At 48.5% G+C, this 103,072-nt stretch overlaps 2 protein-coding genes and 1 long non-coding RNA gene across 3 annotated transcripts; 2 read left to right on the top strand and 1 right to left on the bottom strand.

Moving 5' to 3' along the window:
- The first annotated feature begins 25,905 nt into the window (after nt 1-25,905).
- Nucleotides 25,906-28,189, top strand: LOC132832766 (radiation-inducible immediate-early gene IEX-1-like). Its single transcript, XM_060850897.1, has 2 exons — nt 25,906-26,175; nt 27,238-28,189. Exons 1-2 carry the CDS (start codon nt 25,972-25,974, stop codon nt 27,571-27,573), a joined length of 540 nt encoding a protein of 179 aa, XP_060706880.1. The 5' UTR covers nt 25,906-25,971; the 3' UTR covers nt 27,574-28,189.
- Nucleotides 28,190-42,281: 14,092 nt separating this feature from the next.
- Nucleotides 42,282-44,735, top strand: LOC132832573 (radiation-inducible immediate-early gene IEX-1-like). The gene is made up of 2 exons (XM_060850665.1): nt 42,282-42,434; nt 44,400-44,735. The coding sequence occupies exons 1-2, from the start codon at nt 42,282-42,284 to the stop codon at nt 44,733-44,735; spliced, it is 489 nt and encodes a 162-aa protein (XP_060706648.1).
- A 218-nt stretch (nt 44,736-44,953) lies between these two features.
- On the bottom strand, nt 44,954-91,099 carry LOC132832844 (uncharacterized). The gene is made up of 3 exons (XR_009646994.1): nt 91,010-91,099; nt 74,459-74,589; nt 44,954-45,050 (listed from the first exon to the last, which is right to left on the bottom strand). It is a non-coding gene; the product is annotated as an uncharacterized LOC132832844 (long non-coding RNA).
- Between the last annotated feature and the right edge of the window lie 11,973 nt (nt 91,100-103,072).

The following is a 103,072-nucleotide window of genomic DNA, read 5'->3' on the forward strand; positions in this document are numbered from 1 at the left end:
AGCACTGCTGTTGTGAAGCATGGAGTTCTCTGACAGCCAAGGCCTCAGGGCATCTGTAAAAATGCCAACTGGCATGCACGCAACTCACTGATGCTTCACGCTTCCCAGTTTTGCAGGAGTCTATGCAATTTGCAGGTCGCACTCACACACACACACTTCACAGAAGTCAACACGCCTGGGCATGTCTTGGCCAGTATCAGTCAGGGTGAAATTCAAAGCAACTTCGTGGAATGCAAGTATGTAAATAAATCAATCCCTAATTGAAGTCATATTTCCATGTCGCCACTCAGTCATCCCAGAGAACGGAGGAGAGGTGAGGAGGAAGGGAATTGGATCGACGCTCAATGGCGGGAAAGTGTTTTGGGGAAAAGAGGAAGTGGGATCGATAGGTTAGCTGTTTCGAAAGGCTATAATGTTCTGCAGTCCTCCAAAGCTCTGTGAAATCACTGGGCCACCCCCCTCTCTCTTTCTCCTCATGATCTGGTGGATTGTGAAACTGCGTGTCAAATGAAAACGCTACCTTTTTTTCCTTGAACAGCTCAGGATTCATTCTGCTTTCCCCTCGGAATTTTGTTTCCTTGAAGAGAGGAAGGGCATTGATACAGCTCTATGGAAAACATGACGCAATCAGAGACATGGTTCAACTCGTTTTACAGGGAAATATTAGTGGCTACTTTCCATTCGCCGATTACTCAACAGCAGTAGGCCCCTATTCCCTGCAATTCAGGAGCGTGAGTGCTGTTCCTATCGCAGAGGGTTGGTTGAGGCGGTGGTGAACTTAAGAGCATAAGAACTAGGAGCAGAAGTAGGCCATCCGGCCCATCGAGCCTGCCCCATCATTCGACAAGATCATGGCTGACCTTCTCATGGTCTCAGCTCCACTCACCTGCCCACTCACCATGACCCTTAATCCCATTACTGTTCAAAAATCTATCTTTACCTTTAAAATATCCAACGAGGTATCCTCAACTGCTTCACTGAGCGGGGAATTCCACAGATTCACAACCCTCTGGGTGAAGAGGTTCCTCCTCAACTCAGTCCTAAATCTGCTCCTCCCCTTATTTTGAGACTGCACCCCCTAGTTTTATTTTCACCTGCCAATAGACACAACCTCCCTACCTCTATCTTACCTATTCTCTTCATAAGATCCCCCCTCATTCTACATTTCTAGTTCTATAAGATCCCCCCTCATTCTACATTTCTAGTTCTATAAGATCCCTCCTCATTCTTCTCAATTGCAGTGAGCGTAGTCCCAGGCTACTGAGTCACTCCTCATAAGGCAACCCCCTCAACTCCGGAATCAACCTGGTGAGCCTCCCCTGCACCCCCTCCAGCACCAGTACATCCTTTCTCAAGTAAGGAAATCAAAACTGCCCGCAGTACTCCAGCTGTGGCCTCACCAGCACATCATAACCTGCCTGTTTTTAACTCCATCCCTTCAATAATGGCAGATAAAATTCCATTTGCCTTTTTAATTCCCTGCTGTATCTGCTGGCCAACCTTCTGTGATCCATGCACAGGGACACCCAGGTCCCTCTGCACAGCAGCGTGCTGCAGTTTGTCACCATTTAAATTATAATCCATTTTTGCTGAAAACAGCACCTCTGAGAGGGCTGCACTCCCTCAGTACTGCACTGGAGTGTTAGGCCTTGATGTTTATGATCAAGCCCCCAGTGGGATTTGAACCTGGCTGCTTGACACTCTGAACCATAGGGAAGAAACTTTTTTTTTAGATTAAATTAAATTACTTACAGTGTGGAAACAGGCCCTTCGCCCCAACAAGTCCACATCGACTGGCCAAAGCGCAACCCACCCATACATTTACCCCTTCACCTAACACTACGGGCAAATTAGCATGGACAATTTACCTGACCTGCACATCTTTGGACTGTGGGAGGGAACTGGAGCACCCGGAGGAAACCCATGCAGACACAGGGAGAATGTGCAAACTTCACACAGACAGTCACCTGAGGTGGGAATTGGACCCAGGTCCTAGGCGCTGTGAGGCAGCAGTGCTAACCACTTAGCCACTGTGCCGCCCAGCACCTCAGTCTTAAGAGACCACCTACTTGTCAGGAGATTACAGCCTGTGTCTTGGAGTTTCTAACCAGGGCGATTTGCCCTTAGAGGATCTACAAACCACTTTGGAGGTGTGCAGAGACTCCTGAAAGTCTGCAGAGGGATATAGAAAATGTAGATAGGGTGGTACGTGTATGGAATGAGCTACCAGAGGAAATGGTGGAGGCTGGTACCATTACAGCACTTCAAAGGCATCTGGTTGGGCACATGAATAGGAAGGGTTTAGAGAGATATGGGCCAAATGCTGGCAAATGGGACTAGATTAATTGAGGATCTGTATCTAACTCTGTGCTAGACCTGTCCTGTGACTGTTTGATGTGGACAGTTTTGAGAGAGATTTACTCTGTATCATATAAATGATTTGGATGTGAACATAGGAGGTAAGGTTAGTAGTTTGCAGATGACACTAAAATTGGAGATGTAGTGGACAGTGAAGAAGGTTGCCTCCGAGTACAATGGGATCTTGAACAGATGGACCAATGGGCTGAGGAGTGGCAGATGAAGGTTAATTGAGATAAATGTGAGGTGGACGAGTTGGACCGAAGGGTCTGTTTCCATGCTGTACAGCTCGATGACTTTACAAAACACTGTGCTGTACCAGGGCTACGTGCTGTGGGACGCGCTGAAGCCTGGGGCAGCTGCCGCCAAGGAACGGTGGGGAAAGACCACCGTGTAACATCTGCCTGTCGAAAGAAGAACAGGGGCCCCATACAGTCATTTGGGCTCTGCTGATGCCTCAGCTCAATATATGGGCATATAAGTGAGAAATGCACAGACCTGTACATAATAACGATAATTCTGAGCTGTGTATGTAAATGTTGACATATGTATCCCAGGAGGACCAGTTCCAATACCGTACAGCGCAGATGGCGTCCTTCTTCAAGGACCGCAGACTCCCCCCAGACGTGATGCACTCCACCGCATCTCCTCCACTTCTCGCTCCTCCGCCCTTGAGCCCTGCCCCTCCAACGGCCACCAAGACAGAACCCCACTGGTTCTCACCTACCACCCCACCAACCTCCGTATACAGCGTATCATCCACCATCATTTCCGCCAACTCCAAACGGACCCCACCACCAGGGATATATTTCTCTCCCCTCCCCTATCAGCGTTCCACAAAGACCACTCCCTTTGTGACTCCCTCGTCAGGTCCACACCCCCCACCAACCCAACCTCCACTCCCGGCACCTTCCCCTGCAACCGCAGGAAATGCAAAACTTGCGCCCACACCTCCTCCCTTACCTCTCTCCAAGGCCCCACGGGATCCTTCCATATTCGCCACAAATTCACCTGCACCTCCACACACATCATCTATTGCATCCGCTGCACCCGATGTGGCCTCCTCTATATTGGGGAGACGGGCCACCTACTTGCGGAACGCTTCAGGGAACACCTCTGGGACGCCTGGACTAACCAACCCAACCACCCCGTGGCTCAACACTTCAACTCTCCCTCCCACTCCACCAAGGACATGCAGGTCCTTGGACTCCTCCATCGCCAGAACATAACAACACGACGGTTGGAGGAAGAGCGCCTCATCTTCCGCCTGGGAACCCTCCAACCACAAGGGATAAACTCAGATTTCTCCAGTTTCCTCATTTCCCCTCCCCCCACCTTGTCTCAGTCGGTTCCCTTGAACTCAGCACCGCCCTCCTAACCTGCAATCTTCTTCCTGACCTCTCCGCCCCCACCCCACTCCGGCCTATCACCCTCACCTTGACCTCCTTCCACCAATCACATCTCCATCGCCCCTCCCCCAAGTCCCTCCTCCCTACCTTTTATCTTAGCCTGCCTGGCACCCTCTCCTCATTCCTGATGAAGGGCTCTGGCCCGAAACGTCGAATTTCCTGTTCCTTGGATGCTGCCTGACCTGCTGCGCTTTTCCAGCAACACATTTTCAGCTCTGATCGCCAGCATCTGCAGACCTCACTTTTTACTCATATGTATGCCATTACCTAATGTACAGTCCATCAAATTATTTTATGATTATTTTACGAATAAAGTATATTTTTGAAATAAAAAAAGAGTCCTGGCATTGATTGATGGACAGTAGTGAGAGTTTTACACAGTTTCTAATCCATGCAGTACCAACACTGGGATTATTAGACACTGACTCCCTGTAAATGTAACAGAGTTAATTTGTTTCAATTGGGTCGATCATCCGGCTTTGCCTCAGTCAAGTAAGAAACTGGGTCAAAATGAAACAAAGATCTGCGGATGCTGGAGATCTGAAACATGATTAAAAATTGCTGGAGAAACTCAGCAGGACTGGCAGCATCTGTGGGAAGAGAGCAGATTGAACATTTCGAGTCCAGTGACTCTCCATCGGGACTGTGAACAGCTTGGGAAAACCTGGTATTTAGGCTGAAGACAGGAATGGCAGCCGGGGTAAATGAGCAGATAGGTGGAGATGGGGCCTCAAGACAGAGAGAGAGAGAACAAGATGTGAAAGAGATCATTGACAATGGCCCAGGACAGAGGAGACAGGCAGGAGGCTGGGAGAACACAGCAAGCCAGGGCAGCATCAGGAGGTGGAGAGGTTGAACGTTTCAGGTGTAATCCTTCTTCAAGACTCAAAAAGCCCACCTCCCCACCTCCTGATGCTGCCTGGCTTGCTGTGTCCTTCCAGCCTCATGTTTGTTTACTTTGGTTTCCAGCATCTGCAGTTTCTTTCATCTCGAACCAAGTTCAGAGGGGAAGCTGAATAAGTGACAATGAGATCAAAGAGTAGGAGAGAATGGGTAGGCTGTGTTGAAAGCATCCCATGTCATGTTATAATAGGAAACTGGGACAGTTATTGCAATTTGGCCTGCTACTTACATTAGAAAATAAAGCAATTAATTTCCTTTAGCATTATTTGTTAATAGCAATGAATAGTGAAGGGGCCAGAGAAAAGCTCCTCTCATTATCTGGAGGGAATGGTTCGAGGACACCTTGTGAGAGTGACAGGGAATACTGCACTTGAGTGACATTTGCGTCTCACAAATAGCCCCAATATATTCTATAAGGTCACCCCTCAGCCTCCGATGCTCCAGGGAAAACAGCCGCAGCTTGTTCAGCCTCTCCCTGTAGCTCAAATCCTCCAACCCTGGCAACATCCTCGTAAATCTTTTCTGAACCCTTTCAAGTTTCACAACCTTCTCCCGGTAGCGGGGAGACCAGAACTGAACACAGTGTTCCACTTTTGACCTAACCAATGTCCTGTGCAGCCACAACGTGACCTCCCAACTCCAATACTCAACGCACCGACTGATAAAGGCAAGCATACCAAACATCTTTTTCACTATCCTATCCACCTGCGACTCCACTTTCAAGGAACTAGTAACGATGAACCCTGCACTCCAAAGTCTCTTTGTTCAGCAACACTCCCCAGGACCTTCCTATGAAGTGTATGAGTTCTGCTATGATTTGCCTTTCCAAAATGCAGTACCTCATATGTACCTGAATGAAACTCCATCTGCCACTTCTCCGCCCATTGGCCCATCTGGTCAAGGTCCCGTTGTAATCTGAGGTAACCTTCTTCGCTTTCCACCAATTTTGGTGTCATCTACCAACTTACCAACCATATTGTCCCCTATCAAGTCATCACAGGACAGGTATAACACAGAGTTAGATTCACAGTAAACCTCTCTCAAAACTGTCCCCCATCAAACACTCCCAAGACTAGTGCAGCAATGTGTACATACAAAGTACCATCCAGACGGCTTTGAGGACAAGTGGACGGTGGGCAATGGATACACATTAAATATTCCTCGGCACTGTCTCCATCAAAAGCCCCCAGGACAAGGACAGGGACAGCACAGCATTAAAGACAGCATAAATCTCCCCAGTGTTGTCTCTATTAAGCACTCGCAGGACAGATACAGCATGCTGTTAGATGCAGAGTAAATCTTCCTCTACATTGTCCCCTTTCAAACATCTCCAGGACAAGTATAGCGTGGTGTTAGATGCAGAGTAAAATCTCCCTGTAGCACTGCCTTTATCAAACACTCCCAAGAAAGTGCAGCACAGGGTTAGAGACTCCCTCAGTACTGCCCCCCCATCAAACATTCCCAAGACAGGAACAGCATTGCGTAGATATAGAACAAAGTACCCACTATTCTGTTCCTCAGCGAACACTCCCAGGGCACTTTCAGCACAAGAGTTAAGAAGGGCTTATGCCCAAAATGTCGAATCTCCTGCTCCTTGGATGCTGCCTGACCTGCTGCACTTTTCCAGCAACACATTTTCAGCTCTGATCACTGACATCACCAACATTGTAAAGCCATCTTGTGAAATACCAGTTCAGCCATTGTATTGTTAAAACCTTCCCATCAGAATGTCACAAATCCAAATATTGCTGAGCAAGGTTTAATCATCTGTCCTAGAGTAATCCCGACTTGTCTCGTCCTGTAGGAACAATGTCATTCTGCTGTCATTTTCAGAGAAGCATAACACAGGGGGAATGATTCCATTCACTTAGTAAGCATAACACAGGGGGAATGATTCCATTCACTTAGTAAGCATAACACAGGGGGAATGATTCCATTCACTTAGTAAGCATAACACAGAGGGAATGATTCCATTCACTTAGTAAGCATAACACAGGGGGAATGATTCCATTCACTTAGTAAGCACCCAACCAGCTTTCTTTCACCTACACCCTCTACAAACATGAGTCTGCTTTGAATAATGGATAGAGGTGGAGCAAGGGGGATTTATCCTGAGATTGATCACGTCGTCTGCTACAAAGAAGATAAATCTGCACTTCTTCCTCTTCATCCAGGATGTTACATCATCTGCAATTATTTGTTAACTGAGTTTCATTCATAATTCAGTGCACATGGTCCAAATATTCTGGGTTCGCATTAATTTGTCACACCTTACTGACATTTCTTGCTCACAGATTGACTCAAAGAGAACCAACGAGGTAGCATTCTCACACAGAGGGTGGTGTGTGACTGGAACGAGCTGCCAGAGGAAATGGAGGAGGCTATGAATAAAAAGGGTTTATGAATAGGAAGTGTTTTAGTCAATATGGGCCAAATGCTAGCAAACGGGACTAGATTAATTTAGGATAGCTGGTCGGCATGGACGGGTTGGACCGAAGGGTCTGTTTCTGTGCTGCATGGCTCTGTAACTCTGACTCTAAAATGATCAATGGGCTGAGGAGTGGCAGATGGAGTTTAACTTGGATAAGTGTGAGGTATTGCACGTTGGAAAAACAAACAATAGCAGGGCTTATACAATTAAAACTAGGGGCTTGGGTCGTGTTGTAGGACAGAGAGAGAGCTGGGCGTACAGGTACATAATTCTTTGAAGTTTTACATGTGGGCAGGATGCTTAAGAAGGTGAAAGTGAGGGCTGCAGATGCTGGAGATTAGAGTCAAGATCAGAGTGGTGCTGGGAAAGCACAGCAGGTCAGGCAGCATCCGAGGAGCAGGAAAATCGATGTTTTGGACAGGAGCCCTTTATCAGGAATATTTAAGGAGGCATTTAGCAAGTTTGCCTTCATTGCTCAGCCCTTTGAGTAGTGGTTGGGACATCATGTTGAGGCTGTACAGGAGATTGATGAGGCCTCTTTTGAAATACTGTCTCCAGTTCTGGTCGCCACGTTATCGGAAGGATATTACTAAACTGGAGAGGGTGCAGAAAATATTGACCAGGATGCTGCTGGGAATGGAGAGTTTAAGTTATAAGGAGAGGCTGGATAGGAGGTTGAGGGATGACGTTACAAAGGTCTATAAAATCATTAGGGGCATAGATAAGGTGAACGGCAGGTATGTTTTCTCTATGGCGGGCATTTCAAAATGAGAGGGCATTTTTTAAGGTGAGAGGAGAGAGATTAAAAGATGAGAGGCAACATTTTTTATACAGAGAGTCGTTTCTGAATGGAGTGAACTTCCTGAGGAAGTTGTAGACGTGGATACAGGAACAAATTTTAAAAGATATTTGGATAAATACATGAGTAAGAAACGTTTGGAGGGATATGGGCCAAGTGCAGGCAGGTGGGACTAGGTTAGTTTGGGATTATGGTTGGCATGGGCTGGTTGGGCTGAAGTGCTGGATGACTTTGTGACGATAATTTTTAAACTGCTCACCCGTGTTTTAAAATTCTTCCCATCAATTCCTGACGTATAGTAAAAGATCTAAGCCGTAGACAATTGGATGGAAGGAGAACAGTGTACAGCTCCCACAGGGACAGTAACGTGTTGGAGGAATAGCTCATCGGCTCAATGCAGAGAAATGAGGGGATACAGTTTGACAGGAATGACATGGACAGACAATGTAAAGAAGGGGGATACAATATTTCAGGTGACGGTCCAAAGCAGAGGAACCTGGGTAGGAATCCAGGTGTATGTGTGCACAGATCAGGTGGTGGAATTTGAATTCAATAAAAATAAATTCTCGAATTAAGAGGCTAATGATTACCTTGAAACCATTGCCAATCATTGGCTCAGAGAAGGATAGATGCCATCATTACCCGGTCAGGCCTACACGTGACCCCAGACCCACAGCAAACTGGCTGGCTCTTAACTGCTCCCCTGGGCACCTAGGGATGGGCACTGAATGGCCAGTCACATCCTGTGAGTGAGTAATAATGAAAGTCACTGAAGTTTTCAGGGCAGGTTGAGAAAGTAGTTGGCGAACAGTCAAGTATCCCAGGCTTAATTCGTAGGAGCACACAGAGTGCAAGAATAAGGCGGCGATGCTGAAATTATACAAAGAGATATGTTCGACCTGAGCTGAGGTACTGTGTTCGATTTTCAGCGTGCATTATCAGAAGGATACGGTTGGACTGGAGAGAGTGTGGAAGAGAGTCATGAAAATAGTTCCAGGATGAGACTCCTGACTTAATGAGGATAGCGTGGAGAGACTGGGACTGTTCCCCCTGGAGGGAAGAAGGCTAGGAGTAAATCTGATATGAGTCTCAAAGTCATGAGCAGGCTGGATAGAGTAGACAGGGAGAAATTGTTCCCAGTCATAAGGGAAGTGCAAAAGAATTCTTTCACTCAACGAGTAGTTAATGTATGGAATGCATTGCCTGGGAGAGTGGTGGAAGCAACATCAATTGAGGCGCTCAAGGGGGGTATTATTGGATTAGAAATAATGGCAAAGGTTTGAGCAACATTTTGTTATGTTCCTTCGGAGACCTGGAACCCAATAGCCTGCTTCTTCACCCTAATAGTTGGTGTGATTCTGTAAACTTGCCCAGTGCCCTCTCTCTCTCTCTCTCCAACCCCCATTGTACTCTGTTCCAACCTGTTCTCCTCCAATTCCGTTCCCTCGCAGGTCCCGATTGGAATCACTTCACCATTGGCTGCTGTGGTGTCATGTGCCGAGACTGCAGAATTCCCTCCCTATAATTGCTCATGCAAGCCACTCCCCTCCAACATATGGGAGTATTGCCCATTCCTTCAATGTCGCTCGGTCAAAATCCTGGAACTCCCTCCCCAGCGCCATTCCGACTGCAACAAAGAGACTGCAGCTGTCCAACTTTACCACCACGCTCCCCAGAGTAACCATGGATTTACAAATGAATGAATTTAAAATAATGGATGGCTAGTGCACAGTGATAACAATAAACATAGAACTAAGACTATGTGCGTAAGGTTGTCATATTAACTCTATGTCGACAGTGCTGTAAATAAACATCAAGATATGTGACTCAACAGAACACAACTATGTATGGTACATGTCGTGTGCACCAACATATACAGCAATTCAGAAACCACATCAGATTAAAGGGTCATGTATATGGTTGGAAAGAAGAAGTAACTGGAGTCAGCAAATGAGGGTGGGAGGCCTCTGAGCAATAATTAAATTCTGGAACAAAGCAATAAGCAATTGATTCTTGGCACCGATAACTAAGACAATGTAAAAGGTCAGAAGTTACACGACACCAGTTAATGGTCTGAAAGGTTTATTTAAAATCGCAAGCTTTCAGAGCGCTGCTCCATTGTCAGGCGCTTCCACATAAAGACAACGTAGTCATTGTTGGGCTCATTAATCTTCACAGAGATGGCACTGTCAAGTTGGTAGAGGATGTCTTGAAGAGTCTGGGTTCTAAAAGAGGTAACAGTGGATGCAATGGTTATGATTTCCGGGTCTCCGGAATGAGAAGGTTGTCCTGTGAAGAGGAACCAGATCCACGTTCTCTAGGGTTGAGGAGAATGTGAGGTAATCCCACTGAGACCAGTGAGATACTGAACGGGCTTGACAGGGTCAGCACCGACAGGTTTGATCTCTTCCTGACTGGAGAAAGAAGAACGCAAGATCAGGGGCTCAGGATGAAGGGTTGTGTGTTTAGGACTGAGATGAGGGGAAATTTCTTCACTCCAGCTGCTGTGAATCTTTATAGTTCTCTAACCAAGAGGCTTGTGACTGCTTCATTGTAGAATATATTTAAGGCTGGAATACACAGAGAGATAAATATTTGGTCTCTCACAACCAAGAGATATATGAAGTCAGGAGGACAGTGGAGTTCCATTGAGCTATTCTTGTATTGAATGGTGGAGCAGGTTCAAAGGTCATAGTGACTACTGCTGCCCTGATTTCTTATGCACTTGTGATGGAAAATGATCCGACAATGCCATTTGAAAGAAGGGGCATGGGGATTATCTCTGACCTCCTGATCAATATTTCTCCATAAGGCAATATCACAAAAACAAAAATAGATGATATAGTCTTCACCACTTGGTTGTTTGTCGGAGGTAAGCGTATAAATATAAACATTCACTGCCACATAACATATGCAACAGCAGTGACCCCGGTTCAAATGTACTCAATGACCTTTCAGGCACTTTGAGGCATGTTTGAAAAGTCAACGTCAACGTAAGAATTCTTCTTCCTTTTCTTCCATTGGAGATGATCTGGAGCACGTCCACGTATCCGAACCATATTGCTTCAAAGATAAATAGAAAACAGGCAGAGTGCAAAAGGCCCCTGTTTAGGTCTGGGGGAGGGGAGGGGAGTGATGGTGGTGTGTTGGTTAGCTCAGTTGGCTGGATGGCTGGCTTGCAAGGTAGAGTGAGATCAACGCTGAGGTTTCCTGTACTGACTGAGGCTACCATGAAGGTTCCTCCTTCTCAAGCTCTTCCCTCACCCTGAGGCATGGTGAAATCACCACCAGTTGTCTCTCTCTGTTGGGAGTGTGGGTGCTCTTGGACCGCTGTTACTTTACCCGTGTCGATGTTTTAGCGCGAGTGGTTCTGATTTATTTTTAGTAATCGTTTCGCTTGTTCTCACTAACATCTGGGCTCTTTGCTATACCCACCTTCCAGCGTTCTGGCCATAGAGCGATAGAGCACAGAAACAGACCCTCCGTCCAACTCGTCCATGCCAACCATGTTTCCCCAACTAACTGAGTCCCATTTTCCTGTGCCTGGCCCATATGTCTCTAAAGGTTCCCCACACAGCAAATGTCTTTGAAACATTGTGACTAAAGCTACTTTCTCTGGCAGTTCATTCCACATATGATCCACCCTCTGTGTGAAAACATTGCTCTTCAGAGCGTTAAATTTTTCCCCTCTCACCTTAAGATTACGCCCTCTAGTGTTGAAATCTCCCATGCTAGGGCAAAGACCTTTGCTATTCACCTTATGTCTGCCCCTCATGGTTTTATAAACTTCATTAAGGTCATCCCTCGACCTTCTATGCTCCGGTGACAAAAATGTCCCAGCCTATCCAGTCTCTCCCTTATAACTCAAACCCTCCAATTCTGGTAACATCCTGGTAAATCTTTTCTGAACTCTCTCCAATTTAATAATATGCATCCGATAGCAAGGTGAGCAGAATTGTGCACAGTACTCCAAAAATGGCCTCACCAACTCCTGTATAGCCCCACAACATGACGTCCCAACTCCTTTACTCAATGGTCTGAGCGGGTTAAATGCCTTCTTTACCAACCTATCTACCTGTGAGGCAGCTTTCAAAGAGCTATGTTCCTGAACCCTGAGGTGTCTCTGTTCGACTATACTCCCCAGGGCCCGGACATTAGCTGTGGAGGTCCTGCTATTGCTCGTTTTACCAAAATGCAACACCTCACAATTATCCACCGTGCAATTTAGGGCGGCACGGTGGCTCAGTGGTTAGCACTGCTGCCTCCCGGTGCCAGGGACCCTGGTTCAATTCCAGCCTTGGGTGATTACCTGTGTGGTGTTTGCACGTTCTCCCTGTGTCTGTGTGGGTTTCCTCCCACTGTCACAAAAGATGTGCAGGCCAGGTGAATTGGCCATGCTGAATTGCCCGTAGTGTTACGTGCATTAGTCAGAGGGAAGTGGTCTAGGTGGGTTACTCTTCGGAGGGTCGGTGTGGACTTGTTGGGCTGAAGGGCCTGTTCCCACACTGTAAATAAAAATCCATTTGCCACTGGGTCAGTTGGGGTCAACATCACTTTGCGATGCTGTATTCCCAAGACAATCTGCTCCCTAACCAAACCCCTTTTGCTTTTGAGAAAGCCCCCACCACTGAGTGAACCAAATAACACACGGAAGAAATGACAATTGACAAGCACTAGCCACCAGGAACCGTGCGACAATTTAAGAAAAAGTGGGGCGGGGGAGGGAAAGAGAGAGGGAGCTAAACTAAAATGGAGTTGGAGGGAGAAGTGATGGACCCCGTAATGCCCAACTCGCTCAGTGCAAAAACCAACCCTTAATATTTTCCGAATGTTCGGAGATATTGTGACACGGTCCTGGGGCAGGTCGGATTTGAACCCTGGTCTCCTAGGTAAGGACACTACCGCTGTGTCACAAGGAGCCCCTCAGCTTGAGTTCCATATGTCTGCCATGGTAGTGTTCAATCCCATGTCCCCTGGGCCTGAGATTCCGGATGACTGGGTTAGAGGACATACCTGCCACCTTCCTCAAACTCAGCCCTTCTCTCGTCAACCTGTTCAGGGATGTTCGACTCAGAGGTAGGGACACCAGGGCTGCATTCCTATAGGCCCCCAAACTCAGTCCTTTTGATTCCGTCTCTATTCGGAGATGTTGTTACCTGAAGCAGGTAGAACTTGGTACGGGATCACCTAGACCACAGGTAGGGGTGCTACCACTGTGCCACACAAACCCTCGAACCCAACCCGATTTCTTCTTAGAACCTTACTTTGGAATCCTCCGTTCCCAGCTCAGTGACAGTCCCTTTCTGCTACTGTCTTTCCTCAAGCACAGCCATTTTTCATCTATCCAGGTGCAGTTACACACAATGGAATCTTTCACTCCATTGCCAAATCAGCCGTGATTTGATTTTTCCCATCTACTCGCCACCAGCACCGGTAAGATTAGATTACTTACAGTGTGGAAACAGGCCCTTCGGCCCAACAAGTCCACACCGACCCGCCAAAGCGCAACCCACCCAGACCCCTACATTTACCCCTTACCTCACACTACGGGCAATTTAGCATGGCCAATTCACCTGACCCGCACATCTTTGGACTGTGGGAGGAAACCGGAGCACCCGGAGGAAACCCACGCAGACACGGCGAGAACGTGCAAACTCCACACAGTCAGTCGCCTGAGTCGGGAATTGAACCCAGGTCTCAGGCACTGTGAGGCAGCAGTGCTAACCACTGTGCCACCGTGCCACCCACAATTGATGAATGTCCATGCGTTAAGGGCAACAAACTCAACTCTTACCTTTTGGCTGGAATGATCATGTGGATGGCACAATGGCTGCTGCCTCACTGCGCCAAGGACCCAGGTTCGATCCCACCCTCATTCGACTGTCCATGTGGAGTTTGGGTATGCTCTACGTGTCTGTGTGGATTTCCTCTCACAGTCCAAACATGCACAGGTTAGGTGGTTGTCAGTGCAAAATTACCTATTGTGTCCAGGGGTGTGCAGATTAGGTGATTAGCCATGCTAAATTGCCCGTAGTGTCCAGGGATGAGCAGGTTAGGGTGGATTGGCCATGCTAAATTGCCCGTGGTGTCTAGGGATGCGCAGGTTGGGTGGATTGGCCATGCTAAATTGCCCATGGTGTCTAGGGATGCGCAGGTTGGGTGGACTGGCCGTGTTAAATTGCCCCATAGTGTCCAGGGATGCGCAAGTTGGGTGGATTGGCCATGTTAAATTTCCCAAAGTGTCCAGAGATACACAGGTTAGGTGTACTGGCCATGGGAAATTGCCCTGTAGTGTCTCAGCTTGGTGGGTAAGCCATGGTAGATGTGGAGTTACAGGGATAGGGCAGCTGGCTAGGTATAGGGGGGATGCTTTTTAGAGGGCTGGTGTTGACCTTATAGGCCGAATGGCCTCCTTCCACACCATTCCAACATGGTGACTCGTTCTGTAGATAGATAGAGTCAAACCTGAAGTTCTAAGGTTTTGTTCCAAGGATGATGAGGGGGGGAGAGGGGGCAACAAAATATTTCTGACTCTAAGTAGGGGGTAACTGCACAGGAGCCTGCCTTCTACATGGTCGGTCTTGGGAATTTTGGAAGCACTGTAAAAGATCATCATGACTAAGTGCTTCCTCCTTTCCTTCCTGAATCTCCTGCATCAATCAAAAAAAAAGCAGCCGAGAGAAAAAAAATGATTTGGGAAATTTCTTCCTTGACTCCCCTTGGGGCAACTGAAACCAGTTCCGAAGATTGCGTCGATTACATCAGGTTGGAGCATTCACAAGCAGCTGTAATATTTCAGCTTAACTGTGGAAAAAGACAAGGAGCAGATAACAAATCCAATTGGAGAGGGTCCAACTTCACTCGTGTTTCAAATAAATTAGAATCAATACAGGAAGGCAGGGGGTAAAAAAAACACCGAATTGGTAGCTCCAATAGGTTCATGTACAGTCAAGGTGTTTTCCCAAGTGGATAAAATATCCAGCAAACATGTTCAGAGCTTGGAAGAGGTCCACCGTAAATAGTAAAAGGTGCAGATGTCATGTTGATAATAGAAGTGACATCCAAGCTGAACGTTGAAAGGTCTGAAGAGGAGGAGTGGAAAAGAAAATAAGAGGTGCAAACAGAGTGCATACTGAATTGAATTGAATTGAATTGAATTAACAAAGAAAATTTACAGCCCAGGAACAGGCCCTCCAAGCCTGAGCCAATCCAAATCCACTGTCTAAATCTACCGCCCAATTCCTAAGGATCTGTATCCCTCTGCTCCCCACCTACTCATCCATCTGTCCTGACACACCTTAAATGAATCTACCGTGCCTGCCTCTACTATCTCTGCTGGCAACGCGTTCCGAACGCCCACCACCTTCTGTGTAAAATACTTTCCACGTATACCCCCCTTAAACTTTTCACCTCTCACCTTGAACATGTGACCTCTCGTTATTGAATCCCTCACTGTGGGAAAAAGCTTATCTCTACCCATCCTGTCTGTACCCTTCATGATTTTGGAGATCTCAATCAGGTCCCCCCCTCAATCTCCTTTAGGAATGAAATCATTCCTAACCTACTCAACCTCTCTTCATAGCTAGCACCTTCCATCCCAGGCAACATCCTCGTAAACCTTCTCTGCACCCTCTCTAAAGCGTCCACATCCTTTTGGTAATGTGGTGACCAGAACTGGTCACAGTATTCTTAATGTGGCCGAACCAATGTCTTGTACAATTTTAATATTCCCTGCCAGCTCTTATATTCAATATCGCGTCCGATGAAGACAAGCATACTATATGCAATCTTGACCACAAGTGCAGCTACCTTCAGGGTACAATGGACCCTCACTCCCAGATCACTCTGCTCTTCAACTTTTCCCAAGGCTCTTCCATTTACAGCATAGTTCACTCCAGAATTAGATTTGACAAAATGCATCACCTCACATTTGCCTGGATTGAACTCCATCTGCCACTTTTCCGCCCAACTCTCCAGTCTATCTATATCGTCCTGTATTCTCTGACAGTCCCTTATGCTTTCTGCTACTCCACCAATCTTCATGTCATCTGCAAACTTGCTGATCATACCAACAGTGTCCTCTTCCAGATCATTTATTTATATTACAAACAACAGAGGCCCCAACACTGACCCCTGTGGAACACCACTGGTCACCTTTCTCCATTTTGAGAAACTCCCTTCAACTACTGCTGTCTGTCTCCTGTTGTTCAACCAGTTTTTTACCCACCCAACTAGAACACCCTGCACACCATGTGACTTCACTTTTTCCATTAGTTTACCCAGGGGAACTTTATCAAACGCCTTACTAAAAGCCATGTATATGACATCTACAGCCCTTCCTTCATCTATCAACTTGGTCACTTCCTCAAAGAACTCTATTAAGTTGGTAAGGCACGATCTACCCCGTACAAAACCATATTGCCTATCACTGATAAGCCCATTCTTTTCTAAATATAAATAGATCCTATCCCTCAGTACCTTCTCCAGCAGCTTTCCCACCACTGACGTCAGGCTCACGGATCTGTAGTTACCTGGAATATCCCTACTACCCTTCTCGAACATGGGGACAACATTAGCAATTCTCCAGTCCTCTGGCATTTCACCTGTGTTTAAGAATGCTACAAAGATATCTGTCAGGACCCCAGCTATTTCCTCTCTCGCCTCCCTCAGCAACCTGGGATAGATCCCATCCAGTCCTGGGGATTTGTCCACCTTAGTAAGCTCTAGATCAACACATCTTCCCTACTTATGTCAACGTAATCTAGAGTAAACAAACTTCCATCTCTAATGTTTGCATTCATTACCTCCTGTTCCTCAGTGAACACTGATACAAAGTAATCACTGAGAATCTCACCCATTTTCTCAGGTTTGACACACAACCGTCTTGCCTTATCCTTTAGTGGACCAATCCTTTCTCTGGTTACCCTCTTGCTTCTTAAATAAGAATAAAAGGCTTTGGTATTCTCCTTAATTCTGCTCGCTAAAGCTATTTCATGACCCCTTTTAGCCCACTTGATTCCTCGTTTAAGACTTCTCCTGCGCTTCCAATATTCTTCCAGGGCTAATTCGGTTCTTAGCTGCCTCGACCTTATGTATATATCAGCTCGGGATCCGATCCTGGAACTTATATGACAAAAGGAAGCTCAATCACATTCGGGGTTTGGACGAGATGGTGATGCTTTTGTAGCACTTTAGCCTCTGGGTCACAAGGTTCTGGGTTCATTTTCACTCTCAGCCTGAGCATGAAAATCACTGCTTGTGCTCCTGTGTAGGACACATTGAGGATTGCATTGTTGAGCTGCCGTGTATTATTTGAGACAAAGTCCCGAACTGTCTGTTCAGGAGGATATAAAAGATCATCACGACACTGTTTTGAGGAAGAGTAGGGATGTTATTCCTGGTCTTCAAGCCCACAGTCACCATCCCAGAAATCAGATTGGATGGTCACTTTCACATTGCTGTCTGTTGGAGCTCGCTGTGTGCAAATTGGCTGTTGTATACAATGTGAGAAAATGGGAGGGATTGACAGCAGTTTGAGAAAAACCCCCTGACAGGTACATGCACGTCATAGACCAGACTGGGTGGAGAGAGCAGATTGCCTCTCCTGAAGAACATCCAGCATTTTTGTGATAATCGCTCAGCAGATGAGTTTTTATTTGAGATTTATGAACTAATTTATTTCAAGTTTCCTGAGCTGCCTTGGTGGGATTTGAACTCAAGTCTCTGGAGCATTAGTGTGGAGCTCCAGGATTTAGGAATATGGGAATATTACCACTATATTCCCATGTTCTGAAGGTTGTCAGAGTCAGGACAGGAGAGTGAGGAGCACTTGATCTGATGTCACCTGGTTAACACTAAAATTATCTCCTCGATCAACATGCCTTTGCCCATTTTCTAGTTAATTATGCTCCACAATTTTATTTTATTACGTTAAGGAATGGTATGGGAAAGTACATGATTTATCTTCAGTCTGAAGTCAATGCCCCCAAACTGATAGATGAGAGAACACTGACCTCTCCTGTCGTTTTCCAGATATAATACTCACAGTCTTGACCATGACCTTTGCAGGAGGTTAGCTTACCCGATTGTCTGAATATTTAATACTTGCACTGCTTCAACCTCTTCTCTCAGAAGCAGTAGAGAGGAGAGTTGAGGGAATGGGTGGGGTATCCATTTCACCTTTCATGAAGGAAACGACAGTGGATGATCATTGAGAGGTAAGACCATTGCAGAGCTCGACAATGCAACTGCCTAATGTACAGAATCACAGTCAAATTCCTCAGAGGGCAAACACTGGGGAAGGTGCAGACCAAAGAACAAAGAAAGTTTCCAGCCCAGGAACCGGCCCTTCAGCCCAGCCTGTGCCAATCCAAATCCACTGTCTAAACCTATTACCCCATTCCTAAGGATCTGTATCCCTCTGCTCCCCACCTCCTCATGCATCTGTCCAGACGCACCTTAAATGAATCTACCGTGCCTGCCTCTACTAGCTCTGCTGGCAACGTGTTCCAGGCACCTACCACCCTCTGTGTAAAGTACTTTCCGCATGTATCCCCATTAAACCTTTCTCCTCTCACCTTGAACACATGAACTCTTGTTAAATACTTCGCCCTGGGAAAAAGCTTCTCTCTATTCACCCTGTCTATATCCTTCATGATTTTGTAGATCTCAATCAGGTACCCCCTCAATCTCCTTTTCACTAATGATAACAATCATAACCTACTCAACCTCCCTTCATAGCTAACACCTTCCAGCCCAGGCAACATCTTGGTAAACCTTCCCTGCACCCTCTCCAAAGCATCCACATGTGGTGACCAGAACTGTACACAGTGTTCTAACTGCGGCTGAACTAAAGTCTTGTACAATTTTAGCATGACCTGCTCTAATACTCAATCCTCCGTCCGATGGAGGCAAGCATACCATATGCCTTCTTGACCACTCTATCTAGTTACTGTCTTGCCTCTGATATATGAATATAAGGCCTTGGGATTCTCCATAATTCTGCTTGCTAAAGTTATTTCATGACCCCTTTTAGCCTGCTTGATTCCTCGTTTAAGGTTGGTCCTATTTTCCCAATATCCCTCGAAGGCCTGTTCTGTTCTCAGCTGTCTGGACCTTATGTATGCTTCCCTTTCCCTCTCGTCAATTTCTCCTGTCATCCACGGTTCATGAATCTTGCCTTTCCTATCCCTCATTTTTAAAGGGACATGCCTATCCTGCACTATCTTCAACATATCTTTGAAAGCCTCCCACATATCAAATGTGGACTTCTCTTCAAATAGCTGTCCCCAATCTACATTTCACAGCACCTGCCAAATTTTGATATAATTGGCCTTGACCCAGTTTAGTACTCTTCCCTTAGGACCACTCTCTTCTTTATCTACGAGTATTCTAAGACTTACACAATTGTAGTCACTATTCCCAAAGAAGTCCCCCACTGCAACTTCTACCACCTGGCCTGGCTTATTCCCTAACACCAGGTCCGATATGGCCCCTTCCCTTGCTGGTTTATTGACATACTAATCTAGAAAACGTTCCTGGATGCTCCTTACAAATTCTGTCCCATCCAGACCTCTGACACTAAGAGTATCCCAGTCAATGTTGGGAAAATTAAAATCTCCCATCACTACCACCCTGTTGCCTCTACATCTTTCCATAACCTTTTATCTATTTGTTCTACCTCATGCTCACTGCTGGGAGGCCTGTCAGACAGCCTCAACAATGTAATTGCCCTCTTCTTATTTCTCAGCTTGACCCATAATGCCTCACTACTCAAGCCCTCCATAGCGTCCTCCTTTAGCACAGCCATTATATCATCCCTGACCAGCAGTGCAACTCCTCCCTCCCCCAGCCTTTTACTTCCCTCCCTGTCATGTCTGAGCATCTATATCCTGGAAAGTTTAGTTGCCAATCATGCCCTTCCTTCAACCAAGTCTCTGTGATCTCAATAACGTCATACTCCCAGACACCAATCCAAGTTCTAAGTCCATCTGCCTTACCCACTATACTCCTTGCATTAAAGCATATGCACTTCAGAACACCAGTTTCCTCGTATTCATCTGCCCTCTGCCTACTCTTTCCCTTGGTAATGCTAACTTTGTGATCCTTACAGTGTCCAGTTTCCACCTCACTGTTTAGTAGTCTTAAAACCTCCCCAGCAGCAGTAGCAAAAACTCCCCCAAGGACATTAGTTCCAGTCTGGTTCAGGTGTAGATGGTCCAATTTGTAATAGTCCCACCTTCCCCAGAACAGGTCCCAGTGTCCCACAGATCTGAACCCCTCCCTCCTACACCATCCCTCAAGCCACATGTTCATCCTGCCTATTCTTTCATTTCTGCCCTGGCTAGCACGTGGCACTGGGAGCAATCCTGAGATCACTACATTTGAGGTCCTTCACTTTAACTTCTCTCCGAGCTCCCAGAATTTTGCTTTCAGGACCTCATCTCGCTTTCTACTTGTATCATTGGTGCCAATGTGCACCACGCCAACTGGCTGTTCACCCTCCCCTTTCAGAATGTTCTGCAGCCGATCGGTGACGTTCCTGACCCGAGCACCTGGGAGGCAACATACCATCTGGGAGTGTCGTTTTCGGCCACAGAACCGCCGATCTACTCCCCTCACAATAGCATCCCCTATCTCTACGGCCCTACATTTCTTTTTCCCGCCCTTCTGAACAGCAGAGCCCAGCATGGTGCCATGATCCTGGCAACTGCTGCCCTCCCCTGGTGAGCCATCTCCCCCAACAGTATCCAAAACAGTATCCCTGTTTCGGAGGAAGATGACCGCAGGGGACACCTGCACTGCCTTCCTACTCTTTTTTCTGCCTTTTGGTCACCCGTTCACTGTCCCCCTCAGCAACTCTAACCTGCGGTGTGACCACTTCACTAAACGTGCTATCCACGACCTCCTCAGCATCACGGATACTCCACTGTGAGTCCATCTGCAGCTCCAGAACCATCATGCGGTCAGACAGCTGCAGCTGGACACACTTCTTGTAAGTGTAAGAGTCAGGGACATCAGCCACTTCCCTGAGCTCCCACATCCAGCAAGAGGCACATGTCACAGGTCTGAGGTCCCCTGCCATTGTAAGCCTTAGCTTTATATCAACTAACTAAAATCAAACAATGCATTTAAATATATGAAAGAAAATAAAGAGAAAATAAACTTTACCTTACAGTTTACAAAATATTGTGTAAGAACTGCAACCAACACTACATTGGACAAACAGGCAGAAAACTAGCCACTAGGATACATGAGCATCAACTAGCCACAAAAAGACATGACCCACTCTCACTGCATCCTTACATACAGATGAGGAAGGACATCACTTTGACTGAGACAACGCATCCATCCTAGGACAAGCCAAACAGAGACACACATGAGAATTCCTAGAAGCATGGCATTCCACCCGGAACTCTATCAACAGACACATCGCCACAGGAAATGACGTCACCACAGGAAATGACATCACCAATCCAAGGAAACCCAAACATGTAAATAGAAAGCAGGAGATGCCAGCAGTGCTTCATCTGGAGACTCACTGAGGATGTTACCTAGTATGGTGACGAAACATCTGAAAACAAACCTTCCAGCTCAGCGAGCAAACCTACATCCAGAACCTCAACCTGAGCTACAAATCTTCTCAAAACTTGCTGAGCCAGGTTGAGTTTTAATCAGTGAGGGGATTAAGGGTTATGTGGAAAAGGCGGAAGGTGAAATTGAGAATGATCAGATCAGCTGGGACCTCGCTGAATGATGGAGCATAATTAACAGGCCCAACGCCCTAATTCTGCTTCTGTGGTTTAAGGTTTTAGGGTTGAAATAGGTCATCTGCTTCTGTCCTTTGTTATGGACCAGTTTAGATCCCATCAAACTATATTAAGAAAATAGAGAAAAATGAGTGCTGCAGATGCTGGAGATCAGAGCCAAGAGTGTGGTGCTGAAAAAGCACAGCAGGTCAGGCAGCATCCAAGGAGCAGGAGAATTGATGATTCGAGCAAAAACCCTTCATCAGCCCCTCATTCCTGATGAAGAGCTTTGGCCCGAAACGTGGATTTTTCCTGCTTCTGGAATGCTGCCTGACCTGCTGTGCTTTTCCAGCACTACACTCTTGGCTATGTTAACAAAATAGCCTAGACCCTAACCTTTTTCTTATTGTAAAGGTAAATGTAAGGTGCTGTGTTCCAGATGCAATTCAATTGGTCAAACTACTTGATGTTAAGCAAAACCCAATTCATTCAAGCTCTACAGTTCCAACAAAAGAAAGACGAACATGGAACCGCTCAACTCTATTGGAAAATGTAATAGAATTATAGATTATTTTACTACTATACAGTAACTGTTCCAATATAGCAACATTCCATAAACACACCTTTGGCAAAAGGCAAGTTCAGAAAACAGATTGTCTCACATATAGTTCTCCAATCCAGGAGGAAAGAACATCACCAGACAATTCTGAGAGGGAGAGAACACCAGCTTTCAGTTGTAGCAAAGAGAGATGTGGCAGCTTTTCACAACCCCAGCAGCTTCTGCTCCTGAAGAAAGCTAAAGATCCTGGTTCAGTGGAAGCTTGACCCCGCCCATTCAGGCTACTTCTATTGTTTCACCTTTGAAAAAAACACCCGAGGCCTCAAACATTGTTTATCTCCTCATGGACTGCTCAGCACCTGTCCCCAAACCTCTCTGTAAAGGAAACTAGGACTCTTAAAGCCACAGACCAGGACCTCTTAAAGCCACAGTATTGTCACACTTTACTAAGGGAAAATGTTATAGTTAGAGCAAAGGCAGTCAGGACAGTCAATGGACAACAAATTGCTAAAGGAAAGGCAACAGAAAGGTGGGCTGGATATAAAGTTGTTACGTTTCCAGGATGTTACAATGCATCCTATGTAGTTGAACAGTGTGAGGGTATGAATTAAGAAGGTATTGATTGTAAGCTTTCAATATTCCTTCATCATGATGGTGTCAGAGGATTGATGAATGGTAAATGTTGCACCATCATTCACTAACTAGTGTGAGGATAAGCTCACCTACAACAGACGAGTCAATCTCATCTCAAGAATGATCTGGGACTAAAGTAACAGTTACTTGGATAACAGTCATGATTTGGAGGTGCCGGTGTTGGACTGGGGTGTACAAAGTTACAAATCACACAACACCAGGTTATCGTCCAACAGCTTTAATTGGAAGCACTAGCTTTCAGAGCGCTGCTCCTTCAACTGCAACGCTCTGGAAGCTCGTGCTTCCATTTAAACCTGTTGGACTATAACCTGGTGTTGTGTGATTTGTAACTTTGGATAACAGTGGCTTAAGTAAGGAAATCCAAAGTGACTTCTTTGAAAACAAATCGTATCTAATTAACTTTATGGAGATTTTGGTGAGTTAATAGAGCCAACTGATGAGTTGTGTTTCTTATGTGATGTATAAGGACATTTGGTGAGGTGTTCACACAATAAGATTGCCAGCAAAGTTGAACAAAAAGGAAAGTGACACATGGATATGAACTTGGTTTAGTGAGAGGATACAGAGAAGCATTGCTAAATTGCTACCTTCCTGATCACAAGGGTCAATGAAGTGCAGTTTGTCAGAGGTCAGTACAAGGGCCATTGCTCTAAGTTGGCCTGCAGTACAATTTTCAGCTTTGAAAATAAACGAAGCTGTGAACTGCAAAAGGACATGAGAGGCTGGTGAATGCAGTGGCAAGGGGGATTGTGAGGATTAATTTTAATGTAAGAGAAGATCGAAATAAAACACGTTCTGAGGAGATGTGTTACAAACTAAATTATATGGGAGGGGGGTGTGGGAATGGGAGAAATGTTTATTCAGGGAGCATGGCAGTTTGAGAAAATGATCAAAAAGGGACCATTTGGTATCTCTTGGGTTTTATAAATAGAGGCACAACAGTATAAAGGCAAGGTGGGGTCTGATGAAACTTTGTAAAACACTGGTTTCAGCCGAGACTGGAGTATTCTGTCTACTTCTGGGCTGCACATTTTCAAACGGATGTAAAGTCTTGAACATGAATGCAAGCCATCGGTGAGAATAGCTCCAGGAACAAGAGACTCACAGAGGTAGCTCAGAGAAGCTGGCATCATTCTTAGAGGAGGCAAGGTCGAGGTTTGTTTGAGATGATGAGAGTCTGATGCAGGCAAACAGAAACTGCTTCTGTTGTTGGAAGTGTTGATGAACACAGGCAGGATTTGAAAGCAATCGGGCATTTGGGAGGCTTGCGGGAAACATGATTACACACATCAGCGAGCAGTTATGGTCTGGAATGCAGTGCCTAAGAGTGCGGTGGAGACAGACTCAGTGGTGGCTTTGGGAGGTAAAGCAGCTGAAGAAGAAAAGAGAAGGTTTCCTGAGCTAAGGAATGGAGCTGTTAGAGGAAGCCAACTCAATGGACTACAGGGTCCCGAAACGTTCACTCAGACCCTGCCAGACCTGCTGAGTTTTGTGTTGTAATCTTCCGATGACTGTCTGGTTCATTTTACCTTTGTCGATCATTCCCTTCACTCGGTAAATTTGCTGAATCCATGGTCAGATCCACATCCTCAGCTCCCATTTGGGGGGCAGGTTTTCTCTTCGTTGGTGGTTATCTTCTGTTTATGGCCCGTAGTTTTGGACAACTTTCACAAGTGAAAATGGCCTCTCCACAGCTACCTCACTGAACCTTTACATAATTTAAAGGCCACTATTGGGCCAATGCTCTTTATCTCATGATGAGGGAGTGCCAGTGTTGGACTGGGGTGGACAAAGTTAAAAAATCACCCAACACCAGACTATAGTCCAACAGGTTTATTTGGAAGTACAAGCTTTTGAAATGCTGCTCCTTTGTCAGGTAGCTTTTTTAAAAATCCACAGTGCAAAAAGCATATCAGTTTTTCCCAATAAACCTAACCGCAGGTTCATCATTTTTAATGCATATTCATAGAATCACTCCAGTGTGGAATGAGGCCATTTAGCCCACACCAACCCTCCAAACAGCGTCCCACCCAGACCCCTATCCTATCCCCACCTAGCCTGAACATCCTTGGTTGCAGGGGGCAATTTCCCATGGCCAATCCACCTGACCTGCACATCATCAGACTGCGGGAGGAAACCCACGCAGATACGGGGAGAACGTACAACCGCCACACAGGAAGTGGAATCAAACCCGGGTGCCTGGTGCTGTGAGGTAGCAGTGCTAACCACTGAGCCACCGTGCCAGCTTCATTAGGGTCTCTATGCATTTCCTGTGATATGGGGAGCAGCAGTGTGCACAGTTTTCCAAGTGCACTGACATATGCACAAAAGGAGGCCATTCATCCCCTTGAGATCATGGCTGACCTGTGGCCTAACTCCTTTGGTCCCTTGATAAGTTTGTTGGAGAAGAATGCATCCATCCAAATGAACAACTAAGATTCACAAAGCTCACCCCTCACCCATTCCCAGGAATGAGATACTCGAGGAAATCGGGAGGGTTTGCATTCGAAGAAGGGAAATGAGTACAGGCAACATCTTAACTCTGAATGCTTTCAAGAAGGGAAGAACCGCAGTCCATGCTTCGGTCATGGTTTCAGAAGGAAAAGTTTGCGAAATCCTGGGGGTGGAAATAAAATTCAGGGAAATGGCACCGTGGATGAAACAAATCTGTTGCAACTCGAGCTGGTGTTGGAAAAGATTTTGTTTATTTCTTCGGTTCTCGGGCCGTGTAATTTGAGAGAGAGAGTCGGAGCGCCAAGGAAAAAGATAAACATCTCATTTAAGTTGTTGATGGCTAAAAAAGGAGGAAAGATTTTTTGTCCTGACATGCGGACGCCTGGCAGAGTGCCTGCACATTCTCAGCCTCATTGGTGGGCCTGTCACTTTCTCTGATATTTGGGAAGAGTGATAGATTTCTTTCCCCCCCACCCCCACCCCCAAGGGTTGTAGGCATTCACGGGGTGTGGCAAGGAGTCAGACCAATCACTGCTCTGAGGTGTTGCTCAAGGCGGGCGGCAGGCTCAGTATTAATAAGGTCACACCGACACCTCGCTTTTGCAGAGACTGATTTCAGACTTCCTCTTGTGAGACTCACTTGTTTGGCAAGCACCATGTGTCTGGGCTGCAGCCAACCGGGCCTAACGGCAAACGCCAAGCGGGGCTTCCCAGCCAAGCAGCCCGGGATGATCCGGCAGAGGAGCACCGAGCCGGAGATCTTCACCTTTGACATCCCACCAGAGGTCAGACACACCGCAGACGTCAGCCCCCGGCTCCGGGCCAGGCGCCGACCTGTCAAGATCCTCTACCCAGCCCAGGTACGTCCAGTCGATAATCGCCAGGGGGGGGTCACCTTCTCCTCTTTAGAGGCAGAAACCGTGCTGCAGTTTAGCTCCAGAATCTGTGCTAAAAGGAAAACCACCACAAATGGGCACGGTGCCACAGTGTGGGGTGGGGTTTAGCACCGCTGCCTCACAGCACCAGGATCCTGGGTTCGATTCCAGCCTCGGGCAACTGCCTGTGTGAAGTTTGCACATTCTCCCCGTGCCTGTGTGGGTTTCCTCCCACAGTCCAAAGATGTGCAGGTTAGGCTGGATTGGCCATGGGAAATTACCCCACAGTGTTCAGGGATGTGTAGGTTAGGCGCATTAGTCGGGGGTAATAGGGGAGTGGGTCTGGATGGGTTACTCTTCGGAGGGTCAGTGTTGACTTGTTGGGCCGAAAGGCCTGGTTCCAAACTGCAGGGATTCTATGACAAACGTCTCCGCCAAACGTTTGGGGAAAAGCGGAAATGATCCTGGCTTGTGCCACAGTGGTAGCGTCCCTACCTCTCAACTGGGTTAAAGAACAACTGGCATCTTAGCATCCCTGAACAGGTCGACAGGGAAATTTTCTGAAAGGGGGTACAAATTCAGGGGAAGAAAGGTCTTCAAAATCCGAACTATGTGCGCACTTGGACATTTGAAAATTGGGGGCGGCTGACTGCTTTACGTTTTGCTCTTTTAAGGAAGTGTGATAACACAGAGGGGGAGGGAGAAGGTCACTTAGTTAACTGCTGTCTGCAACAGTGGGAGACTGGCTGACAGTCCCAGTGCAGCACTGAGCAAGCGTTGATCTGAAGCCCTGGTTACCTCAGATTGCCTTGGTGTATCCTCCCACCTAGTCAACCGGTATTTGAAACAGATACTCGGATGGCTATAACATTGCTGCTTGTGGGATCTTGCTGTGCGCATTCGAACAGTGACTGTGCTTCAAGAAGGGTGTCAGAGCTTTCTGAGTTAGTGCAAGCTCAAGGTCTTTCCCTCCCTTGTTTCCGTCACTCACCTTCGCTGTTCCCCTTTTTTCTCTCTGTTCTCCCCTCCCCTCTCCCCCACATCCAGGTCAGGAAGTACCTGCCCCCCGAGAAGAAGGACTGGGCTAAGAGGACGCTCCTGCTCCTGCTGTGTGTGGTCACCGTCCAAGTGTACATGGCCGTGGAGGCCCAAGAGGGAAAGGTCGACGCGATCGCCGTGGCGACAGGAGGCCCAGGCCACTTGCCCCTGTCAGACGCCAGCGGGGAGCAGGCATTGGTGTCCCAGCCCTCATCCGTGGATCTCTTCCCGCCCACCAATGGCAGTGCCCCACAGCTGCCCCCGAAGATGCCCGATGGTGTCGGTCCCGCAGTGACCATCATGTGCCACAGAATGGGCTCCAGCTCCCTTGCCTGTAGAATGTGAACCCCCCTTTTTCCTCAGGGAAGGACACTTTCCACATTACGTTGCCTCACTGTAATGTGAGTGAGGTTTGAACACTCCAATTGGTGCGTGCAGTGATAAGAAGGAGCCAGAGCTGTCAGGGTTGTGGAGCAGTCAAGGGACGCAATTTCTTCTCAAGTGGTCAGGTCGTATGGCCCACAAAGGCCCAGACAATGTCCACTCAGACTTATATACATTGAGCTAAGTGTGTGAGTGTGTGTAAGGTTAGTTATTCACTTGTAAATGTTCCCAAATTGGGGAAGAAAAGAGATTCATTTTTCTCCAATAAGTCTTGGGCTTTTTTAAGATCAGAAGGCAACTTCTGATAAATATAAGGGACAGTGACAATACAGTTAACTATTTATCGCCTTACAGCAGTGACCAATTTACACCTTTATTCCTATACTGTGCCTAATAACTTAAACTTGTTATAATTGTATATTTATATCACGTGAAAGCTTGCTGTGCAAGCGAAATGACTAATGACCTCAGTATGTTCTGTGTGAGAATCAAATGTTTGAAAGAAAGGAGCAGTTAGTGGACCCGTATGTAATTATATTGAATGGCAATGTAATTATGTTGACAACCAACACGTAAACTGTGATTATCGTTAACTGAGTATGTTCTGTGAACAGCCATTAATAAATCATAATTACGATGAACTCATTTGTGTTTCCTTGTTAAGAATCAATTACAACATTGCAAAATTTAAGAAATGCAAGATTTCGTCAGTAATATTTTAATATTTAAGGATGCCACAAACTTCCTCCTTTCCACTTTCTTTCATCCTGCTGTTTTTCTACATCATGTTGACACCAGTAATTATCAGACTGGTTTCTCATGCAACTCAGTCTTCCCAGGGTCCTGAGCCTGTGGAACTCCTCACCAGCAATCTCTCCGTTCGACAACTCCTGCTCAAACAGATTTCAGTTTCAATGAGGCACATTCCCATTTCATTCATAACACATAGAGATGTACAGCATGGAAACAAACTTTTCGGTCAAATTTATCTATGCTGACAGATATTCTACCTAATCTAGTCCCACCTGCCAGCACGCGGCCCATATCCCTCCAAACCCTTCCTATTCATACACCCATCCAGGTGTCTTTTAAATGCTGTAATTGTATCAGCCTCCACCACTTCCTCTGGCAGCTCATTCCATATACGTACCACCCTCTGTGTGAAAAGTCGCTCCTTAAGTCCCTCTATAATCTTTCCCCGATCACCCTATACCTATGCCCTCTAATTCTGGACTCCTCCAGCCCGGGGAAGAGACTTTATCTATTTATCCTATCCATGCCCCTTTGATTTTATAAAACCCTCAGTCTCCGACGCTCCAGGGAAGATAGCCCTAGTCTGTTCAGCTTATCCCTTTGGATCAAACCCTCCAACCCTGGCAAAATCCTTGTAAACCTTTTCTGAACCCTTTCAACTTTCACAACATCCTTCCTATAACTGGGAGACCAGAATTGTATGCAATCGTCCAAAAATGATCTAACCAATGTCCTGCACAGCCACAACATGACCTCCCAACTCCAATATTCAATACTCTGACCAATAAAGGAAAGCATATCAAATCCCTTCTTCACTATCCCATCTACTTGAGATTCCACTTTCAAGGAGCTATGAACCTGCACTCCAAGGTCTGTTTGTTCAACAACACTCACCAGGGCCTTACCATTAAGTGTATAAGTCCTGCTCTAATTTGCCATTCCAAAACGCAACACCTCACATTTATCTAAATTAAAATCTATCTGCCACTCCTCAGCCCACTTGCCCATCTAATCAAGATTGTTACACTTCTTTGCTGTCCACTACACCGGCAATTTTGACGTCCCCTGTAAACTTACTATCTATACCTCCCACGTTCCCATCCAAATTATTTACATAAATGACAAAAAGCAATGAATCCAGCACCGATCCTTGTGGCACTCCACTGGTCACAGACCTCCAGTCTGCAAAACAACCCTCCACCACCACCCTCTGTTTCTTGACTTCGGGCCAGTTATGTATTCAAATAGCTAGTTCTCTCTATATACCATGTGATCAAATCTTGCTAATTTGTCTATCGTATTGAACCTTGTTAAACACCACACTGAAGTCCATATTGATCAGTTTGCCTTTAATCCACTCCTGGAGATATGCATGATAATTTGGTCACTTACAAGCGGGAAATTGACTGAGTCTTCAGATGGTTTTTATACACGGAAGACTTAGAGCCTGGAATCTAATCGAGGGGTTCAGATGGTTTATATACAGAATAATGGATACCTGGGAGTGAGTTACAGACTGGAATCTAATCGAGGGGTTCAGATGGTTTATATATAGAATAATGGATATCTGGGAGTGAGTTACAGACTGGAGTCTAATCGAGGGGGTCAGATGGTTTATATATAGAATAATGGATACCTGGGAGTGAGTTACAGACTGGAATCTAATCGAGGGGTTCAGATGGTTTATATATAGAATAATGGATACCTGGGAGTGAGTTACAGACTGGAATCTAATCAAGTGGTTCAGATGGTTTACGTGTAAAACAAGAATGAGTTCCGCATCGCAACCTAAATATAGAGATTTAATTGTTTACATCTACAATAATGTGCACCGTGGAATGACTTGCAGATAGAAACTGCCTCGAGGTATTTCTATTTAATCTTTCTATGTTGGGTGAAACTCTGACTCTAACCTCCTAAAATCAATCCCATTTGTTTCCCAGCAAATGAGCTCGGTTCTACGTTCCTATCAGTAGGCTCCATATGAATTGTCATCTCAATGATTCTTCTGATTTGTCATGAATTGGGATTCTGCTCAACACAAAATCACCCCCCTCTTGTGCATAAAAGAGCTCCAGTGTGCAAATTCATGGATTGCAAAACAGGTTCTTGGGGACCCTTCTGATAAACAAGGAAAGCCAATGTGATACTGACCATAATGAGAAGGCAGATTTTTCAAAAATTCATTCCCAGGATGAGGGCATTTATTACCCATCCCTAATTGCCCAGATGGCAGTTATGAGTCAACCACGTTGCTGTGGGTCTGGAGTCACATGTAGGCCAGACCTGGTAGGAATGGCAGTCTCCATCCTTGAAGGACATCAGTGAAGCAGATGGGGTTTTCCAACAATCGACAATGGAGTCATGTTCATTACTTATACTGCTAATTCCAGATTTGTTCTTTCATGGAGTTCAAATTCCGCCAGTGGGATTCAAACCTAGATCCCCAGAACATTACCTGGGTCTCTGGATTAACAACTGAGTGCTAATACCACTGGGCACTCACCTCCCCTTTTCAATTCACTTAAGTGTGATGGGCAGAATGCAATGTTTAGAGTGTGTTGGTTACAGTGCTGTTGTTACAGTATTACAATGGCTATATTGCTGTGATTATGGGATGATGGTTGCAGTGTGAAGGTAACAGCATGGTTGCTGCAGTCTGATGATTGCGACATTAACTCGACAGAGGCTGGTCACCAAGTCACCCTTAATTTACACAGAGAGTTCTTCACACTGATCCAGCTCCTTCAGAGCCGGCTCTCAGAGTCAGACAGGGCTCCCTGACTGGCCCAGATTAAGAGCCCCAATCAGGGACCTCATATTTTATGGCGTCCACCCACATGACGTTATTACAATCACCGCAACCTTCTTCCTCCCAGGACATAGGCCGATTCTTTATCTTTTGTAACTCCTCCTGATGTATTTTAGCAGCAGGCCAGGTTCCTCTGACACTGGCTCTGGTACGGGCAGCGTGTTAAAGCACAGTAGCTCACCTCTCGCGCCCGGAACATCTTGGAAAAAATTCATTCTTCACTTCGGGTCGCAAAAGCATCGACATCTGCCGCGTTGCTCTCAGATTCCGAGGTACCTTCAACGCTAGACGGACAGGGAGAACCCGTGGGCTCAGGAACAGTCGGAGAACAGTTGGAGGAGCTGGGCGTGGTTTGCTCCTGCACCATTTGTGAGGTTGCAGTTTTTATACGGTCCACGTGCTTGTTCAGGACCGTCGAACCCACCTGAACCTGTGACCTCGTGTCGACCATGCTTGTTACCCATTGCAGGGCCATCCCTGTGGTTCCTACAACAAACATCATGCCCTGAACTGTCTCTCTTGCTTGGTGGAGTCTTGTGTCCAACATTTGTGTTCCTGATGCTGCTTCATCCTCCCCCTCCCTCCTGGCCCATTATCTGCGACCAACACTTCCAGAACCTGTGTATTGCAAAAGATGAGCCCAGACTTTCTATCATAATCCTTGTGTTTAGTGAATTAACTCGGCCATATCCAACCATTTTCAGTCAGCATCCACAATGACTGAGAACATTGAGCTCTTCAAAGGACCTGCATAGTCGATGTCTAACTGGCTAGGGTTTACCTGGCCATTCCCATGAATGTGGGGGAGTTGCGTGTGGTAATGTTTGCCATTGTTGGCACTTTGAGCACTGCCCCACCAACACAACTACGTTGGCATCCAATCTGGTCATCAAACATAACCTTCCCCTCAAAATCTTCATTTTAGAGACACCTGGATGACCTTGGTGGGGTTCAGCCAGGATCTGGTGATGACCTTTGCTCGGGACAATCACTCTTGCACCTCACCCACCCCATAATAATACGCCATTCCCTTTGGTGATCTGGTCTCTCTGGGCCCTAGAACGTTTCAATTCTGGTTTTGAAGGCCTTTGGTTTCCCCTGTCTGTTTCAGTTTTGCCAGGACCGGATCTTCCTGTGCCCAAAGTCGGATATCGTCAGCTGTGACTGGAAGCTAGTCCTGAAAATTTAAAACCGTCACAAACTCCACCAGTGGCAGTACCACTGATGGTGCATCTGCCAGTGGGAGGCCGCTCCATTTGCCACTTGGCCTCCCGAACGGTGTTCCAACTTGTAATTATATGCACTTGATATGAGAGCCCACCACTGACTTGGGCCTTGCCCTCTTTCAGTAGACCTGGCAAGGGTTTGTCGGTCCATTATTAGTACAAAATCTACCGCTGTAAAGGTATTGGTGGAACTTCCTGGTTCCAAATATGACTGCCAAAACCTTCCTCCTTTATCAGGACGTATTTATGATCTGCATGAGCCAACATCCTGGACACATACACTATTGGGTGTTCCTCTCCATTGGGCCAACTATGAGCTAATACCCCCGATGCCATATAGAACATAGGACATAAAACATTACAGCACACTACAGGCCCTCGATGTTGCGCTGACCTGTGGAGCCAATCTGAAGCCCATCTAACCCACACTATTCCATTTTTGTCCATATGTCTATCCAATGACCATTTCAATGCCCTTAAAAGTTGGTGAGTCTCCTACTGTTTCAAGGCAGAATGTTCCACACCCCTACTACTCTCTGAGTAAAGAAACTACCTTTGACATCTGCCCTATATCTATCACCACTCAATTTAACCTATGCCGCCTCCTGCTGGCCATCACCATGCGAGGTCCACCCTATCTAACCCTCTGAATATCTTATATGTCTCAATTAAGTCACTTCTCAACCTTCTTCTCTCTAATGAAAACAGCCTCAAGTACCTCAGCCTTTCTTCATAAGACCTTCCCTCCATACCAGGCAGCATCCTGGTAAATCTCCTCTAACCCCTTTCCAAAATTTCCACATCCTTCCTATATTGAGAACTGTACACAATACTCCAAGTGCAGCCGCACCAGAGTTTGTACAGCTGCAGCATGACGTCATGGCTCTGAAACTCAATCCCTCTACCCATAAAAGCTAACACACCATGCGCCTTCTTAACAACCCTATCAACCTGGGTGGCAACTTTCAGGGATCTAACTGCATGGACACTGAGATCTCTCTGCTCAGCTACACTACCAAGAATCTTACCATTAGCCCAGTATTCTTTATTCCTGTTGCTCCTTCCAAAGTGAATCACCTCACACTTTTTCGTATTAAACTCCATTTGCCATCTCTCAGCCCAGCTCTGCAGCTTATCAATGTCCCTCTGTAACCCGTGAAATTCTTCAGCACTATCCACAACTCCAGGGATCTTAGTGTCATCTGCAAATTTACTAACCCTTTCCACTACGCCCTCATCCAGGTCATTAATAAAAATGACAAACAGCAGTGGCCCCAAAACAGAGCCTTGCGGTACACCACTGGTAACTGAACTCCAAGATGAGCATTTCCCATCAACCACCACTCTGTCTTCTTTCAGCTAGCCAATTTCTGATCCAAACCACAAAACCACCCTCAATCCCATGCCTCTGTATTTTGTGCAATAGCCTACCGTGGGGAACCTTATTAAACACCTTACTGAAATCCATATACACCACATCAACCACTTTACCCTCATCCACCTGTTTGGTCACCATCTCAAAGAAATCAGTAAGGTTTGTGAGGCATGACCTACCTTCACAAAATCATGTTGACTATCCCTAGCCAACTTATTCTTTTCTAGATGATTACAAATCCTATCTCTTATAACCTTTTCCTACACCTTACCCACAACCAAAATAAGGCCCACTGGTCTATAATTTTCAGTGTTGTCTCTACTCCCCTTCTTGAACAAGGGGACAATATTTGCTATCCTCCAGTCTTCTGGCACTATTCCTGCAGACACTGACTACATAAAGATCAAAGCCAAAGGCTTGGCAATCTCGTTCCTGGCTTCCCAAAGAATCTTAGGGTAAATCCCATCGGCCAAGGGGGCTTACAATTTGCAGAATTGCTCACACTTCCTCCTTACGTACCTCAATCCTGTCTAGTTTCATAGCCTGTATCTACGTATTCTCCTCAACAACTTTGTCTTTTTCCAGTGTGAACACTGACGAAAAATATTCATTTAGCGCTTCCTCTCTCTCCTCGGACACCACACACAACTTCCCACTACCATTCTTGATTGGCCCTAATCTTTCTCTCGTTATTCTTTTATTCCTGATATGCCTATAGAAAGCCTTAGGGTTTTCCCTGATCCTATCTGCCAACATCTTCTCATGTCCCCTCCTGGCTCTTCTTAGCCCTCTCTTTAGTTCTTTCCTGGCTAACTTGTAACTCTCAAACACCCTAACTGAGCTTTCATGTATCATCCCAACATAAGCCTTCTTCTTCCTCTTGACAAGAGATTCAACTTCTTTAGTAAACCACAGCTCCCTCACTTGATCACTTCCTCCCTGTATGACCAGTACATACTTATCAAGGAATCACATTTGCTGTTCCTTGAATAAGCTCCACATTTCAATTGTGCCCATCCCCTGCAGTTTCCTTCCCCATCCAATGCATCCTAAATCTTGTCTAATTGCATCATAATTACCTTTTCCCCCAGCAATAATTCTTGCCCTGCTTTATATATCTATCCCTTTCCATCGCTAAAGTAAACATACTTGAATTGTGATCACTATCACTAAAGTGCTCATCTATCTCTAAATCTAACACCTGGCCGGGTTCATTACTCAATACCAAATCCAGCGTGTCTACATACTGTGTCAGGAAACTATGCTGCACACATTGGACAAGAACTGGCCCATCTAAAGTACTCAATATTTGCAGTCAATATTTGAAAAGTTAAAATCCCCCATAACAACTACCCTGTTACTCTCGCTCCTATCGAGAATCATCTTTGCTATCCTACCCTCTACATCTCTGGAACTATTCCGAGGCCTATAGAAAACTCCCAGCAGGGTGACTTCTCCTTTCCTGTTTCTAACCTCAGCCCATACTATGTCAGTAGACGAGTCCTCAAATGTCCTTTCTGCTACTGTAATACTGTCCTTGACAAACAATACCACACGTTCCCCTCTATTACTATCTTCTCTGTTCTTACTGAAACATCTAAATCCCAGAACCTGCAAAAACCACTTCTATCCCTGCTCAACCCATGTCTCTGAAATGGCCACTACATTGAAATCCCAGGTACCAACCCATGCTGCAAGTTCTACCTAATTCCAGATGCTCCTGGCATTGAAGTAGACATACTTCAAACCATCTTCCTGCTTGCTGGTGAATTTTTGTGACCTAGAAACCACATTTCTGACCTCACTACTCTCAACCTCCTGGACACTGGAACCACAATTTTGGTTCCCATCCCCACCCCCACTGCTGTATTAAATTAAACCTTCCCAAAAAGCATTAGCAAATTTCCCCCCTCTGGTTCAGGCGTAGACCATCCTGTTTGTATAGGTCCCACCTACCCCCAGAATGATCCCCAGTTATCCAAGTACCGAAACCCTCCCTCCTGCACCATCCCTGTCACTACATGTTCAACTCCTCTCTCTTCCTACTCCTCACCTCGCGAGCACGGGTAACAAGCCAGAGACAACAACTCTGTTTGTCCTAGCTCTAAGCTTTCACCCTAGCTCCCTGGATTTCTGCCTTAAATCCCCATCCCTTTCCTTATCAATGTCATTGGTGCCTATGTGGAACATGACTTAGGGCTGCTACCCCTCCCCTCAAGAATCCCAAAAACATGATCTGAGACATCAGGAGCCCTGGCACCTGGAAGGCAACACCTCAACCGTGAGTCTCTCTCGTTCCCACAATGTGATGATTACACTTAAGCCGGTTCTAATGTGAGGCTTATAATATGATTGTTACAGTCTAAAGGTTACAGGATGATGGTTACACTGTGAGGTTGAAGTGGAATGGTCACAGTGCAAGGTTATGATGTAAATGTCAGTGTATGATGGTTACAACATGATGGCTACAGCTCCAGAGATAAAGTGTAATGATTGCACAGGGTGCAATTGTTATGGTATTGTGATTACAGTATAAAGGTGTATTAGATTAGATTACTTACAGTGTGGAAACAGGCCCTTCAGCCCAACAAGTCCACACCGACCCGCCGAAGCGCAACCCACCCATACCCCTATATGGGTGGGTTACCTAACACTACGGGCAATTTAGCATGGCCAATTCACCTGACCCGCACATCTTTGGACTGTGGGAGGAAACCGGAGCACCCGGAGGAAACCCACGCAGACACGGGGAGAACGTGCAAACTCCACACAGTCAGTCGCCTGAGTCGGGAATTGAACCCAGGTCTCTGGCGCTGTGAGGCAGCAGTGCTAACCACTGTGCCACCGTTTCACCCACAATTGGTAACAGTGTGGTCATTGACAGTGTGAAACTTACACTGTGTTGGTTACAGTGTGGTTCTTACTTTTTTTGCAATTACCTTTTGCATCTGGGCATTGGTAGCCAGGTCAGTATTTATGGCCCATTCCGAATGACGCTGGAGAAGGTGGTGACTTGTCCCCTTTGAAAGGCCGCACTTCTTGTAACGTAGGCACAGCAGCAGCACTGTTGGGAAGAAATGCCATCCAACATCCATGATGGACAGCGATATGTTCCCACGTCATGACTTGGAGTGGGGGTGGGGGGGAGGCTTGCAAGTGGTGGCGTTGCTATGCAACCGCTGCACTGGTATTCCAGACAGTAGGCTTCACAGGCCTGGAAGGCGTGCTGAATAAGTTTGGGTGCAGTTTATCTTTCACGTGACACATGTTTCTGTAGCTCTGTGTTTGGGTGAAGTGGTACAAGTCAAATGGGCGGCCCTGCCCAAATGGCTGAGTGTCTGGATTGCTGGGGCTCTCTTGTCCAATCAACTTTGTCACTGGATCCGACTAGCCCATTAAAATAGACAGGAAATATGCCGACTCAGGGCACGCTGCTCCCCTGGGGAGTCATTCTGGATTGTGGGCGTGAATTTGCGCCAGTTCCTCCTCCCCCTATTCTTTGCAATTCAATTCTTCCCAATCTCCTTAATAATGCGCTATTTGCTGGCATCCGGCTAAAATTGCAACAACTGACCCAGTATCTCACCTGACTGAAACAGTGCCAAGTGATTAACTTCAATGCCACAAAAGAACTTGCCCCATTTCGTGCATGTGACGCCAGTATCAAATTCATTCGGTAACGTGCTGTGTGTATGGGTCGCATTGAGCAAAGTTTCCTTTCCACTGTTTTACCAAAAACCCTCCTGGTCAAGTACCGATGGGTTACCACTGTAGGGGAGGAAACAGCTCATGGAGATAGAGGAAGCATTTACAATCAAGGTGAGACAAGGTAAGAGATCTTAAGGGGGCACAACCAGTGGTTGATAGGTTATACACAAGGGGATACATGTGGCCAGAACAAAATATGTCAGAATCCAACTCCCATCAAATCAATAATGGGAACACATCAATCTCTCACTCTAAATTCTAAAATGAAAATAAAGTTCTAAAGACCTTTTCTGACTTTGTAACCATTGCTCATATCCATACCTCACATACACTGCATGAATATTTTATCTAATTGATTCAATAAAAGGTACTAAGTCCTCCAGTCTTTCCTCTTCCTTCAACCTATGGATAAATTATTTTGCTAACGTTATATCAAACCTCAGGAAGGGGAAGACAAACATGTGACAATGAGTAGAGAGACGTGCGTTTATGTGGCATCACGTGTTGCCTCAAATTGCTGTTCATCCAATTTCTCTTTTCAGACATGTAGTGACTGATGCAATGCAAGGGACAACTTGCGCACTGAAAGCTCCCACAAGTGGCAGCATGAAAACACCCAGATCGATCGCTTCCTGGTGTTGACAAGGTCATTCCAAGGGCCTAGAAGGAAGGAGTTGGGAAGGAGAGGGAATTTGTCCAGAGGCTCACTGAAGATGTGACCTGTTATGGTGATGAAACGACTGAAAATGAACCTTCCAGCTCAGCGAGCAAACCTACATCCAGAACCTCAACCTGAGCTACAAATCTTCTTAAAACTCACTAGGGAATTCTGTGTTCAACCCAAAGAGGATGTCATCGAAGGCTGAGGGGTGACCTTATCAAGGTTTATAAAATCATGAGGGGCATGGATCGGGTAAACAGACAAGGTCTTTTCCCTGGGGTGGGTGAGTTCAGAACTAGAGGGCATAGGTTAAGGGTGAGAGGGGAAAGATATAAAAGAGACCTAAAGGGCAACTTTTTCACTCAGAGGGTGGTACATGTATGGAATGAGCTGCCAGAGGAAGTGGTGGAGGCTGGTATTACAACATTTAAAAGGCATTTGGATGGGTATATGAATAGGAAGGGTTTGGAGGGATATGGGCCGGGTGCTGGCAAATGGGACTCGATTGGGTTGGGATATCTGGTTGGTGGATGTGTTGGACCGAAGGGTCTGTTTCCATGCTGCACATCTCTATGATCAAGGTTTGTGCGAAGATTTGTAGCGCGGGTGCTCGTTGCTGTGGTTCTGTTCGCCAAGCTGGAAGTTTTTGTTGCAAACGTTTCGTCCCCTGGCTAGGAGACATCATCAGTGCTCTGGAGCCTCCTGTGAAGCGCTTCTTTGATGTTTCTTCCGGTATTTATAGTGGTCTGTCCTTGCCGCTTCCGGGTGTCAGTTTCAGCTGTCCGCTGTAGTGGTTGGTATATTGGGTCCACAAACTCCATCAACAAACACATCGACCTGGACCCAATATACCAACCACTACAGCGGACAGCTGAAACTGACACCCGGAAGCGGCAAGGACAGACCACTATAAATATCGGAAGAAACATCAAAGAAGCGCTTCACAGGAGGCTCCAGAGCACTGATGATGTCTCCTAGCCAGGGGACGAAACGTTTGCAACAAAAACTTCCAGCTCGGCGAACAGAACCACAACATCTCTATGACTCTATGTAGGGAGGAACACAAATACTGAGGGTTGAGAGATAATCAAGTAATGTTAGCAGAAACAGTAGCATCGTGGTAATATCATTGGACTAACAATTCACGGTAAATTGATAGAATTTGGATTTAGTGTTTAGTCCGACTCGTCTGTGCTGACCCAATCTGACCGAGTCATCAATAAACCACCTCTTCACACATCACCAAAACAGCCTGATCCATGGTTGGATTAACAACATATTGTTCTGGGAAACTGTCCCGAATACATTTTTTTGAATCCTCCTTTGTGGTCTTGGATGTTCTGCTTTAACATTTAGCCCCTAACTATTCAAAATCTTTCAGTAGAGCCTCCTATTCAGTCCTATCCATATCACTGGTATCAGATGGTGACTGTACCCCTCCACTCCCATTCCAAGTTCCCCTCCAATCCCGAGGAGTTGGTCTTAAACCTGGCGTCGGGGAGATAACACAAGCCTACTCGCATCGCTGCAGAGAACAGAACCTATCCAGTAATTGTAAAGTCCCCGAGTGTGAATATATTTCTATTTTGTCCCTCCCTGACTTGAATCAGTCCCTCTGTCCCAAGAGCCATGGTCAGTTCACTCATCTTCCCCGCTGTCCCCACTCTCGTCTGCTGTTGTTAGGCAGTTGCAGACACTGAGATCTTTTCGATTACAACACTTGGATCTTCATATTCCTTAAAACATAAATGTAATTTCAGTGATGGTGACTGTGAAACCATTATCAAATGTTGTTGACATCCTTCAGGGAAGGAGACCCGCCATCCTTACTTGGTATTGTTTATATGTGACTCCAGACCCACAACATCAAAACTGACCCTCAATTGACCTCCGATATAGATTGAGCCCGCTCTATAAAATGTATTTCAGCTGTGGTTCCATATTTGTTGAAATCCTCATAAACTGAGTTTTCACTTGGCCTCTGAGGTGGAAAGGCGTGCTGCTGGAAAAGCACAGCAGGTCAGGCAGCATCCGAGGAACAGGAGAAGCGATGTTTCGGGTATAATCCCTTCACCAGGAAGGGGTCCTGAGGGAGAGAGGGTCAGATCTCCCCACCTCCCCCCAAGCCCGTGTGCGAAGAGGTGTCTCCTGAATAGCATAGTTCCCGCGTTGAGTTCCAGGCTCCTCATTCTTCATCACCAAAGGGACCATTTCCCCTGCATTCATCCCATCAATGCCTTCAATCATCTTCAACACCGATTCAACTGGGTGGCTCAGTGGTTAGCACTGTCTCCTCACAGCAACAGGGCTTGAGTCCAGCCCCGGGTGACTGCCTGCATGGAATTTGTTCGTTCTCCTCATGTCTGTGCGAGTTTTGGTCCAGGTGGTCAGGTTTCATCCCACAGTCCAAAGATTAGGGTGGATTGGCCATGCTGAATTGCCCATAGTGCCCAGGGATGTGTAGGTTAGGTGGCCTAGCCGTGCAAAACATGGGGATGGGATAGGGTAGGGGAGTGGGTGAGACGCTCTTTGGAGGGTCGGTGTGTGAACTTGATGAGCTGAACGGCCTGATTCTACACTGTAGAGATTCTATACTCCACTGGCTTGTCTTCTATACCCCAAAGAGCATTTGCCTGCTTAAGCAAAACCAGCAAGCGTAAGGCAAAACCACTTTGGTCCCAGAGGGCTGCTCTCTCATCAGGGAGGCAGCTAGTGGGGGGTTAACCTGAGGGTCACCATGCCTCAGGCGAAGGGGAGGGGCTGAGAAGGTGAGACCGTCCTCAGCCGATGTGGGAATTGAAGGCTTGCTGTGGGCACCACTCTGCATCAGCAAAATCTGCCAACTGGGCTAACTTATGGCCAACACCAGTGCCATTCTGGCCAATGCACGTAGAGGAAACGCACGAAGGTGACCACCTGGGGAGGTTTATAGAATCCCAACAGTGTGGAAACAGGCCCTTCGGCCCGAGACCACACCGACCCTCCGAAGAGTAACCCACCTAGACCCATTTCCCTCCCCATTAGTCTACATTTACCCCTGACTAATACACCTCATCTACACATCCCTGAACACTATGGGGCAATTTAGCATGGCCTGTTCGTCAAACTGCACATCTTTGCATTATGGGAGGAAACCCACGCAGACACGGGAAGAACGAGCACACTGCACGCAGTCAGTCGCCCCAAGGGCAGAATCGAACCCAGGGGCCCTGGCCCTGTGAGGCAGCAGTGCTAACCAATGAGCCAATGCCCCGCTCAGAAACCAGAAACGACTGCGGAACCTTCAGCTGCCGAGTGTTTGGGCTTACGTTCCCCAGTCATAAGGCCCGAGTTTACTGCGATGCAGCAAGTTAGCTCCTCTCAGTCGAAATGACCATGCCATAAGGCGAGGCTGGGAAAACAATGTACATGAGAAGCTTGGGGTTGGAATGGGTGGGGGGAGTGGGGGGGGGGGAATAAGGGTGAAAGATCTTGCCTGAAAGTGTGGCCGGGGGCAGGAACCCTTCGTGTGATTTACAAATCACGTAGACAGGTCCCCATTCGGATGATAGAGCACAACCCCTTATCCACCAAGCCAGACACAAGGGGCCAAATGGCCTCCTTCAGGGACAATAATCTGCAACACCCGCTCTGGAGCTGGGTCAGGGGTGGGGGAAGTGGTGAGAGTGCATTCCAACTTGCCGCTGTAGGGACGTCAGGCCCAGATTCTGAAGTCTTTGGTTACAGCCTCTGTAATGTGAGAACAGCAAAACACATTGCCAAATCCGTTTATTGTTTGAAGATTAACGAGAGAGACGCAATCTTGCCCTGACTTGTACCAACCCTTTTGCACATTCGTTGCACCGTCAACTCCTTCCCAACCACAACAACCGCTTCCCTTTCTCTACAAAGGCTGTGGATATCTTCCAAGTCAGAAATGTTACTCAACACCTTCAGGGCTTGAGCTTCTGGCTGAGAGGTAAGGGCACTACCACTGGCACCAAAGTGGGCCCCTCCCTCGGTTGGAGAAGTTAGCATCGCTGTTGTAGAAGGCAGAGTATAAATAACGCTGCCCATTTAGCCCAGCCCACTCAAGCCTGTGAACGTTACAAAACACAGAACTCCATGTGTCGCTCCCCTCAGTTATTGAGAAACATGAAGCAGACCTTGCTGGTGAAGCAGCCTGGGAGCACAGCGCTGACCAGGCAGAGGAGCAGTGAGCAGGAGGACCTTCCCTTCGACGACACTCCAGAGGTCAAATGCACCCCAGCCAAACGGCGGGCTGTTAAAATCCTCTACCCAGCCCAGGTGAGAGCCCGTTCAGAGTAAAACCCTGGATAACGGACAGAGATCCATAAGGGTCAGGGTGGGGTGTGGTCACCTCTCCTTGAAGGGGGAGGTGAAAGCTGCAGTCCTTCCATTTGGTCAAGAAATATCACTAACAGCAGCAATCGGAAATAACAAGTTCCATTGGGAAGCCTTTTAACGGTCCGGTTCTCGGAAGGGGGTACTGGGTGGCATGGTGGCTCAGTGGTTAGCACTGCTGCCCCACAGCGCCAGGGACCCAGGTTCGATTCCAGCCTCGAGCGACTGTCTGTGCGGAGTTTGCACATGCTCCCCATGTCCGGTTTCCTCCCACAGTTCAAAGATGTCCAGGTCAGGTGAATTGACCCACGCTACTTTACCCAAAGTGTTAGGTGCATTAGTCGGAGGGAAATGGGATTGGGTGGGTTCCTCTTCCGCCGGTCGGTGTGGACTGGTTGGGTCGAAGGACCTGTTTCCACACTGTAGGGAATCTCATCTTTTAAAAAAAAAATTTCCTAACCCAGGGCAAAAGTAAAATCGCATCCCAGTCTGGGCTGACATACTGGAAACAAAAAAAAAGTAGGAATTGCCTTTCATTATGTGGAGGCGCGGTGTTGGATTGGAGTGGACCAAGTTAAAAATCACACAACCCCACATTATAGACCAACAGGTTTACTTGGAACTGGAGCTGGTGTTTCTACATAAGCCCGTTGGGCTATAACCTGGCGTTGTCTGATTTTTAACTTTGCCTTTCATTGCAAGTTTCCGAGATTGGCTGGTTCTACCCTTTGTTCCTGACCATTGCAAACCTGCAGAGATGAAAGGGGAGAAGACCATTTGTTGTGGTTACCTGCTGCCTGGGATGATAAGACTTAGGCACTGGATTATGTTCCTAGTGCAGCACTGAATAAGGGCTTAACCGAAAACCCCGGGATTGCCCTCGCAGGCGGGGGGCGGTGGATGCCAAGGTCACTTGACGGAAGAGAACGGGATCACTCTGAAACGGGGTTCTGGGTCAATAGCAGTTTGCCTGGCTATGTTGCTGAACAAAGAGACCTTGGAGTGCAGGTTCATAGCTCCTTGAAAGTGGAGTCACATGTAGATAGAATAGTGAAGAAGACGCTTGGTATGCTTTCCTTTATTGGTCAGAGTATTGAGTACAGGGGCTGGGAGGTCATGTTGCTGCTGTACAGGACAGTGGTTAGGCCACTGTTGGAATACTGCGTTCAAGTCCTTCCTATTGAAAAGATGTTGTGAAACTTGAAAGGGTTCAGAAAAGATTTACAAGGGTATTGCCAGAGTTGGAGGATTTGAGCTATAGGGAGAGGCTGAACAGGCTGGGGCTGTTTTCCCTGGAGCGTCAGAGGCGGAGGGGTGACCTTATAGAGGTTTATAAAATCATGAGGGGCATGGATGGGATAAAGAGACAAAGTCTTTTCCCTGGGGTGGGGGAATCCAGAACTAGAGGGCATAGGTTTAGGGTGAGAGAAGAAAGATGTAAAAGGGATCTAATGGGCAACGTTTTCACCCAGAGGGTGGTGCGTGTATGGAATGTGCTGCCAGAGGGTGTGGTGGAGGCTGGTACAATTACAATACTTAAAATGCATCTGGATGGGTATATGAATAGGAAGGGTTTAGAGGGATATGGACCAGGTGCTGGCAAATGGGACAAGATTTGGTTGGGATATCTGGTCGGCATGGACCGAAGGGTCTGTTTCATTGCTATACATCCGTATGAATGTATTAACCCATCGTTGGTCGTGAGACCTGGCTGTGCACAAAGCAGCCGGGCCGTGGGTCTCCCCACTCGCGTCTGCCTCAAGAAGCGCCTCCCCAGTGGTGAAGCTTGCGAGGCACACCAGAGGCGCTACTCGAATGCAAGGTCTTTCCCTCCCTTGTTTCCGTCACTCACCTTCGCTGTTCCCCTTTTTTCTCTCTGTTCTCCCCTCCCCTCTCCCCCACATCCAGGTCAGGAAGTACCTGCCCCCCGAGAAGAAGGACTGGGCTAAGAGGACGCTCCTGCTCCTGCTGTGTGTGGTCACCGCCCAAGTGTACACGGCCGTGGAGGCCCAAGAGGGAACGGTCGACGCAATCGCCGTGGCGATGGGAGGCCCAGGCCACTCGCCCCTGTCAGATGCCAGCGGGGAGCGGGCACTGGTGCTCCCGTCCTTGTCCGTAGATGTCTTCCCCCCCACCAATGGCAGTGCCCCGCTGCTGCCCCTGATGATGCCCGAAGGTGTCGGTCCGGCAGTGACCGCCGTGTGCCACGGAATGGGCTCCAGCTCCGTTGCCTGCAGAATGTGAACCCCCCCTTTTCCTCTGGGAAGGACACTTTCCGAACGGTGTCGCCTTAACCCCCTGCCCCGCGACCTCCAGTTCAAATGCTCCATCCCAGTTGAGGCAAGATGAAGGGGCGCGGTGATTTGAACTTCTCCCCACGGTGCTTCTGACTGGATAAGATGGACAACACGGCCAGGGGTCACCTGAGTGGGAGCCCAGTCAGACTTACTTGTGTTGGTCCAATTTTCCATTGGTGCCCTTATCCACTTGAACCGCTGTGTGCTACCAGTCAGGAGGTCTTGATGGGCGCTTAATAAAACAATGACATTGCCTCAGCACCTGTGGGGAAATCAAATGTAATTTGAAAGACAGGGAGAGTTAGTGGGGACCCTGTTTGTAACGACGGATGTTGTATTAATTTGTGTGTCATTATCAGTCATGACTTAGTATGTTCTGTGAACAGCCATCAATAGATCACAATTAGATTAGATTACTTACAGTGTGGAAACAGGCCCTTCGGCCCCAACAAGTCCACACCGACCTGCCGAAGTGCAACCCACCCATACCCCAACATTTGCTCCTGACCCAACACTACGGGCAATTTAGCATGGCCAATTCACCTGACCTGCACATCTTTGGACTGCGGAAGGAAACCGGAGCACCCGGAGGAAACCCACGCAGACACGGGGAGAATGTGCAAACTCCACACAGTCAGTCGCCTGAGTCGGGAATTGAACCTGGGTCTCTGGCGCTGTGAGGCTGCAGTGCTAACCACTGTGCCACCATGCTGCCCACAATTGTGGTGAACTCATTCACATTTTCTTGTCAAATGGCCATTGGTACATGATTCAATTTAAGGCGAAGGATTTGACAGTGTTATCTTGATCCCTGAAGTCACTGCAAACCTCTTTCAACCCCTTGGATAATAGTGCAGCATCATGCACTCCCTCTCCCTTCACTGTTCCCATACAATGTTGACATCACTGGCTTCTCTTGTGACTCATTCTGACAAGAACCAGATTGCCATTAAACTCTTGACATGCCGTGGACTCCTCTTCTGACAATTCAATCATTTTTAAACCTGGCATTTCCTGCTGTTTGCTATTAGATTTGAAACTGAATACCGCGCAAGACTGGGATATAAATCGTAACATATCAAATTCAATTGTGTGCTCAACATTCAGGTGAATTACAGGATGGGACCTCGCAGATGGAATCAGGTGCTTTACCTATAGAATAGTGGATGCCTAGGAGGAGTGAGATGTAGGCTGGAATCTAATCGGGTGATTCAAACAGATTAAATGTATGACAACTGAAGAATGCGTGCATTTGCTCAGTGGAATGCGTGCTTCTGTCATGCTCTGCTCTCTTCATGTTATTAAAATGACACGGCTCTTCATTGAGGTTTACCTCGATCATTGGCTGCTACAATTCTTGAAAGAAAAATTGTTTTTCTAAGCGTTTCCACTCAAGACGCTTCGTGCTGATGTGCAGACTGCACTGAAAACTCTCCTCACACATTGTCTGCTGTTAAACATTGCATCCCATAAGCCAAATTTTAAAAGAACGTTCATGAGATATGGGCATTGCTGCCTAGGCCCAGCATTTATTGCCCATCCCGAATTACCCAGAGGGCAGTTGAGAGTCAACCACATCGCTGTGGGTCAGGGGTTATGGGTAAGGATGGCAGTTTCCCTCCCTGAAGCATAATAGTGTACCAGATGGGTTTTTTTGTTTTCTTGACAACTGATTCATAGACAATAGACTCCTAATTCCAGATTTTGTATTGAATTCAAATACCCACCATCAGCCATGGTAAAATTCGAACACAGGTTCCCAGAACATTCCTGGGTCTCTGGATCAACAGTCTAGCCATAACACCACTAAGCCATGGCCTTCCCCTGGCATCCTTTAGATAATTCCAGCATCTGAATTCAGCATCTCCATCAAAATGTCATCCATTATTTCTTGGGCAAATGACTATGTAACAAGTTCCATTAAAAGCCTTCTTTGTAAAAAAAAGATATTGTGTTTGTACATGATTAACATAAAAGAGATTGACAAATTGATGCCATCCCTCCACCCTTCAGGCACTCTGCCTGTATTCCTGATGAAGGGGCTTTTGCGTCGATTTTCCTGCTCGTTGGACGCTGCCCGAATTGGCACCATTCTACTCCAAATTGATGCCAAGACAAACATGATCAGGTTATAATAGATACCTGAAAGGGAATTACCAAAATGGAATCTCATTTGTTCAGGTGGTTTACATGGAGTCATACAGCAGGGAAACAGACCCAATCAGTCCATGCCAAACAAAATCCCAGACTAAACTGCTTGATCCTGGCCCATTTCCCTCTAAATCTTTCCTATTCATGTCCTTATCCAAATGCCTTTTAAATGTTGCAACTGCACCCACATCCACCACTTCCCCTGGAAGTTCATTCCGCACATGAACCACTCTCTGTGCAAAAACATTTCTCCCTCATGTCTTCTGTCATCTGGACATTATGCCTCCTAGTCTGAAATCCCCCACCTTGGGGGAGAAGACACCTGCCGTTCACTTTATCTGTCCCCCTGCATGATTTTATAAACCTCTATAATGCCACCCCTCAGCCTCTTACTCTCCACTGAAAAAGGTCCCAGTCTGTCCGACCTTTCCTTCTAACTCAAACCGGCAACGCCCTGGGGAATCTCTTCTAAACCCCCTCCATCTTCATAATATCCTTCCTTTAACAGGGCACCAGAACAGAATAGTGGGTGACACGGTGGCACAATGGTTAGCACTGCTGTCTCACAGCGCCAGAGACCCGGGTTCAATTCCCGACTCAGTTGACTGACTGTGTGGAGTTTGCACGTTCTCCCTGTGTCTGCGTGGGTTTCCTCCGGGTGCTCCGGTTTCCTCCCACCGTCCAAAGATGTGCGGGTCAGGTGAATTGGCCGTGCTAAAATTGCCCGTAGTGTTAGGTAAGGGGTACATGTAGGGGTATGGGTGGGTTGCGCTTTGGCGGGTTGGTGTGGACTTGTTGGGCCGAAGGGCCTGTTTCCACACTGTAAGTAATCTAATCTAATCTAAAAAACATAAAATACGGGAAATGTAAAGTTGCCCTCGCCTTACAAGACCAGAGGTTTTCTCTTTCATTGTGGAGAGAGAGAGAGAGGACTGATGGCAGTTTAACCTGGGGATCACCACATCTCAGGTAAGTGGGGAGGTTGAGAAGGACAGTCCTTTATGGTAACCTCAGCCAGTGCAGGAATCGAACCCATGCCGATGATGTCACTCTGCACTGCGAACCAGCCATCCTGCACGTTGTAGTTACTGTATGATCATTTCTGGGTGATGAGTCAAGTGTATATGTTGTATATGTCCCCATTGCAGGGAGTGTGAGCTCAGCGCAGCAGACATAATGCAGGATAGTCACCATAAAGCTATGTCTGCCTTTACTCAAAAATGCCCACCTCTTGTCTTCCTTTCCTAGATGCATTTACTCACAGGTTTAACATTGCTTAACCAGTATATCCTGAATCTTCCCTGGAAGCACTGTGAATCAGCCTGGGCTTTCTGAAACATGCACCTCTCTCACCTTCTGTTAGGTAGGAAAATGGGCAGACAATGGGTGGTTTTAATTCCGGCTAATTACCTGTGCTCATAATATTTCTGAGAATTCTTTCTTTGACAATGGAGAAACACAAGTAACCCTGAAGAGTAAGCTGCGTGTTTGAACAAGGGACTATGTCAAGCCCGGTTGTCTGGACTAGTTGGATATGATTAGGGAAGTGTTGCAGACGGGGGACTGATCCAGATTTTAGAATTGCATAAGCAGTTGTCCGTGTGCAACGTGCTGAGAAGATAATGAAGCTGGTGACAATGGTGTCCAACTGGCCTGCAAGTATGGGTAAGAAAACAGGATGTCGACACAAATATTTTGGATTGCAAGGTTAGAAACATAGCAACGATGTGCAGGAGTAGGCCATCCGGCCCTTCGAGCCTGCACCGCCATTCAATACAGGGGCTGATCGTGCAATCTCAGTATCCCATTCCTGCTCTCTCCCCCTGCCCCTTGATCCACATCCAGCTCCCTCTTGAATATACCTAACGAACTGGCCCCAGCAGCTTCCTGTGGGAGAGAGTTCCACAGGTTCACAACTCACCGAGTGAGGAAGTTCTTCCTCATCTCAGTCCTGAACGGCTTCCCCCTTATTCTTAGACTGTGACCTCTCGTTCCGCACTTCCCCAACATCGGGAACGTTCTTCCTGCTTCTAGCCTGTCGGGGATTCGATATGCTTCCATGAGATCCCCCCTCATTCTTCTAAAGTCCAGTGAGTACAAGCCCAGTCTATCTTCCTGCGTCAGCACCCCCATCTCAGGAATCAGTCTGGTGAAATTTCGCTGGACTCCCTCAATAGCAAGAATGCCCTTCCTCAGAATAGCAGACCAAAGCTGCACACAAGGTACGGGCCTCACCAAGGCCCTGGAGTAAGGATATGGAATGCTTTGCCTGCAACTGTAGCAGATTTAAGTCGTCATTGGACAAGCATACATGGAATAGTGTAGGTTAGATGGGCTTCAGATTGGTATGACAGGTCGGCGCAACATCAAGGGCCAAAGGGCCTGCACTGCGCTGTTATGTGGTTAATATATGTATTATATAATACATATATTACTGCAGCAAGACATCCTTACTTCTCTACTCAAACCCTCTTACTATGAAGGCCAGCAAGCCTGAGTTAACCAGGAGGGCGAGCAGCACAGACGGCCTGTATTGCTGCCGGATCATCCCATGTTGTAGTTAGCAAAGAAGGTCATGTGACATAAATCGGGGTAACCTTGACCCAGATTCTGTGTTCTAGGGTGGCCCTAACATTGCATCTTCACCACCCAAACAACTAGATTAGATTCCCGACAGTGTGGAAACAGGCCCTTCAGCCCAACAAGTCCACGCTGACCCTCAAAAGGGCAACCCACCCAGACCCATTCCCCTACATTTACACCTGACTAATGCACCTAACACTGTGGGGCAATTTAGGACAGCCAATTCACCCGACCCGCACATCTTTGGATTGTGGGAGGAAACCAGAGCACCCGGAGGAGAATTTGTAAACTCCACACACACAGTTGTCCGAGGTGGGAATTGAACATGCGTCCCAGGCGCTGTGAGGCAGCAGTGCTAACCACTGAGCCACTGTGCCGCCCCATGTACCCAGATGACCAGTCACTTACACAAATGAGACGGAGGCTCATAAAACAGGCCGTAAATTTTTTTTAAAATGTAGACATCACTATCACCAGCCAGCGGGGCCAATTTTAAGTGAATTATAAATAAATGTCGCGAGGAGAGCTGATTTTGCACATTAGACACAATGGGAACGGGCAGCATTAACACGGGCTCTTTCCCCAGGCACTATCCAGGTTGAGTACAGTGCCAATGACAGTCAAGAAGAAGGACACCATTGAGGACAAAGCTGGTGACAGCAGTGCATTCCATCCTCGAGATACAATGCAACAACACATCACCCCTCCACCAACAGCATCGTCCAAACCCGAGACCTTGAACAAATGGAATGATAAGAACATCAGACAGCTGGAAATTTCATCAATTCCGGGATTCTCCACCAAGCATTACGCCATTCTCATCAGAAACTGTATCTCTGCTCCTTTACTGTTGATGGGTAAGCATTCTGGAACTCAATTCCAAACAGCACAGTGTGCAGCGACACTTAAAACAGCACAGTGTGCAGCGACCCACCAAACAGCACAGTGTGCAGCGACCCATAAAACAGCACAGTGTGCAGTGACCCATAAAACAGCACAGTGTGCAGCGACCCATAAAACAGCACAGTGTGCAGCGACCCATAAAACAGCACAGTGTGCAGTGACCCATAAAACAGCACAGTGTGCAGCGACCCATAAAACAGCACAGTGTGCAGCGACCCATAAAACAGCACAGTGTGCAGCAACCCATAAAACAGCAGTGTGCAGCAACCCATAAAATAGCACAGTATGCAGCGACCCATAAAACAGCACAGTGTGCAGTGACCCATAAAACAGCACAGTGTGCAGCAACCCATAAAACAGCACAGTGTGCAGCAACCCATAAAACAGCACAGTGTGCAGCAACCCATAAAACAGCACAGTGTGCAGCAACCCATAAAACAGCACAGTGTACAGCAACCCATAAAACAGCAGTGTGCAGCAACCCATAAAACAGAACGGTGTGCAGCAACCCATAAAACAGCACAGTGTGCAGCAACCCATAAAACAGCACAGTGTGCAGCGACCCATAAAACAGCAGTGTGCAGCAACCCATAAAACAGAACGGTGTGCAGCAACCCATAAAACAGCACAGTGTGCAGCGACCCTTAAAACAGCACAGTGTGCAGCGACCCATAAAACAGAACGGTGTGCAGCAACCCATAAAACAGCACAGTGTGTACTGACCCATAAAACAGCACAGTGTACAGCGACCCATAAAACAGCACAGTGTGCAGCAACCCATGAAACAGAACGGTGTGCAGCAACCCATAAAACAGCACAGTGTGCAGCAACCCATAAAACAGCACAGTGTGCAGCGAACCTTAAAACAGCACAGTGTGCAGCAACCCATAAAACAGCACAGTGTGCAGCAACCCTTAAAACAGCACAGTGTGCAGCAACCCATAAAACAGCACAGTGTGCAGCAACCCATAAAACAGCACAGTGTGCAGCAACCCATAAAACAGCACAGTGTGCAGCGACCCATAAAACAGCACAGTGTGCAGCAACCCATAAAACAGCACAGTGTGCAGCGACCCATAAAACAGAACGGTGTGCAGCAACCCATAAAACAGCACAGTGTGTACTGACCCATAAAACAGCACAGTGTACAGCGACCCATAAAACAGCACAGTGTGCAGCAACCCATGAAACAGAACGGTGTGCAGCAACCCATAAAACAGCACAGTGTGCAGCGAACCTTAAAACAGCACAGTGTGCAGCGACCCATAAAACAGCACAGTGTGCAGCAACCCATAAAACAGCACAGTGTGCAGCGACCCATAAAACAGCACAGTGTGCAGCAACCCTTAAAACAGCACAGTGTGCAGCAACCCATAAAACAGCACAGTGTGTACTGACCCATAAAACAGCGCAGTGTGCAGCGACCCTTAAAACAGCACAGTGTGCAGCGACCCATAAAACAGCACAGTGTGCAGCGACCCTTAAAACAGCACAGTGTGCAGCGACCCATAAAACAGCAGTGTGCAGCAAACCCATAAAACAGCACAGTGTGCAGCGTCCCATAAAACAGCACAGTGTGCAGCGACCCTTAAAACAGCACAGTGTGCAGCGACCCATAAAACAGCACAGTGTGCAGCAACCCTTAAAACAGCACAGTGTGTACTGACCCATAAAACAGCACAGTGTGCAGCGACCCATAAAACTGCACAGTGTGCAGCGAACCTTAAAACAGCACAGTGTGCAGCAACCCATAAAACAGCACAGTGTGCAGCGACCCATAAAACAGCACAGTGTGCAGCGACCCATGAAACAGCACAGTGTGCAGCGACCCTTAAAACAGCACAGAGTGCAGCGACCCATAAAACAGAACGGTGTGCAGCAACCCATAAAACAGCACAGTGTGCAGCGAACCTTAAAACAGCACAGTGTGCAGCAACCCATAAAACAGCAGTGTGCAGCGACCCTTAAAACATCACAGTGTGTACTGACCCATAAAACAGCACAGTGTGCAGCGACCCATAAAACAGCACAGTGTGCAGCAACCCATAAAACAGCACAGTGTGCAGCGACCCTTAAAACAGCACAGTGTGTACTGACCCATAAAACAGCACAGTGAGCAGCGACCCATAAAACAGCAGTGTGCACTGACCCATAAAACAGCACAGAGTGCAGCAACCCATAAAACAGTACAGTGTGCAGCGACCCATAAAACAGCACAGTGTGCACTGACCCATAAAACAGCACAGAGTGCAGCAACCCATAAAACAGTACAGGGTGCAGCGACCCATAAAACAGCACAGTGTGCAGCGACCCATGAAACAGCACAGAGTGCAGCAACCCATAAAACAGTACAGGGTGCAGCGACCCATAAAACAGCACAGTGTGCAGCGACCCATGAAACAGCACAGAGTGCAGCGACCCATAAAACAGCACAGTGTGCAGCGACCCATAAAACAGCACAGGGTGCAGCGACCCATAAAACAGCACAGTGTGCAGCAACCCATAAAACAGCACAGTGTGCAGCGACCCTTAAAACAGCACAGTGTGCACTGACCCATAAAACAGCACAGTGTGCAGCAACCCATAAAACAGCACAGAGTGCAGCGACCCATAAAACAGCACAGTGTGCAGTGACCCATAAAACAGCACAGTGTGCAGCGACCCATAAAACAGCACAGTGTGCACTGACCCTTAAAACAGCACAGTGTGCACTGACCCATAAAACTGCACAGTGTGCAGCGACCCTTAAAACAGCACAGTGTGCACTGACCCTTAAAACAGCACAGTGTGCACTGACCCATAAAACAGCACAGTGTGCAGCGACCCATAAAACAGCACAGTGTGCAGCAACCCATAAAACTGCACAGTGTGCAGCGACCCTTAAAACAGCACAGTGTGCAGCGACCCATAAAACAGCACAGTGTGCACTGACCCATAAAACAGCGCAGTGTACAGCGACCCTTAAAACAGCACAGTGTGCAGCGTCCCATAAAACAGCACAGTGTGCAGCGACCCTTAAAACAGCACAGTGTGCAGCGACCCATAAAACAGCACAGTGTGCACTGACCCATAAAACAGCACAGAGTGCAGCAACCCATAAAACAGCAGTGTGCAGCGACCCATAAAACAGCACAGTGTGCAGCGACCCATAAAACAGCACAGTGTGCAGCGACCCATAAAACAGCACAGTGTGCAGCAACCCATAAAACAGCACAGTGTGCAGCAACCCATAAAACAGCACAGTGTGCAGCAACCCATAAAACAGCACAGTGTGCACTGACCCATAAAACAGCACAGAGTGCAGCAACCCATAAAACAGCACAGTGTGCAGCGACCCATAAAACAGCACAGTGTGCAGCAACCCATAAAACAGCACAGTGTGCAGCAACCCTTAAAACAGCACAGTGTGCAGCGACCCATAAAACAGAACGGTGTGCAGCAACCAATAAAACAGCACAGTGTGCAGCGACCCTTAAAACAGCACAGTGTGCAGCGACCCATAAAACAGAACGGTGTGCAGCAACCAATAAAACAGCACAGTGTGCAGCGAACCATAAATCAGCACAGTGTGCAGCGACCCTTAAAACAGCACAGTGTGTACTGACCCATAAAACAGCACAGTGTGCACTGACCCATAAAACAGCACAGTGTGCAGTGACCCATAAAACAGCACAGAGTGCAGCGACCCATAAAACAGCACAGTGTACAGCGACCCTTAAAACAGCACAGTGTGCAGCGACCCATAAAACAGCACAGTGTGCACTGACCCATAAAACAGCACAGAGTGCAGCAACCCATAAAACAGCACAGTGTGCAGTGACCCATAAAACAGCACAGAGTGCAGCAACCCATAAAACAGCACAGTGTGCAGCGACCCATAAAACAGCACAGTGTGCACTGACCCATAAAACAGCACAGAGTGCAGCAACCCATAAAACAGTACAGTGTGCAGCGACCCATAAAACAGCACAGAGTGCAGCGACCCATAAAACAGCACAGTGTGCAGCAACCCATATAACAGCACAGTGTGCAGCGACCCATAAAACAGCACAGTGTGCAGCAACCCATAAAACAGCACAGTGTGCAGCGACCCATAAAACAGAACGGTGTGCAGCAACCCATAAAACAGCACAGTGTGTACTGACCCATAAAACAGCACAGTGTACAGCGACCCATAAAACAGCACAGTGTGCAGCAACCCATGAAACAGAACGGTGTGCAGCAACCCATAAAACAGCACAGTGTGCAGCGAACCTTAAAACAGCACAGTGTGCAGCGACCCATAAAACAGCACAGTGTGCAGCAACCCATAAAACAGCACAGTGTGCAGCGACCCATAAAACAGCACAGTGTGCAGCAACCCTTAAAACAGCACAGTGTGCAGCAACCCATAAAACAGCACAGTGTGTACTGACCCATAAAACAGCGCAGTGTGCAGCGACCCTTAAAACAGCACAGTGTGCAGCGACCCATAAAACAGCACAGTGTGCAGCGACCCTTAAAACAGCACAGTGTGCAGCGACCCATAAAACAGCAGTGTGCAGCAAACCCATAAAACAGCACAGTGTGCAGCGTCCCATAAAACAGCACAGTGTGCAGCGACCCTTAAAACAGCACAGTGTGCAGCAACCCATAAAACAGCACAGTGTGCAGCGACCCATAAAACAGCACAGTGTGCAGCAACCCTTAAAACAGCACAGTGTGTACTGACCCATAAAACAGCACAGTGTGCAGCGACCCATAAAACTGCACAGTGTGCAGCGAACCTTAAAACAGCACAGTGTGCAGCAACCCATAAAACAGCACAGTGTGCAGCGACCCATAAAACAGCACAGTGTGCAGCGACCCATAAAACAGCACAGTGTGCAGCGACCCTTAAAACAGCACAGAGTGCAGCGACCCATAAAACAGAACGGTGTGCAGCAACCCATAAAACAGCACAGTGTGCAGCGAACCTTAAAACAGCACAGTGTGCAGCAACCCATAAAACAGCAGTGTGCAGCGACCCTTAAAACAGCACAGTGTGTACTGACCCATAAAACAGCACAGTGTGCAGCGACCCATAAAACAGCACAGTGTGCAGCAACCCATAAAACAGTACAGGGTGCAGCGACCCATAAAACAGCACAGTGTGCAGCGACCCATGAAACAGCACAGAGTGCAGCAACCCATAAAACAGTACAGGGTGCAGCGACCCATAAAACAGCACAGTGTGTACTGACCCATAAAACAGCACAGTGTACAGCGACCCATAAAACAGCACAGTGTGCAGCAACCCATGAAACAGAACGGTGTGCAGCAACCCATAAAACAGCACAGTGTGCAGCGAACCTTAAAACAGCACAGTGTGCAGCGACCCATAAAACAGCACAGTGTGCAGCAACCCATAAAACAGCACAGTGTGCAGCGACCCATAAAACAGCACAGTGTGCAGCAACCCTTAAAACAGCACAGTGTGCAGCAACCCATAAAACAGCACAGTGTGTACTGACCCATAAAACAGCGCAGTGTGCAGCGACCCTTAAAACAGCACAGTGTGCAGCGACCCATAAAACAGCACAGTGTGCAGCGACCCTTAAAACAGCACAGTGTGCAGCGACCCATAAAACAGCAGTGTGCAGCAAACCCATAAAACAGCACAGTGTGCAGCGTCCCATAAAACAGCACAGTGTGCAGCGACCCTTAAAACAGCACAGTGTGCAGCGACCCATAAAACAGCACAGTGTGCAGCAACCCTTAAAACAGCACAGTGTGTACTGACCCATAAAACAGCACAGTGTGCAGCGACCCATAAAACTGCACAGTGTGCAGCGAACCTTAAAACAGCACAGTGTGCAGCAACCCATAAAACAGCACAGTGTGCAGCGACCCATAAAACAGCACAGTGTGCAGCGACCCATGAAACAGCACAGTGTGCAGCGACCCTTAAAACAGCACAGAGTGCAGCGACCCATAAAACAGAACGGTGTGCAGCAACCCATAAAACAGCACAGTGTGCAGCGAACCTTAAAACAGCACAGTGTGCAGCAACCCATAAAACAGCAGTGTGCAGCGACCCTTAAAACATCACAGTGTGTACTGACCCATAAAACAGCACAGTGTGCAGCGACCCATAAAACAGCACAGTGTGCAGCAACCCATAAAACAGCACAGTGTGCAGCGACCCTTAAAACAGCACAGTGTGTACTGACCCATAAAACAGCACAGTGAGCAGCGACCCATAAAACAGCAGTGTGCACTGACCCATAAAACAGCACAGAGTGCAGCAACCCATAAAACAGTACAGTGTGCAGCGACCCATAAAACAGCACAGTGTGCACTGACCCATAAAACAGCACAGAGTGCAGCAACCCATAAAACAGTACAGGGTGCAGCGACCCATAAAACAGCACAGTGTGCAGCGACCCATGAAACAGCACAGAGTGCAGCAACCCATAAAACAGTACAGGGTGCAGCGACCCATAAAACAGCACAGTGTGCAGCGACCCATGAAACAGCACAGAGTGCAGCGACCCATAAAACAGCACAGTGTGCAGCGACCCATAAAACAGCACAGGGTGCAGCGACCCATAAAACAGCACAGTGTGCAGCGACCCTTAAAACAGCACAGTGTGCACTGACCCATAAAACAGCACAGTGTGCAGCAACCCATAAAACAGCACAGAGTGCAGCGACCCATAAAACAGCACAGTGTGCAGTGACCCATAAAACAGCACAGTGTGCAGCGACCCATAAAACAGCACAGTGTGCACTGACCCTTAAAACAGCACAGTGTGCACTGACCCATAAAACTGCACAGTGTGCAGCGACCCTTAAAACAGCACAGTGTGCACTGACCCTTAAAACAGCACAGTGTGCACTGACCCATAAAACAGCACAGTGTGCAGCGACCCATAAAACAGCACAGTGTGCAGCAACCCATAAAACTGCACAGTGTGCAGCGACCCTTAAAACAGCACAGTGTGCAGCGACCCATAAAACAGCACAGTGTGCACTGACCCATAAAACAGCGCAGTGTACAGCGACCCTTAAAACAGCACAGTGTGCAGCGTCCCATAAAACAGCACAGTGTGCAGCGACCCTTAAAACAGCACAGTGTGCAGCGACCCATAAAACAGCACAGTGTGCACTGACCCATAAAACAGCACAGAGTGCAGCAACCCATAAAACAGCAGTGTGCAGCGACCCATAAAACAGCACAGTGTGCAGCGACCCATAAAACAGCACAGTGTGCAGCGACCCATAAAACAGCACAGTGTGCAGCAACCCATAAAACAGCACAGTGTGCAGCAACCCATAAAACAGCACAGTGTGCAGCAACCCATAAAACAGCACAGTGTGCACTGACCCATAAAACAGCACAGAGTGCAGCAACCCATAAAACAGCACAGTGTGCAGCGACCCATAAAACAGCACAGTGTGCAGCAACCCATAAAACAGCACAGTGTGCAGCAACCCTTAAAACAGCACAGTGTGCAGCGACCCATAAAACAGAACGGTGTGCAGCAACCAATAAAACAGCACAGTGTGCAGCGACCCTTAAAACAGCACAGTGTGCAGCGACCCATAAAACAGAACGGTGTGCAGCAACCAATAAAACAGCACAGTGTGCAGCGAACCATAAATCAGCACAGTGTGCAGCGACCCTTAAAACAGCACAGTGTGTACTGACCCATAAAACAGCACAGTGTGCACTGACCCATAAAACAGCACAGTGTGCAGTGACCCATAAAACAGCACAGAGTGCAGCGACCCATAAAACAGCACAGTGTACAGCGACCCTTAAAACAGCACAGTGTGCAGCGACCCATAAAACAGCACAGTGTGCACTGACCCATAAAACAGCACAGAGTGCAGCAACCCATAAAACAGCACAGTGTGCAGTGACCCATAAAACAGCACAGAGTGCAGCAACCCATAAAACAGCACAGTGTGCAGCGACCCATAAAACAGCACAGTGTGCACTGACCCATAAAACAGCACAGAGTGCAGCAACCCATAAAACAGTACAGTGTGCAGCGACCCATAAAACAGCACAGAGTGCAGCGACCCATAAAACAGCACAGTGTGCAGCAACCCATATAACAGCACAGTGTGCAGCGACCCATAAAACAGCACAGTGTGCAGCAACCCATAAAACAGCACAGTGTGCAGCGACCCATAAAACAGAACGGTGTGCAGCAACCCATAAAACAGCACAGTGTGTACTGACCCATAAAACAGCACAGTGTACAGCGACCCATAAAACAGCACAGTGTGCAGCAACCCATGAAACAGAACGGTGTGCAGCAACCCATAAAACAGCACAGTGTGCAGCGAACCTTAAAACAGCACAGTGTGCAGCGACCCATAAAACAGCACAGTGTGCAGCAACCCATAAAACAGCACAGTGTGCAGCGACCCATAAAACAGCACAGTGTGCAGCAACCCTTAAAACAGCACAGTGTGCAGCAACCCATAAAACAGCACAGTGTGTACTGACCCATAAAACAGCGCAGTGTGCAGCGACCCTTAAAACAGCACAGTGTGCAGCGACCCATAAAACAGCACAGTGTGCAGCGACCCTTAAAACAGCACAGTGTGCAGCGACCCATAAAACAGCAGTGTGCAGCAAACCCATAAAACAGCACAGTGTGCAGCGTCCCATAAAACAGCACAGTGTGCAGCGACCCTTAAAACAGCACAGTGTGCAGCAACCCATAAAACAGCACAGTGTGCAGCGACCCATAAAACAGCACAGTGTGCAGCAACCCTTAAAACAGCACAGTGTGTACTGACCCATAAAACAGCACAGTGTGCAGCGACCCATAAAACTGCACAGTGTGCAGCGAACCTTAAAACAGCACAGTGTGCAGCAACCCATAAAACAGCACAGTGTGCAGCGACCCATAAAACAGCACAGTGTGCAGCGACCCATAAAACAGCACAGTGTGCAGCGACCCTTAAAACAGCACAGAGTGCAGCGACCCATAAAACAGAACGGTGTGCAGCAACCCATAAAACAGCACAGTGTGCAGCGAACCTTAAAACAGCACAGTGTGCAGCAACCCATAAAACAGCAGTGTGCAGCGACCCTTAAAACAGCACAGTGTGTACTGACCCATAAAACAGCACAGTGTGCAGCGACCCATAAAACAGCACAGTGTGCAGCAACCCATAAAACAGCACAGTGTGCAGCGACCCTTAAAACAGCACAGTGTGTACTGACCCATAAAACAGCACAGTGTGCAGCGACCCATAAAACAGCACAGTGTGCAGCGACCCTTAAAACAGCACAGTGAGCAGCGACCCATAAAACAGCAGTGTGCACTGACCCATAAAACAGCACAGAGTGCAGCAACCCATAAAACAGTACAGTGTGCAGCGACCCATAAAACAGCACAGTGTGCACTGACCCATAAAACAGCACACAGTGCAGCAACCCATAAAACAGTACAGGGTGCAGCGACCCATAAAACAGCACAGTGTGCAGCGACCCATGAAACAGCACAGAGTGCAGCAACCCATAAAACAGTACAGGGTGCAGCGACCCATAAAACAGCACAGTGTGCAGCGACCCATGAAACAGCACAGAGTGCAGCGACCCATAAAACAGCACAGTGTGCAGCGACCCATAAAACAGCACAGGGTGCAGCGACCCATAAAACAGCACAGTGTGCAGCAACCCATAAAACAGCACAGTGTGCAGCGACCCTTAAAACAGCACAGTGTGCACTGACCCATAAAACAGCACAGTGTGCAGCAACCCATAAAACAGCACAGAGTGCAGCGACCCATAAAACAGCACAGGGTGCAGCGACCCATAAAACAGCACAGTGTGCAGCGACCCATAAAACAGCACAGTGTGCACTGACCCTTAAAACAGCACAGTGTGCACTGACCCATAAAACTGCACAGTGTGCAGCGACCCTTAAAACAGCACAGTGTGCACTGACCCTTAAAACAGCACAGTGTGCACTGACCCATAAAACAGCACAGTGTGCAGCGACCCATAAAACAGCACAGTGTGCAGCAACCCATAAAACTGCACAGTGTGCAGCGACCCATAAAACAGCACAGTGTGCACTGACCCATAAAACAGCGCAGTGTACAGCGACCCTTAAAACAGCACAGTGTGCAGCGTCCCATAAAACAGCACAGTGTGCAGCGACCCTTAAAACAGCACAGTGTGCAGCGACCCATAAAACAGCACAGTGTGCACTGACCCATAAAACAGCACAGAGTGCAGCAACCCATAAAACAGCAGTGTGCAGCGACCCATAAAACAGCACAGTGTGCAGCGACCCATAAAACAGCACAGTGTGCAGCGACCCATAAAACAGCACAGTGTGCAGCAACCCATAAAACAGCACAGTGTGCAGCAACCCATAAAACAGCACAGTGTGCAGCAACCCATAAAACAGCACAGTGTGCACTGACCCATAAAACAGCACAGAGTGCAGCAACCCATAAAACAGCACAGTGTGCAGCGACCCATAAAACAGCACAGTGTGCAGCAACCCATAAAACAGCACAGTGTGCAGCAACCCTTAAAACAGCACAGTGTGCAGCGACCCATAAAACAGAACGGTGTGCAGCAACCAATAAAACAGCACAGTGTGCAGCGACCCTTAAAACAGCACAGTGTGCAGCGACCCATAAAACAGAACGGTGTGCAGCAACCAATAAAACAGCACAGTGTGCAGCGAACCATAAATCAGCACAGTGTGCAGCGACCCTTAAAACAGCACAGTGTGTACTGACCCATAAAACAGCACAGTGTGCACTGACCCATAAAACAGCACAGTGTGCAGTGACCCATAAAACAGCACAGAGTGCAGCGACCCATAAAACAGCACAGTGTACAGCGACCCTTAAAACAGCACAGTGTGCAGCGACCCATAAAACAGCACAGTGTGCACTGACCCATAAAACAGCACAGAGTGCAGCAACCCATAAAACAGCACAGTGTGCAGTGACCCATAAAACAGCACAGAGTGCAGCAACCCATAAAACAGCACAGTGTGCAGCGACCCATAAAACAGCACAGTGTGCACTGACCCATAAAACAGCACAGAGTGCAGCAACCCATAAAACAGTACAGTGTGCAGCGACCCATAAAACAGCACAGAGTGCAGCGACCCATAAAACAGCACAGTGTGCAGCAACCCATATAACAGCACAGTGTGCAGCGACCCATAAAACAGCACAGAGTGCAGCGACCCTTAAAACAGTACAGTGTGCAGCAACCCTTAAAACAATACAGTGTGCAGCAAGCCTTAAAACAGCAGTGTGCAGCAACCCATAAAACAGCACAGTGTGCCGCAACCCATAAAACAGCACAGTGTGCAGCGACCCATAAAACAGCACAGTGTGCAGCGACCCATAAAACAGCACAGTGTGCACCGACCCATAAAACAGCACAGTGTGCAGCGACCCATAAAACAGCACAGAGTGCAGCGACCCATAAAACAGCACAGTGTGCAGCAACCCATATAACAGCAGTGTGCAGCGACCCATAAAACAGCACAGTGTGCAGCGACCCTTAAAACAGTACAGTGTGCAGCAACCCTTAAAACAGTACAGTGTGCAGCAAGCCTTAAAACAGCACAGTGTGCAGCAACCCATAAAACAGCACAGTGTGCCGCAACCCATAAAACAGCACAGTGTGCAGCGACCCATAAAACAGCACAGTGTGCAGCGACCCATAAAACAGCACAGTGTGCAGCGACCCATAAAACAGCACAGTGTGCAGCGACCCATAAAACAGCACAGTGTACAGCAACCCATAAAACAGCACAGTGTGCAGCAACCCATAAAACAGCACAGTGTGCAGCGACCCATAAAACAGCAGTGTGCAGCAATCCATAAAACAGCACAGTGTGTACTGACCCAAACAGCACAATGTGTACTGACCCAAACAGCACAGTGTGTACTGACCCACCAAACAGCACAGTGTGTACTGACCCAAACAGCACAGTGTGTACTGACCCACCAAACAGCACAATGTGTACTGACCCAAACAGCACAGTGTGTACTGACCCACCAAACAGCACAATGTGTACTGACCCAAACAGCACAGTGTGTACTGACCCACCAAACAGCACAGTGTGTACTCACCCAAACAGCACAGTGTGTACTGACCCACCAACCAACACATTGTGTACTGACCCACCAAACAGCACAGTGTGTATTGACCCACCAAACAGCCCAGTGAGTACTGACCCAAACAGCACAGTGTGTACTGACCCAAGCAGCACAGTGTGTACTGACCCACCAAACAGCACAGTGTGTACTGACCCAAACAGCCCAGTGTGTACTGACCCAAACAGTCCAGTGTGTACTGACCCACCAAACAGCACAGTGTGTACTGACCCACCAAACAGCACAGTGTGTACTGACCCAAACAGCACAATGTGTACTGACCCACCAAACAGCCCAGTGTGCACTGACCCAAACAGCACAGTGTGTACTGACCCAAGCAGCACAGTGTGTACTGACCCACCAAACAGCCCAGTGTGTACTGACCCAAACAGCACAGTGTGTACTGACCCATAAAACAGCACAGTGTGCAGCAACCCTTAAAACAGCACAGTGTGCAGCAACCCATAAAACAGCACAGTGTGCCGCAACCCATAAAACAGCAGTGTGCAGCGACCCATAAAACAGCACAGTGTACAGCAACCCATAAAACAGCACAGTGTGCAGCAACCCATACAACAGCACAGTGTGTGCAGCAACCCATAAAACAGCAGTGTGCAGCGACCCATAAAACAGCACAGTGTGCAGCGACCCATAAAACAGCACAGTGTGCAGCGACCCATAAAACAGCAGTGTGCAGCAATCCATAAAACAGCACAGTGTGTACTGACCCAAACAGCACAATGTGTACTGACCCAAACAGCACAGTGTGTACTGACCCACCAAACAGCACAGTGTGTACTGACCCAAACAGCACAGTGTGTACTGACCCAAGCAGCACAGTGTGTAATGACCCACCAAACAGCACAGTGTGTACTGACCCAAACAGCCCAGTGTGTACTGACCCAAACAGCACAGTGTGTACTGACCCACCAAACAGCACAGTGTGTACTGACCCACCAAACAGCACAGTGTGTATTGACCCACCAAACAGCCCAGTGAGTACTGACCCAAACAGCACAGTGTGTACTGACCCACCAAACAGCACAGTGTGTACTGACCCAAACAGCCCAGTGTGTACTGACCCAAACAGCACAGTGTGTACTGACCCACCAAACAGCACAGTGTGTACTGACCCACCAAACAGCACAGTGTGTACTGACCCAAACAGCACAATGTGTACTGACCCAACAAACAGCCCAGTGTGCACTGACCCAAACAGCACAGTGTGTACTGACCCAAGCAGCACAGTGTGTAGTGACCCACCAAACAGCCCAGTGTGTACTGACCCAAACAGCACAGTGTGTACTGACCCAAAAACCAGCACAATGTGTACTGACCCAAACAGCACAGTGTGTACTGACCCAAACAGCACAGTGCGTACTGACCCACCAAACAGCACAGTGTGTACTGACCCAAACAGCACAGTGCGTACTGACCCACCAAACAGCACAGTGTGTACTGACCCAAACAGCACAGTGTGTACTCACCCACCAAACAGCACAGTGTGTACTGACCCAAACAGCACAGTGCGTACTGACCCACCAAACAGCACAGTGTGTACTGACCCAAACAGCACAGTGTGTACTGACCCACCAACCAGCACAGTGTGTACTGACCCAAACAGCCCAGTGTGTACTGACCCATCAAACAGCCCAGTGTGTACTGACCCAAACAGCACAGTGTGTACTGACCCAAACAGTACAGTGTGTACTGACCCACCAAACAGCCCAGTGTGTACTGACCCAAACAGCACAGTGTGTACTGACCCACCAAACAGCACAGTGTGTACTGACCCAAACAGCACAGTGTGTACTGACCCAAACAGCACAGTGCGTACTGACCCACCAAACAGCACAGTGTGTACTGACCCAAACAGCCCAGTGTGTACTGACCCACCAAACAGCACAGTGTGTACTGACCCAAGCAGCACAGTGCGTACTGACCTAAACAGCACAGTGTGTACTGACCCAAACAGCACACTGTGTACTCACCCACTAAACAGCACAGTGTGTACTGACCCAAACAGCACACTGTGTACTCACCCACCAAACAGCACAGTGTGTACTGACCCAAATAGCCCAGTGCATACTGATCCTCCAAACGGCACAGTGTGTACTGACCCACCAAACAGCACAGTGTGCAGCAACCCTTAAAACAGCACAGTGTGCAGCGACCCATAAAACAGCACAGTGTGCAGCGACCCACAAAACAGCACAGTGTGCAGCAACCCATAAAACAGCACAGTGTGCAGCAACCCATAAAACAGCACAGTGTGTGCAGCAACCCATAAAACAGCACAGTGTGCAGCCACCCATAAAACAGCACAGTGTGCAGCGACCCATAAAACAGCACAGTGTGCAGCCACCCATAAAACAGCACAGTGTGCAGCCACCCATAAAACAGCACAGTGTGCAGCGACCCATAAAACAGCACAGTGTGTGCAGCAACCCATAAAACAGCACAGTGTGTACTGACCCAAACAGCACAGTGTGTACAGACACACCAACCAGCAGTGTGTACTGACACAAACAGCAGTGTGTACTGACCCAACAAACAGCACAGTGTGTACTGACCCACCAAACAGCACAGTGTGTACTGACCCAAATAGTACAGTGTGTACAGACACACCAACCAACACATTGTGTACTGACCCACCAAACAGCACAGTGCGTACTGATCCTCCAAACAGCACAATGTGTACTGACCCACCAAACAGCACAGTGTGTACTGACCCAAACAGCCCAGTGCGTACTGATCCTCCAAACAGCCCAGTGTGTACTGACCCAAACAGCACAGTGTGTACTGACCCACCAAACAGCACAGTGTGTACAGACACACCAACCAACACATTGTGTACTGACCCACCAAGCAGCACAGTGCGTACTGATCCTCCAAACAGCACAGTGTGTACTGACCCAAACAGCACAGTGTGTACTGACCCACCAAACAGCACAGTGTGTACTGACCCACCAACCAGCACAGTGTGTACTGACCCAAACAGCACAGTGTGTACTGACACAAACAGCACAGTGTGTACTGACCCACCAACCAGCACAGTGTGTACTGACCCAAACAGCACAGTGTGTACTGACCCACCAACCAACTCATTGTGTCCTGACCCACCAAACAGCCCAGTGAGTACTGACCCACCAAACAGCCCAGTGCGTACTGACCCACCAAACAGCCCAGTGTGCACTGACCCAAACAGCCCAGTGCGTACTGACCCACCAAACAGCACAGTGTGTACTGACCCAAACAGCACAGTGTGTACTGACCCACCAAACAGCCCAGTGCGTACTGACCCACCAAACAGCCCAGTGTGCACTGACCCAAACAGCCCAGTGCGTACTGACCCACCAAACAGCACAGTGTGCAGCAACCCATAAAACAGCACAGTGTGCAGCGACCCATAAAACAGCACAGTGTGCAGCCACCCATAAAATAGCACAGTGTGCAGCGACCCATAAAACAGCACAGTGTGCAGCGACCCATAAAACAGCACAGTGTGTGCAGCAACCCATAAAACAGCACAGTGTGTACTGACCCAAACATCACAGTGTGTACAGACACACCAACCAGCAGTGTGTACTGACACAAACAGCAGTGTGTACTGACCCACCAAACAGCACAGTGTGTATTGACCCACCAAACAGCACAGTGTGTACTGACCCAAATAGTACAGTGTGTACAGACACACCAACCAACACATTGTGTACTGACCCACCAAACAGCACAGTGCGTACTGATCCTCCAAACAGCACAATGTGTACTGACCCACCAAACAGCACAGTGTGTACTGACCCAAACAGCCCAGTGCGTACTGATCCTCCAAACAGCCCAGTGTGTACTGACCCAAACAGCACAGTGTGTACTGACCCACCAAACAGCACAGTGTGTACAGACACACCAACCAACACATTGTGTACTGACCCACCAAACAGCACAGTGCGTACTGATCCTCCAAACAGCACAGTGTGTACTGACCCAAACAGCACAGTGTGCACTGACCCAAACAGCACAGTGTGTACTGACCCACCAACCAGCACAATGTGTACTGACCCAAACAGCACAGTGTGTACTGACCCACCAACCAGCAGTGTGTTCTGACCCAAACAGCACAGTGTGCACTGACCCACCAAGCAGCACAGTGTGTACTGACCCACCAAACAGCACAATGTGTACTGACCCAAACAGCCCAGTGTGTACTGACCCACCAAGCAGCACAGTGTGTACTGACCCACCAAACAGCACAGTGTGTACTGACCCAAACAGCACAGTGTGTACTGACACAAACAGCACAGTGTGTACTGACACAAACAGCACAGTGCGTACTGACCCACCAACCAGCACAGTGTGTACTGACCCACCAAACAGCCCAGTGTGTACTGACCCACCAAACAGCACAGTGTGTACTGACCCACCAAACAGCCCAGTGAGTACTGACCCACCAACCAACACATTGTGTCCTGACCCAAACAGCCCAGTGAGTACTGACCCACCAAACAGCCCAGTGAGTACTGACCCACCAAACAGCCCAGTGTGCACTGACCCAAACAGCCCAGTGCGTACTGACCCACCAAACAGCACAGTGTGTACTGACCCAAACAGCACAGTGTGTACTGACCCACCAAACAGCCTAGTGCGTACTGACCCACCAAACAGCCCAGTGTGTACTGACCCAAACAGCACAGTGTGTACTGACCCACCAAACAGCCTAGTGCGTACTGACCCACCAAACAGCCCAGTGTGTACTGACCCAAACAGCACAGTGTGTACTGACCCACCAAACACACAGTGCGTACTGACCCAAACAGCACAGTGTGTGCTGACCCAAACAGCACAGTGTGCACTGACCCACCAACCAGCACAGTGTGTACTGACCCAAACAGCACAGTGTGTACTGACCCACCAAACAGCACAGTGTGTACTGACCCACCAAACAGCCCAGTGAGTACTGACCCACCAACCAACACATTGTGTCCTGACCCACCAAACAGCCCAGTGAGTACTGACCCACCAAACAGCCCAGTGTGTACTGACCCAAACAGCCCAGTGTGTACTGACCCAAACAGCCCAGTGCGTACTGACCCACCAAACAGCACAGTGTGTACTGACCCAAACAGCACAGTGTGTACTGACCCACCAAACAGCACAGTGTGTACTGACCCACCAAACAGCACAGTGTGTACTGACCCAAACAGCACAGTGTGTACTGACACAAACAGCACAGTGTGTACTGACATCCCAACCAGCACAGTGTGTACTGACCCACCAACCAGCACAGTGTGTACTGACCCAAACAGCACAGTGTGTACTGACCCACCAAACAGCCCAGTGAGTACTGACCCAAACAGCACAGTGTGTACTGACCCACCAACCAACACATTGTGTCCTGACCCACCAAACAGCACAGTGAGTACTGACCCAAACAGCCCAGTGCGTACTGACCCACCAAACAGCCCAGTGTGTACTGACCCAAACAGCCCAGTGCGTACTGACCCACCAAACAGCACAGTGTGTACTGAGCCAAACAGCACAGTGTGTACTGACCCACCAAACAGCCCAGTGAGTACTGACCCACCAAACAGCCCAGTGTGCACTGACCCACCAAACAGCCCAGTGTGCACTGACCCAAACAGCCCAGTGCGTACTGACCCACCAAACAGCACAGTGTGTACTGACCCAAACAGCACAGTGTGTACTGACCCACCAAACAGCACAGTGTGTACTGACCCACCAACCAACACATTGTGTCCTGACCCACCAAACAGCACAGTGAGTACTGACCCAAACAGCCCAGTGCGTACTGACCCACCAAACAGCCCAGTGTGTACTGACCCAAACAGCCCAGTGCGTACTGACCCACCAAACAGCACAGTGTGTACTGAGCCAAACAGCACAGTGTGTACTGACCCACCAAACAGCCCAGTGTGCACTGACCCACCAAACAGCCCAGTGTGCACTGACCCAAACAGCCCAGTGCGTACTGACCCACCAAACAGCACAGTGTGTACTGACCCAAACAGCACAGTGTGTACTGACCCACCAAACAGCACAGTGCGTACTGACCCACCAAACAGCCCAGTGCGTACTGACCCACCAAACAGCACAGTGTGTACTGACCAAAACAGCACAGTGTGTACTGACCCACCAAACAGCACAGTGTGTACTGACCCAAACAGCACAGTGTGTACTGACCCAAACAGCCCAGTGCGTATTGACCCACCAAACAGCCCAGTGTGTACTGACCCAAACAGCACAGTGTGTACTGACCCACCAAACAGCACAGTGTGTACTGACCCAAACAGCACAGTGTGTACTGACCCAAACAGCACAATGTGTACTGACCCACCAAACAGCACAGTGTGTACTGACCCACCAAACAGCCCAGTGTGCACTGACCCAAACAGCCCAGTGCGTACTGACCCACCAAACAGCAGTGTGCACTGACCCAGCAAACAGCCCAGTGAGTACTGACCCACCAAACAGCCCAGTGTGCACTGACCCACCAAACAGCCCAGTGTGCACTGACCCAAACAGCCCAGTGTGTACTGACCCAAACAGCACAGTGTGTACTGACCCAAACAGCACAGTGTGTACTGACCCACCAAACAGCACAGTGTGTACTGACCCAAACAGCACAGTGTGTACTGACCCAGCAAACAGCCCAGTGAGTACTGACCCACCAAACAGCCCAGTGTGCACTGACCCACCAAACAGCCCAGTGTGCACTGACCCAAACAGCCCAGTGTGTACTGACCCAAACAGCACAGTGTGTACTGACCCACCAAACAGCCCAGTGAGTACTGACCCACCAAACAGCACAGTGTGTACTGACACAAACAGCAGTGTGTACTGACCCACCAAACAGCACAGTGTGTATTGACCCACCAAACAGCACAGTGTGTACTGACCCAAATAGTACAGTGTGTACAGACACACCAACCAACACATTGTGTACTGACCCACCAAACAGCACAGTGCGTACTGATCCTCCAAACAGCACAATGTGTACTGACCCACCAAACAGCACAGTGTGTACTGACCCAAACAGCCCAGTGCGTACTGATCCTCCAAACAGCCCAGTGTGTACTGACCCAAACAGCACAGTGTGTACTGACCCACCAAACAGCACAGTGTGTACAGACACACCAACCAACACATTGTGTACTGACCCACCAAACAGCACAGTGCGTACTGATCCTCCAAACAGCACAGTGTGTACTGACCCAAACAGCACAGTGTGCACTGACCCAAACAGCACAGTGTGTACTGACCCACCAACCAGCACAATGTGTACTGACCCAAACAGCACAGTGTGTACTGACCCACCAACCAGCATGTGTGTTCTGACCCAAACAGCACAGTGTGCACTGACCCACCAAGCAGCACAGTGTGTACTGACCCACCAAACAGCACAATGTGTACTGACCCAAACAGCCCAGTGTGTACTGACCCACCAAGCAGCACAGTGTGTACTGACCCACCAAACAGCACAGTGTGTACTGACCCAAACAGCACAGTGTGTACTGACACAAACAGCACAGTGTGTACTGACACAAACAGCACAGTGCGTACTGACCCACCAACCAGCACAGTGTGTACTGACCCACCAAACAGCCCAGTGTGTACTGACCCACCAAACAGCACAGTGTGTACTGACCCACCAAACAGCCCAGTGAGTACTGACCCACCAACCAACACATTGTGTCCTGACCCAAACAGCCCAGTGAGTACTGACCCACCAAACAGCCCAGTGAGTACTGACGCACCAAACAGCCCAGTGTGCACTGACCCAAACAGCCCAGTGCATACTGACCCACCAAACAGCACAGTGTGTACTGACCCAAACAGCACAGTGTGTACTGACCCACCAAACAGCCCAGTGAGTACTGACCCACCAAACAGCCCAGTGTGCACTGACCCAAACAGCCCAGTGCGTACTGACCCACCAAACAGCACAGTGTGTACTGACCCAAACAGCACAGTGTGTACTGACCCACCAAACAGCCTAGTGCGTACTGACCCACCAAACAGCCCAGTGTGTACTGACCCAAACAGCACAGTGTGTACTGACCCACCAAACAGCCTAGTGCGTACTGACCCACCAAACAGCCCAGTGTGTACTGACCCAAACAGCACAGTGTGTACTGACCCACCAAACAGCCTAGTGCGTACTGACCCACCAAACAGCCCAGTGTGTACTGACCCAAACAGCACAGTGTGTACTGACCCACCAAACACACAGTGCGTACTGACCCAAACAGCACAGTGTGTGCTGACCCAAACAGCACAGTGTGCACTGACCCAAACAGCACAGTGTGTACTGAACACCAACCAGCACAGTGTGTACTGACCCAAACAGCACAGTGTGTACTGACCCACCAAACAGCACAGTGTGTACTGACCCACCAAACAGCCCAGTGAGTACTGACCCACCAACCAACACATTGTGTCCTGACCCACCAAACAGCCCAGTGAGTACTGACCCACCAAACAGCCCAGTGTGTACTGACCCAAACAGCCCAGTGTGTACTGACCCAAACAGCCCAGTGCGTACTGACCCACCAAACAGCACAGTGTGTACTGACCCAAACAGCACAGTGTGTACTGACCCACCAAACAGCACAGTGTGTACTGACCCACCAAGCAGCACAGTGTGTACTGACCCAAACAGCACAGTGTGTACTGACACAAACAGCACAGTGTGTACTGACATCCCAACCAGCACAGTGTGTACTGACCCACCAACCAGCACAGTGTGTACTGACCCAAACAGCACAGTGTGTACTGACCCACCAAACAGCCCAGTGAGTACTGACCCAAACAGCACAGTGTGTACTGACCCACCAACCAACACATTGTGTCCTGACCCACCAAACAGCACAGTGAGTACTGACCCAAACAGCCCAGTGCGTACTGACCCACCAAACAGCCCAGTGTGTACTGACCCAAACAGCCCAGTGCGTACTGACCCACCAAACAGCACAGTGTGTACTGAGCCAAACAGCACAGTGTGTACTGACCCACCAAACAGCCCAGTGAGTACTGACCCACCAAACAGCCCAGTGTGCACTGACCCACCAAACAGCCCAGTGTGCACTGACCCAAACAGCCCAGTGCGTACTGACCCACCAAACAGCACAGTGTGTACTGACCCAAACAGCACAGTGTGTACTGACCCACCAAACAGCACAGTGCGTACTGACCCACCAAACAGCCCAGTGCGTACTGACCCACCAAACAGCACAGTGTGTACTGACCAAAACAGCACAGTGTGTACTGACCCACCAAACAGCACAGTGTGTACTGACCCAAACAGCACAGTGTGTACTGACCCAAACAGCCCAGTGCGTATTGACCCACCAAACAGCCCAGTGTGTACTGACCCAAACAGCACAGTGTGTACTGACCCACCAAACAGCACAGTGTGTACTGACCCAAACAGCACAGTGTGTACTGACCCAAACAGCACAATGTGTACTGACCCACCAAACAGCACAGTGTGTACTGACCCACCAAACAGCCCAGTGTGCACTGACCCAAACAGCCCAGTGAGTACTGACCCACCAAACAGCAGTGTGCACTGACCCAGCAAACAGCCCAGTGAGTACTGACCCACCAAACAGCCCAGTGTGCACTGACCCACCAAACAGCCCAGTGTGCACTGACCCAAACAGCCCAGTGTGTACTGACCCAAACAGCACAGTGTGTACTGACCCAAACAGCACAGTGTGTACTGACCCACCAAACAGCACAGTGTGTACTGACCCAAACAGCACAGTGTGTACTGACCCAGCAAACAGCCCAGTGAGTACTGACCCACCAAACAGCCCAGTGTGCACTGACCCACCAAACAGCCCAGTGTGCACTGACCCAAACAGCCCAGTGTGTACTGACCCAAACAGCACAGTGTGTACTGACCCACCAAACAGCCCAGTGAGTACTGACCCACCAAACAGCACAGTGTGTACTGACCCAAACAGCACAGTGTGTACTGACCCACCAAACAGCCCAGTGCGTACTGACCTACCAAACAGCCCAGTGCGTACTGACCCACCAAACAGCCCAGTGTGTACTGACCCAAACAGCACAGTGTGTACTGACCCACCAAACAGCACAGTGTGTACTGACCCAAACAGCACAGTGCGTACTGACCCACCAAACAGCACAGTGTGTACTGACCCAAACAGCACAGTGCGTACTGACCCACCAAACAGCACAGTGTGTACTGACCCAAACAGCACAGTGTGTACTGACCCACCAAACAGCACAGTGTGTACTGACCCAAACAGCACAGTGCGTACTGACCCACCAAACAGCACAGTGTGTACTGACCCAAACAGCACAGTGTGTACTGATCCACCAAACAGCCCAGTGCGTACTGACCCACCAAACAGCCCAGTGTGTACTGACCCAAACAGCACAGTGTGTACTGACCCACCAAACAGCAGTGTGTACTGACCCAAACAGCCCAGTGTGTACTGACCCAAACAGCACAATGTGTACTGACCCACCAAACAGCACAGTGTGTACTGACCCACCAAACAGCCCAGTGAGTACTGACCCACCAACCAACACATTGTGTCCTGACCCACCAAACAGCCCAGTGAGTACTGACCCACCAAACAGCCCAGTGTGCACTGACCCAAACAGCCCAGTGCGTACTGACCCACCAAACAGCACAGTGTGTACTGACCCAAACAGCACAGTGTGTACTGACCCACCAAACAGCCCAGTGAGTACTGACCCACCAAACAGCACAGTGTGCACTGACCCAAACAGCCCAGTGCGTACTGACCCACCAAACAGCACAGTGTGTACTGACCCAAACAGCACAGTGTGTACTGACCCACCAAACAGCACAGTGAGTACTGACCCACCAAACAGCCCAGTGTGCACTGACCCACCAAACAGCCCAGTGTGCACTGACCCAAACAGCCCAGTGCGTACTGACCCACCAAACAGCACAGTGTGTACTGACCCAAACAGCACAGTGTGTACTGACCCACCAAACAGCCCAGTGCGTACTGACCCACCAAACAGCTCAGTGTGTACTGACCCACCAAACAGCCCAGTGCATACTGACCCACCAAACAGCCCAGTGCGTACTGACCCACCAAACAGCCCAGTGTGCACTGACCCAAACAGCACAGTGCGTACTGACCCACCAAACAGCCCAGTGCGTACTGACCCACCAAACAGCACAGTGTGTACTGACCCAAACAGCACAGTGTGCACTGACCCAAACAGCACAGTGTGTACTGACCCATCAAACAGCCCAGTGCGTACTGACCCACCAAACAGCACAGTGTGTACTGACCCAAACAGCACAGTGTGCACTGACCCAAACAGCCCAGTGCGTACTGACCCACCAAACAGCACAGTGTGTACTGACCCAAACAGCACAGTGTGTACTGACTCACCAAACAGCTAAGTGTGCACTGACCCACCCGACAGCCCAGTGCGTACTGACCCACCAAACAGCACGGTGTGTACTGACCTAAACAGCACAGTGTGCACTGACCCACCAACCAGCACAGTGTGTACTGACCCACCAAACAGCACAGTGTGTACTGACCCACCAACCAACACATTGTGTACTGACCCAAACAGCACATTGTGTACTGACCCAAACAGCACAGTGTGTACTGATCCTCCAAACAGCACAGTGTGTACTGACCCAAACAGCCCAGTGCGTACTGATCCTCCAAACAGCCCAGTGTGTACTGACCCAAACAGCACAGTGTGTACTGACCCACCCAGATGGATTGCAGGCCTTCAGGAAGACTGGTCACTGCCACCTTCTCACAGACACCTTAGTGAATGACAGCAATGGCTGGCCTGGTTAACTGCACTAACAACTAGTGAAAGAACAAAAGAATGATCGCAAAAGCCCCAATCAAATACCTGGTACCATGCAACTTGGAACATCAAAACTTCAACCAAATGTTGTCCAGGAATTCCAAGGAAAATGCGAACAGGACATGGTGAATCCTTGGAGCTGACCTGCTGATTGTTCGGGAACATGGACAGATTGGCTAAAGAAGTAAATAAAAATTTTTTTTAGAAAGTTGAGGACACAGCAGGAGAAGGAAAGAATTAAAATGTATTGAAGAGTGTGGGAACTCTTCTTGCCTTGTGCAGGTAAGACTGTCTTTAAAAGAGTCTGCTTTAAGTTAATTTCCATGTCTATCACTCCACCAATCTGCTCAATGCATTCTAGCTACTGTCATGTGGTGCTTTTGGTTTGGCTTACATATCTAAATAACCTATCAATTTCGGAGAAACAAGTTATGGCTTTACAGGACATTGGGCAGGCCACTTTTGGAATACTCTGTGCAGTTCTGCTCTCCCTTCTAAAGGAAGGATGTTGTGAAACTTGAGAGGGTTCAGAAAAGATTTACAAGGATGTTGCCAGGGCTGGAAGGTTTGAGCTAAACAGATAGGCTGACTAGGCTGGGGCTGTTTTCCCTGGAGTGTCAGAGGCTTAGGGGTGACCTTGTAGAGGTTTATAAAACCATGAGGGGCATGGTTAGGGTAAATAGACAAGGTTTTTTTCACTGGGGTGTGGGAGTCCAGAACTGGAGGGCATGGTTGAGGGTGAGAGGGAAAAAATTTAAAAGGGATCTCTGTTTTCACACAGAGGGTGGTGTGTGTATGGAATGAGCTGCCAGAGGAAGTGGTGGAAGTTGGTACAATTACAGCATTTAAAAGGCATCTGTGTGGGTATATGAATAGAAAGGGTTTAGAGAGATATGAGTCAAGGCTGGCAAGTGGGACTAGATTGCGTTGGGATAAATGGTCGGCATGGACAGGTTGGACCGAAGGGTCTGTTTCCATGCTGTACATTGCTACGACTCTGAGTCAGGTTTTTGGTGTTGAAATATCTGAAACCGTGCTGCTGAGCTGACCACTTTGGAATATAAAGCAATTTTGGCAATGTGAGGTCACGACCCATCACAGGGATGGACGACTCTAATCAGTGAGGAACGACTGAAGTGAAGTTGTAATGATTGACTGGGTCTATTTCAGCCTGAGATTGCCAGCTAGAGGTGGGGGAGAATTATGAATGAAAGAAACTAGCGGGGGAGGGGGGGAGGGGGCGCGGGGGTTGGGGGGGTGGGGGGGGAGCTGTTTCAACGCTCAAAAACCGTGGGAATTGCTGCCATGGCAATACTTTGGTGTAACCGGTGAAACTGTTCACTGCTTTTCCATTGTCAACACAGCCTTTGTAAAGACATCCGAAGCCAGAACAAAAGCAGACTGTTGCCATCATTTTGTGTGTCCCAAGTGTGTGCTATCCCACTTTGTTTTGTCTGTTGAGTTTGCTGAATGAAAGTTTGACCTGAATTCATGTAGAATAATTGAGATTAACTTGAATTGTTGAAAGCTGGCTTTTGTTTCCATGACATTCTGACTACGGAGATGATTTCTGGATGCATTGGGTGGTGTTAAATGTAATCTTTCTGGCTTTAAGTGGATCGATTTATAATTTGACAAATTAGCCCCTTGGGCTACAGGTTTGAGAGGCAGACGGAGATAATGAGACAGGGGATGACAGAATCGGGGCTGGTATGAACTGAATGGTCTTCCTCTGTGCCAAAAATAGCACCATGTCTCAATAGTACTGAGGTTTCAGCAAATTCTGTGATGATGCTCTCTGCTGCTTATGATCAGGTGGAAATGGTTCATTAGTTTTAAGAATTTATGTCTGCAGCAAACGGCAAACATCAAAGCTCCAGAATTTGGACGAAAGGCTTGGCACTTAAAGACTTTCAAGCCATTTGTCCTGAGATAAAGTGTGAGGGAAGTATGGAAGCTGAGGGGACCCGATGGCCTAGTGGGGTGATCACAAGACTATTCATCTCGGAGGTCATAGAACTGTACAGCACGGAAACACGTCCAGGCCGACCAGATATCCCAACCTAATCGAGTCCCACCTGCCAGCACCCGGCCCAGATCCCTCCAAACCCTTCCTGTTCATATACCCATCCAGATGCCTTTTAAATGTTGCAATTGTACCAGCCTCCACCACTCCCTCTGGCAGCTCATTCCATACACGTACCACCCTCTGTGTGAAAACGTTGCCCCTTAGGTCCCTTTTAAATCGTTCCCCTCTCACCCTAAACCTATGCCCTCTAGTTTTGGACTCCCCCATCTCAGGGAAAAGACCTTCTCTATTTATCCTATCCAAGCCCCTCCTGATTTTATAAACCTCTATAAGGTCACCCCTCAGCCTCTGACACTCCAGGGAAAACAGCCCCAGCCTCTCCCTTTAGCTCAAATCCTCCAACCCTGGCAACACCCTTGTAAATCTTTTCTGAACCCTTTCAAGTATCGCAACATCTTTCTGATAGGATGTGGGGGGGAGAACTCAGCTAATGTTCTGGGGACTTGGGTTCAAATCAGATGGTGAAATTTAAGTTCGGTATTAAAATTAACACATTTCATGTTGACCATGAAATCATTGCCAGTTGTCAACCTACCTGTCTCAATGAGTTGTACTCTTCCCTGTACATGGCAATGGTACAGTTCAAACCTCACCGTGAACCTGAGTACTGAGGGATAGCTTACACCTGGAAATGCTGGTCTTCAAGTAAGGTGCTTTTCTGTGATTGATGAGGAAACTCCTGCTGTTTCTCTTTGTGGGATTTCTGGGTGCCCATCTTCGAATCTCAAGCGCCTCATGAAAACTTAAATTCATGTTGCCTTTCATTTGTAAACATCAATAATTGCATATGTTTGAATACTTTCTGCTTCATCCAACACAGAAGGAAATAAGCTGCATCATATCGCATCTTCCTGGACCAATTTTGGAGGGATATGGACCGTGGGAGGTGGGACCAGATTGGGTTGGGATATCTGGTGAGTGTGGATGGGTAGGACCGAAGGGTCTGTTTCCGTGCTGTACATCTCTATGGCTCTATGACTCCAGGTTCATTAAAATCCTTCAGCAAAGGAAATCTGCCAATCTTACCTGGTCTGGCCTACACATGACTCCAGACTAAAAGCAATGGGGCTTAGTCTCAATTGCCCTCTGAAATGGCCTCTGCGCCATTCACTTGTACTAAGTCTCAACAAAAAAATGAAAGTGGCTTCAACACCGGAAAAGACAACGGCAGAAGCAGCCCCGTTGACCCTGCAAAGTCCTCCAGCATTACGTCCAGGGGCTTGGACCAAAATTGGGAGGGCTGTCTCACAGGCTGCCATAGACAAACCCACGGAATCGCACCTTACAGACAATGCCCCATCGCCATCCCTGGATTTGGCCTGTTCCACCAGGATGAGAGACCCAGCAGAGGTGGCAGCATAGTGGGACACAGTCAGGAGGGAGCCCCCCACACCCCCCTCCCCCACTGCGAGTCCTCATTGACTCTGGGCCCCATATAATCTCACAGCTTCAGGTCAAACATGAGCAAGGAATCTACCTGCTGGTTACCACATACTGCCCTTCCTCGGCTGATGAATCAGTCCTCTTTCAGCTTGTACAAGACTTGGAGGAAGCACTGAGGGTGGTAAGAGTGTAAAATGTACTCTGGGTGGGGGATTGATGAAGGGCTCTGGCCCGAAATGTCGATTTTCCTGCTCCTCGGATGGTGTCTGACCTGCTGTGCTTTTCTAGCACCACGTTCTCAACTCTGATCTTCAGCATCTGCAGACTTCGCTGTCTCCTGGGGGATTGCAACGTTCATCATCAACAGTGACTCGGCAGCAGTATGACAGCTCAGGCTGGTAGGGTCCCAAAGGACCTAGCTGCTGGACCGGGTCTGCGGCAGGTGGGGAGTGAACCAACAAGAGGGAAACACAGACTTGACCCCCATCCTCACCAATCTGCCAGCTGCAGAAGCATCTGTCCATGGCAGTATCGGTCAGAGTGACCACCGCACTGTCCTTGTGGAGATCAAGTCCCGCCTTCACATTGAGAATAACCTCCATTGTGTGGTCTGGCACTATCAATGTGCTAAATGGGACGGACTTCGAACAGATTCTAGATCAGAGTGGTGCTGGAAAAGCACAGCAGTTCAGGCAGCATCCGAGGAGCAGGAAAATCAACGTTTCGGGCAAAAGCCCTTCATCAGGAGCAGAGGCAGAGTGCCTGCAGAGTGGGGAGAGACAAATGAGAGGAGGGTGGGGGGGTGGGGAGAAAGTAGCATAGAGTACAATAGGTGAGTGGGGGTGGGTACGAAGGTGATAGATCAGAGGGGAGGGTGGAGCGGATAGGTGAAAAGAAGATAGCCAGGTCGGACAAGTCATGGGGACAGTGCTGAGCTGGAAGTTTGGAACTGGGGTGAGGTGGGGGAAGGGGAAATGAGGAAACTGGTGAAGTCCACATTGATGCCCTGGGGTTGAAGTGTTCCGATCCAGCAGCTCAAGACTGGGCATCCATGAAGAGTTGCGGGCCATCAACAGCAGCAGAATTGTACTCCAGCACAGTCTGTAACTTCATGGCCTGGCATATCCCCCACTCAACCATGACCATCAAACCAAGAGGATCAACCCTGGTTCAATGGAGAGTGCAGGAGGGCATGCCAGGAGCAGCACCAGGCAGACCTGAAGATGAGGTGTCAACCTGGTGAAGCCACCCACAAGACTACTTGTCAAACACCATAAGCAGCAAGTCATAGACAGAATTACGCGATCTCATGACTAATGGATCAGATCTAAGCTCTGCAGTCCTGCCACGCCATGAGTGAATGATGGTGGACAATTAAACATCTCACTGGAGGAGGCCCTATAAATATCCCCATCCTCAGTGATGGAGGAGCCCAGCACACCATTGCAAGATAAGGCTGAAGCATTTGCAACAATCTTCAGCCAGAAGTGCCGAGTGGATGATCCATTCTGACCTCCAGCATTACAGCTACCAGTCTCCAGCCAATTCGATTCACTCCTTGTGATATCAAGAAACAGTTGGAAATACTGGATACTGCAAAGATTGTAGGCCCTGATAACAGTCCAGCAATAATCCTGAACGCTATGGTCCAGAACTTGCCGGTTGCCTAGCCAAGCTTTTCCAGCACAGTTACAACACTGGCATCTACCCGACAATGTGGAAAATTGCCCATGCATGTCCTGTACATGAAAAGCAGGAGACATCAAACCTGGCCAATTACCACCCAATCAGTCTACTCTCCATCCTCAGTAAAGTGATGGAAGGGGTCATCATCAATTGCTCAGCAATAACCTGCTCAGTGACGCCCAGTTTGGGTTCCACCAGGGCCACTCAGCTCCTGACCTCATTACAGCCTTGGGTCAAACATGGACAAAAGAGCTGAGTTCCAGAGGGGAGGGGAAAGTGACCACCCTTGACATTAAGGCTGCATTCGACCAAGTGTGGCATGAAGGGGCCCAAGCAAAACTAGAATCAATGGGTATCAGGGGAGGCAAACTCTCCACTGGTTGGAGTCATACCTGATAAAAAGGAAAATGGTCATGATTGTTGGAGGTCAGTCATCGTAGCTCCAGGACTGTCTGCAGGAGTTCCTCAGTGTAGTGTCCTAGGCCCAACCATCTCCAACTGCTTCATCCATGACCTCCCCTATGTCATAAGGTCAGAAGTGGGGATGTTCGCTGATGATTGCACAATGCTCAGCACCACTCACGACTCCTCAGATACTGAAGCAGTCCATGTCCAAATTCAACAAGATCTGGACAATATCCAGGCTTGGGCTGACAAGTGACATTCGCGCCAAATAAATGCCAGGCTATGACCACCTCTGTCTGTCACTGGGTCAAATGCCTGGTATTCCTTCCATCGCGGTATTGTGGGTCAACCCACAGCACATGGATTGCAGTAGCTCAAGATGGCTACCTTCTCAAGGGCAACTAGGGACAGGCAATAAGTGCTGGGCACAGCCAACAAAACCCCCCACCTTCCATGAGGAAATACAGATATCCCGCACTTTTCAAAAGTTCGATGTACGCCACTTAGGGAAGACCTGCAATGGTTCCTGTTTTCGCTAACCAAAAGAAATCTGAATAGGATTTTCACTTTTACGAAAATAATGTTTCACATATAAATTAATGACAATTGTTTCTTTGTTTTATGTCATTTGGTTTACGGACGGTTTCTTAGGAACGCTCTACTTTTGGAAAGCGGGGGATCCCTGTATTTAAAAAAAAATAATTTCTGTATCTAATATCAAAAAGAGCATGTAACATCATGAAGTTCAAAAATCCTTTTGCAGAAAATAGAAATGATGAATGAGTTGCTATTTCAGCATTTAAGGTGGGAAAAATTTTGCTTCAGGTGTAAGGGATTAACAAAATGTTCATTTAAGGAAACTAATAGAAAGCAGTCTCGGTTAGTATGAATCACTTTGGGTTCTTTTTAGTGAATGTAATCTTTTTTTAGTTTCTGTCAGGCTGGGAGTTGGGCAGACAGACGATTTACAAATCAATTCCTCTGCTGTCATCAGACACAAACGGGGAATTCAAGACAGACAATAAATCTGCAGGCAGTTTAATGCTTGTCTGTTATATTGGATGAATGGGTTATAACACAGGGAGGGACGTGACATAAGCATCACAACCAAATACGTGACATTAAGTGACATTCTCGAGTGCAGCCGCCCTGACTGTGGGAAACAATGATGGAATTGTAAGTGACATTTAACCATGTGTGAACCCAACAGCAACAAAAGGAACGTTATCACCTACCAGCTCATGCTAAAGTTCAAAATTTAATAGTTGCTGTCTTCCACAATAGGCTTATCATCAGCAATAGTGTCCTAGACACAGTGATAGCAAAATATTATGCTGCTTTCTGATTGCAGGGGAGGGGTAATTGTGTAACACCGCAATCTAGTGCAGAAATTCATTACTGTATTGCCTTGGCCTGCCATAAGTAAGAGATTAAGATAATTTTAGTGATGCTAATCTTTTCACCTGAAGATACTTTATGAACAGGACAGCACGGTGGCTCAGTGGTTAGCTGCCTCACAGTGCCAGGGACCTGAGTTCAATCCCACCCTAGGGAGACTGTCTGTGTAGAACTTGCAAATTCTCCCCATGTCTGTGTGGGTTTCCTCCGGGTGCTCCGGTTTCCTCCCACAGTCCAAACATGCGCAGGTTAGGGTGGATTGGCCAAATGACTTACCAATGGTGGCCAGAGACTCGCAGGTGAGGTGGATTAGCCACGGGAACTGCAGGGATTGAATAGGGGTGGGTTGCTCTGACGAGAAGGAGGAGGAGGGGGGAGGTATGGACTGAATGGCCTGCTCCCACACTGTAGGGATTCTATGAGCATGCTCGGTGTGGGAGGGAAACTAGTGATGTGAATCTCTAAACAGGCCATGCAGTCCCTCCAGTCCACGTGGAGTTTGAGGCTTTGACCATTTGGTGAACCATTTCTAACTCGAAGCCCTGATGAAGAGCTTATGCCTAAAACATCGACTCTCCTGCTCCTCGGATGCTGCCTGACCGGCTGTGCTTTTGCAGCACCATGTCTCGATTCTGACTCACCAGCATAGACAATAGACATTAGACATTTGGTGCAGGAGTAGGCCATTCAGCCCTTCGAGCCTGCACCGCCATTCAATATGATCATGGCTGATCATCCTTAATCATCTGCAGCTTTCACTGTCTCCTCCTTAAAGGGATATTAGATTGATAAAGTCCCCATAGTCACACCCAGCCATAAGACTGTGCTGTCATGCAAGAGGGGACTGGAGGTGGTCTACCCTAAGGATCACTGTGCTGCAGGCGAAGCGAACAGGAGAGTCCTTCATGGTAACCTGACCGAGTAGTGCCCATCAAACCCGTGCAGTTGGTATCACTGTGTTTTGTAGGTCAGCCATGAGCTAACCAGAGGCTGGTGGCTTAAGTGCATGAGGGCGAAAGGAATTGAAGCTTCTGCTGATGGGGTGAGATTACAAAGTGCAGAAGTCATCTCACATACTCGGGGCAAATTGCCCATTCCTGAGCTGAGGGTTCAACATAATCCAATCAGCCAACCATTCCAACCTACTGCCCTGGCCTGGCCAATTTTAACACTGATAGGAATTCACTGTGCACAAACTGTCTATGGTGTGACTTGTACATTAGCACGCTGACAGTGTCGGATTGGTTTAGCTCAGTTGGCTGGATGTCTGGTTAGTGATGCAGAGATGATGTCAACAAGTGTAGGTTCCATTCTCACACCCTTCTCTGAGAAAGCAGTGATAATTTTGGTGGTGCTTCTTGACCTTCAGTTGCTGGAAAGCTCTCTGGGACAGTTGAGATTGCGAAAGGCGCTACAGAAATGTGAGCCTTTTGTTTCTGTTCATGCTTTCTAAAAGAAAAATGATGTCTGCTATATTCCCTGATGCCCTTCAGGCATTCCACAGCGTCATAACTCGTCATGCGATTGGAAGATGTATTTCTCTCCTGAATGTCTCACTATAAAACTGAAATCTATGGCCACGTCAAACACCAAGTGATTAATTCGCATGTCAATCACTCCAACATCATCACATCATTGTTACGACGGCCAGACGTTGCACAGCTCAGAAATGTTTTCAGTCTTTAAATTGTAATTGGGTGGAGATACAAAACTGAGGCGGGAAAAGGATAGAAAAACCAAAAGGTGCATTCTTTGGATTTTCTTTTGCTTACACAGATCTGGAGAACGGGACGGAAAGCCCGCTTAATCATAACTTCAGTGGGAATGGGGAGAAACGGTGTATAACCCAAGACATTGGAAGGGTGACTCACTGGATAGCACTGCCGACTCATGGTGCTGACAATGCGGGTTCGATTCCACCTTCAGGCGACTGTCTGTGTGGAGTTTGCAGGTTGCCTGTGTAGGTTTCCTCCCAAAGTGCAGAGGTGTGCAGATTAGGGTGGACTGACCCTAGGAAATTGCCCCATAGTGTCCAAGGATGTGTGGTCTAGGTAGATTTGCCATGGGAAATGCAGGGTTATGTGGTGGGTCTGGGTGGGATGCTCTTCGAAGTGTTATTGTGGATTTGGCGGGCCCAACAGCTGTAGGGATTTGATGAATAAGCGCAGCTTCCTCAGGTCTTTACTGCTGCTCCTCACTCTCACACCATTACCCCTCACTCTCACTCCATTACCCTGTTACCATTGCCCCTCACTCTCACTCCATTACCCTTTTACCATTGTCCCTCACTCTCACTCCATTACCCTGTTACCATTGCCCCTCACTCTCACTCCATTACCCTTTTACCATTGCCCCTCAATCTCACTCCATTATCCTTTTACCATTGCCCCTCACTCTCACTCCATTACCCTTTTACCATTGCCCCTCACTCTCACTCCATTACCCTTTTACCATTGCCCCTCACTCTCGCTCCATTACCCTTTTACCATTGCCCCTCACTCTCACTCCATTACCCCTTTACCATTACCCCTCACACTCACTCCGTTACCCTTTTACCATTGCTCCTCACTCTCACTCCATTACCCTTTTACCATTGCCCCTCACTCTCACTCCATTACCCTTTTACCATTGCCCCTCACTCTCACTCCATTACCCTGTTACCATTGCCCCTCACTCTCACTCCCTTACCCCTTTACCATTGCCCCTCACTCTCACTCCATTACCCATTTACCATTGCCCCTCACTCTCACTCCATTACCCTTTTACCATTGCCCCTCACTCTCACTCCATTACCCTTTTACCATTGCCCCTCACTCTCACTCCATTACCCTGTTACCATTGCCCCTCACTCTCACTCCATTACCCTTTTACCATTGCCCCTCACTCTCACTCCATTACCCTGTTACCATTGCCCCTCACTCTCACTCCCTTACCCCTTTACCATTGCCCCTCACTCTCACTCCCTTACCCCTTTACCATTGCCCCTCACTCTCACTCCATTACCCTGTTACCATTGCCCCTCACTCTCACTCCATTACACTTTTACCATTGCCCCTCACTCTCAAATCATTACCCTTTCACCATTGCCCCTCACTCTCGCTCCATTACCCCTTTACCATTGCCCCTCACTCTCACTCCATTACACTTTTACCATTGCCCCTCACTCTCAAATCATTACCCTTTCACCATTGCCCCTCACTCTCGCTCCATTACCCCTTTACCATTGCCCCTCACTCTCACTCCATTACACTTTTACCATTGCCCCTCACTCTCAAATCATTACCCTTTTACCATTGCCCCTCACTCTCGCTCCATTACCCCTTTACCATTGCCCCTCACTCTCACTCCATTACCCTTTTACCATTGCCCCTCACTCTCACTCCATTATACTTTTACCATTGCCCCTCACTCTCACTCCATTACCCCTTTACCATTACCCCTCACTCTCACTCCATTACCCTTTTACCATTGCCCCTCACTCTCACTCCATTATACTTTTACCATTGCCCCTCACTCTCACTCCATTACCCCTTTACCATTGCCCCTCACTCTCACTCCATTATCCTTTTACCATTGCCCCTCACTCTCACTCCATTATTCTTTTACCATTGCTCCTCACTCTCACTCCATTACTCTTTTACCATTGCCCCTCACTCTCACTCCATTACCCTGTTACCATTGCTCCTCACTCTCACTCCATTACTCTTTTACCATTGCTCCTCACTCTCACTCCATTACCCTTTTACCATTGCCCCTCACTCTCGCTCCATTATACTTTTACCATTGCCCCTCACTCTCACTCCATTACCCTTTTACCATTGCCCCTCACTCTCACTCCATTATTCTTTTACCATTGCTCCTCACTCTCACTCCATTACTCTTTTACCATTGCTCCTCACTCTCACTCCATTACCCTTTTACTATTGCCCCTCACTCTCACACCATTACTCTTTTACCATTGCCCTTCACTCTCACTCCATTACCCTGTTACCATTGCTCCTCACTCTCACTCCATTACCCTTTTACCATTGCTCCTCACTCTCGCTCCATTACCCTTTTACCATTGTCCCTCACTCTCACACCATTACCCTTTTACCATTGCCCCTCACTCTCACACCATTACTCTTTTACCATTGCCCCTCACTCTCACACCATTACCCTTTTACCATTGCCCCTCACTCTCACACCATTACCCTTTTACCATTGCTCCTCACTCTCACTCCATTATCCTTTTACCATTGCCCCTCACTCTCACTCCATTATCCTTTTACCATTGCCCCTCACTCTCGCTCCATTACCCTTTTACCATTGCTCCTCACTCTCGCTGCATTGCCCCTCACTTTCGCTCCATCACCCTTTTTGTGCCACCCTGAGTCCAACTCAAACTCTTCCAATACTGAAAAGCGCTGCCAGTGCGGTCTCACCCTGGCTCTGTACAACGTTAGGACATTATCAGTGTTTTTGTACTGCAATCCCCCCTTGTTTATCATTGTATCTCCACTTTCAATCTCGACATTCCTTATCCGAGCCCCTCTGAATATAGAAATTCAGAAGTTTCAAACTTCTTCAAAAAAAATCTGCTTTTACATTCTTGCTGTCAACGTGAAAGGCCTCACATTCATCCACATCACCCACCATCTTCATTATCATCATCAATGTCAATCTCCACCACCATCATCATCATAATTTTATCATTATCATCACCCACCGTCATCATCATCTTCATCACCCACGGTCATCATCATCACCCATCATCATCATCATCATCACCCATCATCATCATCACCATCATCACCCATCATTATCATCATCACCCATCATCATCATCACCCATCATCATTATTATCATCATCATCATCATCACCCATCATCATCATCATCATCATCATCACCCATCATCATCATCACCATCACCCATCATCATCATCATCATCATCATCACCCATCATCATTATTATCATCATCATCATCATCACCCATCATCATCATCACCCATCATCATCACCCATCATCATCATCACCCATCATCATTATTATCATCATCATCATCATCACCCATCATCATCATCACCCATCATCATCACCCATCATCATCATCATCACCCATCATCATCATCATAGCACCCATCATCATCACCCATCATCATCAACATCATCATCATCATCACCCATCATCATCATCATCACTCATCATCATCATCATCACCATCATCATCATCATCACCCATCATCATCATCATCATCACCCATCATCATCACCATCACCCATCATCATCATCGTCACCCATCATCATCATCATCATCATCATCACCCATCATCATCATCACCATCACCCATCATCATCATCATCATCATCATCACCCATCATCATTATTATCATCATCATCATCATCACCCATCATCATCATCATCACCCATCATCATCACCCATCATCATCATCATCACCCATCATCATCATCATCATAGCACCCATCATTATCATCCATCATCACCCATCATCACTCATCATCATCATCATCATCACCCATCATCATCATTATCATCACCCATCATCATCATCACCATCCATCATCATGATTGTCACCCATCATCATCATCACCATCCATCATCATCATCGTCACCCATCATCATCATCACCCACCATCATCATCACCCATCATCATCATCATCATCATCATCTTCACTCATCATCATCATCAGCACCCATCATCACCATCACCCATCATCATCATCTTCACCCATCATCATCATCAACCCCATCATCATCAACATCACCACCCATCATCATCATTAACATCATCATCATCACCACCCATCATCATCGTCACCCATTATCAACATCCTCACCCATCATCATCATCATCCATCATCATCGTCACCCATCATCATCATCATCACCCATCATCATCATCATCATCACCATCCATTATCATCATCATCACCCATCATCATCATCATCATCACTCATCATCATCTTCACCCATCATCATCATCAGCACCCATCACCATCACCCATCATCATCCATCATCATCATCACCCATCATTATCATCATCTTCACCCATCATCATCATCAACCCCATCATCATCAGCAGCAGCACCCACCATCATCATCACCCACCATCACTATTATCATCATCATCATCATCACCCATCATCATCATCATCACCAATCATCATCATCGCCCATCATCATCACCCATCATCATCACCCATCTTTATCATCATCACCCACCATCATCATCATTACCCATCATCATCATCATCAACATCATCATCATCCGTCATCATCATCATCATCATCAACATCAACACCCATCATCATCATCATCATCACCACCCATCATCATCATCATCATCATCACCAGCCATCATCATCATCATCATCATCATCACCCATCATCATCATCACCCACCATCATCATCACCCATCATCATCATCATCATCATCACCCATCATCATCACCCATCTTTATCATCATCACCCACCATCATCATCATTACCCATCATCATCATCATCATCCGTCATCATCATCATCATCATCAACATCAACACCCATCATCATTATCATCATCACCAGCCATCATCATCATCATCATCATCATCATCACCCACCATCATCATCACCCATCATCATCATCATCACCCATCATCATCAGCATAATCATCACCCATCATTATCATCATTACCCACCATCATCATCACACACCATCATCATCATCCATCATCATCACCCATCATCATCATCACCACCACCCATCATCATCATCACCACCACCACCACCATCATCATCATCACCACCACCCATCATCATCATCAGCATCATCACCCATTATCATCATCATCACCACCCATCATCAACATTGCCACCCATCATCATCATCACCATCATCACCCACCATTATCATCATCATCACCCATCATCATCATCACCCAGCATCATCATCATCATCACCATCCATCATCATTACCAATCATCATCATAACCCATCATCATCATCACCCACCATCATCATCATCATCAAGCATCATCATCACCCATCATCATAACCACCCATCATCATCATACCACCCATCATCATCATCATCATCACCCATCATCATCACCCATCATCATCATCATCATCACCCATCATCATCATCATAGCACCCATCATTATCATCCATCATCATCATCACTCATCATCATCATCATCACCCATCATCATCATCATCATCAACATCATCATCATCATCACCACCCATCATCATCATCATCACCCATCATCATCGTCACCTATCCTCATCATCATCACCCATCATCATCTTCATCATCATCATCACCATCCATCATCATCATCACCATCCATCATCATCATCACCATCCATCATCATCAGCCACCATCATCTTCATCACCATCCATCATCATCATCATCACCCATCATCATCATCACCCATCATCATCATCACCATCCATCATCATCATCACCCATCATCATCATCTTCACCAATCATCATCATCACCCACCATCATCATCATCACTCATCATCATCATCACATCACCCCTCATCATCATCTTCACCCATCATCATCACCAATTATCATCATCACCCATCATCAACCCCCATCATCATCTTCATCATCTCCACCCATCATCATCATCTTCACCCATCATCATCAGCACCGACCATCATCATCATCACCCACCATCACTATCATCATTATCATCACCCATCACCATCATCACCTATCACCATCATCATCATCAAAATCATCACCATCATCATCATCATTATCATCATCCACCACCATCTTCATCATCATCGTCACTCTCCATCATCATCACCCACCATCGTCATCATCGGCCATCCCTCATAGACAAGTTTGACTCCCTCCCACTCTCAGGGGGAGTCTGTCGGTGGCTGTACAGACCGATGGGCCTACTGCAGGCTCTGTTACACTGGAGGAGGAAGGTGGTCATGGGGAGGGGCGATGGGTGTGGCAGTGCGCTCCTTCCCCTGTTTGCTCCCAGCTTCTGCTTTCTCTCGACGCCAAGTCTTGAGGTGCTCTGCGCCTTCCCGGACACTGCTCCCTCACTTTGGAACGGTCTCGAGCCAGTGATTCCCATGTGTCTGTCGGAATACTGCACTTTCCCAGTGAGGCCTTCTGGGTATCCCTGAAGGGCTTCCTCTGTCCCACCTGGGGCTCGCCTACCCTTTCGGAGCGGAGTGGAGCACCTGTTCGGGGAGTCTCGTGTCGGACGGCAGGCCCAGCTCCTCGCAGCCGATTGAGAGGCGTTGGGAGAGGGGAGAGAGAGTGGGGGAAGCAGATATGGCGCCACCGCAACCCCAGGAGATGGGGGGAGGTCTCCCAGTGGGTGAGGAGCAGGTCTCTGAGCTGACTACCCCCGGGCCCGGGCTCCAGGTCTGCAGCTAGGCCGAGGATCCACAGGTAGGCCCGGGTGCCTGAAGGAGCGAAGCCTTCGGCGAGAGGGACAGGCGGCAGATACGCGGCGGTATCTGGAATGGCCTGGGATGGGGCGCAGGAGGTTCGAAACCCACACATTGTCAGGCCGACGGCTCCAGATCTTGATGGCCACGGGAGCGGTGGTAGTAGCAGAGGGCCATAGCTGAGAGCACATCACAGAGACTCCGGGCGACGTCAGGCAGTGACTGCAGGAGCATCATAGAATCCCCACAGCATGGAAACACGCCTTTCGGCCCAACAAGTCCACACCGACCCTCCGAACAGTCACCCACCCAGATCCATTCCCTTACATTTACCTCTGACTAATGCTGAAAATGTATTGCTGGAAAAGCGCAGCAGGTCAGGCAGCATCCAAGGAACAGCATCCAAGGAAAGGAACCTCTGACTAATGCACCTAATCTACCTATCCCTGAACACTGTGGAACAATTTACCATGGCCATTTCCACCTAGCCTGCACATCGTTGGACTGTGGGAGGAAGCCAGAGGAAACCCACGCAGACAAGGGGAGAGAATGTGCAAACTCCACACAGACGGTTGCCCAAGGCTGGGATCAAACCCAGGTCCCTGACGCTGGGAGGCAGTGGCGCTAACCACTGAGCCACCGAAGAAGAGACAACAGGAGAATGGGGAAAGAGAGCAGGAGAACGGGGAGAGAGAGAGCAGGAGAATGGGCAGAGAGAGCAGTGGAATGGGGAGAGACAGCAGGAGAAAAGGGAGAGACAGCGGAGAACGGGGAGAGAGAGCAGGGGAATGGGGAGAGAGTGCAGGAGAACGGGGAGAGACAACAGGAGAATGAGGAGAGAGAGCAGGAGAATGGGGTGATAGTGCTGGAATATGGGGAGAGAGAGGAGGAATGCAGGGAGAGAGGGAGCACGGGAAGAGGGAGTGGGAACATGTGGAGAGCGAATGGGAGCTCGGGTGGGAAACACTCATGTGACAGTCAGCGTTTCAAGATGGCGTCGGGGTGTGACATCAATTTGAGCACGACACGCGAAAGGAACCCTGTATTTTCACTGCACTTATCTGACACTAAATCTCAATCCTTTGGCAGCTGTTTCTGAATCTCCCACCGGGAAAAGGAGGGAATCGGAAGAGTGGGCACACCAGCTGAGTGCCCTCCCTGTCACACACTGCCCAGATTTGCAGCAACATGGACGTACCTGGTAGAACTGGCACCTCTACGCCACATGGAGAGCACAGCTCAACGCCACCTTCTCAATGGCCTATGGAGATGGGAGATCAACCCAGGCCTGGCCAGCAACCCACAAACAAACACTAAAGGAAAGCTTTCAAAGAGGAATTAGATATCTCTTCACAAAGAATACAAGTGTTGGGCTGTGACTCAATACGAGGGGCGTGGGTCTAACTGGATAGGCCTTTCAGAGCGGCTGCAATGGCCTGTGTAATTCGGAGACTCAAATTACCGGTAAACTGCGCAGTGGAAAGTCTTTGTATTTCAAACGCTCATTGTTGAAGGTGATGGAGAAATGTAAAGGGAATAAAGCAATACACAAAGATTGGAAGTCAGGCACAGGCAAGTTAAGAGGTCAAATGAACCATAGACTGTTGTTCCAGGAACATAACTTGTTACCATCATTTAATGGATTGAATTAAATAGGTTTTGAAACTGTCGATAAGAGTTGTTTGCCTTTTTTGTTGTCAGTGCTGACAGTTCCACTAAAAATTGCACTCGCTGATTCCATTCTAGTCAAAAGTGTAAAGGAAATGTTAAGGCCTATTGAAAGGATATTGGAGCTTCTTAGCTCGCTCCTTGCACCAATTCTTTCTCCCCGTGCTCCCACTCTCTCTCTCTCTCCCCCCCCTGTGCTCCCTCTCTTTCCCCGTGCTCCATCTCCCTCCCCGTGCTCCCACTCTCTCTCTCTCTCTCCCCCCTGTGCTCCCTCTCTTTCCCCGTGCTCCATCTCCCTCCCAGTGCTCCCTCTCTCCATGCTCCCACTCTCTCTCCCCATACTCCCACTCCCTCCCCATGCTCCCTATCTCTCTCTCTGTGCTTTCACACTCTCCCCGAGCTCCCACTCCCTCTCCACGTGCTCCCTCTCTCCCCCCATATTCTAGCGCTATCTACCCATTCTCCTGCTCTCTCTCCCCATTCCCCTGCTCTCTCTCCCCGTTCTCCTGCTCTCTCTCCCCGTTCTCCTGCTCTCTCTCCCCGTTCCCCTGCTCTCTCTCCCCGTTCTCCTGCTCTCTCTCCCCGTTCTCCTGCTCTCTCTCCCCGTTCCCCTGCTCTCTCTCCCCGTTCCCCTGCTCTCTCTCCCCGTTCCCCTGCTCTCTCTCCCCGTTCCCCTGCTCTCTCTCCCCGTTCTCCTGCTCTCTCTCCCCGTTCTCCTGCTCTCTCTCCCCGTTCCCCTGCTCTCTCTCCCCGTTCTCCTGCTCTCTCTCCCCGTTCTCCTGCTCTCTCTCCCCGTTCTCCTGCTCTCTCTCCCCATTCTCCTGCTCTCTCCCCATTCTCCTGCTCTATCTCCTCATTCTTCTGCTCTCTCCCTGTTCTCCTGCTCTCTCTCCCCGTTCTCCTGCTCTCTCTCCCCATTCACCTGCTCTCTCTCTCCCCGTTTTCCTGCTCTCTTTCCCTGTTCTCCTGCTCTCTCCCCATTCTCCTGCTCTCTTTCCCCGTTCTCCTGCTCTCTCCCCGGTCTCCTCCTCTCTCTCCCCGTTCTCCTGCTCTCTCTCCCCGTTCTCCTGCTCTCTCTCTCTCCCCGTTCTCCTGCTCTCTCTCTCTCCCCATTCTCCTGCTCTCTCTCTGCCCGTTCTCCTGCTCTCTCTCCCTGTTGTCCTGCCCTCTCTCCCCGTTCTCCTGCTCCACCTCCCTATTCTCCTGCTCTCTCTCCCTGTTCGCCTGCTGTCTCTCCCCACTCTCCTCCTCTCTTTTCCCAAACTCACATTCTCCTTGTGCTCCCAATGTGACAATGTTACTCCTTTAACAAGGTTATGTTGTCCTTGGTGTTTTTTCAAAAGGGGTTGTAAATGGCAGAGGTTCCGATACGCCTGGAGGTATCCAGTGGAATAGGCTTCTCAGTTTTCCTTAACCATTTGTATGATGAAAGGGGAGTGGCCAGTTCCCTCAGTCCAGGGTTTTAGTTTGGGTTAGCTTCAGCCAAACATATTTCCCCTTTCGCCCACATACCACTTGATGCTTTGTAAATCCCAAAATGTATCAATCTCTTTCTTAAATATATTTTGTGCATGTGAGTGTGCACACGTGTGTTTGTGTATGTCTATGTGTGTGTCTGTGTGCGTGTCTGTGTGTGTATGTGTGTGCATGTGTGTGTGAGTGCGTGCATGTATATGTGTGTTTGCGAGTGTGTGTGCGCACTTGTGTGAACGCGCATCTGCATGTGCACATATCTGTATGCGTGTGTGAGCATGTGTGTTCCTGTGTGTGTGTGTGTGTGGCTGTATGTGTGCGTGTGTGTTTGTGTGTGTGCATGTGCATGTGTGTGTGTCCCTGTCTCTGTGTGTGTGTGTGTGTGGCTGTATGTGTGTGTGCATGTGCGCGCAAGCATGTTTGTCTGTGCATGTGTCGATGCATCTATGTGTATGTGTGCGCTCATGTCTGTGTGTGCATGCGTGTGCATGTGTGCATGCATGTGTGTGTGAATGTGTCTTTGCGTGTGCGTGTCTGCATGTGTGTACGTGCGCGTGTGTATAGTTGTGTCTCTGTGTGTGCATGCGTGTGTGTGTGTGCATGTGTCTGTGCGTGTGTGTGTGTGCTCACATGTGCGTGTGTGTGTGTATGTGCACGCAAGTATGTGTGTCTTTGCATGTATGTGTGGATGTGTGTGTCCGTGTGCGTGCGTGTATGCATGTGTATGTGTGTGCGTGCGCTCACTTGTGTGTGTGCGTGTGTCTGTGTATGTGTGTGCGTGCACGTGTGCATATGTGCGCTTGTGTGTCTATTTGTGTGTGCATGCATTTGTGTGCGTGTGTCTGTGTGTCTGCATGTGTGTGCGTATGTCTGTGTGTCTGCATGTGTGTGTGCGTGTGTGTCTTTGTGCGTGTGTGTGTGTCTGTGTTTGCATGTGTGTGTGTGTCTGTGATTGCATGTGTGTGTGTGTGTGTGTGTGTGTGTGTGTGTGAGTGCGTGTGTGTTGGTATAGATTTGTGATGCCTTTGGATTTTTACACAGCACAACACCGTACAACTCTGTCATGGTAACCACTGCAAGACATATTAGAGTGTCGACACAGATACCACCATTACACATGGGGATACCACCCACCATGTACACAGCAGCTACTCATGTGACTCAGCCAACATTGTCTATCTCATATGCCATGAGGCATAGTACATTGGTGAGACTGAGCAAAGGCTACCGCAATGGATGAATGGACACCGCACTATTGCCAGACAGGGGTGTTCCCTCCCAGTTGGGGAACACTTCAGCGCTCCGGGACATTCAGCCTCAGATCTTCGGGTGACCATCCTCCAAGGCGGACTTTGGGACAAGCAACAACGCAGAGTGGTCAAGCAGAGGCTGATAACCAAGTTCGGTATCCATGGGGATGGCCTCAACTTGGACGTTGGGTTCATGTCACACTACAGGTGATCTCATTGCACTATATACACACACACACACACACACACACACACACACTTACATACTCACACAGTCACACAAACCCTTTCTCAGACACACACACATACAACCCCCACACTCACACCCACGTGCACACCCTCTCATAGGTGCACACTCACATACACACTGTATCAAGCATGCACAGATACAAACACACTCTCTCATGCGCTCTCACACGCACACACTCACACTCTCTCTCCCTCACACACACACACACATACAGATGTATAAGTTTATGGGGTGAATTTGCATTTGCAGAATTGCTGATCAATTCTATATTTTGCGCAAAAAACACACAACCTGCAGCCAGTTAATCGATGTGACATTTTATAAACCCCCACTTTGGAACGAGAACCAGTCTGATTCAAGTCTGGGATACAGACAGACTCTAACCTCACATCTTTAATACATTGTCTGAGCTGAGATGTCACTTTTTTGTGGTAACACCTGAAGTTATCTCGAGAATGTAACTTAACAGCAATTTTAGTTGGTTCAGTATATTGTTTGAGTAGCATGACACTGAGAACGTTTGCAAAAAATCCTGTGTTTTATAATCCTGCTCCACAAACACCTGATGAAGGAGCGTCGCTCCGAAAGCTAGTGCTTCCAATTAAACCTGCTGGACTATAACCTGGTGTTGGGTGATTGGTAACTTTGTCCACCCCAGTCCAACACCAGCACCTCCAAATGGTGATTTTTTTTTACCCATGGGTTAGAGGTGAGAGAAGTGCAAGAGCTCCCCCTCTTGGGCATCCAGCAAAAGGCAAATGTATTAGGAATAGATTTGAAATGATAACAGTTGCAATTCGAAACAAACACAAAAACAGAAAATGGAGATCAAAATGGAGATCACCCTCCGTTGAGAGTGTGGTGCTGGAAAAACACAGCAGGTCAGGCAGCATCCGAGGAGCAGGAGAGTCAACGCTTCGGGCCAGAGTCCTTCATCAGGAATGAGGCTGGGAGCCTCGGGGGGGGGGGGGATGGAGAGATAAATGGGAGAGGGGGGTGGGGCTGGGGGGGGAGGTAGCTGAGAGTGCAATAGGTGGATGGAGGTGGGGAGGGTAAAGGTCATAGGTCAGAGGGGAGGGTGGAGAGGATAGGTGGGAAGGAAGATTGACAGGTGGGACAGGTCATGAAGGCGGTGCTGAGCTGGAAGGTTGGAACTGGGATAAGGTGGGGGAAGGGGAAATGAGGAAACTGATGAAATCCACATTGATTCTGTGGGGTTGGAGGGTCCAAAGGTGGAAGATGAGGCGTTCATCTCCAGGCGAAGGGTGGTGAAGGAGGAGGCCCAGGACCTGCATGTCCTCGGCAGAGTGGGAGGGGGACTTAAAATGTTGGGCCACAGGGCGGTGGGGTGGGTTAGTTGGTTGGGGCGGGTGTTCCGGAGATGTTCCCTAAGGCGCTCTGCTAGGAGGCGTCCAGTCTCCCCAATGTAGAGGAGACCGCATCGGGAGCATCGGATACAATAAATGATATTAGTGGATATGCAGGTAAAACTTTGATGGATGTGGAAGGTTCCTTTAGGGCCTTGGATAGAGCTGAGGGGGGAGGTGTGGGTGCAGGTTTTACAGTTCCTGCGGTGGCAGGGGAATTTCTGGGAAGTGGAGTAGGTTGGTGGGAAGTGTGGACCTAACAAGGGAGTAGCAGAGGGAACCGTCTTTATGGAAAGTTGATAGGGGTGGGGAACGAAATATTTCCCTAGTGGTGAAGTCCATTTGTAAGTGGCAAAAATGGCGGAGGATGATGTGATGGATACGGAGGTTGGTAGGGTGGAAGATGAGCACCAGGGGGGTTCTGTCCTTGTTACGGTTGGAGGGATGGGGTTTGAGGGTGGAGGGGCGGGAAGTGGATGAGATGCGTTGGAGGGCATCTTTAACCACGTGGAAGGGAAATTACGGTCTTTATAGAAGGAGGGCACCTGGTGTGTTCTGTGGTGGAACTGGTCCTTCTGGGAGCAGATATGGCGGAGCCAAAGGAATTGGGAATACAGGATGGCATTTTTGCAGGAGATAAGGTGGGAAGAGGTGTAATCCAGGTAGCTGTGGGAGTCGTGGGTCTGTTAAAAAAAGGTCAGTGTCAAGTCGGTCGTCATTAATGGAGATGGAGAGGTCCAGGAAGGGGAGGGAAGTGTCAGAGATGGTCCAGGTAAATTTGAGGTCAGGGTGGAATGTGTTGGTGAAGTTGATGAATTGCTCAACCTCCTCGCGGGAGCACAAGGTGGCGCCGATGCAGTCATCAATGTAGTGGGGGAAGTCGTGGGGAGTGGTGCCGGTGTAATTACGGAAAATCAACTGTTCTACGTAGCCAACAAAGAGACAGGCATAGCTGGGGCCCATTCGGGTACCCATGGCTACCCCTTTGGTCTGGAGGAAGTGGGAGCATTCAAAGGAGAAATTGTTAAGGGTGAGGACCAGTTCGGCCAAACGAATGAGAGTGTCAGTGGAAGGGTACTGTTGGGGATGTTGGGAGAGCAAGAAATGGAGGGCTTGGAGGCCCTGGTCATGGTGGATGGAGTTGTAGAGGGGTTGGATATCCATGGTGAAGGTGAGGCGTTGGGGGCCGGGGAAACGGAAGTCTGGGAGGAGGTGGAGGGAGTGGGTGGTGTCTCAAACATATGTAGGGAGTTCCTGGACTAGGGGGGATAGGACAATATCGAGGTAGGTAGAGATGAGTTCAGTGGGGCTGGAGCAGGCTGAGACAATGGGTCAGCCAGGGTGGTCAGGCTTGTGGATCTTGGGAAGGAGGTAGAACTGGGCAGTGCGGGGTTCCGGACTGAGGTTGGAAGCTGTGGGTGGGAGATCTCCTGAGGTGATGAGGTTGTGGATGATCTGGGAGATGATGGTTTGGCAATGGGGCGGGGGGGGGGGGTGGGGTCATGGTTGAAGGGAGTTTAGGAGGAGGTGTCTTCGAGTTGGCACCTGGCTTCAGTGCTGTAGAGGTCAGTGCGCCAAACTACCACAGCACCGCCCCTTGCGCGCTGGTTTGCTGGTGAGATTTCAGAGGGCTGTGCGTTGTGAGGGTGAGAGATTGGAGTGGGTGAGGGGAGTGGACAGGGTGAGGTGATCAATGTCCCGGCGGCAGTTGGAAATAAAGAGATCGAGCGCGTGTACTAACCACCCGACGCCTGGAGGAGGAACGCCTCATTAAGGGATGAACTCAGATTTCTCCAGTTTCCTCATTTCCCCTCCCCCCACCTTGTCTCAGTCATATCCCTCGAACTCAGCACCACCTTCCTAACCTGCAATCTTCTTCCTGACCTCTCCGCTCCCACCCCACTCCGGCCTATCACCCTCACCTTGACCTCCTTCCACCTATCGCATCTCCAACGCCCCTCCCCCAAGTCCCTCCTCCCTACCTTTTTTCTTAGCCTGCTGGACACACTTTCCTCATTCCTGAAGAAGGATTTATGTCCGAAACATCGATTCTCCTGCTCTTTGGATGCTGCCTGACCTGCTGCGCTTTTCCAGCAACACATTTTCAGCGCCTCATCTTCCGCCTTGGGACCCTCCAACCACACCGAGTTAGTGTGGACTTCACCAGTTTCCTCATCTGCTCTCCTCCCAACCTTATCCCAGATCCTAACTCCCAACTCGGCTCCGTCCTCATGACCTGTCCTACCTGTCCATCTTCCTTCCCACCTATCTGGTCCACCTGCACCTCAGACCTATCACCATCACCCCCACTTCCATCCACCTATCACACTCTCAGCTATCTTCCCCCCATCCCTACCCTCCTCCCATTTATCTCTCAGCACCCCCTCGGCTCACAAGCCTCATTCCTGATGAAGGGTTGATATCGGAAACATGGATTCTCTTGCTTCCTCGGATGCTGCCTGACCTGCTGTGCTTTTCCAGCACCACACTCTCGATTCTGATCTCCAGCATCTGCAGCCCTCACTTTCTCCCTGTTTCCCTCTTTTGCCTGTTTCCCACTTCATTTCTTTACACAGTTATTACATTCCCATCCCATTGTAACGATTGCTTCTGTCTGTTTTCCAAGATAATTTTCTGCTCTGGTTCCTGACCAAATGACATTCACTAATTTTTCCCATGGGATCTGAACCTGAAATATCATGTGTACCACCAACACTTGCCTATTATCTCCACAGACACGAAAATAAATGTAGGGGACTCACAAACCTATCGCTCACGATGGCAAGTCTTTAGAGGGATATGGGCTGAGTGGGATTAGAACGGGATTAGTTGGTTGTTTGTGACTAGCAGAGAATCGCTGGGCCGAAAGGCCTTTTTCAGTGCTGTGGAATTCCACAACTGACCATGCTGAATAGGCTGGGGCTGTTCTCCCTGGAGCATTGGGGGTGAATGCGGATAAGTGGAGTTGAAATGCCTATCGGCCATGATTGAATGGTGGAGTGGACTCGATGGGCCGAATGGCCTTACTTCCACTCCTATGTCTTATGGCCTTATGGATACTGAGGGGTGACCTTGTAGAGGTTTATAAAATCATAAGGGGCATGGATGGGATAAATAGTCAAGGTCTTTTCCCTGGGGTTGGGGAGTCCAGAACTAGAGGGCATAGGTTTAGGTTGAGAGGAGAAAGATATAGAAGAGACCTAAAGGGCAATTTTTTCACACAGAGGGTGGTACGTGTGTGGAATGAGCTGCCAGAAGAAGAGGTGGAGGCTGGTCCAATTGCAACATTTAAGAGGCATCTGGGTGGATATATGAATAGGAAGAGTTTGGAGGGATATGGGCCGGGTGCTGGCAGGTGGGACGAGATTGGGTTGGGATATCTGGTCGGCATAGAACATAGAACATAAAACATAGAACAATACAGCACAGAACCGGCCCTTCGGCCCATGATGTTGTGCCGAACATTTGTTCTAGCTTAAGCACCTATCCATGTACCTATCCAATTGCCACTTAAAGGTCATCAATGATTCTGACTCTGCCACTCCCACAGGCAGCACATTCCATGCCCCCACCAGTCTCTGGGTAAAGAACCTACTCCTGACATCCCCCCTATACCTTCCACCCTTCACCTTAAATTTATGTCCCCTTGTAACACTCCGTTGTACCCGGGGAAAAAGTCTCTGTCTACTCTATCTATTCCCCTGATCATCTAATAAACCTCTATCAAGTCACTCCTCATCCTTCGCCGTTCCAATGAGTAAAGGCCTAGCACCCTCAACCTATCCTCATACGACCTATTCTCCATTCCAGGCAACATCCTGGTAAATCTCCTCTGCACCCTCTCCAAAGCTTCCACATCTTTCCTAAAGTGAGGCGACCAGAACTGCACACAGTACTCCAAATGTGGCCTTACCAAGGTCCTGTACAGCTGCAACATCACCTCACGACACTTGAGTTCAATCACTCTGCTAATGAACACTAATACACCATAGGCCTTCTTACAAGCTCTATCCACCTGAGTGGCAACTTTCAAAGAGCTATGAACATAGACCCCAAGATCCCTCTGCTCCTCCACCCTACTAAGAACCCTACCGTTAACCCTGTATTCCGCATTCTTATTTATTCTTCCAAAATTGACAATTTCACACTTGACAGGGTTGAATTCCATCTGCCACTCCTCAGCACAGCTCTGCATCATATCTAAGTTCCTTTGCAGCCGACAACAGCCCTCCTCACTATCCACAACTCCACCAATCTTAGTATTGTCTGCAAATTTACTGACCCACCCTTCGATTCCCTCTTCCAAGTCATTAATAAAAATTACAAACAGCAGAGGACCCAGAACTGATCCCTACGGAACTCCACTTGTAACTGGGCTCCAGGCTGAATATTTACCATTTACCACCACTCTCTGACTTCGACCGGTTAGTCAGTTCTCTATCCAACTGGCCAAACTTCCTACTATCCCATGCCTCCTGACTGTCCACATAAGCCTACCATGGGCAACCTTATCAAATGCCTTACTAAAATCCATGTACACTACATCCACTGCTCTATCCTCATCCACATGCTTGGTCACCTCCTCAAAGAATTCAATAAGACTTGTAAGGCAAGACCTACCCCTCACAAAATCCGTGCTGGCTGTCCCTAATCAAGCAGTGTTTTTCCAGATACTCATAATCCTATCCCTCAGTACCCTTTCCATTACTTTGCCTACCACCGAAGTAAGACTAACTGGCCTGAAATTCCCGGGGTTATTCCTATTCCCCTTTTTGAACAGGAGCACAACATTCGCCACTCTCCAGTCCCCTGGTACCACCCCCATTGACAGTGAAGATGAATAGATAATTGCCAACGGCTCTGCAATTTCCTCTCGTTTCCCACATAATCCTAGAATATATCCCGTCAGGCCCGGGAGACTTGTCTATCCTCAAGTTGTTCAAAATGAATGAGTTGGACCGAAGGGTCTGTTTCCATGCTGTACATCTCTATGAATGCACTGGGTATCAAGGTGCATTCAGGATAGGATAAGGGGAAAAAAGTTCTATGTCAGTTGCTGGGAGCGCAGGATGCAGAATGCCAAGAGGAACGCAAATTGGGAGCAGTAGCAAAAACAGCATATTGCAAATACATTGGCGACTAAAAACTGCGATGCATTAAAAAAAACACATTTTGCAAGAGTCCCACTGGACCAACGGTGGGGTTGGAGGTCTAAAAGGGTAACAGCGGAAGATGTGGGTATTTGCTTGCCAAAGAGATACTTCTTTCTCGCCCCACCCACCCTCCAAAGCGGGTACTGTAGTTAAGGAGGTGAGGAACAAGAGTAAGTGCAGAATTACTGGGATGACCAGCCTCTTTGAAAATGGAAACAGAACTCCCCAGGCCCACATGAAACAAAGGGTTGGGCTGTGTACTGTGTCTGGAATGTCACTTACACCTCCCCGCCGAAGGTGGCGCTGCGTTTGGAGGATCACCCCTCTCCCCACCGCCAGAGGCCGCTGCTGTGCAGTGGAGAGGATTAGCTCCTCCCCGCCGAGAGTGTGGCGCAGTCTCTGGAGGACCTCCTCTTCCCGCCAGAGGCCGCTGCTGTGCAGTGGAGAGGATTAGCTCCTCCCCGCCGAGAGTGGCGCTGTCTCTGGAGGACCGCCTCCTTGCCTTTTGGGAATGATGCTGCGGTGTGTGTGCACAGCCTCCTCTCCGCCGGCTGGTGGCGCTGTCTCTGGCGAATGGCCTCCACCCCTTTTTGAGGCCGGTGTGTGGGCATTGGCTCATCTCTGCCGGGGGGGTGACGTAGTCCCTGGAGGACTGTCTCTACCCCTTTGGCGACGGTGTTGGGACATTGGTTTGTCCCCCTCGGACGGTGGCGCTGCCTGTGGACTCCCAACACCACCCCTTTGGGGATGAAGGAGCGACGCTTCTAATTAAACCTGTTGGAGTATAACCTGGTGTTGTGTGATTTTTTTTAACCTTTGGGGACGGTGTGGAGGCATTGGTTCCTCCCCGCCGGGGTGTCGCTGTCTCTGGAGCTGAAGCCTGAGCCTGGGTGTGTCAGTGAGTGCAGTCTTACAGGCATTGATGCATCCCCGCCGCAGATGGCGCTATCTCTGGAGGACCGCCTCCACCTCTTTGGGTGCAGTGAACGGGGGGGGGTGTCGTGGGGAGGCATTTGGCACCTCCCCTCCGGGTGGTGGCGCTGTGTCTGGAGGACCGCCGTGCCCGCTTGTTATTGGAGCTGGAGCCTGAGCCTGGGTGTGTCAGTGAGTGCAGTCCTACAAGCATTGATTCATCCCCGCCGCAGATGGCGCTGTGTCTGGAGGACCGCCGTGCCCGCTTCTTGTTGGAGCCTGAGCCTGGGTGTGTCAGTGAGTGCAGTCCTACAAGCATTGATTCATCCCCGCCGCAGATGGCGCTGTGCGTGGAGGACCTGCCGTGCCCGCTTGTTGTTGGAGCTGGAGCCTGAGCCTGGGTGTGTCAGTGAGTGCAGTCCTACAAGCATTGATTCATCGCCGCCGCGGATGGCGCTGTATCTGGAGGACCTGCCGTGCCCGCTTGTTGGAGCTGGAGCCTGAGTGTGTCAGTGAGTGCAGTCCTACAAGCATTGATTCATCCCCGCCGCAGATGGCGCTGTATCTGGAGGACCTGCCGTGCCCGCTCGTTGTTGGAGCTGGAGCCTGAGCCTGGGTGTGTCAGTGAGTGCAGTCCTACAAGCATTGATTCATCCCCGCCGCAGATGGCGCTGTGCGTGGAGGACCTGCCGTGCCCGCTTGTTGTTGGAGCTGGAGCCTGAGTCTGGGTGTGTCAGTGAGTGCAGTCCTACAAGCATTGATTCATCCCCGCCGCAGATGGCGCTGTGTCTGGAGGACCTGCCGTGCCCGCTCGTTGTTGGAGCTGGAGCCTGAGTCTGGGTGTGTCAGTGAGTGCAGTCCTACAAGCATTGATTCATCCCCGCCGCAGATGGCGCTGTGTCTGGAGGACCGCCGTGCCCGCTTCTTGTTGGAGCCTGAGCCTGGGTGTGTCAGTGAGTGCAGTCCTACAAGCATTGATTCATCCCCGCCGCAGATGGCGCTGTGCGTGGAGGACCTGCCGTGCCCGCTCGTTGTTGGAGCTGGAGCCTGAGTCTGGGTGTGTCAGTGAGTGCAGTCCTACAAGCATTGATTCATCCCCTCCGCAGATGGCGCTGTGTCTGGAGGACCTGCCGTGCCCGCTCGTTGTTGGAGCTGGAGCCTGAGTCTGGGTGTGTCAGTGAGTGCAGT

This window comes from Hemiscyllium ocellatum, chromosome 35 (genome assembly GCF_020745735.1).
Source record: "Hemiscyllium ocellatum isolate sHemOce1 chromosome 35, sHemOce1.pat.X.cur, whole genome shotgun sequence".
Classification (NCBI taxonomy): Eukaryota; Metazoa; Chordata; class Chondrichthyes; order Orectolobiformes; family Hemiscylliidae; genus Hemiscyllium; species Hemiscyllium ocellatum.

Excerpts from the sequence above, each read along its gene's own strand:
- LOC132832766 (XM_060850897.1), top strand. The coding sequence starts at position 25,972 with ATGTGTCTGGGCTGCAGCCAACCGGGCCTAACGGCAAACGCCAAGCGG. Across the intron at positions 26,176-27,237 it reads AGATCCTCTACCCAGCCCAG|GTCAGGAAGTACCTGCCCCC; the intron begins GTACGTCCAGTC and ends CCCCACATCCAG.
- LOC132832573 (XM_060850665.1), top strand. The coding sequence starts at position 42,282 with ATGAAGCAGACCTTGCTGGTGAAGCAGCCTGGGAGCACAGCGCTGACC. Across the intron at positions 42,435-44,399 it reads AAATCCTCTACCCAGCCCAG|GTCAGGAAGTACCTGCCCCC; the intron begins GTGAGAGCCCGT and ends CCCCACATCCAG.